At 31.9% G+C, this 108,619-nt stretch overlaps 10 protein-coding genes across 47 annotated transcripts; 5 read left to right on the forward strand and 5 right to left on the reverse strand.

Annotated features, from left to right (window-relative positions):
• Positions 1-6,600: 6,600 nt before the first annotated feature.
• Positions 6,601-9,032, reverse strand: LOC100778007 (putative homeobox-leucine zipper protein ATHB-51). The gene is made up of 3 exons (XM_003542529.5): positions 8,818-9,032; positions 8,069-8,388; positions 6,601-7,182 (listed from the first exon to the last, which is right to left on the reverse strand). The coding sequence occupies exons 1-3, from the start codon at positions 8,906-8,908 to the stop codon at positions 6,928-6,930; spliced, it is 666 nt and encodes a 221-aa protein (XP_003542577.1). The 5' UTR covers positions 8,909-9,032; the 3' UTR covers positions 6,601-6,927.
• Positions 9,033-19,244: 10,212 nt separating this feature from the next.
• LOC102659499 (uncharacterized) lies at positions 19,245-21,769 on the forward strand. Its single transcript, XM_006594116.3, has 2 exons — positions 19,245-20,104; positions 20,514-21,769. The coding sequence occupies exon 2, from the start codon at positions 20,547-20,549 to the stop codon at positions 21,468-21,470; it is 924 nt and encodes a 307-aa protein (XP_006594179.1). The 5' UTR covers positions 19,245-20,104; positions 20,514-20,546; the 3' UTR covers positions 21,471-21,769.
• A 5,710-nt stretch (positions 21,770-27,479) lies between these two features.
• On the reverse strand, positions 27,480-31,762 carry LOC100775493 (F-box protein PP2-A15). 2 transcript variants are annotated; one of them, XM_003542524.5, is made up of 3 exons: positions 31,291-31,762; positions 31,060-31,178; positions 27,480-28,164 (listed from the first exon to the last, which is right to left on the reverse strand). In XM_003542524.5, the coding sequence occupies exons 1-3, from the start codon at positions 31,585-31,587 to the stop codon at positions 27,702-27,704; spliced, it is 879 nt and encodes a 292-aa protein (XP_003542572.1). In that variant the 5' UTR covers positions 31,588-31,762; the 3' UTR covers positions 27,480-27,701. The 2 variants fall into 2 exon arrangements, with proteins under 2 accessions (XP_003542572.1, XP_003542573.1); XM_003542525.5 differs by having other exon boundaries at positions 31,273-31,762.
• Positions 31,763-35,576: 3,814 nt separating this feature from the next.
• On the forward strand, positions 35,577-37,535 carry LOC100816661 (putative mediator of RNA polymerase II transcription subunit 26). Of its 2 annotated transcripts, XM_006594118.4 has the most exons (2): positions 35,577-35,860; positions 35,945-37,535. In XM_006594118.4, the coding sequence occupies exon 2, from the start codon at positions 35,953-35,955 to the stop codon at positions 37,360-37,362; it is 1,410 nt and encodes a 469-aa protein (XP_006594181.1). In that variant the 5' UTR covers positions 35,577-35,860; positions 35,945-35,952; the 3' UTR covers positions 37,363-37,535. The 2 variants fall into 2 exon arrangements, with proteins under 2 accessions (XP_006594181.1, XP_003542565.1); XM_003542517.5 differs by having other exon boundaries at positions 35,579-37,535.
• A 5,013-nt stretch (positions 37,536-42,548) lies between these two features.
• On the reverse strand, positions 42,549-48,631 carry LOC100802271 (pyruvate kinase 1, cytosolic). The gene is made up of 15 exons (XM_006594119.4): positions 48,308-48,631; positions 48,118-48,214; positions 47,878-47,975; positions 47,356-47,511; positions 46,869-46,946; positions 46,438-46,569; positions 46,228-46,308; positions 46,054-46,125; positions 45,853-45,942; positions 45,277-45,510; positions 44,394-44,489; positions 44,145-44,212; positions 43,920-44,019; positions 43,442-43,501; positions 42,549-42,993 (listed from the first exon to the last, which is right to left on the reverse strand). Exons 1-15 carry the CDS (start codon positions 48,374-48,376, stop codon positions 42,841-42,843), a joined length of 1,584 nt encoding a protein of 527 aa, XP_006594182.1. The 5' UTR covers positions 48,377-48,631; the 3' UTR covers positions 42,549-42,840.
• Positions 48,632-51,449: 2,818 nt separating this feature from the next.
• Positions 51,450-56,622, forward strand: LOC100805459 (uridylate kinase). The gene is made up of 7 exons (XM_006594121.4): positions 51,450-52,490; positions 53,860-54,001; positions 54,136-54,189; positions 54,273-54,364; positions 55,269-55,504; positions 55,657-55,827; positions 56,173-56,622. Exons 1-7 carry the CDS (start codon positions 51,820-51,822, stop codon positions 56,268-56,270), a joined length of 1,464 nt encoding a protein of 487 aa, XP_006594184.1. The 5' UTR covers positions 51,450-51,819; the 3' UTR covers positions 56,271-56,622.
• Positions 56,623-57,136: 514 nt separating this feature from the next.
• LOC102660494 (leucine-rich repeat receptor-like protein kinase PXC1) lies at positions 57,137-60,472 on the reverse strand. The gene is made up of 2 exons (XM_006594122.4): positions 58,654-60,472; positions 57,137-58,105 (listed from the first exon to the last, which is right to left on the reverse strand). The coding sequence occupies exons 1-2, from the start codon at positions 60,035-60,037 to the stop codon at positions 57,423-57,425; spliced, it is 2,067 nt and encodes a 688-aa protein (XP_006594185.1). The 5' UTR covers positions 60,038-60,472; the 3' UTR covers positions 57,137-57,422.
• A 17,665-nt stretch (positions 60,473-78,137) lies between these two features.
• On the forward strand, positions 78,138-78,878 carry LOC100777611 (auxin-induced protein X15). Its single transcript, XM_014765558.3, has one exon. The coding sequence runs from the start codon at positions 78,299-78,301 to the stop codon at positions 78,662-78,664; it is 366 nt and encodes a 121-aa protein (XP_014621044.1). The 5' UTR covers positions 78,138-78,298; the 3' UTR covers positions 78,665-78,878.
• Positions 78,879-79,494: 616 nt separating this feature from the next.
• LOC100777469 (probable 3-deoxy-D-manno-octulosonic acid transferase, mitochondrial) lies at positions 79,495-85,432 on the reverse strand. 27 transcript variants are annotated; one of them, XR_005887846.1, is made up of 12 exons: positions 85,115-85,432; positions 84,938-85,017; positions 83,935-84,834; positions 83,765-83,831; positions 83,336-83,674; positions 82,718-82,819; positions 81,243-81,333; positions 80,734-80,853; positions 80,596-80,666; positions 80,442-80,522; positions 80,101-80,347; positions 79,495-80,014 (listed from the first exon to the last, which is right to left on the reverse strand). XR_005887846.1 is itself a non-coding variant. In XM_026125021.2 (12 exons), the coding sequence occupies exons 6-12, from the start codon at positions 83,384-83,386 to the stop codon at positions 80,308-80,310; spliced, it is 549 nt and encodes a 182-aa protein (XP_025980806.1). In that variant the 5' UTR covers positions 83,387-83,674; positions 83,765-83,831; positions 83,935-83,997; positions 84,804-84,834; positions 84,938-85,017; positions 85,115-85,429; the 3' UTR covers positions 79,495-80,307. The 27 variants fall into 27 exon arrangements, 13 of the variants coding, with proteins under 13 accessions (XP_025980806.1, XP_040864064.1, XP_040864063.1 ...); XM_026125021.2 differs by having other exon boundaries at positions 79,495-80,347; positions 80,449-80,522; positions 83,935-83,997; positions 84,804-84,834; positions 85,115-85,429; XR_005887844.1 differs by having other exon boundaries at positions 80,449-80,511; positions 83,765-84,834; positions 85,115-85,428.
• Positions 85,433-85,995: 563 nt separating this feature from the next.
• Positions 85,996-92,277, forward strand: LOC100778693 (protein BONZAI 1). 10 transcript variants are annotated; one of them, XM_003541395.5, is made up of 8 exons: positions 87,998-88,823; positions 90,073-90,223; positions 90,426-90,502; positions 90,584-90,721; positions 90,803-90,967; positions 91,282-91,395; positions 91,534-91,630; positions 91,809-92,277. In XM_003541395.5, the coding sequence occupies exons 2-8, from the start codon at positions 90,085-90,087 to the stop codon at positions 91,898-91,900; spliced, it is 822 nt and encodes a 273-aa protein (XP_003541443.1). In that variant the 5' UTR covers positions 87,998-88,823; positions 90,073-90,084; the 3' UTR covers positions 91,901-92,277. The 10 variants fall into 10 exon arrangements, with proteins under 10 accessions (XP_040864068.1, XP_040864071.1, XP_040864070.1 ...); XM_041008134.1 differs by lacking the exons at positions 90,584-90,721; positions 91,534-91,630; positions 91,809-92,277 and having other exon boundaries at positions 85,996-88,823; positions 90,092-90,223; positions 90,867-90,967; positions 91,282-91,318; XM_041008137.1 differs by lacking the exons at positions 90,584-90,721; positions 91,534-91,630; positions 91,809-92,277 and having other exon boundaries at positions 85,996-88,823; positions 90,095-90,223; positions 90,867-90,967; positions 91,282-91,318.
• The last annotated feature ends 16,342 nt before the right edge of the window (positions 92,278-108,619 follow it).

Consider the following 108,619-nt stretch of genomic DNA (forward strand, 5'->3'; position numbering starts at 1 on the left):
GTTAATAATGGGTTTTATAATAAATTATATTAATACTAAAATGATTAAAATATATTTTTTGTCCTTATAAAATTATTTAAAATTTTAAATTTAGTTATGAAATTTTTTTAATCTATTTGTTGTCCCATTAGAAAACCTGTATTGATAGAACATTTGGCTTAAGATAGATAATGAAATGTTAAATTTAGGTGAGAATTTAGGTTTGGATGTGTTGGATAATATGCATATCTATATCTATATCTTCTATATCCTTTAAATAAACAAAACCCTAACTGCCTATTCAGTGGCCACGTGTTGCAATGGCAGCGACCCTTCGTTTCCCGCCCAAGTATTTTTTTTTAAATTAAATTTTTTAATGAGAATCTCCCAGACACATGATCCAAAATACAAACTCTCTTTCCTTTCTTATCTTTCTCTGTGTCTGTCACTACCTTCTCTGTCTTACTCTCTTCCCCTTTCTGTTACTTCAGAAACACTGTTGTGTGTGTTGTGCCATTTTTTTTTGCATCTTCGTTAATCTTTCGTTCCTCCCTCTTTCTCTTCCTCATCTTCTCTTTTCTACCGCTTTTTGTTTCTCCTCTATTCTTTTGCGTTTTTCTTCCGTTTCTCCCTCTTTCTCTTCCTTAACTTCTTCTCTTTTTTTTCGCTTTTTGTCTCTGATTAGCATTTTCATTTTTGTTATAACAGTTGTTGCTGATTTTTTGCAATAATATGATTCACATGGCAGTGTTAAAGAATAAATGTTTCATTTTTATCTATTTTATTCATTTTTTCTCCTCTTTTCTTCCGCTTTTTGTCTCTGATTAGCATTTCCATTTTTGTTATAACAGTTGTTGCTGATTTTTTGCAACAATATGATTCACAGGGCAGTGTTGAAGAATAAAGGTTCCATTTTTATCTATTTTATTCCTTTTTTTTGTCTAATTTTTTGTGGTGATTTTTGGGACAAGCTAACGGAGGTGCTGAAGGTGACAGTGCTTTGCCCATGCAAGGGCCTTCTTTGTTCGATTTTTTTTTCGATTTGGTTTTTATATTGCTTTGGACGGAAAAAAGGTGTGACCTTTGTCTAATTCCGACAAGGTTCCATTTTTATCTATTTTTCCCTTTTTTTGTCTAATTTTTTATGGTGATTTTTGAGACAAGCTAACGGCGATGCTGAAGGTGATGGTGCTTTGCCCATGCAAGGGCCTTCTTTGTTCGATTTTTTTTTTTTTGCTTTGGTTTTTATATTGCTTTGGATGGAAAAAAGGTGTGACTTTTGTCTAATTCCGATGAGGTTCCATTTTTATCTATTTTCCCCTTTTTTCGGCTTTCGACAATGATACATTCATCACAGAAATTGTGAGTCTTCGCTTTTGGATTCTCTTTTTTTCCCTTTTTCTCTTTTTACTTTCCGTAGTCACAAAAGCCAGTATATTTATGGGATTTCTATGAGGTTTTGTTATTGATGCTTGATACTCTTGATTTATCACGGGTTTGTCTTCTAACTTTTGTGCCTTTCTCTTCCTTGCCATGACTATAGTTCATCTGTTTATTGTTTATGTCTTTGTGCAAAAAAAAGGTTATATCTTTGTGTTGTTCTGCTTTATTTTCACAATCTCATCATTCGTTTGTTTATCCACATTGATTTATGGTCATTTGTTTGTTGTGCTAGGTGGTATGTGACCTTTTTAAACCAGTCTAGGGTACCCATGAAGGTCCCTGGAATACCATGAACGTTAGAGTTGTTTCAAGGCATGGGCTAACCCACGCTTGTTGTTTACTTTTTTTGGGGAGCCACATTTTACGAATCAGCTTTGAACAACCGAAATAGGTTTTGTTTCAGATGCTATCAGCTTCTACTGTGCGATTTTACTGTTGGTCGTGTTTTATTTCTATCATGTGCATCTTTGTTTTGGTTTGGCCGCATGAATTGAATCTTCAGGACAAAGGTTGGCTTGTACTGCTATGGGGTACTCAGGGCATCTGCCTTGATTTTGCTATCATGGAACCTTGCTATTGATGTCATTTGAGCCCTCCCATGTGATCAAAGATTGCAGGTAATCCTATGTTTAAACACTTAAATAATTACTGAAATTCAATTAGATTTTGGTATACACTAAAACTGATAAATAGTGCTTATCTATGTGGTCGAAACTGTTTGTTATCTACTCTAACAGCTGTGTTTATGGCTTTTCTTATAGCTGAGGATTCTAATGGGGCAATAGATCAAAAGGAGTTCAAAAAGTGTACTTCACAGCTAAACATATAACATGTTTTTTTACATGCGCATAATCCTCTATGAATATTTTTCCTACTTGGTTTTGGGGTAACTTATTGTAATTATATTTATTTAGTTATTTGCATAAGCTTTTGAGGCTTAGCTGACCTCTTTGTCCTTACGAGGAATCCAACATTTCTCCTTTTTAAAAATTTGATTTTGCTCTGTTTGGCGAGATTCAATTTCAGATTTGTTTGTCTTCTTATTAAAGTTTCAATGGGAGCTTATGGATCAGAAAACAGGGAATGACTAATGGCCAAACATATTTACATGAATCTCATTTTATGTGTTCACCTGCTACACCATTATGATATATGCAATATGTTATGCACAACTGAATATTTTTATTTATGTGTTGTATAGCTTGGTTTCTCAACCCGATTTATGAATAAGAGGCACATATAGTGAAGAGTATTTTGTTTATCACATTTTGTTCGTTCTCTATTTTAATTTATAGCAATTTTTGGATTTTGGAAGTAAAAGGAGCTTGCAAATTGATGGTTTTCTGAAATACATTGGTTGCAATTTTAAAGATTTTTTCTCCACATTTTATGTTTAATGTGTCTATAAAATTGAAACTCAGATCATGCAAGATTTCAAAATTTCTAATTTTAATTTGAATTATGATATCATTAAGGTTATATATAATACTTTAATTGTCATTATTAATTTATTTATTCAATTATTAACATGTAATCAATTAATATTTACTTAATTTATTCAATGTTGGTGCTAATAGTAGTAATAGTTAACATATTATTTCGATTAAATTTTTTAAAATTTTTCTAATTGTTATTGAATCAAATCATCGTAACATACAACTATTCAACATCTTAAAAATAATGAGTTTCATTACATTGATTAATATATAATGATTGATTACTATATATAACAATTCATTAAATATTAATATACATGTAATTAAATGTTGAATTGTCGTATCATATTTTTGTCATTATTATATTTGATTTATTATATAATTAAATTCAATATAATAATATGTTACTATGAATACAAAAAAATTAATTATATTTATTATTTATTATTTGGAATCAATCAAATTTAAAACATGAGGTTACCACATGTCATCTTCCCATTTAAAAATTATTTCGATTAATTACAAAATTATCTAGAATTAATCAAATTCTTTAAAAAAATCAAAATTGAATCACTATATATTTTGAATCAATCAAATTCATATTTTAAAGTATATTTTACACAACTAGAAATCCAAAAAAAAGTTAGAAAAATTTATAAAAACCATTAACAAGTACTTAACGAGCATGTCTCGCTGGCTCTTGGACTCTTCAACTTTCGAAGGCTCGCTCAGCGAGCATGTCTCGCTGAGCACAAGTTAGTGAATTTTTGCTTAGCGAGCATGAGTGCGCTAAGCGCGAGAAGAGACAATGTCCTTGCTAGGCGGGCTGGCTGCGCGCTGGGCATGTAGATCTCTGGCTTATCATCTTCTAAGGTTTCCTATCTGCTAAACGAGTTGGATATCTTGCTAAGCAGATGCATCTCGCTGAGTAGATCTGTCTCGCTAAACGAGTCATCAACAGTTTTAACTTTCTCTTCTTTGGCCTAAAACTGAGTTGAATTCAACATTAGGTCACAAAAATGGAGTTTCTACTCTATAAAATCACTCAATAACGAAAATATGTACAATTCCTACAAAAATGACCATAAATTGGAGGCACGGTACTATTTTCTTACAAATTTTCAATATCAAACTAATTTATGAATAACAACTAACAATAATATCCTTCTAAGACGATGTTTTGTTAAGTTAAGCTCCATCTTAGAAAGGTATCATTATAAGACGGTCATTTACTAAGTACTGTCTTAGAAGAATGCATGTTGTTTAAGACAGGTATTTTATAACCGTATGCGGTTAATAACTATCGTTGTAAGTCATATTTTCAACTACTTGAGAATACTGTTTATGAGAATGCTGCTTATGTTCTGCATGTGTAAAATTGTTGAGACTTGACATTTTTATTGTTATTACTCTAAAGTTGTACGTTAAATAATGTTTGAAGCCTTGAATCATTTCCAAACCTATTTCATATATTTTCATACTTTTACACTGGCATCCAATAAAAAGTAAACTTATTGTCGTTTCCTATTAAAAAATAGGATGGTGTAATAAAATGGTCAAATCCTTATTAGATTTATGTGTAAAAAAATATTTAATATTGAAAATACATTTTTTTTACTGAAATATTGAAAAGACATATAAATTAAAATCTTTATTTTGATAACTATAGATATAACCAATCGAAATATGCCTCGTACAATCATATGAACATAATCAGAGAAAACTGCATTATTATCATTTCGTGTACAAACATGTTTCTGGTTTCCGTTATGTATTATCATTTCGCACCCCCGCTAAATAACATAAATTTGTTTCCGTTATGTAATTGGGGAAAATTTTAATTTTGTCATTAATATTTAATTTGATTTTAAAGAAGTTTAACTAAAACAGTTTCTTAAACGACTTGTCATAAATAACTTGATAAATATAAGTGGATTGAAAAATGTAGAAAAAATCATACTAAAATCATCATAGATATATAACACGGCGTTTAGTAAAAAACAAATAGACTTAGATATAATTTAGCAATTTTTTATTTTTTGATCTATATAAATTTATTTTTCTAATTTTAGTTTGTGTAAGTTTACGTCTTTTTAATTTTGATTTTGTAAAATGTTTTGTTTATTTTTAGTTATGTTTGTGCTACCAATTTTGGTCTAATAATTATAAGTGTTTAAGTTAGAATATAATGAAAAATTATTTACTTGAAGATTATTTCAAACACTAATTTTCTTGAAGAAAATGATAGTAATTGTGTTGGTATGATTTGATTTTTGATATGTAATTATATATATATATATATATATATATATATATATATATATATATATTATGAAAGAGAATTTAATTTTTATTGGACTGAAATTGTTATTTTAAAAGTTTATTACCATGAATTTAGTATAAATTTTCCCACTTGGGCTAATAAATGTATCATTGTATCCCTGCAAATTTTGTGTGAAGTTTATTCCCGTAAATTTTGACTGGACTAATAAATTTTAATTTTATAGGACAAAAATCTTTAGTAAATTTTTTTATTCATGTGAAATAAAAGTAAAGTTTGTAACTTGTTTTTATAAAAAAAATATTCATCCAGGTGTTACATGTTATATATCTAATATGGTAGGTTAAGTTTAAATTTCTCTTCCTATATTCATAAAAAAAATATTTATCTCCATTTTTTATATATTTTTCATATCTTTTATGTCCGTAAAATAAATCATTCAATAAATGATTTAAGTCAATAAAGAGAAAATTACATTTAAATTAAAATTATTATAAAAAATCATAATTTCATCATAATAATAATTTAGATATTAATGTGATTTCAGATAAATTGTTCATCCCATGTATTGAGTGAAAATTTTATATTTGCTTTTATAAAAAAGTATTTATCCTTATGATATATAATTTTTATTTTGATATATTGGCAGATACGTATTAATTATAAAAGAAATCTCAAATAATTTATTTAAGCGAGAAGATAATAAATGAAAAATGAATAATTATTTGGTTAAAAATTAATTTTAGACACTATTTTTTGGGGGAAAATATAATGTGGATTATGTTGATTTAATTTTAGACACTATTGTTAATTAAAGAGTATGGAGGCAATTATTATTGTTCAATTTTTTTCTTCAAAGTGGATTTTTTTTCTTCAATTTCCCGAGTATAGAGTATGGAGGCAGAAACAAAATAAGATTACCTGAAATTAAATCAACATAATCCACATTATATTTTCCCAATCAATTTGAATTACTACAGGAAATGATGTGTGATTACCTGAAATTAGAAAAATCCTTAAATACATACCTTAAATTAAGCGTGATTGTGTATTTTTTTTCTCTATGAATATTGAGTAGTTAATAAAAAAATAAATACTTAAAAAAAATACTATTGTCATCTCTTTCTTTGTAATTATTTAAATATGTGATTTCAAAAAAAGTTATTACTTATACAAAAAATATTTACTAATTTGACAACTAAAACTAAAATTGATTTTCATTTCAAATGAAAAATACGGGAATAACGTGTAATTAATTTTCTTGAGCAAAATCTAAGATTAAGATGGGATGAGAGATTAATTTACTGTAGCTACACTATTATCTAACAATTAAATCAGAAAAAAAATCTAACAATTTAAAGGCATCCCTGTGACAATTAGTTAACAACCCACAATAACCAAATTAGACCAGTAAGGATCATCATTTAAAAACGTTAAAATTATATATACAAAGAGTAGAAGTTTTACTAATAAACAAGGATTATATATATTAATAACAGTACGTAACAATTAAAGACTTGATGCAATTTGGAAGCGACTAATTAATAAAGTGATGTCTGCTAGGACAGCTATAATTTTAGCAATAATTACCGTACCAACCAACATGCAGGTCTGCTTGCTTTTGATAATCCTAATGTCAGTTCCTATGGAAGAAGGGTTTTCCATCCATCTACTACTACTCTTCAGTTCATACGTTACCAATCAAAATTTAGTTAATTAATTAACTAACTAAGCTCACTCACATTAATTATTATTGTTCAAACTAACACAATAGCATTCATTCATTAATTAGGGATGATAATAAGGGACCCCAGGCCAATAGGGTAGTACTGGCACTGTGTTGTAATCTTCCAAAGTGAAGGAACAGTTTCCCTCTCCAATATTATTCTGCTGCTGCTGATGGTGCAGTGTTCCCCGTTTGGAGCAACGCAGTGCCTCTGACGTGCTTTCCACTGTTTCTTCCCCAGAGATTTCTGTGTATCCTGTTGACACTTGTTGGGTTCTAGAAGCTTGCTCTCTCAGCATAGTCTTCAACTTCATTACCTGCACACAAGGAAAATGACCAGTTTGAAAGAATGAATGTCTACTTCACCAAAGCATCAATCGTTACGCCAATACAAGCAAAAAGAAAACAGTGTTTGAGGATTTTGAAAGCAAAAACATACATATAAAAGCAAAAACTAAGATAAAGTTTGTCTATGTGTTTGCATCTTGCAAGAGCTGCATGGAGAGTGTGTGTGTGTGTAAATAACTATATATACATATAGGTCTCATTTTTGGACATCCCACCGAGTGAAACTACTCATGGCATTCATCATTTCTTTCTACTTCTTCCTTTTTGTCATATTATACCGTGAGAAAAAAAATGCATGGACACCCACAATACTATATATTCAACACCTAGTGAGAAATAGAGAAAAAAGAAAAAAAATAATATGATGTGAATATGTGGTAGAAAGAAAAAGAGAAATAAAAAATATTAGAAGAGTGTTTAAAATAATAGGATATTCAAGTATCATTACTCATATATATCAAATTTATCATTTGTCTGATACTATCGATGATATGATAACATGATAAATCAGAAGAGTGACAAATGGGTGTTTGCTCTGATCTCAAAAGTTCAAAATTTGGGATTGATATACATATTGTATGTAAAAATAATCAGTGGACAATTAGCTGAGAAAAAGTAACAGAAGACAGAGAAATACAGATATGATATGCCATATTTTTTTTTTGGTGAAGTTAAAAAGCTAGAGAACTAGAAACCTCTGGGAAAGGAGATATGAGCCATATCAGCTCTTAACTTATCAACAATTATATGATATAATAAGAAAGAGAAATGGAGAAAAATAATAGTCGTTAATTAATAGCATGTACATATATGAGTATCTATATATAATCACACTATCGTATATATTTAACCTACCTCTTCCTCGAGCTTCTGCTTTTCCTTGGATATGACATCAAATTCCTGTTTAAGTGAATCGTACAAGTGTTCAAGTTGCTTGTTCTTCCACCTTGCACGCCTGTTTTGGAACCAAACAGCAATTTGACGAGGTTGAAGCCCTAACTCCTTGGAAAGCTTCATCTTTCTATCAGGATCTAACTTGATCTCCTTCTGAAAACTATTCTCCAACGAATCTAACTGGTCACTTGTTAATCGCTTCTTCTTCTCCTGGTTCCCGCAGTTCATTTTTTCCATGGGTGAACTTGTCTCTGCCAGTGCTTGTTGCTTCACTTCCATTCCTTAATTAACACATAGAGAGGGTTTAGTAAAGAGTTTTAATTTTCTTAAAATGGACTATGCGTTTTTAATGTTGACTAAGCTAAAATGTCAAATGGGGTTGCCAAATTTGCTTGCTTTAACAAGAAAACCTACTTTGTATCACTCCTTCAAGAAAAGCAATAATTATGGTGGGGCAATAGCTTGGGATTCAAGTTACTATTCATGTGAAAATTCACAAAAATGGACTCTGAAAGTAGTCCACAAACGTATAGGAGTTACTAAATTGCATGCCAGAAGTTAAGTGCTTCTTCAAACGGATAAGTAATAAATTAACTATGAGGAGTAAAAGAAAAAAAAAATTGAAAAGAAGTAACTTGATGACATTCCAGGAAAAGGGTCAATGCTTAAGAACAAGAGTAGATAGTGTTTTGATATATATTTATATTTACCTGGATATGGGGTGTAGTTGTAGTTGTAAAGGAAGCTCAAAGAAGAATCTGCTCGGGGAACATAACGTCTTGTGCTCCCATTCCACTCCATGTCTGGCTTTGTTTTCTTGTCTCTCTTCCCTAGCCTTCAACTCCAGCTCCAATCTTTATCTGTGTTTATATGGGCCTCTCTCGGTTGGGAAAATGCATGGACCACAAAGGCAGTAAGTGAAGAGAAGATAGAGAGAGGTCATAGGTGTCTGCAGCAAGTTTAAATAGAGCTTATGGGATTCGATTTCTCTAAAAAAAAAAGGATATACATGCATATACTTTAAAGGAAGGAAAAAAAGAAAAATTATAAACATTAACTATTGAAATTATTGTTGTAATAAAATATATATATAGAGAGAGAGGGGAGGATAAGTTACTCCAACAAACACTTTAAAAGAGATATATTTTTTATTCTCACATTTTATTCTGTTCTAATGTTGGTTAAATATGAGTTATTTATTAAAAATTATTTGATTGCAAGAAAATAAAAGATGATAATGAGAATATTTTTTTTAAAACTACTCATACTTTGAGAATAAACCTGCCATTCAATTAATTCTTATGCATGGTAAAATTATGCACTTCTATAACAATTATCCCAATAGTTATATAAATAATGATTTCTAATGAACTGAAATAGTAAAATACTGTAAGATTAAGTATGTCGATCTTCTTATTTTTGTACAGAAAACTTAGATTAGGAAAAACACACCTTATATGTTGTTTACCAATGAGAAAAATTATAAAAAGATGAATTTAAATTACAATTAATATGAGCATAATATAAGGTTGGATCAGATGTGTCAACCTTATTGGTATGTGAGAAGATGTGATCTATTAAACCGATATAATATATGTTTTGAAGATTTTTGAATAGTTACAACTTTATGACTTTATATTTAAAGTGCACCACTACTCCTTTTAGAAGATTTGAATTAGTGTTAGAGTAAGCTAAGGAGGGAGGAGGTGGCACTACTAGAGTTGTAAAAGGGGAAAGGTTCTTCTATTCCTTCCTGTCTTTTTGGGTGGAAGGAAGGAAGGAAGGGAGGGTAAGAGTTGTGAATTTGGTGAGCTTTTCTTTCTTGTTATCCATCCATCCTACTTCACTTTTGGGGCGCAACAAAGTTTTGTGTTTAATGCAGAGACCGTACACACTACACACTATGGAAGAAGGGAAGAGAGAGAGGAAGCAGCAAAGAAAAGGAAGGACAAGGCGTGAAAAAGGGAAGGCATATGTCAGTTGGCCCCCTAGGCAGCCTTCAACGGGGACCATATTTGATCATAGACCTATGAATCCTCTCTCTCAGTTTTGCCTTTTCCATTGTGTGCCACAATCACCCAAAACTGATGGTTTCTTCTACTTTTTCTCTCTCTCACTTGTGGTCACATTTGCAAAATGGGGTAAAATGGGCTCCAAAATGGCAATTTAATAGCAACATGGGAGAACTCCTTTGGCCTCAAAAGAGGGTACTGTGAGCCCTGCCACCACTGCTGCCCTCACATGAGACAAATAAAGGAAGGCAAATAAAACAGAAACACTTAGGCTCACCTCTGTTTCTTTCAACCCTCCTCCTCTCCCTTTCACCTTAATTATAACTTTGCAGTGTCACAGAGAAGAAAGCTGAGACAATCTCACTTTCACCTCTCCTGTCTCTAGATCTATCTGTTGCTTGCATGAAATCGGGATCTGGGTTTGCCTTTTATATTTTTTTTAATTTGGTTAGATAAATATATAGTTAGTATATATGCAAACAAACACCACCGAGTGGTTGGATCAACAAGGTTTGAGGTGATTCCTGTTTAAGTATATGTTGATTTGGAGTTAGAGAATTGACTGCGAGTGCATAATTGATTTTAGATCAAATTTACATGTTTGACTTCATGTCAAAATTGATTTAAATTAATTTTGAGTTGAAATAACTTTCAACTAATTTTTACGTTAAATTAAAAATATATTAGATTTTACTCTTATCTTGATTGTATAATGAAAACATTTAAATATAAATTATGTCACTTCAAAATTAATTTTAATTCAAATCAATTTTACAAAAATAATCTTATTCAAAATTAATTTTTTTAGCACTCATCTAAACACACACTAAGTAGAGGTGTTGAATTTGAGTTTTAAATATTTGAATAGAGAATTTTGTTGTTTATAATAAGTTTATCTGGTTGGAAACATTGTCTCCCATTGAAGATATATATGTGGTGTCTGGAAACAAAAATTAAAGCAAAGAAACAAACAAATATTGCAATGCCATTCATCCATTCATTCATTGTGGGTGGTGTGGTGGTAGGGCAAAGTTGACAGATTGGACTGCGTGTTTGGGTGTACCTTTGCTTTGCTAGCAGAGGTTGGAGCGAGAAGGAAGGCCTTTCTTTCGGCCCCAAAATGGTGACAGAGATGGGTGAGAGACAAAGGTCATTGTAGAATCCAAGTTCCACTTTGTGCGTCTTTCCAAGTTGTTTCTCACGTCCCATGATAACAACATCACATACTTATACTAACTAGCGTGATGTCGGAAGAAACACTCATCATATATATGTGCAAATAATAAATCTTCTTCCTATCCTATCAGAATCGTGACTCGCTTATGCTTACGTGAGAACAACCAAACTAACAAGTAATTCAGTAAATCAAAGAATTTAACGCATGCATGTATATATGTAAGATTTAAATTCGATATTACAGTCCACATGTTAAGTTTGAACAATTTTGGGTCAATTAATATTGATTTACATATGTTTGTTATTTATACAACAACTCATGCAACAATTTATACAAAGCAACATTCACAGCTGTGAAATCGTATAACCCTGGGTTTTCTTGGGTCTAAGTTTGCTACTTGTTTGTGTTTAGCCACCCCACCTTAGGTTCATCAGTGAACAAATAGCCTTATAGACACTCTTTTTGATAACTTTGGAATGAAAATTGAGATTAGCTCTTGGTTAAGAGTGTGAATGAAGCATTGCTCTTCTTTGATTCTTGAGTTGAACTTATTTGTCTTTATTTCTCTCCGATTAATACGTAATTTATTACATTTTATAATTTTCTCTCTTTCTTTTTGTTTTTTAATTTTAAAATTTGTTATATCTATACATAAAGCATATAAATCATATATCAAAGGCACCAAAATTTGTTATAACTCTTTTTTCTTAGAAAAAAAAAGTCTTTCTACTCTCATCTACCAAATACACGTCTAATAAGAAATGAAAGCTAAAATATATGGAAAGCTCACAGTTTCTTTAAACAGTATTGATTAAAAAATTAGGAAAAGTATATAACATGATTTAACAGAAATCACCGTTAGTGTGAAAATGATGAAAATATATAGTTTCGTAATGGTTAACAATTTTCTAAACTTTTGAAAATTCTACAAAGCTTGAAATGGTAAGTACAAAAGGTGACCAGTTTTTTGTCATTGGAGGTCCCCGTGGAGACTATTATTTCATTTGAGCCCGTGTTTGGGAATTTTAGTTTATCTCATGGAGATGGGGATGAGGACAAACAAAATCCCACGAAACACATTTGATAATTAATGGGGAGATCATATACACGATCTTCCCCACGCGATATTTTTTTATATTTAAAAATAATAAAATTATATTTAATTATATATACATATGAATATTATTTTTTTAAAAAAATAATTTTTATAATTTTAAAGTTATGAAATAATTTTATTTCTTATTGTTTGAAATTTTCAATAATAATAATAATAACTATTATTATTATTATTTATTATTTATTATTATTATCATTATTATTATTATTATTTCAGTGTTAGGACATCATCATCACGAGGAATTGTAAGGAATGAAGAAATTATGATAGGAGAAAAAAATTAGTACGAGACAAGAAATGGGGGACGGGAACGCAGGAACATTAGAGACATGAAAACATGGAGATGAGAGTGCCCCCACGTGAGTACCATTCCTTGAAGCAAATCGTCTATGGCAAGAACAATGAGTGATGAGGATCTTCTAGTAAAAAAAATCACCTCAAATTAAACAAAGAAGATTTACCACTTCCAATCTTTTGTTTAAGTTTAGTTGAATACTCGTCAGCGATGCACACTTCTAATATAGACCAACAATGTTTATATTAATATTTGACTTAAATATGTTATTGTAAGTCAGTGTTTTTTTTATTTATTTTTGATTTATGTAAGTTTATTTTTTATTTTATTCTTTGTAAGTTAACTTTTTTTCCAAATTTTGTTCTTGTAATTTTTTTATTTATTTTTAATCTTTATAAGTTTATATATATATATTTTTAATTTTAGTCCCTTTAATATTTTAATTTTTTCATTTATAATGTTTATAAGTTCGCGCTTACAGCAGAGATCAAAATTAAAAAAATGAAAATTTATAAAAATTAAAAAAAAAACAAAGTATCTTACAAAGAATAAAATTAAAAAACACAAACTTATAAAGATTAAAATTTAAAAAAAAACTTAAAATGAACAAAAATTAAAAAATACTAACATAAATAAAAAAACATACAGTAACTTTTTTCCTTAGTATATATAAAATGGGTGCCAGCCATTTATACAGTTCTGCATGATTTGTTAGCTACTCTTGCTTATATATGCTTTTGTAAAATAAATGACATAGTTAAGGTGTGGAATTTTGACCAAGTAGAATTCTAATAATCATCAAGAGATCATATCAATAAATAATCCAAAAAAAAAATGAACATGAACATAAACTAACAGTGTCGTGAACATAAGTGATAGCAATTTATATCCCTTAATGAAATGATATAAGATTTTAATCCTTATTAATTCTTAGATATAAAATAAATCGTGATAAAAAAAAATATTCATTTTATGTGTGTTCACGATTTTTAATGAAGATTTATCATCATTTTTCACATAGATAACTTCGTACTAATATCATTATAAAAAAATGTCAATCAATTAATAGCTTAATTAACCATGAATTCGGTCAAAAAGATATCAAACTTGTGAAAATTCTGATAGAAATACCTAGTCGAGTGAAGATAATTAAGGAAGGACTACTCCATAAATGTTCGAGTTGTAAGTAATTCTTCTGTAGCTCTATATATGCCATTTTTGTATTTGCTCTTTTTTATTTATTTTATATATTCAAAGAAAGAAATAATAAAAGAGTGCAAGAGATTTCAGCCCATATACAAAGGTCAAGATAAATAAAAGAAGAAAAAACTAGTTACTCATATTTTTTTAATAATGCTTAGGTATATATATATATATATATATAAGGTGTGTAAAAATTTGATCCATATAGTAAATATTCAAGTGGATTTAAAGTTTAGGGTTAAGGTACTAAAAATCAAATGCCTCACGTATATAGGCCACAAGTAGAGTCAGAATTCTGATAATAAAAACAAAAACAAAAAAAAAAGTAAACAAATGCATTGGTCCTTTTATCCTGATCGATGTTCAAACGTTTCATAAAGGTCAATAGTCTTAAATGAAAGAATTCTGAGTGTTTGACTATGCCCAGTGTGAAAATAAACGAGCTTCTCAATTCTTCAATATAATTGTAGTGAAAGGCTGAAAGCACTCCTTTTAAGTGTTGACTGTTGAGAATATCTCAAAGTAGGGTTAAATGGTAACTTAGATACGAGTGATAGAAAAAAGTGTAGTTAGCCAATGAAAAAAGGTGGGTAGCCTTTATAAATGGTGCGGGTATCCTTTAATATTATCTGTTTTAAAATATTTACAAGTTATGCTGTCAAAAAAAAAATATTTACAAGTTCTCATATAATATATTTGTCTTTATTTATATATTGCACTGAAATAAACATGGTATATATATATATATATATATATTACAAAAATTTAAAAAAATAGTATAGATAATTTTCTATGATGATATATAATATGATACATTGTACTTTTTCTTAAAGGATGATAAATTGTACTATTTATAATATAAACTCGTAATGTTTATTAATTTAATTTTTGATAGATAAAAGTTACTATTTACAAAGATAAATTCCGCAATCATTTGATGTATAGCATTTTTTATTCTTTTCTGTGCTAATGTAGTGTTATTTAAAGTTATGTTTCTGAAACTTCTGAAAAACTCCATCAACCATCATCAAAGATCAACTCCATATTACCAGAAAATGTTATTAATTGCATCAACAACTTGTGACGCATCAGAACCATTATCTTCAGAGGAGAGAGAGAGAGTGTTTCAGCACTGGTACCACATCCCTGAAAAAACACTAAGCCAAGCAGCAATGGGTAAAAAGCTAAAGCCTTTATTCTAGCTAGGTTGCCTATAGTCACCAAATGGTTTTGATCCTAATGCTCCCCCACCAAAACTAAGATTGTAGAGATCGAGCGGCTAGAGTGTTTTGGATTAGCATCATGTTGAGAAATAATCATTTTTTATCATAATGATGGTAAAATAATTGTTTCTATCTTTTAATGGTATCACCATGATTTTATGAAATAAAATTAATGCTTGTTTGTTATCCAAACACACTATATATACGTTCTCAACAATGCCTCTTAATTAGATATACCATTTGACACAAACATAATGAAATAAAATAAAATGGATCGAATTGAATAGAATGAAATGAGCTATATATCATTGTTTAAAGTATTGCGAATAGTAATTATAAACCAAAACAAGATCTTATATCCTATTGTATTTTGTGCTTATCAAACAAAACAACACTCTTCTTCAATACTATGAATGCATATTAATGAAATGATATAAGTTGTTTCAGCTTAACTTGTAATTTTGAATTTCAACTTTAAAAATGTGACTACATTAAATACTTAAAAAATATTATTATTTATGATAGTCATACTTGACTTGATTCCATCCTCTAAAAGATAGACTATATATATACTCTGTTTATTGTGTGATTTGATATTAATAATACAAATAAGTTATAAGAAAAATAGAATGAAAATAAGATGGAAGCTTAATTTAATGTATTAACATTTTTTAATATAAAGTAAATGTCAACTACTATAAGATTACTTAATCACAAATGTTCCATTAGTTTATCTAAAATTTAGTGTATAAGATAGTTGAGATAATACTAAAAATATTCGATATATAATCATTTAATTTATACAAAAAGTTATTGAGTAAGGTAACTTTATCAAGAATTATTATTCTTAAAGAAACTACTTGACCCCTAGTAACATATGACTGAAATAATATGATCCTATTTGAATAAACAAATATTCATAGAAGAAAATAAAAAAAATGAATTTTGTCTAATAAGTTAAAATTAATTTATATATAAGTTAAAATAAGTTGTTGGACAACAGGTGTATAAATTAATTTATGTGTGATCTAATTTTAGTTTATAAAAGAAATTTATTTTATTTTAACTTATAATTTTCCTTTTTAAAAATATATATGGAGAAATTTATTCAAATAATATATATTACTAATATATAATTAAATTGGAAAATGCGAAGATATTTTAACGTGACATTTCCCATGTTGATAATGATGAGTCCTTTCTCAATACGCGTGACGTGTTGTGCGTGCGTGCAGCCGGTAGCAAGAATCAGACGCAACGTTCATATAATGAATGGCGTAGGAAATTAATCAAACTCATTTATGTCATCGTCCATGGCCAGCGTTCAAGAAAACACAGACCAATTGAATGACTAAATCATCATCACTTCTCACATCCCTGAAAATTTGTAGCATCATTCATTGTTTTGCCAACTTGAAGAGTAGATATTAATTCTTATAATCAAAATACTATCGAGTATATTAATTCCTCAACGTAGTAATAAAAAAGTTAAAATATGTCTTTTTTCTTAGTAAATAAAATTATATTCGGAATTCGTTTTTAAAATTTATTTAGTAATTTTTCATATACATACGATTGAAATTTGCTACTTTTTATTTAAACGTAAATTCAGATAAATTTGAATTTATGATTTTTTTAAACTAAAAAATCACCGCAAAATATAAAAAAACTGTTACAAATTTTTAAGGGTAATCACAAAAATCAAACAACATAGATATGGTAAAATTCACAAAATTCAAACAATGCAGATCCGCTAAAAATCACAAAAATACCTTGGGAAGAAAATATTGAACTCCATGGTCTCAAGGGCGTTTTATTTGATTATTTTCTATTTTCATTTTCATTGAAAATAAAAAATGATGATAAAAATGTATTTGATTGGATTTTTATTTTTATTTTCAATGAAAATATTTTTCTAAACGAACCAAAAATAAAATAATAAAATTTCATTTTCAGTTGAAACCAGGAATCTCAAGTTGGATAAAATGAAAACGTGATGATAAAAAATGTAATTTTAAGTAAATCTAAAAACATATTTTCTTTTAAAAAAACATTTTTAGTATTTTTATTTTTTGAAAGTAAAAAATAAAAAATCAATCCCAATATATTTTTAAAATTTATTAAAAAATAAAAATACAAACCAAACACCTACTTAACAGATTTTGAATGAGGAGGAGTCTAGAACATATGTGGGTCCTGGGGCCACGAACATCAGCGTCCAACAAGGCACACAACATTTGTCTACGAATCTTGGGAAGAGAATTACAATACTAGTACAAAAATCCAATTGTTCCCGGCATCATGGAAGCCACGTTAGCCTCTAACTAGAAGAGCTTAAGCATAGAGAAATATGGCATATGGACGTTTGTCACCCCAAGTCAACCAATAACGTGGTTTTGTTGCCCTTTTCCCACCTTGTGTTGAAAGGACAGGCCCTAGAGCTGGGCATTTAGGTTTCAGCCCGTGGACCACTTGCAAAACCTGTAACCATATAATATATTTTGAGTCCATCTGAATTACAGACTTTTTAACCTTGTGGGTTAAATCAATTTTATCTACGATGAGATTTTTACAATTTAACCTAAAAAATATATAATATTAATAAATAAGGAGTGTAAATTGAGTAAAAAAATTATAGAATTTAAGCATTTTTATATGATTTAATGGTTGGTAAATATGATACAATATTTTGATTTAGTATAAAATTAATGAATTACAGATTAAGTAAACATAATATAGAAAAATGTTTTTTTAGGTGACTTAATATGTAAATTATGTTATTATTTTAAATAAATATTTTTTTATTAGACAATTCATAGTTTTTAAAATGCGTTAAAATTTACATTTTAAAATTTAGTTTTCTGTTTTTTTTTTTTTTTGTCTAATTCCTATCAACCTGCATTGCTAATTATGTCTGCTAAGTCTGAATGAATTAAGCTAAAGGGTTTAGGCTCACATTGAACAGGGGATATGATTTTTAAGTTATTTTTTACTCAACACACATCACATTTCACATACAAATTAATTATTCTCAGACATTGCAATTTAATAACATACTAGAAATTTATATTTGATAATTTAGCACACCACATATCATATGAATCAATCAAGCAGAAAATGATGCAATTTCATTAATAATTTCATAAATGTTAAATACAAAAAGTCTTTGATTACAATACCATTTTTTCCCACAAAACATTATTTTTTTGTCATTACAATTTTATTATATGCAAATGACACTTTAATTTCAACCCCTTCCAATAGTACTATAAAAATTAAATTAACTCTAATAAAGAGCAAACATAACAACTCTATTGGTAAATTTCAATATTTAAAATTTAACCGATCCCAGGGTCTTTTTCTTGTGAAATAACAGGTATAAATGAATTTTTTATCATAAAAATTGGAAGTTTTTCCCTTCTATTCGCTTTCTACCTTTTATAGATATTTTTATTGATCACTAATAGTACTGATACTAATTTTAATTTTTTTTATAAATCTAAATTTATTTAAGAATTGTTGATTTTTTTACAATTAAATTAATTCTTATAAATAATAAATAAAATAAATTCATTTAAATAGATATAAAGGAGACTGTTTTTATGAATTCACCAACAAAAATTATATACTTAAAAAAAGAGAATTTTGTTTTTTTTTTTTATTAACGTATACATCAATGAATTAGTATCAATGTGTTATCATAATACGTATCTTTATTTATGTTATGTATCTACATCGTTTTCTCAAATGTAAGCTGCAAAAAGAATCCTTCCTTTTCTCAAAACTAGAGTAGTAGTCTCAGAGAGTCACCACAGTAAAAATCTTCTTATCTTCTCCATTTCTTATGGAGGTGCAGAAAGTAAATTAGCACATATATGTCATGTAGCTATATATGTCACCTAGCCTTAGAATCTAGGTTTTTCTAAAAAAATTATATATAATTTTTTAAGTATATCTTTTAATAAAAGTTTTTTTACGTACTAACCCTAACTTAATTAAAAATATATCTTTTAAAACACATATTTTTAATTAAAAATTTCTAATGGACTTAATTTATGTTTGGATTAGATTCAATTTGGTCAAGGCAAGATTCATCAGAAACAACCAGCTAGTGTCCTACCATGTGAAATCCACTATTTGGTCTGGGATCAGACATTGTTTCGTTTCAGCTTTAGAGGGCAATCGGTGGTGCATTGGAGATGTTACCAACATCAACTTCTGGATTCACTGGTTATCCAAACCCTTGGGGGAAGAATTTGATATTCCTAGGCATCTCCACTCCCGCTTAAATGCTAAGTATTAGTTGTGTTAGGAGTTGGTGGTTGATATTAGCTATGTTAGTATTTGGTAGTTTGTTATGGTTATTAGTTTATAGTTAGGATTGTAACTAACTTCCTATGTGTATAAAAGCTTTACCAATAGCCAAACCAGTAAGTGGCCGTAATTCATTAAAAATTGTTTTCCAAATTCATTTCTTCTTTCTGTGCTTCTGCTCTTCTTCCTTCATGCTTCCATTCGAATTTATGATGGTATCAGAGCATTTTTATTGAAGAGCTCTGCTGTGTCACTCTCACAGTTATCTTTTAACTCTTTTTTGTTTTATTGTTCTTGTTTTTCTCACAAGATGAGTGAAGAATTGGATCAATCCCTCAACACACACAGTCCATACTACATGCATCCAAGTGAAAGTCCAACTACAACATTGGTTTCACCTCAATTGGATCCCACAAATTATAGTTCTTAGAGCAGATCAATGCTCACTGCCTTGAGTGCAAAGAACAAGGTCGAGTTCATCGATGGCTCAATCTCTAAGCCAGCTATGACTCATGCTCTATTTTCAATGTGGAAAAGATGTAACAACATGGTGGTGTCTTGGCTTGTGCATTCAGTATCAACATCAATTCGACAAAGTATTCTTTGGATGGATAACATGTGGATATATGGAAGAATCTAAAGGCAAGATACTCACAGGTGATCTTTTGAGAATTCTTGACTTACAACAAGAACTTGCTTCAATTAAACAAGGTGACACTAGTATTATTGATTACTTTACTAAATTGAGGGTTATTGGGGATGAGCTAGAGAATTATAGACCAGAACCTATTTGCACTTGTGCCACAAAAAAATGCTCTTGTGATGTTTTAAAAACCGTGAAACAAAGAAAGACTCAGGATCAGGTTATGCAATTATTATGTGGTTTAAATGATCAATATAGTCATGTGAAATCAAATATTTTGATGATGGATCCCCTTCCTATTATAAACAAGGTGTTTTCTTTTGTTGTCCAACAGGAGAGACAATTTAATAGTACTAATGCTCTAGGTAATTTGAGTGTAATTAATGTTGTTTCCAAAAGTAATTCATGTACTTACTGTGACAGATTATCATACGGAGGAGAATTGTTAGAAAAAGCATGGTTATCATCCCAATTTCTCTTCTAGCAGAGGAGGAAAAGGGGTTAGAGGTTCTGGTAGAGGAAATTTTGGAGGTAGAAGTAATAACAATGGTAAAGTGTGCACACGTTGTGGAATTAATAGGTACACCAGTTGAAGAATGTTATAGGAAACATGGATATCCACCTGGGCACAAGTTGTACAGGACTCAAAATGGTTCGATCAATAATGCTATGAGAGAGGAGTCTAATGCCTCGGATTTAAATGATAGTCAAGAGACACAGAATCAAAATATCAGAGTCATGCCACAACAATATCAAGTTTTGATGTCACTGCTTCAACATCAATCTAATAATGGAGGATTCACTTCAGGCACGTCACACATTAATCAAGTTGGTACTGTTACTAAACCTCACATAGGTAAAGTTCTTTCATTTACTTGTAGCATAAGCAAAGCTGAGCCTAGAGATTGGATCTTAGACTCAGGAGCAACTAACCATGTTGCTTGCTCTTTAAAATTCTTCTACACACACAAACAAATTAGTCCTATAACAGTTCAATTGCCTACTGGTCAACAAGTGATAGTCACACATTCAGGAATTGTGAAATTTTTTGACTCTCTATACCTTGAAAATGTGTTGTATTTGCCAATTTTCAATTTCAACCTCATATCTATTTCCAAATTAGTTGCAAATTTGAGATGTCAATTGATTTTTTCTAGTGATCATTGTTTGATACTGGATGTGACCAACCAGAGGATGATTGGTACAATTGAGTGTGTGCAGGGACTTTACAGATTGATGTTGCCGTCTGCTGAAAGTGTTGTAATCAACACAATTAGCCTTAATGCCAAATCTGTATTTTCTTGTAACAAGGTGCCAATTAACCTATGCCATTTTTGTTTAGGCCACCCTTCACATGATAGATTTCATTTGTTAAAATAATGTTATCCTGTATTGTCAAATGATAAACAATTTGTTTGTGATACTTGTCATAAATCAAAGCAAAGAAAGTTTCCTTTTCCACATAGTGATTCACATGCTGCTACTCCTTTTTCTCTTATTCACAATAGTTGATGATCATACTCGTTTTGTATGGATTTTTCCTATGAAATCTAAAGCTAAAACACAAACTACTAACAACCATAACCAACTACCAACTACTAAGATAGCTAATATCAACCACCAACTACTAACACAGCTAATACTAAGGTTGTCGACTTTATTCATAATGGTGAGTGGTGTATCCCACTTTCTTTTCTTGAAAGGTGCCCTACCATTTCTATGGAAATCTTAGCCATGGTAATTCCGCTAGATCCTTGTAATGATAAGTTGGTCTTGACTCACTCCTCTCGGATGGAGTTCTTTCTCATAAATTGGTAGGGGTGGGAAATTTTGGAGTTGCTCAGTTAATTACTTCTTCAAAATCTTTTTTTGTTGTGGAGACTTCTCCATAAAAAGCTTCTTATGGACGATAATTTGCACACCAGAGGCTGTATCATGGTCTCGATCTGTAGCCTTTATGGTGCAACCATGGAATCCTCATATCACCTCTTTTTTAGTTGCATTTTCGCTAGACAACTTTGGTCGTCGATTCTATCCCCCTTCATTCAATATTTCTCTTGTTGTGACTCTAGTGTTATCCTTAACTTGCTTTCGATGACTTGGATTGCTCAAGTGGCGGATGTTTTGCCCGCTGTTATTACTTATGTTTTATGGGGTATCTGGCATGCATGCGAAAAAATTTGTAAGGTTCAAGAACAAAATGTTTTCCTTTCACTTCATCGCCAATTTTGCATGCAGGTATTGTCCTCTCCGAAACCATTTCAAAGGGGGTGATGCACCCTTCTTTGTCCTAAGATAGTTCCTTGAAACCTTAGAAATAGATGGAAAATTTGCATTTCTTTAGGATGCATTTTCGCATTTCACACATCTTTAAAGAAGGCAATACATGTGCAGATTCTTTAGTTGCCTTCGATGTGAATTGTTGGTGGAATGTCCCTCCTTCATTTCTTTTTTCTGATCTAGGTAGCTAGGAATAGATCACATATACTTTTTTACCGGATTCGTTGAGGGATTGGTTTTTTGGTGATCCCTGCCTTGAGTTTGGTTTGGTCCCCAAGGATTTTTTGTAATGACATTAGTTTTTAATTTTATCTTGGTAGGTAGGGAGGCTGACTTTTGCCTCTCCCCTCCGGCCTTTATTAAAAAAATTTCTCAAAATTAAATCCAAATCCATATTGAAAGCCAAAGTAAGAATTAATTGCTTCCATTTTTTAATCTTTCACCATGATTTAGAAGCTAAAATTAATTATAGTAGCTATCTTTTGATTAGTATTATGGTAGCTATTTTTTTTTATCCGTAGATATTAAAAATAATATTAAGAGATTTATAATAAATCATATATCTTATTCAACCAATTGAATTAAACTTCATCAATATTATGATATCTATCTAAACACAGTATTGGAGACGTTTAGATTTAAAATTCTCCCATTGATTAGTCCCTTGAACTTTTCTTCTTTTTTTTTTTTACATTTTGGGTTTCGTTGCAATTGTTTCTTGATTAGGGTGATTTCGTCCTCCATATATTTACATTGGTGTCCAGGCTTTGTTTTAACTTGTCAACATCCACGGGCCTTTTGGGCAAGGACATGGCAAAAGGTTCAGATAGTAGACCTTTCGTCATAGCATGCATAGAGCTACCTTTTTACTAATGTTCTTCATCTACAGTGCTTTCCAATTCAAGCGTGTGACGTTCTCATTCCTTTTCTTGTTCCATGTTAATTAATGCATGCTGCGGTGTCTTGGTGGTAGGCCAAACTAGCTAGTAGAGAAATGTGTCAAGAACTTCCTTTTGAGCTTAGGCTGAATATGTTTATTATAGGTTAGGCTAGTGAAGCCTTGTAAATGTTGCCTTCAAATTTTTACTGTAATGGAAAGTTTTGGTCGAGAACTTACGACAATATATAGCATTTGTTGAAATTCATGTTGAATCATTCAAAATCATATTTTAGGTATATTTAATTGCATGTTAGAAAATTGATTCTGAGTTTATAATTAATTTTGAGTTAAAGTAACTTTAAATAATTATTAAAATTTGTATACTGAATTACTTTTTAACATAACATAAATCAATATAATTTAAAATCAATTTTAATCAAAATCAATTTTATATTTAATTTTAGAAACATTTACCCAAATACACACCAAGGTATCCTAGTATTTGAATTACCACTCTTTAACTCAAAATGTTGGACAGTAGATTGAAGTTGCTTAGCTGGAACTGAAAATAGTCATTATTAGCTCTGAGAAGAACGAGTAGACGATAAATTGTAGTTAACATCCAGTGTCATCAATTAATTAAAAAGTTAATGATTAAAATTGTGGTTATATGTATAAACCAAATTATTATAAAGTTGTTAAAATCATGTGAATAATATCATGGACGTAGAGGTTCTTATATTATTGGGTTTACATTCATTCTTACAATTTAAGAGAAAGATAAGAAGAGAGATAAAATAATAGATTAACAAAAGAATTGTGAAGATTTATTATAAGTATAACATTACATATAAGAAAAGTCCTTTTTTTTAAGATAAGAAAAATACGTTACCTAGCTCTCAAATGTGTGATACATGTGCTTTTGGATTCAATAAATACGGTGCTTTGAATGAACTAGTACCATTGTGTAAGAAGTCTGAGACTTTTCGTTAGATGCTATGTTTAGGGTTGGTAAGTAATCCAAAGTTACTGCTCTAGATCGATTCCATTGAAGTCTAGGCCCAAGTTTTCTGACATTTGTTTGCACTGTGTTTCTTCTAGCTAGGACTGCTTGAGCTCGATCGTATCATTTTAGCCAAAGAATTGGTTTAGGTTTAGCTAGGTTGAAATTGAAACAGTGAAGAGTCTAAGTTTTTGCCACTTTGGTCAAAGATTCTTGCGCTTTAAGGGAAGTTTGGTCTATTTTGGGGTGACCACTTTACCAACTGTGCCAAGTGTTAGGGTAAGGGAAACTTGGGTCAAAAAAAGCAGCTCCCAATTGACTGAAAAAGTAAACGGATTGACACCATTGTTGTGTCTAGCATGGAATGTGGTCTCAAGTCTCTTGTTCATGTGTACGGGTACTTGCAATTATGAGATGGGTAAGGAGTTACCTGGCCCCACACCATGGCCTAGTAAGCTCAGATTTGGATCCTCTATGAAAAGCATAAAAGAAAATATGTATAAATAGTCTCTTTTTTTTTTTTAAGGGATGTATAAAAAAGTCTTTAAAAATAACATTAACTAAATACATTTATAACCTCAATTTAACATTCTAAATTTTATATATATGAAAAATTATGATCAATTTTTTCTTTAATATATCACTTATCATATTTATCATTTTTCTTCTCTTTCATTTTTTTATGTCTTTGTATCACCCAAATTTACTCAAAATAGGGGTGAATAATGATATTTTCTTTAGGTTGTGTTTAGTAGAAATGAAAAAATAGAAAGAGTGGAAATAGGCAGAAGAAGACAAAAATATAAGAAATAGAGTGAAAATAGTCATTGTTTGATTTAAGCAAAAAAAGTCATAAATAAGATTTAAAAAAGTTGTTTGGTTTGAAAAAAAAAAGGGAAAAGAATGAGATTTCATAATTATTTTAAAAATTCCATTTTACTTTTATAAAGAAAACATTGTTTTTGCTTAAAAATATTTTTGGTACATAATAAATGATTAAATTTTGTTTTTAGTCTCTAATAATTTTTTTCATTATTGATCCCTAACAAATTAAAAATCTTATTTTTGTTCCTAAATTTGTTTTGATAACACTTTAAATATTAAAAAAATTATTTTGGTAATGCTTTAGGGATTAAAAACAAAAGTTTAAATTTATCAACAACAAAAAAAATTAATTAGGTACCAAAAATAAAGTTCAATCATTTATCATGAACTAAACACATATTTAAGTTTTTTTTTTTACCGTTGACTCATATATGGCCAGATTGTTTAAACTTATTTATTAAAAATGTTTATTTTAATAAGACAAGCAGTTTTATGGGTGAATTTATTTAAGTTTATTTGTTGAAAAAATTCTTATTTAATAAAATAAGTAACTCTCTATTTTTTTAATATATTTGTTTAAATTATTTCAGCTTAAAAAATATTTTTTTATTTTGGGAAAAATCATATTTTTCTTATAAAAAAATTCCATTTTTAAAAAAGCGTTTATTTTAAAATTATTTGTAATTTTAAACAAAGTAGACTTTATCTAAACTCCTGCTTAAAAAGTAATTTTTATTTATTTTAAGAAACAAATTATATCTATTTATTAAAAAAGAACTTTGTTTAAAAATTGCTTATTTTAAAATTGATTTTTTAAAAGAAATTAAACAACCCGTGATCGATTATGTTAAATACATGATCAATCGATTATATATTGGAAATCCAAAGTTGGAGTTTGCCAGGAAAAAGAAGATTCCAGCCTTGCACGAAATCAAAAGTTGGGGTTAAAAGGGAAGAAGACACGAGGTCACGAGGAGCCGGATTTTGATCCTCTGTAGTTTTAGAAAATGATCATTAAGATATTTGTTAAGAAATTTAAAAAAAAATCATAAGATAGTGTAAAAAAATTATAAATAACGTAATTTTATATATTTCAAATTCTTTAGTTAATATTCTAAGAATATTGATTAATGTTTGTCTTTAAAAAAACTCTATGGATCCTAGCCATTTATTTTATTTTATTAAATTAATCTTTAAATTAATATTTAATTTTAATGATTAGACTTGGATTAGAACTGTACATGGTGCAGTGCTTTTTTTTTTTTTGTTGTTGTGCAAAGCACATGGTGGTGTTTATTTTCAATTGAATGATGTTATTGACACAAAACTTTTCAGACAATATTTTCATCTTTTTTCCTCGTATGTCAATGACTCAATGCTTCATATTGTTAGGAAAAAAAATTATTTGTTTAGCCCGTGTTAAAAAAAATCTATTTTATAAATTACCTAAGCTGTAGTGGCTCACTTGGGTGATGTGGAAGTCTATATATACATTACCATCACAAGCAGTTAAATTTTATAGTTTCGTAATTCACTTGCAATCTATAATCTACCGAAGTGACTTCAATAAAAATTAACTCATCAAAGCAGGTGGAGTTAGCACATTGTGGGACTGTCCGATGTGGGACCTTTGGACAAATCAATATTAAGGATAATGTTACATGGCTCTAGACTCTACACTTTGGTGAAGACAATTTATTCCCTTGATCCTAATACAATCTGGTATCTCATTTTCCAGATCAACACCTTAATTCGAGGAGTCATTTGGTATATAATTCTAAACTAACATCTTTTTGTCACCTTCATAGCATAATCTGTGGAGCCTAACAAGATTAACATGTTGTATTGTCCTTTTTGTGCTAACTTGAAGATAATTTAGTTGGCCAAGTAAATTGATGATGACATATACTGTACTCTGTAGAAACTTATGAGTTTTCATTTTTCATATTTAGTTGAATTTAATAGCATATATCAAAATTCTTATAAGACCTATGTATAGCTTAGTTGGGGAAATAAGACCAAAATTTAACTATTACTGTTTAATATATTATACTAAAATTTTAAAAAATATTATTTAATTACTATCAATTGAACCGTTAAACCTCGATCTAGTATCTTCACTGGTTTGATAACCAATCCAGCTTTTAAAACATTGAAAAATTATCACCATATGCCTTATATTTACTGATCTTTGCTATACCATCTTATCCAGTGCATCAAACAATGCCTTGAACAAAAATGTTGTGTACCTACATAGTCATATATAACACGGTTTTTCCAAAATGTTTATGACCGACGGAAATATACTTTTGCAACCAAGTTTCAGAAGGCATAAAGAACAACCGAGGCAGGCAAGGGAAAGTTTTTTTCCCTCGAAACAAATAAATTTATAAGCCTAATCTGGAAACAACTAAAATACATTGAATAGAAATAATAATTACACAGCTGTAGAGAATACACACCTACTGGCAAAAAAAAAAAAAATTAAAAACCAGAAAAATATGACATTCTCCAAATTGTAAACTTTTTTTCAGTGTATAAGCTGCTGTGTGATAGATCCCCAATAGAGTATTCTGGAATGTATGACATCACTAAAAAAAAAAGCTTCCTATTCTGCACATGGCTATTTCAAAATGCCTCTTCTCTTGCGCTCCCTCAAATCATTAGGTACAATAAATACAGAATCTACACAAAGCCCACCTTTGGAATGTGTACAATCGATTTGTTTCATTGAAAATCTAACTTGAGTTGTAGGCTCTGATCCACTGACAATAAACTCACCCACCTTGTAATCTACCCAGCATCCACGCTTATGATTGCCATATGTATCATTAATCTCAGATTCATCCAAACAGCATTCACATGATGCTTGCTGACCATCTGAAGTAGAAAACTCAAATTTCACAGGTTTTATATCCCAACCATGGGTGTGTTCATAATTACAAACACGCCTCCCAAGCCTTTTGGAAAACCGTCCGAGGTGAAGCCTAAAGGAGAGAGTATAAATATCAGCAGGAAATGGGAACGTTACCTCCCCATCCACTTCAAACCACCATATTTGCTGCAAAAATGCCACAGTGTGAAACCTGAAAATCATCTAAGGTATGACAGAATGCTGACAAATTACAAGAACAAATGGAGAACAAAACAGCTTCAGCATCAAGATTTGTGACAGTGCTACATTTTGCAAAAGAAATGCAAATAGAATATAAGCAGTAAGTTGACATAATTGAAGTCTGACAATGAGAATTACAAGTATCTGTTTATTAACTAGGTTGTGCAAATCAACCTACATTACATCATTAAGAGAATGGGTACTTTGGTTCAATCAGAATCTATACGGAACCAAATTGCAATTAATACTTAAAACATCATTCCATGTTACAAATATTTAAAGATTTGTCCTTATCCAGATTAAGGCCTGTATTTGTCCTAATCCAGATTAAGGCCAGTATATGTAAGTAGAGAATTGTACCATTCAAATTGTTTTTACATGTAATGGATTCATGAATCTAAGACAATCTTGCGAAATGTTTTCTTTTCAAGATTGATGTAGCCTTTATATATTTAATAATAGTTTGTTTTTTATGGAAAAGAATGTTAAATTTTTTAACAAATTTGTTTTTTATGCAAGAGAACAAAGTAGTACGGCTGCCAAGTTGTCTGTATAATTCAAATGAGTTTATATTAGATTCAGGCCAAATAAGAGAACCCAAATCAAAGAACTAGGTCATTTGGTTTAGCTCCAAGATGGAGATCAGCTTGATCCCTTTAAGTAGTTTTAGGAATTGTTCAATCATTTTGCTACTTGTTTAAAATCAGAATTAAACCAAGCATCACCAAACAATTTAACACCCCCATTACAAACAAGGTTTTTCTACTTTTAAACAACACATTAAAGATTTAACAGCAAAGGCCAGGAAGTAAACAAAGTCATGATCCATACACAATTAACAAACAATCTTGAACTTAATGCATTTGTCATCATAGAAACATTCTCCTATTTATTCAAGTAAAAAATCACCAATCATGAACAAGATAAGTCATGATACAATAGAAAAGTAAATGTATGCTATTCCCACTTTCTCAAAAAGACAACCATAAACAATTAAACATACAAGACAAGCCACTCCGACATGAGAGAACAATGACACTAAAAAGCAAATATGCACAATTTAAGCAAATCTGTGCATTTGGATCTTAAACTGAGATTAGGGAATTTTCAACAAATAGGTAGCTTTACAAGTTAAACAGTCAAATATCAATCACACTAAGTGCTTAATTTGGGGGGAAAAATGATTTTATTCAGTCATACATACAAAGCTCATCCAAGAAAGCTCCACTAAAATGAGTATGGTACAATGATCAGAGGATGGAACTTGATTGAAATGGCTAGGGGGTCAAATTTAAAATTTGCAGTGAAAAATAAGAAATATAAAAATTTGAGGAGGATCTTCCCCAAGGAATACAAGGTGCCATCTATATGAATAATGACATTACTCCAATTTAAATCCAGAATTACAAATTAACACAAGACAAGTTATTGTCAGAATAACATGTTCTGTTATTATTACATGCAGTCAAGCTCAAGTCTCGAGATGATAAATGTAACTTTAATATGAGAAACAAACTTCAAGTTTGGTAAGCCTATAAAAAGCAACAATTAGCAGCATCTTTGATTGTTTTACTTGAATTGTTATATATTGCCTCTATGACAATGCTCTAGGATTCCCAATCAATGTATAGATAAGATAAAATAATAGTCAGTTTACATGGAGAGAATGGCAAGAAAGGTCAATCACCTTATGATTTATCTTTACAACATTCAACAGTACAAATTAAGGAATATGACAATCAAAAGCTCATATCCTTCTATTAGTCATAAATCATATTAAGAAAGGCCAAATATCCAATGATTTATCCACATTGAACAAAGTTTTGCTGCCTAGTGAAGTGGCAGGAAATCACAATTTCTATTTTTATACTCCAAGCACGAGTAAGTTACTATTGCATTTCTTCACTTTATATTTATAAAACAGAGTTGTTCTACACTCTACAGCCTCACTGAAAAGGATAAACCTGTTGAGGATCCTCTTACACCAAATTTAAGTACACTTGGAAAACTGACATAAAATTCTTAAGCTTCAATTATTTATGATGCAAAGACCAGTTTATCATTTTGCACATTTGCTAATAGCCACGACTAAACCAATATACTAACATTGAATATAAAAAAACTTAGTTAGGTCCTAATATTCTTACTCATAATTCAAGTTCAACACACCCACCAAATGGCCATTTGCACCATACCAGATACACTATCCTTTTTCTAGGAATCTGGTCCAGTAATGATGCACAAACTAAACATCTCCCCTTATATATATCATGATTTAAGCCTTTTGAGAATATACAGCCTCGTATAAATACACAAAGAATAAGACTATTTCAATAATTACAGCTATAGTCTTAGAGAAGAGTCAAATAAGCACCAAAACAAATCAAGCACTTCCAATCCACAATAAATTTAACACCAAATCCTAAACCAACTATATTATACTACAATAAAATGAGCTTAATTGAAGAACCTGAGCTTAAAATGAGCTCAATTTATAAAATATCAATGTAAAAGCCTTTATCCTGTCAACAAAAACAAAAATCATTGTTGGTTTGACTTTTAAGATAGGAAATAGTAAAAGTCAACAAACTATACTGTACATGTGATATGATATCTAATTATTAGATAACACTGTAAAAAAAAGGCTTTACATTATCATTACATAATCTATCTAGTCAAATAAATTTTTGTTGCTAAAGTCAACTCTACTATTTTCTTTCCATTTTCCTTTCGATGAAACAGTAAACAATGCATCATCATCATAAGTATTTCCTTTCTTCTCTATTTTCTTGTTTTTTTTCCGATACAGGTTTCATATATCCATATTCAACCTTAAAGCAAACAACTAAAGCCAATTAAATCTAACCTAGATTCTTCAGTAGGAATCCAATTCCAGTATCTCCGGTCATCAATTCCGTTAATTGTCATCGCCTTCGCCGAAATGGACATGCAAACCTTCCCGGTGACTCTATCCAGCCACACTTCCTGTAAAACCCTCGCCACCATCAACAAAAATCCCAAGTTACCGAAAACCCTAAAAATCCTAAAAAAAAAAAAAAAAAAGCAAATAATGACTGACCTGAAGAGCAGCACCCACCTTATGACCGTGGTCGAAGGGTAGGGGTCGGGAGAGGAGCGCGAAGATGTCCTTTTTCGAGAGGCTGCGGTGGCGCTCCGGCGGAACGAGATCGAGCAGATCCTGGTAGTTGCGCGGCAGCTTGGCCTCCCAGACGGAGTCCGACGATGCGGCGCCGCGGAACGCGCGGTTGAGGCGGGCGAGGTTGCAGATCTCCGGCGGTGTCAGGTGGAGGAACACGCACGCCACGCAGCTCTCCGGTATGTCCCCGAGGCCCGGGCCGATACTGGAACCGTTCGAAGACAGCGACGCGCCCATGGCACGCGCCGAAACGGAACAGGGATAGGGGAAGGAAGGAAGTAAGCGCGCGTGGGAGTCAAAATATACTGAAATTGAAATTGCGTTAGTGATGTTGTTGGTGTTGGTGTTGCATGTAAGAGGACTTGTTTGTTCTTCGGTAGGGAGTGTTTACGTGCGATTTTGATTTTGGAATTTCGATTTGGGGTGATATATTTAAAGAGAAATGTCAAAACACATTCGGACACGTTCTTCTAAATATACTATATTTTTTTATTTGAAATTGATTAAAAATAGAATATGTTCTTAGAGTTAAAATATTAAAAATTAAAAATTTTAATCTTAAAATTACATAAGAGTATAAAAACAATTATAACCAGTATAATTCTATGTATCTGCATAAAATAAATATTTTTTTCCTTAATTAAGATACTCCGTTACTATTTGTCTTAAAAATAATAAAATTTTAGGCAAAATGTAATTTGCATCTCCAATTTTTCAAATTCACAATTTTTTATTTTTTATTTTTAATTTAACTTTCACTTTTAAAAAATTTGCAATTTTAATTTTTATATTTTTTTAGTTAAAACATTTTATTCTTTATTTTAAAAAATCTATAATTTTAATCATGAATTTCACACATTGATTTATACTTTTATTTTTATATATAAATTAAGTTTATCACAATTAAATAAAAAAAACATTAATCATGTGACTAATAAATAATTACATGTCACCCAATGTTAATTGGACATAAAGATTAATGTTTAAAATTAATCAAATCAATTAAAATCATATATTTTTAAATAAATGGGGACAAAAAAATTTAATTGAAAAATTAAAATTAAAATATGAATTTTTAAAAAGTGAGAGATAAAATATTTTAATTAAGAAAATAAGAAAATTAAAATTATAAATTTAAACAAATTAAAGAAATGAAAATTATATTTTAGCGTTTGATGAGTCTCGTGTCTATTAAATTTTATTTTATTTTATAATTTTTAATTAATTAGAAAAAATATATTTAAAGGAGTGACCTGTTAAAAAAATGTGTTATTACTCCTCCTTAATCCTCATTTAAATTGTGAACCGTGAGGGAGGCTGGGGTGGGTCCGGGTTTTGAATGTTGTGTTGGACTGGACAGCGGGGATAACGTGTGGAGAGGTCTACAGTAGAGGAGTAGGGATTCGGGGTGGATTTTTTACCACGAGGCAGTCTGTGGACAAAAGGAAAAGGCTGCTGCTACTAGGGCAGCAAATTTCACCCTTTGGAGTACTTTTCAAAATAATTTTTCGAAATGGGATTGTTTTGAAAATATGGGACTGTTTTGGATGTAAAATGCATGGGGGCATAAAGCAAACCGTCAGTGGAACTGGCGAGTTTACTGTGCCGTGAAAGAATCGCCACTGAGAATGACGATTTGGCCATGCATGGGGAACCGCCAGTCAAACTGGCGAGTTCCAACAGCTAGGCATCAAGGTGCAGGGACGCAGCGAAGCCGAAAGACAGCAATGGTGCAGAGGTAACTCGCCAATCGTGCTGATGTTTTGCTATGAGAGAGAGGACTCGTCCGTGGTCCTGACGAGTTGTATTTTTTTTAAGAGTGTTTGTTATATTTTTTTAATCTTTCTATGAAAAATATCTCGTATATGTTCATTTATTCTCTTGATTGATTAATGTTATTTCCCTTTTTCATTTCCTTCTTATTGTTTATCATGTGTCTATTATTAGACAATTATTTTTGTCATTTTTTATTCGGTAAAAAGCTTTTTTTTTTCTCTCCTTATCTCCTAGGTTCACAAGAAAACTTTATATATAAAGAGAGAGATACAAAGTGAGAGAGAACGTATTTAATAATGATAAAAAATTAATAACTATTTTTTAACATAAAAAATAATTTAAGGATGATACAATGTAAAAATAGTTTTATATGATCTAAATTTAAAAGTAATAAAATTTCACAAAAATTAAATGAATTGAATTTATTATTGTTTCGAAAAAGTTTTAAACAAAATCATGAAATTTTTTAATGAGTAAAATTTCATTTAAATAACTGAAAGATAAATTCCACTTGAAATTGTATACTTTTTAATAATTTGAAGCTTTTAATCTTAGTTTTAAAATTAAATAAATAAATATTTTACTGTCTTGGCTTATGGTAATTACGTAACACCATTTATTTTCAACTTTCGAATATTTTGTACAATATTATAAAAATATTTAAGTATGAGAGTTTAAATTACATGATATATTTTATCTTTCCGGTAAGATTCCTGTATACATGGCAGGTTATTCACTAATTCATAACTCAAAAAAGTTGTAAAATAAAAATTCTGCACAAGATACACATATGTAGGATTCCAGGTACTATACCACCCATTGCATGTATACAATTTTGGACTTTCATTGTAAAATAATCATTTAATGTGAGGATATGAGATGAAATTATATTGATGTAAATTTAAAAGAATTACACCTAATATCATCCATTAATTGTATTATCATCTAACAGGTTTAAATAAAAACACTTTTAAATCACGTGGCTTTCAATTCATGCTCAATACCTTTTAGGCTTTTACAGTTTTATTCTTCAACCTGGCTCCCCACCATTCTCACAGGAGTCTCACCACACTACTATTATTTGAATTTCTGAATGGCTCCCTCCTGCACACTTCCCTTTCTCGCTCTCAGGATTTTGCATAATATCAAATTATAATAAAAATACCTATATGATTTAAGTGGTAAATCAATGTTTCAAAATTGAAGGAAAAAGTCTCATTCTCCTTTGCACGGCTATGAATTCGTGATAATTGAAGTTTTGGTGTTTCTGACGGACGAATTATATTGAGATTATCACGTAATTTACAGACTTTGATCTTGTGCTTACTTTTTTTTTTCTTCAGATTTTTAAAATAATGTTGATTGTTTCTGCATTACGGTATTAAAATTAAATATTTTCAATAAGTTTTTAGAGACACTTACTATAATTTAATATAGTAACTCTTGTGAGCGAGAAAGGGAGGTAGCTATTCGGAAATTGCCAGGTGAAAGGTCGATCGGTGAAATCAAAATCACGTGACTTATTAGGGTGTTTTATTTGGGCCGTTAGATGCTAATAAAATTAATGGATGAGACCAAGTGTAACCTTTAGAATATCTATTACCTCCGTATTCATATATTAAAAACAAATGAAAGCGTTTTGTTTTTAAATATAAGAAACATATAATTATTTTTAAATATATTAATTGTTAATTTTGTTTTATACGCTTAGTTTAGTATAAAGTCTATTAAGTGATGTTTGTTCATTTTCAATTAAAGTGAATATATTTACAATATAAGTCATATTTATTGGTTGAAATAATTATCTATCAAAATATAGTATTTTTTTTCTTAATTCTTCCGTCGTTCTTCATCATCATAGGAAAGAGATTCTGAAGCAGAAATTTGACCCAGAGATTAACAAAATTTGATAAAAATTTTATTTCCATCAAAAATAAAATTTACATATTATCAAATAATTTAGCTTTAACTTCATTACACTGACCACTTATGTCTAATAATTTTATTTACGAACTTAATAATTTTTATTACTTATACAAATATAAATATAAGCAATAAAAATTTAATACATGCAAAACAACATGTACAGAAAACCACATCTTTTAACGTGTATATGTTGTATGTTATGTATAAATTGATTTAGTAAAAAAAATATAAATTAATGCATTAAAATAGTTATAAAATTGATATGATCAAGAGAAAAAAAAAATTTTGAATTTAAATTATTTGTGTTAATAAGAAATAATAAATTAATAACTAACATTTGAGAAGTTATTAAAGAGAGAGAGAGAGAAACAGAGCCCGCACACAGTAAGGTTTACGGTTTTAGTTAACAGAAAATATCCACCACGTATACAAAAAGCAGCATCCTTGTTGGCGTTTTGAAACGGCCGTGGCTCCCTAGTTTTGAACAAAACCTGTGGGTTGGTTGATTTGGTTCTCTTTCTCTATCCAGTTTCTCCCAAACCCTCTCACTCTAACCAAACACAAAACCATGGGCAGTTTCTGTCTGCTCCAACAAAACCAGTTGCTTCTAAAAACTCTTTTCTCTGTTATTATAACCTTAGCCTTAACCCATTCTCTTTCCCTGAAAACCCAATCCATCACCAACTCCTGTGTAATCCCATCCTTAAACTCACTCTGCTATTTCGCTTTTCTCTCTCTCAACAAAACCTTCATTGATGTTCTCATGCTTGTGCACCCTTTTGGCACTGTTCAACCATTCGATTAAAGGGTAAGCGCCTTTCATCCAAAGTTTGCTCCTTTTTGCTTATTTTGAAAATATTGGTGTTTTTGTTGATGGAACCCAATGGGCTAGGTAGTGGAATGTTCTCTGGGTTGGTAGGAGTGGAAAACCCTTTACAACAACAGCAGCAACAACAACAACAACAACAACAACAACAACAACAAAACCTTCACCATTTGCAACACCACCACCCCCAAATGGTTCCCTATGCCACACACCATGACACTGAAAACCCTCATCATCCACACCTTCACCAATCAATCAAACAAGGGTACCCTCCCTTTTCATCCCAGACCAAACAACAACAATCTCCTCTCAGTGATGATGATGAGCCAGGGTTCCCTGCTGATGAGGACCCCAAGAGAAAGGTCTCGCCATGGCAGAGAATGAAGTGGACTGACACCATGGTGAGGCTCTTGATAATGGCGGTTTATTACATTGGTGATGAGGCTGGCTCTGAAGGGACTGATAAGAAGAAGTCATCTGGTTTGATGCAGAAGAAAGGGAAGTGGAAATCGGTTTCAAGGGCTATGATGGAGAAGGGGTTCTATGTTTCTCCTCAGCAGTGTGAGGACAAGTTCAATGACTTGAACAAGAGGTACAAGAGGGTGAATGACATTCTTGGCAAAGGAACTTCCTGCAGGGTTGTGGAGAATCAGAGTTTGTTGGATTCAATGGACTTGTCTCCAAAGATGAAAGAGGAGGTTAAGAAGTTGCTCAATTCCAAGCACTTGTTCTTCAGGGAAATGTGTGCTTACCATAACAGTTGTGGACATGGGAATAACAATGCTCCACAGCAAGGAGAGTCTGGGGGTGAAGTGTCTCAGCCTCAGGCTCAACCTCATCATCATCAGCAGCAGCAACAACAACCGCAACAACGATGTTTTCATTCATCAGAGGTTGGGAATTTGGGGGGCTCAGGTGTTGAGGGTTTGAGGATGTTGAAAGTGGGAAATGGGGAAGAGGGTGATGATGACTCCGAGGATGATGATGACTCAGAGGATGATTCGGACGAGGACGAAGATGATTCGGGAGAAGGTGGTTCAAGGGGTCATGTGGGGCATGGACATGAAGATATTGAGGATGAGAATGATGGAAGGTCAATGAGAAAGAGGGCAAGGAAAGTAGGAGGGGTTTCTATGTCACCACAGTTGATGCAACAACTGAGTGCTGAGGTGAGTGGTGTGTTCCAAGATGTAGGTAAGAGTGCTTGGGACAAGAAGCAATGGATGAGGAGCAGGATAATGCAGTTGGAGGAGCAGCAAATAAGCTACCATACTCAAGCTTTTGAGTTGGAGAAACAAAGATTAAAATGGGCAAGGTTTAGCAGCAAGAAGGAGAGGGAAATGGAGACAGCCAAACTTGAAAATGAACGCAGGAGGCTTGAGAATGAGAGAATGGTTTTGCTCATTCGCCAGAAGGAATTTGAATTGATGAGTCTTCAACACCAACAACAGCAGCAGCATCAACAACAACATTCTTCCACCTAGATCTAGGGGAGATGATTTTTCTGCGGTTAATTGTATTGATAGATGAAACTAAGGTATAGAAAAGATGTAGATCGATTAGGCCTAATAGAGGAAAGTGGTTGTTCTCTTTTTGGGGTACTTATTATAAGATGGTTGTTATTGAAGAAAAGAAAAATAGTAAATTTCTGTGTCTACCATCTAGATACCCTTTTGTTTATTTAAACATGCTTTGGTTATTACTATTAATTTTGTTTTAAACTATGCTTAAGTAAATCTGTCACTTCCTCCTTCAAGTTGGATAATAAAACTAAGCAAAGCTACTTGACCCGGGATCAACTTGCATTACATTTGTGCAACAAAAACAAAATATAAACTGTAGAAACGTGTCTTTGTGCATATTGTTTGGCAACTGGCACCATTCAATTAAATTTGTATAAAATTTAGGAGGAATTTATATGATAATATATATAGATGGCTAACTGGACAACTCAAATTTCAAAATCATTTCAAGCAGATGCAGAGTACTAGGGGGCTGCAAAATATGCTTATCATTGAAAGTTGAAAAATTAGCTGAAATTTGAAAAATTAATTGCTGATTAAAAATGGGAAGAGAGTTATAAACTGAAAAGTTAGATTATTAAATTATAAGTGTTCGGCAAAACTAATTATTAAAGTAGTTGATGAATGATAAAAAAATTGATTCATTTAAAAAAGATAATAAGAAATTGAATAAATGTATTGAAGATAAAAATGAAAAAATATAAAAAAAATTAAAAGTTAACGTTTTAAAAAATACTTTTTTAAGTAGAATTTAAAAATTATTAAAAAAAAGTTTATTTACTTAAATAAGTTTTTTAACTAATAAAAAAACTAAAAATTAATTAAAATATCTTATTAAACATAACAAATATTCTTACAAGCCACATTGTAATGTTTTCCTCTCCCTATTATATCGAGCAAATATTTGGCGCCAAATTACTTAACCACACCTTGAAGCCACGGTTAAGTCATTTTCTGCACGAACATAGGTCCCATTCCAGCATGTCCCTTTTGCTATGCCAAAATAAGTTAATTATGTAAAGTTGAATCCTAATATGATTACTGAAATTAATGTTGAGTGAAATATTTTCAATTTCGGGTGTAGCTCTAAAGCTTCCCTATGTGATTGGTCATTTCATAGTTTAGCTCTTCCAACGGATTCTAGATCCTAACTTGCTCGAGTAAATTGGCTTGGACAATCTATAGCAGCAGTGCATCAATGTACTTTACTCCAATTAATTGCAAGATCTTTTTTATGTATATATAGAAAATGAGATATTATTGTAAATTCCATCCCGAATATAAAATCCAAATGTTTACATTCCATTAATCCTCCCACCCAATATCCACATTAGAAGTGATATTTTAGCAAAAATTGTCACATGGTATAGGTGCTCAAAGATGGAACTGGTGAGTGAGTTGAAAAATATCAATACCCCTTCAGAGAAAAAAGTGCCTCCCACCTGCAGAATTGTGCAGCAGCCTCTAAACTTGATAAATACTTTCCATCTAGCTTATAAAGATGATGCTGCCACTATGAGTTGGAAGATTGAACAACTTAGTAGAGTATCAAAAGCTGACCAAGAAAAAGCAGGAACTGAGCTAAATAGTGGAGACTAGTCAAAGTTCAAGATCATCTCTACCGCAAAATATATCAAGTGGATCTCATTATCTCAACTCGTGGGACCAGAGAATCCAAATCCAACAACTGAAGGTTAAAAATGTTTAGCACACTTGACCCGGAATATCAACTCACATTACAATTGTGAAATAAAAACAAAATGCAGAAGACTGTAGTTACGTGTGTCTTTATGCTCATTGTTTGGCAGCATTCAATTGATATAAAGTTTGGGAGGATTCTGTATATAGATGATGCCTAACTGTACAACTCAATTCTCAAAATCATTTCAAGCATATGCAGAGTACTAACAACGTGCCATAACAGATTGTCATAACTGAAGGTTAACAATGTTTTGCTCATGCCGGGTGGGACTTGAATCCACAATCGCCTGATTAGATCATCATGGATCCAAGGCTAAAGCGTTGGAATGACTTATTGGTTTTTCATTGTAGTCGGATTATCATTCACAGCATTTGATCTGAGTCTCTAGGCTTTGAAACTCATTTTTCAAGAAAGTAGCTTGCCTATTGATATTATGAGGTCCCACATCGGAAAGTGATCTCTTATTTCAATGGTTTATATTCTGATTTTGAAAGCCGACGTTTAAATTTGGGGTGCAGGATGGATGGATGCCACTTATGATTTTGACTAAACCCTAAACCGACTTAATATTAGGGGTATTTCTCCAATGTTTCCCCCGTGCGGTGAAAAAAGAAACATTGTAGACTTTGCATATGTTGACATCCACGGTATCCATGGAGTGGTTTGCAGGTGAGGTTGCCTACATCATTATCCACATGATGACTAGCGATTCACTTTCTCCTCGCCTCTCAACCTACTCCCCACCTTTTTTTTTTTTTTCTAATAAAAGAATAACATAACTCAATTTCAATTTCATTTAACTTTGGTTTAAATATAAATTTAACAGACATTTATTATATTTAATAACTAAAAAATAATTCTACTTCTACTACCTATTTACCGCACAGACCTATATAGGTTTCACAGAATATGTTGTAAGTAGGTATGTTCAAGACCGAAACAAAATGTTTGTAAACTGTCAAAATAATTTTAAAGAATTAAACATCACTTAAACCGAAAATCTAAAATAAAAAATCCAAAAAAAAATCTTAATTTTTTTGTTTGGTTCGATTTTTGGATTCACTGTTATAATTATATTGAATTTATTTAATCAATGTTTAGCATTATATAACTAATATTATTTATAATTATTATAGTATCTTATTTATAGTGTACTACTTTCTACATTAAGTTTGTAATATATGATTTTTGTTATAATAATTAATAATGTATTGAATAATTTATTAAAAAGGATTTATCATTATTTTATAATTAAGATAAATATTTTATTTTCATATTTATTTTAGTATAATGAACAAGGTAAGCCAAATACAACACATCTTGATGAATAAATTTTTCCAATCATTAGATGGAAATGGAATTAGGGGTGCCCATATCCAAGAAAGTACACTAGCCTCTTCCGAAGATCAATAACATGGCTGTACTTATTTACTTTACACAGGATATAAATATAATACTTATGATATGATGAGAGTACTTTAAATTAAATTGTGTACTATAATTAAATTATAATTAATATTATTTATAAAATATTCACTTCAGTAGTATATTAATTGCATTAGACGTGAGTCTTCCCGAGAATGAAGTTGGAAATTGGTCTCAGAAATGACAAAGTGAAACAACAGAACAAATTGTTCTTTAGAAGTAAAAGGGAACAAAACATATGAAAAACACAATTTACTTAGCATTTCTTAGCAAGTCCTCATACTGAATACACATTCAACCCAATCTCTCGAGGGGAATCAATAACAGCCACAGATAGTTAACAGAAAATAAGCAACTAAAGCATCTTAAAATTCAAATTAGAAACGGAAATGAATGGATTTTAGCAATATACATAACCAATTATTGTTGAAACAGAATGCTTGATAGAAATTGTGTATTTTGTACACAGTCTATCTTTTTCATACTTATGAGTGCACTAAGTACAGGATCTAATCAAGGACTGGTTAAACCATTAACCACAGTCATTAACAAGTGTCATAATAGATTATATCACAACTGAAGGTTAAAAATGATTTTCTCATGCAGGGTCGGACTTGAACCCACAATCGCCTGATTAGATCGTCATGGATCCAAGACTAAGCGTTCAAATGACTAATTTGGTTTTTCGATGTAGTCGGATTATCATTCAGAACTTTTGATTTGAGTCTCTAGGCATTGAAACTCATTTTTTCACGAAACCATTCTTCCTATTGATATTTTAAGGTCCCACATTGGAAACTGATCTCTTGTTTCAATGGTTTATATATAAATTTATAAAACAAGGGTTATAACCTGGGGTTATAGCCTTGTAGGGTGGATGAATGCCACTTGTTTATTTAACAATTGGGTCTTTAGTCAATATTTCCCCATTTCCCTATGTGGTGAACAAAGAAACATTGAGGCCTTTGCCCCATGGTTTTGACATTCTTCATGATAATCATGGAGAGGTTTGCAGATAGTCATTGTCTATATCGCCTTCATCATCATCCACATGATGACTTGCTATTACTCTTTCTTCTTACCTCTCCACCCACACCCATTTTTTTTTTATACAAAAACAATTCAATTTCATTTTACCTTGTTTAAATTTAACTAAAATTAACTTAAATACACATTTTATTATATTCAATAATTGAAAATTAATTTTATTTCTACCTATTTACCGCATAGACCTAAGGGTCTGGCAAATTAAACATGCGTATGAGTGTCATTACCTATTTACCAGAGTACTAGAGGGCTGCAAGTGCAAAATATGTTAAGTGCTATAGCTAAAACCCACAAATAGGGGTATTCAAATCCAAACCAATTTAAAATGAAAACAAAAAAATCATTAAAAATAAAAAATCAAACCAAATCGTAAGTTTTTGGATGATTTTGTGTTCATACTACAAACCAAACTGTAACAGTTATATTACTTTATTCTCATATATTTTATTTTATGTATACATCACTTAATTTTCATAATATTATATATACAAAACACTCAATTTAGAATTGACCAAGTTATCGAGTGACGAATTCGTAATTGTTGCTTTGCCACTTTGATCATGTAGAGTTCCCCTTTTATTTTTATTTTGACAACCTGCAAATTGCATCATATGCTAATTCAGGTTCTTTACTTGTTTACAGCCAACATCCCTTAATGTGGGCTTAATGCTTTTACCAAAGTTCATTTCGCATCTCTCGCTACCTTGCCAAGGACTAGTTTATGTGCTAGGAGTTTGATCCAAATAGTTTCATTTAATTTTATATATATAAAAAAATTTATCATGTGCACTAAGTATAACATAGGTCCATTTCTTTTAACAATATAAAATAGAGTACTGCTCAAATCAAATCAACTACGGCTTCATAAGTAAATCATTCTGATCCACACTCCATTCATCATTAAACATATACTTCTTGCTCATATGACCACAAAGACCAGACAATAAAAATATGCTTATAAACAATTGGTGTCTGAAATAACAAGCTATTAGCTTCATTAGATTGGTAATCCAATTCAATAATCACATTTTCGAACTGTGTTCTAGTATGAATCTTAAACTCAAAAAATTGGCATCAAGGGCACATTGCCTTGATTTTATGTTTGACAGCCATTAATAATTTGCATCAAAATTTGTTTCATCAAAACCAAGTAGAGATAACTTCTACTTGTGGCAGAACGACCTGCATCTTTAAATAACTAGGCAAAGTTGTAAAAATAAATAAATAACACTAAAACTGTAGTTGGTTGAATGCGCTTTAATAGTTTAATCTTCAAGCTCAATAATCTTAACCACAGATGCATCACCAAGTTTCTGGCAAACAACTACCCGGTCATGTGACTTAATAACTCCCAATGCTTTTCCATGATCAAGGGCAACCTTAAGAATAGACTCATTTGTTGCACTTGTTGATTCAGCCTGCAAGCATAGAGTATGAGATTATATAATTACGTAATGGGATGCGTATTACGTAAGATGCATAACATTATTGGACATTTATACAGGCCCCTATAGCATAAAGCATTGGTAATATATGTCTTATGCAGAATCAAGATCAAGTGTTCAAACAATGTAACCAGAGGTGGTATCATAAGTGCTAGCCAAAAGGTTGATCATAATAATAATAATAATAATGCTTGGATCCAAACTAATCCTGCCATAGATCTAGAGAGACAAGAAACTCTAGAGCCAGAATATGCATTGAAGATGTCACTACGTCATTGTCAGTACATAGCCCCAAAGTCCAGCTCACCCTGATCTGTTTTCAGCATCTAATTCTAACCCCAAAGAACAATCTCAACAGAACAATGTCCATCAACTCAAGAATGAAAAATAACTGAATAGAATTCCAAAAAGAAAAACTTACAGGATGTCGAGGATCTGCAAGCATAGGAAAGAGACCTCTCACAATAAGTGATTGTCTTGCCTGCATCACAAATTGAATTTCTTGGTAAGTTTGGTAAGCAAGGTGTAAGCCAATGTAAACACAACACATCCTGGTAAATAAAATTTTCTGAACATTAGATGGAATTAGGGGTGTCCATATCCAAGAAAGTACAATAGCATCTTCCAAATATAAACACAATTCGTGGTTGTATCTACTTACTTTACACAGGATATAAATATCATAATTATGATATGCCGAGAATACTTAACAGTAAATTAAAATGTATTAATATTATTTATAAAATATTCATTACGGTCGTATATTAATTGCATTAGATATAAGCCTTCCCAAGAATGAAAGTTGGCAGTTGATCTATTCAACCCAATCTCTCGGGGAATTAATAACAGCCACAAATAGTTAACAGCAAATAAGCAGCTAACTCAATTTAAAATTCAACCTCAAAAGCTCCACTAAAGCTCCACTTTAGCTGGTTTGTCTTAAGTCGGGGGATCACAACAGATAGTACTGGCATTGTTGGCCTATACTTTGCAATCAATCTGGCAAGTAGATAAGTACATGTAACATCTTTAGACAGAAAGAATTAAGGATAAAGGTGAAATGAAGATAAAGGAAATGATATAGATATTAATTGAAGGATATCTAATTACTCATTAGAAAGTACCTTGCAGCCCTTCCAGATGAAGTAAAACAAATTATAATAGATGCTTTCACCTTAATTGCAGCTCGTACCTAACAAGTAAACATTAGCATGTAAGAAGCACACTTAAGAATCAACCACACCATGTCAATAAAGCAAAAGCAAGAGGCATAAACCTGACGACCCCCCCCCCCCCCCCAAAATCTCTAAAAGAAAGAAAGAAAGGCGCACAAGCAAATAATATTAAAAACATAAGAGAAAAATGTAAATTACCGCAGAGGATGCAATAGATTCCAAGTGAGTCATGGGTTCTCCAACATACTTGACTGTCCTTTTAAAATAAAGGTCTTGATTGAAAACTTTCTCAGCCTACAAGGACATGAAATGGAAGGCAGAGACTTGAGCCAACATTTTGAGGGACATTTCAAATAGGATAACAACTCATATGATTCAAAGGAATTCCCAACAAATGATTAGCAGAAGAATGCCACACTGAGATAAACCACCATAAGATAGAAAAAAGTAAAAATGGGAAAAAGGAAAGGGAAGTTAGGAACCCAGAATAGAAAACAGAAAATATAATGATTTTATTTCTTAATTGAAAATGAACTGAAGAAGAAAGATCACTTTTTCTACAACAAAGCTAGTGCTCAGTTCTCAATAGATATAAAAACAGAATGTCCCTCCATTCCACCCGTCCTATTTAAGCTTTACCCCTGTCCTTCCACCCTCTCTAACTGTTGAAATCTGGGAATCACTAACTGACGAAAAGAGAATAACATACTTTTCCTGTTATAATTCAAGATTCGATATGAAAGCATCTTAAAATTCAAATTAGAACCAGAAATGAATGGATTTTAACAATATACACAACCAATTCTTGTTGAAACAGAATGCTTAATAGAAAATGAATATTGTCTACACGGAGTCCATCTTAATCATACTATGAGTTCACCTTTGACAGTTGCAGGAGTCAATCACTATCAGTTTACAAGAAAGCTATCAAACATCAAAACTATAAGATTTCAGATTCATTTAGGCAACAGAGGTCCAACATAAAGAGAAAACATTTTGGTCAGAAACCATAAAACCTGCATCAAAACATCAGAACATCCAATTTATTGAACAAAATTAATGAGCTATGAAATGAACTTACCTCTGAACAAATTCTGCCAACAGTAGATATAGTCTCAATAGGGTACAACCCACGTAAAGTCTCAGCACCCAGAAGAATGGCATCACTTCCATCTAAAACAGCATTGGCGACATCTGTTGCTTCAGCACGAGTTGGTCTCAAGTTGTCAGTCATGCTATCCACAACACGTGTAAGAACAGCAGGTTTCCCAGCCATATTACACTTGTAAAGGGCAGATTTTTGAAATAAAAAAACCTACAAAAGCAAATGGGAAATTATTAACAGTAATATCTACACAACAGTCAGTCTTAGAACTATTCAGCATTCACTAACGTGGACAGTTGCAAACAAATAATTGTCATAAGGGGCAATGGCATAGGCAGCAATTCATTAAGCTGATTCAACTAAAAACATATTATATTTTTCCTCACAGCATGCTCATATTAAATTTTCAAGTTCCAATGTAGACATCTAGATTCTGGAATAATTGTGCAAATACAAAGAATTAGTTAGACCAAAACTAATCTTATTTGGTCATGAGACTGCATGACAACAAGAACTACAAACTACAAAATAAATTTTAACAAGGAAATTTACCTTCTCTGGTGGAAGATCAATACCCAAATTCCCACGGGAAAGGATAATACCATCAGCTTCTTGTAGAATCTCATCAAAATGGGTCAATCCCTAAGAAACAAGAGAGATTACATATATAAATGAATAGGTATAAGTCAATAAAAATATAATTTACACAAAAAATGAAGTCTATCAGTACATTATGAAGATATGCAAACTCACCTCAACATTTTCAATCTTTGCAAAAATTTGAGTTTGGCTGAGATCACCTAACTTTGAAAGAAATTCACGAGCCTGCATCACAAACATATAAAGGTTTGTTAATAGAAAACCGAAAACATCTCTTAGAATGTGAGTTTCTGAGATGACATATAAAGGGTTTGGATCTCAAATTACCTGGCGAACATCTTCGGCGTGTCGAGTATATGACAATGACAGAAAATCAATTTTGTTTTTAACACCCCAGGAGCTTATAACCTGAAACAAATAAAGTAAAAGTGTAAAATAACCGAAAACTAGGGAAACCTATTTTCTAGGCACAGACAAATGTTACATGAGCAATGAAAGGTAAATCATTCTAACATGCTAATTAAAGGCAGAACTTACCTCCTGGTCTTTCTCAGTGAGAGTGGGCAAATCAATATGAATCTGAGAGGCATGCAAAGTGAACAATGACCCAGCCAATGTAGCTGTGTTCTTTATAATACAAACAACATCTTGCCCTTTGACTTCAGATACCTGCACAACTTCAGGCAGAACTCATCATGCAAAATAGAAGGTTGAATATCCTTTTTATGCCTAGAGCCACACTTTGGTTTAGAGCATATCAATTCAACAAAATTAATTTCAACTGCAGGAAATCACAGTATTGACTAAAATAAATGGTTCATGAACATTAAAAATATATAAATACAAACTCATAACCCAAATGAAAAGGCACAATATAAATCGTTTGAAAAGATACCGAGGAACACTGAAATAATAGTAAAAAGGGACCTATCGCAGTAAACTTTGCATTCTGGGTTCAATAATATTACCTCTAGCCATACAGAAGTAGTTTCACTTCCTGTGAACAAGTATTGACCAATAAAAATAGTGTCTCCCTTCTTCACTGCCTATAAACAACAAGAATAAAGATTAATATTGAGGTTCAAAACAACACAAAATATTGCTTCGAAACAAAAAATTTACAAATTATGCAACCAACAAATTACAATTCAAGAAGATGTCTAAAGATATTTTGGGTCACGAAGAGAAAATTTCCATGTAGGAATCAAGTAAAAACCAGAGTTAAAAGCTATTAAGACCTAAGCAAGAGTTAAATCATACACAGACAAAATTTATAGCTAATTCAAGCCAGGCAACTTAGAAGGGAAAAAGCAATTGACTCCAAGCATGCACTGCATAGGCAGTAAAATGTAGAAAGTTAATCAGACGAAGCCATTTGAGTTGATATTCCGTGGAAACAATGTACATGCAAGAAAGTCGCCTCATATTATGACAAGATGGAAAATATCACCAAACCTTAGCCAGTCCATCAAAATTGATAGGCAATATCTCTGAAGAGGCTTCTTGTCCCTGATCGGGAGTTAGAACAACCTGACCATTTGCCTCAAGTGAGATTGCTTTCTCACTTTTGTTAACAACCTGCATCTCTGCGCCCACCGTGTCCAGCATAACCTGTCAAAATCAAATAACAAACTCTCAGCTCCTTCCCCACTGTCTATTTTCAACATAAAACCCAAGAGAAGTGGGAAAATACAATAACACAGAAACCAAAGATTCCTCAAGCAGTTGCTAAAAAAGCTTCACTTCACCTTTGACAAAACAAACATACAAAGACAGTAGGTTTCAATTTCTATTACTTTTAACCAAAGCAGCAAACTTTCAAAAGGGAAAAAGAGGAAAACTGTTATTTTGGCATGGCCATCTTTCAGCCACATTTTGTCATTTTCCTCATGAAACAAACTAGACCCTCTATCTACTCTCCAGCACCAAGGTAACAAAAGATACCATGAGACAAAAACAGAGAAGGAAAAAACTCACAGCACAAAGCTTCTTAGTACTCTTGATAGCAGCCTTCAAATTCTCCAAAGTCTCCTGGTGGTACTCAGGGTCATGCCATGAAAAGTCAAAACGAGCCACTACACACAACAACAACATTAGAAAATCCATAACAATACAACACATAAACATAACCCTTTTACCAATTCTTCACTAAAACTTTAAAGTTTCACAATTTAAGAAAAAACATTAAACAAAAAAAGCGAAAAAAGTGCGACATACCAGACATGCCAGCCTTGAGACAACCAGAAATAGTTTCGACGGATCTAGATTTAGGCCCCAGGGTACCAACAATCTTTGTCATTGCAGAGAAAAAACTCTACAAAAATAAAAAATAAAAACAAATCACAATAATTATAAAAAAAAAAAATAGATCCATAGATTGAAAAGTAAAAGGGAAAGAAAAACTAACAGGCTTGGATGGTTCAAGGATGGAGACCATCCTAATAGGTTCCTCAAGAAGCAAGTGACTAGAAGGCATGTTTGGCGATGGATCGATGAATATTGTTTCAAATGGAACAAAACCTAATCAAAACCAGAAAGCGAAGAAGACACAATTTGAGGGTTGAAACAGTGGTGGGGGCGTGCTGCGTCTAAGACCAAACACAAAAGCAAACGCTGTTTTAGAAATAGAAAAGAATAAAACCTTGGAAGAATATGCTTTTGCCTTATGCTTTGATATCTCTCTTTAATAGTACTATGTTTTGTTGCTCTATTTTCAACTTTCCTATGTCACCGTTTCCCTACCAGGGTGTTGTGGTGTTCTATTTCTTGTTTCTTTTTTTATGTTTTACTGTGTGTGTGTGGTGGTAAAAAACGAGAAAGGGAATTTGGAGAATAACACGTGGCGAGAAGCCAGCTGTTCGATGTGGCCCCACCTTGTGTTGTTATGAACCTAAAGAAAAGTAGTACGACAACTATGGTCTTAGATTGTTTGTTCTTTTTTTTCGTTTATTTGATTTTCTGAAGGGCAAGTGTGGGGGGATGTCAAATTTTGTTTCTAGAAGGCATAGAGAGTGTCAGTATTAGGTGAAAGCAATGGAGGCAAGGTGGGTAATTCCATTGGTTTTTATATTTAAAATAATAATAATAATAATTTGCAATTAAATGTTTACTAGTGTTATGTTTGGTTTTTTTTTTTAATGAACTAGAAAGGAAAGAAAGTGATTTCCAGGGAAGGTGAGAAACTTTTAATGGAGGACTTGCAGAACTATAAAAAATGATTCGATTAATATGAACTCGTTAATTGGTGACTCAAAAAGAATCAAGTCAAGTTCATCAAAGCAATCTTGAATACTCACGAGTCTATTTTGTCTAGTATTTTTTGAGGCAAATGTTAAATGTATCTCTATTTTTTTTTAGTTTTTCCTTAGAACTACCATTTCTGAATCTAAACCATACCCCTTATTCTTTGTGCTCTCACATTCATAAGCTTTTCCTATTGTGCAAACTCGTACAAGTCGCACCAAACCCAGTTCTTGCACCAAGAACACCTTTTTGCTTCTTCTCACAACAATTCCCGCTTTTGCAATTTCGTAATTAACAAACTGGGTTTTAAAGTTGTTTTGAAGTGAGTTTTTGTGCTAATTTCATATTATCAAGCATATTTTTATTGGCAAAATTCATAATTTGGTGGAAGTTTATGTTAGGCAAGTACTCCAGGAGGTTGAAGAGAAAAACATATGAAAAGTTTGAGTTTTATGTTTTGTTTGGTTGAAGGGGAGAAAAAATGAATGCAAAATAAATTATGCGAGTCTCACACTTTCTGCCCTCTATTTTAATTTTTTTTAAATTCTTCTATTTCTATTTCTTTATTTCATCCTCTAAAGCAAATGCAATATTAGAGACAAACTGCCATTTTCTTGAAAAGTAGAACACAATCATATTGGATTTAGCACAGTGGTGTTGGAGCTAGCATAGTTAGTTGTGTTGAATTCAAATTTGTCGTGGTTCAATTTTCCTATAAAGAGCAACAATGTCATAATTTTTCGAGCATGTGGTGCTGTTATAGGAGACAAAGAAACAAATTTGAATTTAGAAGTTATGCCAAAAAAGAACATTCGTGCTGGTCTTAGCATAATTGTGCTGACTTCACAAAGACAATTACATTTTGGCCAATATAAATAGAAAACTGGAACCCTCAATTTAGGATCTTTTGTTCTGTTTTGAAATAGAGTTTTAAGCACGAGGACATCTATCCCTTTGTATTCTTTATGTTTTCTATTGAAATTTTCCGCCTTTTGATAACCGTGGTTGGCAGATTCCTTAAAGCTTGGATTATGATTTAGCTATACTTATACTTATGTACCCCAATTCTGATTATAATTGAAGTCCAATTGTTATTTAGTCGATTATTTATTCTTCAGGATGCCTATTGTTAGTTTAGAACTGATAATTCTAAATCTTAATTAATTGCTTGTCAATTACCATCTATCTGTGATTAATTGATTTGTGAAGAAGTTGAATTTGTATAACATGCATGACCAAACTCCTATGAATTTCCAGTAGATTAACATGTTTAATTAACCTCTTTATGAATTATCCTTTGTTCTAATATAAGGTTTTTATGATTAATTGAGAATTAAAGTAGGGGAAAAAGTATTGTTAAACCATGCCCATAGGTTTTAATGATTTTAAGATGTAACTGGCAATTGAAGTATAATTTAGGGTTTTCATTAGAATATGAAATGGGGGAAAAAAGGTACAAGTGGAATCACAATCCTAGCCTTGCTTTCCCGATAAGTTTCTTTTACATTGATACGGTTTGCTTGTTCTATTATATTTTTGCAGAGTAATTGATAATCTATTTTCTCAGACTATTGATTAAAAACTAAATTGTTTAATTTACTGCAAAATTAGATTAGTTTGAAACTTCCTTTAGTCTTTTGGGTATGATATGCAGGGGGACTTTAATACCTAAAATGAAAAGGAGTCTTAAAAATTGACTAAAGAGAACATAATTGGCAAATATTAAACACAACTTAGTCAAGTAATAAGATCTTAGAGTCAAAATTCATAAGCTTGAAAATTGAACTAATATAGGTAACTTATAGTTTGTTTGAGATGGACCAAACTGATATGTTTATGATGGACTAAGTTAATGTAATGATTTGTTTGAAATGGACTAAGTTGATGTCCTATCCAAACTAGACTAAGCTAATGTCTTGAGTGAAATGGGCTAAGTTGATGTCTTGGCAGAAATTCAAGTCTTTTCGGGACAAGGGTAAAACTATGTGAAAAATGAATACTCGTAGAAAGATATTTTGATACTTAAATATTCATTCAGAATGACGATATGTAAAAGAAAAAACACACGACCTTATTCAATATGTTGATTGTTATTTGAAGGAGCCTACAATAGACTAAATTCCTTGATAATGGGCCTAAAGTCTCTAGAGAGTCTAGAGTAACATTCCCTCATCACAATCACATTGAAAATCTTATTCTTGGATTATTTTAGATTGGTTCAACAACATTTGGGACTAGATGGATAATGTGACCCTTTATACATTTTGGGTCTGGAATAATTATTATAATCACTACTTGATTATTAAAATTTTAAATTTAGTGTTATTTAAAACAAATTCAGCACAATAAAAAATACGAAGAGAATATACATGTATATTTATTTATTTTATTTTTTTAATATTAAACCGAAGAAACGTTGGGCCATTCAAGTTGCGTGAGCATGGCCCGTCACCAGCAGGTCCAAATCTCCCCCACTCGAGAAAGACTAGCAAAAGCGCGTACAACGCACTCGCTCTCGGCACTTAACGGGACCGTCACCACGCGTGACGGCACATACGAGACCAACTCACGGAAGGCACGCTCCGTCAAACCCTCCAACACACACCTTCTCTCAACGCCCCCATTCTCTTTCTCTTTCCCTAACGTCCCCGACGACGCCGTAACGTCCTCCCTTTCATGGCCTCTTGCGACGACGACGACGACTTCTCTCTCCTCCGCGACGACAGCCACCACCACCTCCACCAACCCTACGCGCCGCACCACCACCACTTCTCTCCCTCCGCCGTCGCCGCCTCCGTGCCGCCCAAGCCCGTTGCCGAAGCTGAGGACTTCGCCAACCCCTTCGAAGACGACGACGGTAGCGCCAGCGAGAAGCGCAAGGAGTGCGACGAGATCGGTGAGGGAGCCGCCTCGTACGGATTCAACAACAAGAGATCTAAGGCGACTCCGTCGAACGGCGCCGTGTCCGGCGGCGCCGAGTACCGCAAGGACCGGGAGGAGTGGAGCGACACGGCGATTGTGTGCCTCCTCGAGGCGTACACGGAGAAGTTCACGCAGCTGAACCGGGGGAACCTGAGGGGAAGGGATTGGGAGGAGGTTGCGGCGGTGGTGAGCGAACGGTGCGAGAACCAATCGAAGAGCGTGGAACAGTGTAAGAACAAGGTCGATAACCTGAAGAAGAGGTACAAATTGGAGCGGCACAGAATGAGCAGTGGCTGCATTTCCACCAGCCACTGGCCTTGGTTCAAGCAATTGGAGCAGATCGTCGGAAATTCTCTTCCGGCGAAGTTCTCCGACGAGGATAAAGCGGTGGTTTCCGCCGGAACTACTCCCAGGCAATCGAAGAGGTATTTGGCACTCAGCACCGTGATAATGTTTAATAATTGTGTTGTTGCATTTGCATGCAAGTGCTAGTAGTTCACACTTGACATTTTGGTGATTTGTTTAATAATTGTTGTGGTGTTATATTTGCCTGAGGATTTGTTTATTTGTTTTCTGATTCTGATTTGGTATATTTCTTGCCTAATCTAACCAGTGCCTGAATTTGTTAATTTGCTGCATCATAAATACTTTAATTTACTCGAGATGCTTGAAGATTGTGGAATATTGTAAAGCTTTATGACATTGCTTTGTAGTACAACTGTGCAGCATGTTATGGTTAGTAGAATGCTTGCTTTTTATTTTATGTGATGGTAGGCTTTTGTCATGTTATCTGTGGGCAAGTTTAGACTTTAGAAATTAGAATCAGTTCTTGGAATAAATAAGGGATCTATGGTTTTGACTGAACTGAATCTGAAAACTTGTTTTCTCTGGAGGTATTGCTGCATTTTAACAAGTGTCATACTGTCTTCACTGGCACACTTTTAGTTTAGAAATCACATGGGAACTTAAAACGGTTATGGTGTTATTTTAGTCGTTATCAGTAGTGCATTATTATCTCGATGCAGCATCCATTGGTAAGTTAATTCGTGTATTGTTACGTTATGTTTCTCTGTGCTTTTGTCTATTTTGTTTATGATCTGAGTACTTGCTTATCCTTGTGTACTTAATTTTAACAAGTGTCATGCTGTCTTCTTTGGCACACTTCTTGTTTACAAATTACATGGGAACTTAAAATGGTTATGGTGTTACTTTAGTCATGTTCTTAGTGCCTTATTATCTCAATGTAGCATCCATTAGTAAATAATTCATTTATTGTTATGTTACGTTTGACTGTGCTTTATGTCTAGAGGATTTGCCCATTTTGTTTGCGATCTGAGTACCGTGCTTATCCTTGTACTTAATTTATGTAGATGGTTACAACTTGGAATGATGAAAAACTTCATTTCTTTTAATTAGTACCAGTGTGCACATTATACTTTGTAGAATCTTAGTATTAAATGTATTGGCTTTTTGTCATGTTATTTATGCATAAGTTTGGGCTATAGAATAGGATTTTGGAATAAATAATAGGTCTATGGGTTTGACTGGTGCTGAAAATTTGAAGTTCTCTTTAGTGTTGTTGCAAATAAGCTAATGCTATCTTCACTGGCACACTTCTGGATCACAAATCACATGAATATTATAATGGCGGGTGGTGTTACTAAGATGGTGTAGCAAATTGATTGTGTTGTCATTACTTGGAGTACGTTATGTTGAATCACATTAAAGATGAAGTGTTTTTCTCTTTCCTTTTCTGTCATGTGAATATTGAGCATTCCCCTGTTCTATGTATAGATATGGAGTGGCAACACCCAGCACTGGAGGTCAAGCAAATAGCATGAAGTCCAAAGCATTCTCAAACAGATGGCGGAGGGTAGTTTTCAAAATTAGTGGGGCAGCTCTTACTGGATCTGATACCTGCAATATTGACCCTAAGGTTTGTGGTTTGGTTACACATGTGTGAAGTTTGATAAAATTGTTTGACTCATGACCTCTTTATACCAAGTTCCTAATTGTTATCTGGATGTTGTGACAACACTTATTCCGTTTGTTTGTTTAATTAATTATCAGGTGGCCATGCTAGTTTCAAGAGAAGTTTCCATAGCTTCCCACCTTGGTGTGGAGGTATCAGTTCTCTTGATTGTTCTCTGGAGTCTGTTATTCTCCTACCATTTTCAGTTTAGCTGAAGCATCTTGTGATATTTCAGGTGGCAATTGTTGTTGGAGGTCGTAATTTCTTCTCTGGAGATGCATGGGTAAATGCGACAGGTTTAGAAAGATGTACTGCATACCAAGTTGGGTAGGGTTAATCACTAGAATTTCTATGCAAGTTCTATCTACACCATTGTAATTTTACTAGAGATCAATCACAAAGAAAATAAATGGAAAGATAGATTTAGGTATCAGTGCAACCATCCACATCCTGATCACAAATGGATGGTCCCAAAAAAGAAGACATATTTAAGTTGTGAAGTGGGATAGCAAGTACCTGTGTGGCAGTTCTGGAGAAGGCCACCGCTGGGGAGCGAACTCTGACTTGGCCAGTATGGGATATTGGTAGTGGCATTGTAGAGCACTTGTCTGGGTCATAAGACTACAAAGAGGACAAAAATTCTTTTCACTTTAAAAAACTAAATTGGAATTCTGATATTTGAAGATCTGGGTAGAACTGTAAAATGGGGTGTGGTTAGAATCACCAGGAGAATTTATCTGCCCTGTGTTTTGTCTATGCTAATTTTCTCTTTCAACTGTATGTGCCTCAGCCGATAATTTGCATCAACCCATTCTTCCCCTTTCTAGAGTTTCACTTCTGACCTTTCATTTAGTTGCATATTCAAATTTGGGGAAGTTTTTGATCTATGATGAATAAATTTCTATTGGAATATGTATGACAATTATTTCTTTTGTAACAGTTTAAGTTTTCAACTTATGTTACTTTTATATTTGATTTCTCTGTTCCTTTTTCTTGGAAAACATGAATGTCTTTTGATGCTTTAACTTTGAGACATCCTATTGTGCTCTGGCAAGTATCTTCTTGATGCCTTCATGGTCATTACTTCATTGCTTATGTACTTATGTTGCCATGAGATATTTTTAATCTTTCTGGTCAATATATTATCTTTCAAAGTGATTTACTTCTGTTCCTACTTTCTTTAAAACATTGACCTAAATAAGTACTGTTTTCTTGAACTTGAATATACCAGCATGATGGCCACTGTGATGAATTCAATATTGCTCCAATCTACTCTAGAGAAGATGGGTGTTCAGACTCGTGTACAAACTTCAGTTGCCATGCAGGAGTTTGCTGAACCATACAATAGGCAGCGGGCCATCAGACATCTTGAGAAAGGAAGGGTAGTTATATTTGGTGGCATTGGTTTTGGTGCTGGCACTCCTCTTTTCTCAACTGACATAGCTGCAGCTCTTCGGGCTTCAGAGCGTATGCTGCTGTCCTATTTTTTTTTAAAACAATTTTTTAATTACCTTTTTTCCCCACATTATCTTTAGTTTATGCGAAGGGGCAACAGATGTATCTCTGTTTTGGGTTTTTGTTTTTGCAAGCATCAGCATATATCCCCTTGTATCTTGCAGTTAATGCGGAAGCAGTCCTCAAGGGTACTAACGTAGATGGTGTATATGACTGCAACTCACGAGACAACAATTTCACTTTTGAGCACATATCCTTCAGAGAGTTGGGTTCAAGAGGTGTCACCTCTATGGATATGTCAGCGCTGACATTCTGTGAGGAAAATGCCATTCCTGGTTAGTAAGTTGTTGCATTTGGTCCCTATTATGAGAGCGTGTTTTAGCTCTTAGTGCTTTGGATATTCTTGCATAGACAATACAAATGCACATTCATTATGATGTGTGCCTTGCATTGGATCCCAAATAGTCCCTATTGCATGCTTAAACCACCAGGCACTATCTATGCAAGAAAAATCCTCGATGGTTCTTAGTCATGGTTTTCCTAGAGTTATAATTTTTGCTTTTATGTTGAGGTTTATGAGTATTCAACATTATTTTTATAAACTGATATTGAAGTAACCGACAAAGTGGATATTTTATTACATATTTTGTTTGATGAATTTCTTTGGCCTACCTGTACAGTTGTGGTTTTTAATCTACTGGAGCCTGGGAACATCTCAAAAGCTTTGTGTGGAGAACAGGTTGGCACACTAATTGACCAAACTGGAGCAATAAGCTAACAGTTAATTCAGCCAATTCAATTATTAATAGTCACACCGGAGCCATCAAGTTGAGTGGGAGATGCTTGCCATGACTGAGATTCTTGAAGAATAAAATATCAAATCTTGACAGATTCAGCGTGTGTGACCAAGTTAGTGGAAATTGTACTTTGGAACTGTAATCACAAATTCCCTATCACTAATTTTAGGTGGTGGTTGTACTTTTAATAAGTTTATGTGAAAAAGAAAAAAACAGTGCTTTTGTATATTATTCCTAGATGAATTGTAGCATAGTAAATGTATTAGCCGTAGTCATCCTTTGTCAGTAAATGTAAACAGATACAGAGTAATTCAACTTTATTTATTATTGCAACTGTACTAGTCATTTCCCCTTAGTTCAAGAGATGAAAAAAACAGTAACTTTTTATTTTGGTTCAAGGAGAACCAACCTACTTGGACATAAGAAAAATTTCATGAAACATTGCAAAACTTGAGTTCACGCACTTCCATAGAATGTCTTATAGCTCTACTAAGCGAGCTATTTCATTTTATATTTGAAATGAGATTTTCAAGACATAGTTCAAGGATTTTTCTTGCCTTAAATATTCATCTCAATACGGAATGTGAAATCTTTTGTCTTAAGTAACTCATTAGTTGTGAGTCGCAAGCTATTTCTGGCATGCGGTTAATTCATCATGAACTTCCATTGAAATTATATGCCGCGTGCCTAGCTTTTAACAGCAGTTTTGAGCATATTGATGCTCCTAACATGATTCCATGATTTCAGGGTCTCACATGAATGACAATGTCATTGAATTGTGTTACCCAATTCATAATTGCTGATTCAGTGCTTTTATTATGACAATGCCATTGAATTGGACCAATTATATCTCAAGACTGTGTCCATTGATGCAAACTCCAAATGTACCTTATACAATTCAACTACACACTAGTACTTACTCTAAGCTCAAGCTCAAGATCAGATCATTCAGATTTGCGCTACGTTCAACAATGAAATTCCAAATAACTCACAAATTTTACAAAGAACACTGAACAGCGCCAATAAGTAATGTGCATTTAGACCATGCAACTAGAGGAGGAGACTGCAAGTACCTACAAAACATGACATGAATTAATCTTATATATACCAGACAACAATATTCAACATTACTCCTAAGCTAGACCATCTTCAGTGGTGGGAATGGAAGGCGAAAGCGAATTGCATGATACATCATAGTCCTCCCCAAGAGGCGATTGCTCCACCCTGATCTCCTCAATCATCTTCACAACTTCCTCCATGGTTGGCCTCTTCTCTGGCTGCGCCACCACACAAGTCAACCCCACATGCAACATGGACACAAGCTCTTCCTCAATGTTCTTGTAGCGCAACAACTCCTGATCAAAAACCTCTGCAGTCCACTCTTCTCTCACCACCGAGCGAACCCATTTGGGAAGGTCCACCGCAGCCTGTTCCGGCTCTACCTCCATTCGGGGACGAGCCGGTGAAGGGTACTGCGATGAAGGAGCTCTTCCTGTGAGAACTTCTAACAACAATACTCCGAAACTATACACATCAGCCTGCTGAGATAGCCTCTTGTTCTGTTCTTGCTCCGGGGCCCTGTACCCTCCCAATCGGGCAATGGCGTGAACCGGGTTTAATAGGAGTGATAACCCAAAATCGGAGATGCATGCAACACCGTTCTTGTCTAGAAGCACGTTGGAGGATTTCACATTCCCGTGAGGCACTTTGGCTGCACTGTACTCTGCATGAATCTTTGCAAGACCTCTTGCTGCTCCTAACACCAAGCTTATTCTTGTAGTCCAATCCAATGGAATTCTTCCCGGGCCACGGTTCCCTATGATCAGTATCCAACAAACACAGAATGAAACTAAATTACAGTAGTATTATGTGTTTCAACATCAGAGTTGATTTTGAATGAACTTAATTTTAGTTTAAGAGTGATTTTAAGGTACGCAAAATCCTTTAAATATATTGTTAGTTCGATTAATAATAAAAAAAAAAGGTAAGCAAAATCCAATGTTTGTTTTTCTATTCAATGCAAAAGTCACTTATTTATTCTTGTGTCCAAATGCACAATTTTTGTTTCAAAACACAGAATGCAGAATGTTTGTTTCAACATACATATCCAAATAAACGTTTAACGTAAGTTGGTAGTTTAACATAATAATTTTAAATCATTTAACATGAATCTAAACACGGACTAAGGGTCCGTTTGATTTGTGAGGAAAGAAAGAGAAATGAGTAGAAAATTTCTAAAATTCGGTAGAGTTTCATACTTTCATATACCATTTTAATTTAAATATTTGTTCTCAATTCCATTTCTTTTTCCTCTGTCAAAAGGTACCTAAGAGAGTAATTAAGAAGAGTGATTAATTAACTAACCGTGAAGAAGAGCATGCAAGCTTCCATTGGAGAGATAATCATAGACAAGAAGCTTTTCCTCCTTGGCATAGTAATAAGCTTTGAGTCTCACAACATTAGGATGCTTAAGCTTCCCAATCACATCCATGTACTGCTCAAACTCATGCCTCGCGCAAGGGTTCGCATCCTTGAGCCTCTTCACCGCCACCGTGCACCCATCATCAAGCACCGCCCTATAAACCGTCCCTAAACTACCCTTCCCTAACATCTCCGCCGAAGCTCGAAGCAAATCCTCCAACTCAAACTCACTCCTCCGATCAAAAAATACAAGCCTACTCCTATCAGTCCCACTGGTTCCATCACTCTCACCACCACCATACACCTTCTTCTCATCACTCCCATTGTAGCTGCTCTCACTCTTCCTCTTCCCGTAGCTCTCCCCACTCCCCACCAAACTCGAACCCCTCCCTCTAGCACAACAATGCGCCACCGCGAACGACACTACCACGAGCAGTGCCACGCAATTCGCGATCACGATGGCCACAATGGCACCAGGACTCAAGCCCTTGCGCTGCTGCTCCCTCCCTGGACGGGCGATTATGCTGGTCTCAGGGAAGGAGCTAGGATTTGAAGAAACTGTCTGAGACGGTTCCTTCTCATTACTATTATTATCATTATTGTTGTTGCTATCATTATTGTTAGGAGGGGTTGTGGTGAAGGAGCAACCCGGAAACAATGATGCACCACACAATCCTTCGTTACCGGAGAAGGTTGTAGAACTGAATTTCTTCAACATGGGGGATGGTAAGCGACCGTAGAACTCATTGTTTGTCATGTTGAGTTCTTTGAGATTTTTCATGGAGGAAGAGAGGTCGGGGATCTCGCCGGAGAGAAGGTTGTTCTGGAGTCTCAGTGTTATGAGTTGTGTTAAGTTGGATATGACATCAACCTTGCCGCGAAGGTTGTTGTCGGAGAGGTCGAGGCGGAGGAGGGATTTTAGGGAGGATATCTCCGGCGGGATCTCGCCGGAGAAGTCGTTGCTGCTGAGGTAGAGGAGTTGGAGGTTGGTGCAGTTGGAGAAGAGGGTTGAAACGGTGCCGTTTAAGCGGTTGTCGTGGAGGTTGAGGAGGCGAAGGTGGGTGAGGGGAGTGAGAGGGTCTAGTGGGCCACGCAGGTTGAGGGAAGGGAGGGAGAGGGCGGTGACGCGGCCGTTCGGGGAGCAAAGAACGCCGCGCCAGGCGGAGTTGCAAGCATCATGGCCTGTCCAATTTGAAAGAAGGTAGCCATGTAGGTCACTTTGGCGACGGAAAAGGGTGAGTGCATGAGTGTCATTGTGGTGGAGACTTAACGTAGAAATTGGTAAGAAAAATAAAAACATGTACAAGACATGGTAATGCTTCATCATGGGATGAAGATGATGAAGAGGAACCTCGTTCTTGTTTGTCCTTTGTTGTCTATGAGGCGGGAAGTGCAAACATATTGAAACAAACAAAACGATGTTTGTGTTTTAAAAAATTATTGATAGGGAGAGTGAGTGAGTGTGTGATAGTAATAGTACTACTCTACGACAAAATTTGGAAGGATTTTCATGTAACATTATTAGAGAGAGAGTGTGTATGGTTTTATTATAATTATATGTTGGGGTGATTAGGACAGGGGGAATATATATAATGATTAAAGCGTAGGGAATGGTTGTGTGTATGATTGCTGTTGTCCATTGCTCTAAAGAAAAAGACTCATAAGCAAACCTGATCACTTTTATTTGCTTTTTCTTTTTTCTTAGTCTGTTCTGCAAAAGGGGAAAAGAAGAGAAATGTGTGTTGGGCTTCTTGATCCTTGTGATCTGAAAATATTGTCCCTGCTGCATCTTTATAGTACTATAGAATAGAAGAATGGCCCCAATGTAATGTTATAGGACGAATTTAGTAACAGGATGATGCCGCTTGAATAAATAATGATTTATACTGTGAATGGATTTGTTGTATACTTTCTTCCTTTATTGATTGTTTTAATGTGCCAACGGTGTACTTTATTAACTTTAGTTATACAAAAATTTATGTGCTTTTTTGCTGTGTTATTGTGGCGTAATGTGGTGAGATTCCATAGCCTAGATCACGAACTTGGAGTCCTGCTGAATAAAATACCAATTTTCTCCTCAAAATACTACTCCCTTAAGTACTTCTTAAAAGTAATAAAGTTATTCTAATAGTTCTTGAAATATTAGATATATAATAGATATCTATTGGTTTACTCTCTAACTTTATGTATTTAAGTAAAATTCAGAAATTAATTTAAAAGGTTTTTTAATATTTAAAATACTAATTAACATGATTTTTAATATTTCTAAAGCTACTTCAAGATGAAATTGATGGCTTGCTCGAACCCTTTTATATGTGCCAATTTGAAAATGATTTTCAGGATAGTTTTCAGTAAAAGGGTGACTACTGCTCTGTTCTATCCGACAGCACAACGTGTCTTCAGTCTATATGTTAAGAGATCTCAAACCGTATTTTCAATTCGACTTTTAAATGAAACATATATCAATTGGCAATAGCATGCGCAAGAATAAATTTTAAATATAAATAGGTAGGTATGAACGAAATATAGCTATAAAGGGTACAATGGCTGCACATTATATCAATTTGTCATGCAATACATTTTAATTTATTGTTTTAGATAAACAATACATTGTAATTTATATACACTAATATACCCAACCAACTTGATGTTCAGGACTTCTGAATTTGAACTCCAATATTTAAGAAGGTTACATAATAGAAAGAATCAATTAAAACACAATCAGCATAATTTATTTTCATAATTCATCAATAACTGCATCCTACTCACTTTTCAAGTAATCTATTTATTTATATATAAAAGAGAAATCGTTAATTATAACCTTAATATTTTAGAATAATTTGATTAAGAGATATAAATTACTATGACTTATATTAATCGTTATTGATTTGATCCTCTGACTTAAGAGCTGATTCTGCTTGCCTTTATTAATAAGGAAATTAATTTTATGAACAGGGGCGGCAATATTATTCACGTCTTGAGTAGAAAATAAAAGCAAGATAAAAAAAACTCAACCTACAGTTATTTATTTATTTATGATGAATTGTTTCTAGGTGATTGTCAACAGTCAACCTCCTTTACACTTAACGAAAATTTTGACATTTAGAGGTATAGCTAGCCTAAGAGTTGGTATATTTAATTATTCATATTTATTAGAATCTTATCAAAAGTATCATTGCGAACATATGTATACGACTAAGGACTAATTTGCATACACTATTTTGGGCCATAAGAAAAGTTCCCATGCAACATTTTAGTGGTTATATTATATCTCTCGTTATCATCTTTATTAATTATCTGCAAGAATTTATTTATTTATTGAAAATATTCTGGTGGAGAAAAAGAAAAATTTGAAATCCAATGGTCCACAATTAGTTGTGTTGTTGAGCTGTGGAACACTAAGGCATGGACTGCGTCGACGTAATTAATTTGTGTAACTTTCACTAATCACTGCTTTTATATATATATATATAACCCCCCAATGAAAAATGATTTATTTTAGCTGGCAAACTTTTGAGGCTTTCAACAAAGGAGAGTGGCTCATTATTTGATTTGCTTGCTGCTCCTCTTTTCTATGTCGTGGAAAAAAGTGTTCCCCACTTCATGTCAAGAACAAGCAAAGTTTTTCTCACAACAACAATGCACGCCTATACAATCAAGGAACATGACTTAATTTTAAACGTAATAAGCAAAATTGTCATGGCTATATTTAATTCAAATGCATAAAAACCAAATACACTACAGTCAAACTAATATTTGAAATTGCCCAAAAAGAATTGATATAATATTTTATAATGGTGGTATAGTATTTCCAAACGAAGGTCGCCTTTTCTTTTTGGAAAAACAAACAACTCTTGAAAATAACCACCAGCCCCAATTTGGTCTTTTGAAGAAAAAAGTGACTATATAATCTCTTCAATTATAAATTTGGGATACTTCAACTCTTAGTCATTTTCCTTCATTTTCAAAAACTGAATTTACTATTTATTTGGTCTTTTTTCTTTTCAACCAAATTAATCTTATTTACGCAGGAGAAGTAGTTAGAACATAATTACATGAATACTCAATAAAGATTGACCCAGTTATATAGAATTGAACTCATATTCTATAAGAACTCGTGAGTTCAAATTCCGTAACTTATGTGATAATTTTGTTATTAGTGACCTAAAAAGTCACAAAAATTTAACTCAACTTTTTTAACCACAAAAAATAAATTTATACCAAATATACTACATGCGTTTCAACTTGTAAGTTTAGGCTGTTTAGCCCCTTGACCCTTTCCTCTTGCTCCTATAGCTCTATGCATGGATAAATCAATAATTTGGATGTTTTGAAATTATAATATAAAATGAAGTGGAGAGTAATGGCACATTGGAGGGTGAGATGGGTGCTGCAGTTAAACTACACCACTTCTCCCATCCTTCCATGGAGCATCATCATCCACCCACCAATTAATATGTGTGATTTGTAATGTACTAATGCATGCCCCCCAAAAAGTGAGGGAAATGTTTCAGCTTTTTTTATTGTTGGTTGTTACATTACAATGACACTATGCTATTGGTCCATTGGCCCATTGAACTAGCAAAAGCAAAAAGAAAGATAAAGCTGCAGAAATTGAAGGCGAGATTGGCGCTCCAAATCTAAAAACATTTGCCCCAATAACTCACTATACTGAGTCGGCAAGACTTGAAAAAGCACCACGGTACTGCATGCAGTGGCAGTAGGGAATCAAAATCTGTGTTTGTTTCTTTCAATTGCTTTTTATCATATTGGAAAATGGGTAAAGAACACAGTTTTAGCTTAAGAATACTAAGGTGAAAGTTAAAGCTGTGGAATTTTATTCTCCAAAATTGTCGATTTGGCTAACATAATGTAGGGGTGTCAAACCTGGGACCAATCATGTGTCACAGTAACTTTAGTTTTTCTTTTTATGGTACACTGTAACCAGTGGCAAACTTGCTTTGAGGGTGTGTATTTACATCTCTTTAATTTTTAAAATTTATTAAATTTATAAATAAAATCTTATATTTTTATTTTTTATTTTATTTATATTTATATAATTAAATCTATTAATTTTATTTTTTATAATTTACACCTACTGACTTATAATCTTGGATCTGTCATTGACTATAAACTTATTAGTTGAGGTAATGTTTCATGTTCAAAAAGAAAAAAGAGAAATGTTAATAATATATTTTTTAACATATTATTTTGAATATATTTTCTCTTATTAATTGAAGTTATTAAAAATTATAAAATTTTGAAAGTCTCATATTTTATTTAATGAATCCTTGTTATTATTTTTAGTTTTTAATAAAATTTAATTAAGTAATAAAGAATGTATTGCTAAGAAGAAGAAAAAACTGCGCCACGTACAAATACTGTCATTAATTTTCGCTTAAATTTGCAACAAGCACCGCCAAATCTAATTTAGTGGTTTGTTTAGAGGGTGAGAAAGCACTGAAAGTATACACAGCTGAAAAGCAATGGAAGAGGATGCGATATTGTTATGTGTGAAATATTGATGAAAGTTTAAAATAGACATGTGAGATTCACCTGTTTTTACTTTCATTTCAAAAAGAGAAAACGAAAGTAAAATATATAGTAAAAAGGATAATATAGTTTCTAATTAAATCTACTTCTATATTACAAATTAGTTTGGAAAGTAGGATTTAGAAAGTACGCTCTCCTCATTTGAGTAGTAGAACTAGATCAATTTAGTGGGGTTAGCCAAATATATAAAATCATTCAAAAAATACTTCATTTATCACTAGTCTTGTAAAATTTTACTTGTTGAAAATTAATTGCTTTGAAAATTCAAAACTTTGATAACAATTTAATACATGCGATCGCATGTAGGATGTAGGATTGGTTGAGAATAAAAAGTAAATAAAATTTCATAATTTTATAGATACTATACACACAAAGTTTCATATATATAGATGAGTTGAGAGTTATGAATTGTAGTATTTAGTCATGTTTTTTCTCTTGATATAAATTTTTTTATACTAGTATTGTATTGTAAATTTTTACCAATAAAAACATGACTCATATATATTAAGAAATTTATCAAATTAGATTGTAAAAATGAGTAAGTTTCCTTTAAAAATTATGTTTAAAAAAATTGGGGAGGGGGTTGGCTGGGGAGGAGGGGTTTCATGGCCCCCTTCATCCAACGTGAAATCTTCATGTATTGCTGGGATTAAGGAGGAGAACAAATTAATGCTATCCCAAAGTTCTCACTAATATGTTGCTTATGTGATATAAAATGTGATTTTTATTTATTTGATTGTTAAATTATATCTACATATTACCTAAATTGTTTATGTTAAATTTTATCAAAATTGAACAATAAGAAAGAAGATAATCAAATGAATTTTGTAATATTTGCATCACGTTGGTTGATTTTAATCTAGATGAATGATACCGGTGTAACTTTGATCACTATTACATCATTTTATAATTTTCAACTAAATAATATTTTTTTAAAACCTACATTAAATCAAATTTTTCTTTTACATAAATCATATATGTAAAATTTTATATTAATCTAACATATTTACTATATCGTTGACATAGATTAAAATTAACATAATATAAATATTTTAAAATATATAAAATATGAATCATTTGATTATTTTATTATTATTTAATTTTAACAAAATTTAACACAAATGATCTCTTAATATGTGGATATAATTTAACAGTTAAATAAATAAATAATCATATTTTATATCAAATTATAAAATAGTATAATAATTATTAAAATTATATGAATGTAATTTAATCTCACCCGCATGCATGCTTATGTAAAAAAATACCACATTATTAGCCAAGGCATTTGATCAAGCCATAAAATTATTACTTGGAAGTTATGAATTGTATAACTTAGACATGTTTTTCTCCTGTTTTAGATTTTTTTTTTAATTTATAGTATTCTTTGTATTGCAAATTTTTTTAACTATAAAAACATGACCTGCATATAGTGAGAAATTTATTAGAAAATTGTGGGGGAGGGGTTCATGCCCCCCTTTCTTCCAACATATATAAATATTTGATCTTATACAACTCGCCCCTTACATATATATCCTCATGTGGATAATAAATGTAAATTAAGGAGATTAATTTTTATTTATTTATTAAAATGCATGTCAATTCCACGTGAAATCTTCGTGTGTTGCCTGGAAACAAGAAAGTTAATACTATCCCAAACTTGTCACTAATGTGCTGCAAATGCTATGCATGTCAAAACTTATCATCCCTTAAAGTTGATTATAAACATTTGAAAATTAATAATAGGTTTTATAAGGAAAAAAAACATTTATTACATACTGTTAGATCGGGAATTTTGGACAAGGTTAAAAAAACATTTATTACATACTTATCACCCCACATTTTTTTTTTGTAATTTGAAATTTTTTAATTTGTATTATACTTTGATATATGCACAAAAACTAAATATCGAATTACACCAATGGTCTGTTAGAATTTGCTTTCATGCCAATGATCATTGTCACACCAGAATATTCTTTTTCTACTTTTTAACATTTTGAAAGAAAATTTCTCTTCAATGATTGTTGGATATTATTATTGTAAAAGCAGGTGAGTAACATAATTTATTTTGGTTTAATAGTTTTTTATAACATAATTAACATAACTTTTTTTAAAAAAAATATGATTAGCATGTGTCATTTTTTATTATAAACTCACAAAGTTTATTGACTTGTGAAAATGACAATTAACATTTGTAATGTTAGGTATTTTAAAAAAGAATGTTTAGTTTGTCTTATCTATTATATATTTTTTATTATATACTTTTGATTTTTTTAAAATACATAATAATAGATATTTTATATAAAATGTAATGTTTATATGTTTTATAATTGCCCCCTAGTTGTTTAATTTTAGCTCCGTCCTTGCATTCCCTCATAAATCTTTTTTTTTTGTTTCCTATCCGCAGCAACTCGCAAGTTAAAGGGTGGTCATGGAAAACAACCAATCAGCTTGGGAAGAATCGTATTCAATATACCTTGTAAACAATTATTCACAATAACATAAACATCATGAAATTAAAAAAAAAAAAAAAAAACTCTCCACCAAAGATGTCACTCTTGTATTAATTCCATCTCCAATGTAGTGGTGAATTGTGGAAAAAAAAAAACTCTTAGGAAAATAGACCATCCAATGCATCAAAAGCTCTCATCCACATCTTTGGGGACCAATTACTCTAAAGCTTTTGGGAAAATCAAGTTCCATTGATTATAATATATAAAATAATTATAATTTAAATCAAATTAAGTTTATGAGTTAAATCGAATTGTTCCGAGTTAAATTTAAGCTGAAAAATATAACTTATATCAAAATTAAATTGAACCAATTTTTATAAGTCTAAATAAACACAATTTGAGTTTAATTTAGCTTGACTCACTTTCAGCTTACTAGTTGATATGTGATTTTCAGTGTAACTGTGAAATTAAAGATTATAGGTACATTTAAAACATCAAATATATATAAGACTAAATACCTACTAGGAGTATAATAATGATCCCAAAAATAACTAGGTGACCCGATAGGTGTGTCCAACAACAATCACAAAAATAAACTTTGATGAATTATTAAAATTTTGGTAAAAGATGCAAGTAATCCCAACTTGATGAGGCCAAAAATCATAGAGCTCATAGAATAAGATAGGGCATCCATGTCCCAATGTTTGTTTTGATGTCCAAATCCACAAATTACATGAAAATAACCAATAGTTACTTTAAGAACGTCAAAAGTTCATGCCTCAACAATGTGCATCCAAACAGGATAATAAAATAAAATATAAAATAAATAGGAAATATACATGTTCATAACAAACCAAACAATTAATAGATCTCAACAAAAACACAATTAATACCTTGTAACAAATACATTATTATCTCATGTCATACATATTACATCAATTTGAATTGTAAAATTTGATACATCAGGTGGCCCTGTAATTGTTCAATTGTTTTTTAAGATAGTTGCCCAATTGTTAATATAATAATACACTTAAAAAAACCTTTTGAAGTAAAACTATTTCCTATAACTTGTTATAGGGAGTGAGAGATTGAGAAATTTTTCTTTTAAAAACAAATAGTTTAGGCTTAATTATATTTTTTGTCTTAATTTTTTTTAATTTTACTTCTATTTTTTAAATATTTTTTTAGTATTTCTGTCTTATACTTTTTTATTAACAATTTTATTGATGATATAATATTCATGTTAGTAGTAATTTTTCATACCATCAAAGGATTTGATAAGACAACCACAATCCCGTGTAATTTGTTTGGTAAATTGTGTTTTTAATCACTTATAAATTTTTATGACATTACCAATTAATTCAAAGAAATGAGATATTAAAAACATAATTTACTAAAGAAAAGTACAAGTAGATGTCCCCTTCAAACTTCTTAATTACATAATAAGTTACATGATTATTAAACCTGACTAGTTATGTCATTAATTAATGTTAATAGTAACTAGAACTATTAACATAAAAAAATTATAGGGACCAAAAATGTTTGAAAAAATTATTTAAAGATTACAAGTGAAATTTACAAAAAAGTTTATCACTGAAAATATAATTAACCCAATAATTTATAATATTTAGCAAAACAAAAATATTACAATCTTTTACAAATAAGTTTAAAATATTTAAGTTTCTACAAATTACAATTATCCTATACACATTTGCATACTTTAAAAATATTCTATATATGATTTTCCTTTATCAATATTATTAAAAATTAAAATAATAAAATAATAAAATTAGTATCAATTTATTCATTTTTTTATTTATTTTTTTAGGTTCTTTTAAAAGAAAATTATTTTATGAGCACAATACCTAATTTTTCATGAGAGCAAAATTTATTTTATCACGCATATACAAATAAAAAAGAATCGGAAATCTTGTGGGGGCAACACCAATACATGTGCATCCGCCATTGGTTATAGTACTTACCACATGGATAAAGGTGAAACTGACATTAATTTTCTCTTGATTAGTACTCTAATTTATCAGAGAATTATTTTTAGCATGTCATATTATTATTAAATATATTATTATTAAATGATTTGTAATTAATGATGTGATATGTTATTAGTCTATCATATATAATCAGTTAATGAATATTCACTAACAATAAGTACTAAAATTAAATATAAAAAATATGACATACTAACATAAAATAAAAATTATAATTTAGGTAATCAAGATTACCAATTTTATATGTTTATAAACGTCCACACATAATACATGTATACACGTACGTATATATAGATGTGTGTATATATACACACATCAATATATTATTATACATTATTAATAACTTGACATAAGATATGAATTTTATTGATCCAACCATTGAATTATATTTACATATTACTAAAATCATTTGTATCAAATTTTGTTATAATTCCACAACAATTCAATGGTGAGTTTTAAAAAAATATTATTCAATTAAAAGTTATAAAATAATGTAATAGTTATTAAAGTTATACCGGTGTAATTTGATCTTCTCTATATATATAAGTTTAAATATCTTTTTAATCTTTTAAATTTAGATAATTATTTTTTTAATCCTTCAAAATAAAATATATTTATATTAGTCTCTCGAATTTTCAAAAAATTACTTTTAGTTCATCTCTTTCTTTGGGTTAATGGTGTTATAATCTATGGTGATTTTTCATCATAGAAAATGTTTTTTTAATTTAATTTTTTAAAATAATCTATGACAGTTTAAAATTTTCAAAATATGTATAAAAAATCATCAAAGTTTCACACCCATGTTTTTACTTTTTCTTTTTCAAAACTGCCAAAATATGTAAAAAAAAAAAAAAAAGGCCACTAAATCATACTATGAGTCAAATGTTTTGGCAGTTTAAAATTATCAAAAATCATTTTTTATAAGATTGAATTAAAAATAAATAAATTTTGGTGGTTAACAATCGTCACAAATTATGAAACCATGAATTTAATAAATAAAGAGAGACTAAAAGTAATTTTTAAAAAATTGATGAACTAAAATGAATAATTGTCTAAATTTAAAGAAGTAAAAATATATTTAACTATATATATTATTGAAAATATATATAAAGAGCCTGGAAGGTCATGCCTGCCTCGTAAAATGATGAGGTTTTTTGGGTCACTTTGAGTTTCAAATTTGGCTCTGTTGCTTCACTCTTCATAAAGAAATATTGGTGGGAGAATCCTTCAGTCTTTACTAGCCACCAGCCATCTCTAAAAGAATGTCTAAGGACCCCAGCCCCCATCTTTTTTAAGTTTCTCTATTAAAGGGCAAACGCATCTTCATTGCATGTCTGGCCGAAGTTACCCACCATGTAAAGTACCAACAAATAAAATTTCATAAGCATGTGATCAAATCCAAACTACTCAAGCCTCAAAATGTGATAGTTGCATATCACATTTCACATGGTTAGTCGGCAGAACTTGTAGAATAAATAAATAAATATTTAAATATGTTTTTTATATTTAAAAAATAAGTTATTTTATATGATTACTTAAATCTTTTTGCTTAAGTAGTTGATTTTTTATATAGTATTTATGATCGCCGGCGGAGTGCATGGCGAAGGAGAGAACGAAAACGCCGTTGTGTTTGGTTGGGAGGGAGTTATGGGAATGGTGTTAAACGGATGGAGATGGAGGGTAGCAGTGGACCCAGGATTCCCATTCAAGGTGTTAATGGAGGAATTGTGGGGCCATGCAGGCCAAGTTCAGTTTGAATGAACTGGACTTGGTTTTTGGTTTTCTCAACTCTTGTTGTGGGCTCCATTCTCAATTTCATCCTCTTGTTCTTCTTTTTGTTCCACACTACCCTGGATCTTCTTCCACATGAGAGCGAGCGAGCAACTGTGATGCGGCAGCTCCTCCACGACAGACGCATGGAGAACCCTAGCAGTTAAGATGGAGAATTATATTTTTTTAATAATACAAAAATAATGTGACACTGTTGGGTTGGTTATTATAAATTGACCAGGTGACACTCAATTCATCAAGTTATCACTCTATACAAACGTTATCACTTTTTAAGTATGCGACTAACAACACCTATTAAATTAAATCATACAAAAATGTTTTTAAATAATAAATTAAAAACATATATTTTTCAGATATAAAAAATATATTTAAGCTATAAATAAATTACTCGATACTTGTGATAATACTCGATCTAAAGCGATGTACCTAGTGGTCGATCGAATGCATATCTTATTTTATTCCATTAAACTCAATTGATCAAATAAATGAAAAAAGAGAAAAAGTCTATATCTACTAGTTATATAGCGAAGCATTAATTATGTTAACATCACAACATTATCACATGAGATAAAATAAGATTTAATTTTATCTTGAAATTAGCTAGGTCTGTCTTATTTATAATATCTAATTAGAGAAATTAAATGTATGGACTTAATTTAATCACTATAAAAAAGGGTCATAAGGTTCTACGGAACCAACTTCTATTCTAACCCTACTTTCGACATGAATTTTTTATTCTTCTACCTCTAACTTACGTTGGAGTGTCTCCGTTGATGAATAATCAAGGCACTACAATATTACGAGTATCCCATATTTTATTTGGCTGGACCAGAAAGTATCAAAGTAATTCAAGATAATTTTTAACTTGGTAACAAACTAACACGTAAATAAACATTAGCAATTATTTGTATTGATTTCTAAATCTGCAATTTTTGCATTAAAGATAATTTATCAATAAAGGAAATCTTAATCAAATAATAACATAATTTAAAAAGGAAATTAGATTTAACATTTTTAATAAAAAGCAATCGTGAGTAGCTAATATGGAGTAAATTCCCATCTTGATCCTTTGAAATTGTGAAAAGTTATCACAATAGTTTCTGAATTTAGAAAAATACCAAGAAATTCATGAAATTGAATTCTATTAGTCAAGTTAGTCTATATTGTTATTCACCCACTAACTTTGTTAGTAAATGTGTGATGAATAATTTTTACATGTAAGAGTTTGTAGGCTTTAATATTATACGCCACTCGTAAGGTGACCAGTAGAGTGGTCATAAAGGTAGTATTTGGATCTGCAATAAATCATGTTGAGGGATGTGAGTGATATAGATAAGATTTGTCCCTCCTACATAGAAAAAATTATATCTATGGGTCTTTCAATAGTGAGACGCTTTATGTGCGTGACCATGTGGAAATGAGTTAATATCAGATATTGGATTCGTTTGTATTTTTACGTCCACTCAAATATCGAGAAATCGATGATCAAACTCAACAAGGATGACACTTTTATGTGTCATGTTCATTCAAGCCATTTGGATGAAGGGACAGAAACTACATGGTGGAAATGATTGTGGTAAGGTTAAAATTGAATCATCAATTTTCTCATGGTTGGTTGGTAGCAATAAATTACTAGTTGTCAATCACTACCTATAATATTATAGTGATAATTTTATTGTACGTCTAGTGGGTGGAAACCTATAGGGTCACATGCTTAGAGACATTAATTTGAGCATATTAATGAATTAAATGTGATTTAATTTAGTTCATAATTAATTAATAAATTATGATTTAATTAATTAATGACATATTTATTTAAATAAGATGTGTTGACTCAAAAGATATTTACATCTTAAAATGAATAAGAACCATTAATTATTTTTATTATATGTAAACAAATACAAAGGTTAAAAGTTACATTTTATGCGAAATAAGTGTCTGATGTTTCATATCTAATGTTTTTATCAGAACATGGCTTAAAGAACGTGCATCCAATGTTTTTAATAGTAGATAGATGGAGTAATTATCTAATATAACATTTGAGATGACATTTAAGACCTCATTTAATGTTTTGTGTCTGAGATTTTCTTTACATAAACATTCTCTCAAGATCTGTCAAATCCTTTGAAGAATAAATAAAGTCAAGGTCTAAAATTCCTCAAATGCCATTAGAAGAAGAACTCTGCTACATAAGACTTGACCTGCTGTAACACAAAGAAGTGACTACCTATTGCAGTTCTCAAGCACGCAAGCGTTGAAGAGTAGACTCTTTACATGAGGAAAGGATGTGCATTCAATGCTAAATTTAAATGCTCTCAATGACCATATTCATCAGATGAAGATCAAGTGAAGATATATACTCGTTGTGAGACGACAAATACTTAAAGACGAGGCCTATATAAGCCAGAGGCTTTGAAGAGTGAAAATGATAATCTTGGGCCAAAAACATTCATTATTCTTTCTACAAAAATCCTTCTGTAAATCCTTGTAAAGTTAGAAAAAGCTCTCAAAATACTTTGAACATATTGAAAGAAAAAGACTAAACATTGATTTGTATATCTGTCTGTAAGATGATTCTAGACTTAGTCTCTGAGCAAACTTCAACCACAAATCAATTCTAATGTGTATAGAGACAACAGTGACTTAGTAGGACAAAGACTACTGGGTGTTAATCAAGTTTGGGGTAGAGCTTGATTTGTAAAACCAGAAGTGATCATGACACAACACTTGTAACTTGTGAAAATTTAGTGGAATTTAGTGTTTTGCCAACAACTGGATGTACTCTCAGTGGAAGAGACAACCAATATAAATTTTGTGCATGATATTTTATTGCTTTCCTTTTGCCTATAACTGACCTAGGGTTTGAATTGTGTTTTTAGGCTTTTGAAAACATTTTGTGCTTTATGTATTTATTTTTGCATCTCTTGAGTGTTTTTTTTCAAAATATCTAGTATTTGTTTTATAAATTTTTCTTTTCAAACGAAAATCTTATAAATATATATATATAATGAAATAAGATAATTATCAGTATATCTAATCGAATGATATTTAATAAGATAAACAAGATTTGATAAGATAAAATATAATTAAGATTTAGATAAGATCACTTTCTTATATATATGAGAGATGGAATTGATGAAACCCTAGCAGTAATCACTCTCAAGTCCATCATCATCAAGCTGGAAATCTTCATCACCAGTCAAATCATCCTTACCCTTCGACACCATCTTGTCAAAAGGAATAAGTGTGAGGAGTGTTCCATTTTAGGTTAAAAAGTCAAGAATAGATTGTTCAGTCATAAGACAAAACAAGACCCTCCAATACTTTGAATTGATGCAAATAGTTACAAAGTTGAAAGTTTCATTTTATATTCCATCATACGGATGCCATACGGATGCATTGTCACTGTGTTTGATCGTTCAAACAAAAGCAAACAAATGTTAAGCTTTGGGACGCATTTAAGACTTCATTGATACTCTGTGTGTGTCTGGGATTAGTTTTGCAGAGAATGTCTTCAAAAATTCTTCCTACTATTGGCCAAGGAAGTAAGAGAATAATCAAGAATTTCAAGAATGACATTTCTTCCTCTTAAAAGATGTGCATGCTACACCTATTGTGGACAATACCTTTTTTGAGCAAAAGTGTTTTGACCTCTGCTAAAGTGTGACTCAAGAAAGTTAAAAAGAGTGGTGTTTCAACATGGTGCATTTAATGCACCAACATATACATTTTCATATGTAAGATTTAAAAACAACGAAGAGAAGATCGTTTAGAGACAACAAACACTTTATGAAGATTGACTATAAATACGAGAAGCTTTAAAGAGAAGAAGTTATAAACCTACAAACTAATATTTGAAAATTATTTTTCCCTCACTTTCAAGCTGCCTTTCTTTTTAAAGACATTAAGGCACTACAACAAGCAAATCAACATCAACAAATCTATTGATTTGTTTAGAGCCACTAGTGGATTGGTAGAACCAAGAATATTAGGTGTGTTTTAAGCTTGAGGATAAGCTTTGTTGTAAAAAGTGGCAAGGAAGAATACTTGTAACTTTGTTGAAGTTTGTAGAACTTGATGGATTTGTCAAAAACTAGGCATAGTCTCCATGATAACCAATATAGAATTCTTTATGTCTAATCTTGTCTCTCTTGTTTTTAATTGGCTAAGGGTTTAAATTTGATTTTGCTTTTAAAAAGAAATTTTGCAAAATTTGTTGATATCATCTGATTAGATCTATTTGTGAAAATCTTGTTTTCTCCCTAGCTTTATCAAACGATAGCTTTTGTGTTTGAAAAAAATTTATGAAAAAACTTAAAATCATAATTCAACCTCCTTTCTTGTGATATTTGTTTTTACAGAGATGATTGAGGCTTAGTCATTTCTCATTTCTACTTATTTTCACCTCTTATAAGATAAGTTCATGCCAAAAAAATGGGTTAAATTGGGTTGAACTCATTTTAGTATTGAGTTAGAAGTCTCCTCCCAACCTAACTTTAATGAGTTGTGGATTAGCCAGGTTGACCCATCAAAATTTTAAAACTATAAAAAAAAAATTGAACCATGCTAAGATAAATATAATGTCACAAATATAAAGATGATATTATACTAAATTTCTTTGGCACAAATGGTTTCTAGAACTTATCATCAAGAGTTAAATAAATGAGATACAAAATAACATGAGATCCATAATAGTCCATAAAATAATATTTAACCAAACAATTCATAAAAACAGAGAAAAATAATCCACCTAGATGGGTCAACTTAGTCTAACCCGCCTTTGAACTATCGAGTTGGTAAGTCATGTGATTGAAGGGTTGAGTCATATAACCCAACCCAATTTAATGAATTAAATGAGTTAATGGTTGAGATCAATCCATTTCGACATCCTTACTTGTTTCAACCAAAGTTTTGCCCTAAGAGTTTGGTCCCAAGGACTTGCTCTAGTTGATGCAATCATTGTGATATGTCTAGGATTGACTTGAGACTTTATCTCTTGGCTAAGTTGCCTTAGCCATAAATTTAAAAAGAAAAATGAACCTTATGGAATCAAGCTGAGACTAGGGAGACTATATTTGACTTGTCATTAGTGTTGATAAAATAGCATGTGGGTTACTATTGGTCCCAACCAAATTGATATTGGTCCCTATCACCATTCAAAAAAATCCAAATTTATCCTTATCCACAATACACAATGAAATCACATTTCCCTTGCATTAGGGGAATGCAAAAACTATTGATCAATAGAATCGAGATTTTGTTGTATTTGCACAACAAAATTATGATTCCATTGTGCATTGTGATTTATGGAAAAATTGTACAACGAAATCATATTTTCATAGTATTTTTTTATTAATTATAATAAAGTTACCTTTTTTTAAGTAATCAAATTAATTGTGATATAATTATCCTTTTTAATAATACTCAACATATTTTTTTAATTAAAATTAAATTAATTGGATACAAGTTACTACTTATAAAGGTAATCAAATTAATTATTATGAGAATTACCTTTATTAATAATAACTAAATCAATTTATGATATTAATTTGATTACAGTTAAAAAGAGTAATTTATGTCATTATTAATTTAAATTTATATAAAAATGTAATTTATATGATAATTAATTTGATTATTGTTAAAAAAGGTAATATGTGTCATCATTAATATAATTTGTATCAAAATTAATTCAAGTAAAAAAAGTAATTTATTTTTATGATTGATTTTTTGTGAGAAAATACCTTACTGGAATCATGATTTTGTTGTATTAGGGGAGTGTGAAATAAAAAAAAAAAAAAAAAACCATGATTCTGTTATACAAAAAGGCGCAACAAAATTCTGATTACGTTATTTTTATAAGAACAAGAAAAAAAATACCTTCATCGTAAAGAGAGGGGAGAAAGGAAAAAAAAAAAAAAATGAATGGATGAATGAAGAAAAGGAGGAAAAAAAGATAAAAGAAATGAAGAAAGAAAAGGAGGAAAGAGTGGTGGAAGGGAGAAAGGTAGAGTCAAATGTTGAAAGTGTATTTTGGTAATTGCATTTCATAGGTAAGAATCAGTAGTAGCACCCACATAGGATTACCTCAGCTAGTCGAGTGGGCCATGTTATCGGTCCAAAGGACCCAATATTGACATCGACCGTAAATCAGTTATGGAATATCCCAATTGAATTAAAGACTAGAAACTCGGCCATGATATGAGCCCACTACTCTTCCATGTCATTTCTATCCTTGTTTTTTTTTTTATAATTATTTCTGTTTTTCTTTCTTATCACATTACATGTCGCATCTATTATGTACTTTTTCTCTTTATATTTTCTCTTTTTATTTCAATTTCTCTGTGTTCTTCCACCCTATTTTAGGGTGTAGGTTTGGTAGTTTCCATTTAATTTACCCAGATGTAGTACCGGTTTTAGAGATGAGGAAAGGAAAAGTGCTTATAGCGCTAAGCGGTAGTTAAGAGAAGCAACATGCACGTACACAAAGCTGTGTTTAAATGTTTTGAGGCCTAAGAAAAAATTTATAGATAGATCCTACTTTGATATAGCTCATCAATTTATGTTTTATTTTTCTAATATTTTAGACCACAATTTGTTGATGAAAGTTTAATAATCCAGAAATTTCAACTTTAATTTAGGAAAAAAATGTGAAGATTACTAATATTGAATTGATGCTCATTAAAGCTTTAATTCGTTTCAAACTCATACAATATTTTTTTAATTCATTCTCTTTTTAAAGTGTTCAATTATTGAATTTTATATAAAAAATCCAAAGTGCTATCATATTTTTTTCAAATAAGTTGAGAATAAAAGAAATAAACTAGTCTGATATGAATACAAAATAATCAAAACTAAAATAATCTTTAACTCAATGTGTGATCTTATCAAAATGTTTTTCTTATAGATCATATTGTTTTTATGAAATTTAACCTTTTTGTTCATTTCGATGTCATTTTTTTAAATTCAAAACAAACATAAACTAATTTTTCCTATGACTTTCTAAATTAGTAAAATTGTTAATCTACAACAATATCCATGTAAAAACATATTCTAAAATTTTATAAGTTTCGTAACAAATTAACTACAAATAATATAATAAAATTTACTGTCTAATAAATTAAAAAAAAAAGTCTGTTCAATATAATATAAAAAAAACGAAGAACTTCATCCTGAGCCTAAGACTATTGTCTTAATTTTAATTTATGGGGGAAAATACTTACTCATAATCTTCAACAAGATTTGTTTGTCATTGTTTTTAGTGAAGACAATTTCATACCCATATCATTGTAAAAAAAATAAAATTAATTGCCTTATGCTAGCCACGGCTCTGCAAGTACATGTGCACACAATCTTGTTCCAACATCATTAAAGGCAACCAAGTTCTTCATTTCTCTTTGCTTTATTGACGACAAATTAGAGACATCAATAAAAGAAATCAATAAAACAATAACGGCAATGTAGCAGTGGGACAACAAGGACTACACCAAACTACCATACGTACCCAACCTTCATCAACACATTAAGGATATTGTTGAGTCGTTTTCCAAAGCACACGAGACGTGTCTCAGTTTGTCGTCAAGATGGAAATTAAGACCACAATATATGACACTAGAGGTGTCTCACCTTTGCACTAATACATAAACACACGTGTTAAGAAGTGTAGTTAAATAAGATGTAAGAGTTTTGTCTTTAATTCTTAGGGATAAAAAAAATATACAAACACATGCATATATATATAACATTACATGATCCACCACTAAGAACCTCAACAGATAAATACAAAGCATGGCTTGCATGTGGCTCAAGAATGCCCGTGGTGGCAGTGGGAAGAAGCCGCCGACGGACGTCCCACGTGGCCACTTGGCGGTGATCGTGGGAGAAGCAAAGAGAAGGTTTGTGATAAGGGCTGATTACCTTAACCATCCACTGCTTCAACAACTACTAGACCAATTATATGAAGGTTATGGCTTCAACAAGAGTGGTCCTCTGGCTATACCTTGTGATGAGTTCCTTTTTGAAGATATTATTCAGACCCTGAGAGATGGAACATCCTCTAGCCATGTGCCTCTCAAGAAGCTAGACTTCGGCTTTTCCAAGGACTCTATGCCCTTACTTCAGGGCCTTGAAAGCAAAAGGAGGAGCAGCAACTAAATGCATTCATTAAGCATATTATTTATTACTACAGCAGTCTCTCTTTCATTTCCCTCAATTGCTTAGGTTCAAGATTGTCCATGAGTAGTTCTAAACAACCATGTTAGATTCACAAATGCCTTATTGTTAGTTGAGTTATTTATATTTATTTATCTAAGATTTCTTCACACTTTTTCATAAAAGAAAATTAGATAAATTGAGTCTCAAGAGCTCACCGGAGAAGTTTCACAACTTAAAGAATACTTATAAAAGGTACTTATACATTGCTTACCAATAAAGTCTTCATTGGAACCAAAATTGTTTATATAGATTTTTGAGAATAGTCTTTATCAATTACACCAACCTCTGTTAGCAACTTTCCCACGTAAGTACTAAAATGTTATGATGCCCGTGTTCATATCATTTTTGTTTGTTTTTCCTAAAACAAATATGATCTGTGTGATCTTTGATGATGAATAAATACAACTTAATTATGGTTCGATATAGTAGAATTAATGAAGTCTTTAAGCTGAAAATGGAAACAGTGAAAACCCACAAGGGCCCAAAGATGTTTTGGGATTGGAACCGAAATCAGTAATTAATCAACAGTTGACTCCACACTCCAGAGGACAGATAGTTGTAGCAAAAATTGATTGCCAACCAATAATAATGAAAAATGGGCATTTTTCAAAATTGGCGAAATTATTGTATTATTTTCGTACTAAATACCTAAAATTTAATGAATCAACAATATTTAAGACTCGTGTTCTGTACATATGTTTTGTTGTGATCCACAATTATTATTTATATCGAACAATAAATATATTTTAATATTGTTACCCACCACGAAATAGATTATGACGTGATATAATATGATTATGCAAATAACAACTCCATAGTATGAATCACAATATTCAAAGCCACCTACAAGAGCCTACTGTATGGCCGGGAGATGATTGTCCTCGAGCTAAATTCAACGATTTGAAACACATACTTGCCAAAGTCCGACCCAAAGTAAAAGTTTGTAACAACACTTAATAAAAGAAGAATCTTGCAACTATACTCTTCAAGCTTTTGATGTTCGGTAATATCCGAGAATATTAGAAAGCTAACGAGTAGATTGATGGAATGTGTTATGAACACAGAACCAACACCAAGAACAGAGCAACATAAGGAAGAAGAAGAAGCAGGGGCAAAAAGGAGAATCATCAGACCAAGGTACCTGGATGACTATACACCCAAATTACAGCAGCCACGTCAGCAAGGATTCTAGAAAATTGCCGTTAGAAAAGCTGTACCTCGTCCCCAAGGCAATCACGCAGTGCATTTCTCAATTTCTCAATTCCTCCAAGGCTCAGAAGAAGGCAAAATCTGTTAGAATTAAATTCTAGAATGATCATAGATAGCTTATAAATAGAAGAATGTAATTCAACAGATAAGCAGAAAATAATACAAACTATTTCCCTTCTCCCTTTTGTTGCTCTGGAGGCCCTAGACCTCGAATTCTAGGAACTTTGTGCTTGATCATAACAGAATGCTGTTAAAATAATATATCAAACCACCATTACTGTGAAATGGGGTTGTAAATATGGGTGTGCTTATATCGCAGGGTAAATGAATCCAATAAATGGATCGAGTCTGAATGAAAATTTGTTGTGACAATATTAAACTTCATTTCTCATAGTCTTGGACTCTTGGATTCCTCTGCAGACAAAAATGTGAAAATTTAGCAAACTCCAAATGTTTTCAACAACGCCACAGGAGGACAACCAACAAAAAGCTTCCTTAGCAGCTCTACCGCGTACTTGAAGTGTTGCATTGGTGAAGAGCTCAATGAGAGCGTGTTCAAGCTCCAGTTTTCCAGAAACCTACAAGTAAACTACCACGGAGAACAGTATAAGAATATCCGTGCTGTAGAACAATGTTGATTGGCAAATGAGTTGTCACCCCACCTGAAGAACTGACAAAGGATTTGATCGTTGCATTTCCAGTACCATGTGGGAGAAATGCCCAACGGGAAAACCTGAAATCAACTATGAGTTCCAACCTAAACACGTTGAAATTTGAGAATTGCATTATTCAACATTGACCTGTCAAAACAGCACAGCCAGCTGCTGCAGCTTCTGAGATATTGTGGCCAGACCAACCAGGGAGTAATGAACCCCCAATCACAGTTATTGGCATTAATGTGTACAAGAGTCTTAATTCACCTGCCAAAGAAGATGGATGACAGTAAATGTCATGGATGATATCCCTAATAAGCCTAATAATTCCATCCGCCTAGGTACCCTTTACCCAATAATTAGTAATAGCCTTGAAAGGATAGTTCCATGGATGATAACAATCAACATGAAATTGCAAATTTGCAAATAAAACTAAGAAGGTTAGGATACTTCACCAATCCTCCCATGAGTAAACCTGAGTTAAAATGATCTTGATAACTATAAAAGAATGACAAGTGATGATGAAGATGGTGAATTGTAGCAAAGAATGAGGAGCAAACTCAACAGCTCTAGAAATCCATGGTCTCCATTCTCAGTAGAAGTGGATTTTCAGGTATGATAGCATTTCATGTCAGTGAAAAGAAAAGAAGTTGTACCCAAAGTGTCCACCACATAAATATTAGCTCGTGGCTTAAACTTCTCATATTGAGACCTCAAAACTACATTTTGCCCTTCTTTCTCCAATTTCTGCACTATATCAAATAAAATCACCATGAATTTCAGAATAGTAGAAAAGAAGTGTTAAAAATAAGAAGAGTAATGTTTAAATGAGCATCATTTATGTTGTATGAGCATATTCATACACAATGATTTAGGTAGTGTTTAACCCTCTTTTGACAAGGCAAGGCAAACAAACTTAGAAAATCTCTTAAAAATAAAAAAAGTAACATTTTTTAATGAACAAAACCACAATAAACATTAACAAGTGTTTGGTCTGGACTCTGGAGGAAGGGACTAATACCCCACAAAGTAGCAAACTACGATTTGAATTTCTACTAAGAATGGCACCAACATTTAGAATCTGTTAGAAACTGGATCAGAACACCCTCAACTGAGCCAAATTTTTCTGTAGTATTCTTCAATTAATTCTGGTACCAATAGATAGCAGTACAAGAATAGCAGACGTACAGAAATGAAAGTCAAAATTTCAGGGCCAAAAAGCTTCACAAAACATAAAATAAACAATGTGGGACCAAATGATCGAGCTATAATTTCCACCAAGAAAACATTACTCCGTATAATTTCAATTAAAGTTCTAAGTTTTCTATCCAAAATAAAATTGTGTAAGCTTCCTATGTTACAAAATGAACATATAAGCATCAGCAACATTCAAGAGAGTAAAAAGATCAATGTAAGAAACGAAGGATTCTTTAGCTTCCGAATCCATAGAGGGTCCTTGTATAAACCACGTCTATTTACAAAATAGCTTAAAAATAAGACTTTCATGCATGAAATATTTCATTAATTATATATATATATATATATATATTGCATTCTTCAAACAAATTTTCTTATGATTTTGGCAAAGATATATTTATTTCCTTAAATTTGTTGAAAAATCCACTGTACTTTTTATGTATTTTTGTACAAATTTTGTTTATAAAATAACTTGATTTGACTTGCTGATTTTTCATAAGAACAATTTAAACAAATTCTCAATTTTTTTATTTAGTAGTAGACAAGGTATACAATCGTTAAAAAGTTGAAGAGTATAATTAATAAACAAATAAAAAGATATTCTCATATCACAAAAAAAAATTAATATTTGAATAATATCATTAAATGTTTAAAATTATTCCTAAGAAATGATATTATAAACTTAATTACTTTGGCCCCTCCAAAAAATTTGGTCAGGCTCCACCACTGAACTACCCTTGAGTGCTGCACATGCAATATGCTACATTAACCATTCAATTCCCCCTCTGTCGTTTCCTAATTTAGACCTTATTAATAGGTGGTTTCCTAACAGTACCAGACTCTGCCTCAAGTAAGAATTGCCCCGGGCCTCCTATGAAAGATACTCAGAGGAAACCAAAATCATGTTTGAAAGGATATGGGGAAAAAAGCTTACTTTGGCAACCTCTCGTCCTTGCTGTGGATGCTGAGGGACAATAATAGTCATTGTATTAGGTTGCTGCTGCATAAGGGCAATGTGAACACCTAATAAATATAACTGCAGAGAAAGCAATCAAATATAAACATATTATAGGATAGAGAAAATAATATGAGTATCAAAACAAGGACGGTAGCAAACTAATTCCACCTAAATGTAATTTAGTCTTCAAACTAATAAGTAGGACAATCAGTAAAAGACAGAAGAAACATAGATTCTAACACTAGAAAGTTTTTAAGAAATATCAATTCCATGAATTTAAAATCACACAAAAGGAGGCCAAAACAATAACATAGCATGTTTCTTGTTAGTGCTAATTTATGGAAGGAAAAGGAAAGCAGAATTTGCTACATTACGGAATAAAAAAAATTGTAACTCAAGGTCAGAGTTGATAAAAACATAACAAAACTTGTGCAAACAAAAAATGTTAATATCTGTACTCTGACACAAAATGTTCAACAATGGCATAATAGGAACTCGTGTACAAAGCGGAAGTTTCTATTGATAGGAAAAAGCTAAATTAATAAAGCGCCAAAAACTCGTTTAGAGAGATTAATGTATGAAATTTCAACTTACCAGAGGTTCAGGAGCACCGACCATTTCCTGAGTAAACTGAATAGTCCACATATGCTTTCTGGATGAATGTCTCTGCCTGCCACAAGTTTGCCGCTCCAGGGTTGGTATGAAATGTATGTCAAAGGGGGAGTGATGATCACAAGCAAAAAACTGAATGGTTGTTGATTCATAGATTCCCAATTGTTTCCTGAAATTTTCCAATCCATCTGCCAAATAGACTCTTTCTTTGTGGCGCCTGACCTGTATTTTGTAGATTGCTCCATTATATCTTAGATGAACGAACTCTAGATACTGTGGTGCCCATTGTGTATGGTAGAACGCTGGAACAGGGATGATGTTCTGCCAAAAAATAGATAAATGTAAATACATCTATATGGAACGGTAATACCGATAAAAATATTGCAAAATAAGAGGATAATCAAACATTACTTTGTTCGTTGCTAAAGGCAGCGATAAACTGTAAGATCAAAGGCGGCTTGATAATGACAGATTTTATCTGCAATCATAGAAAGATTATAATTTTAGTAGTTTAAGTGTTGATATTGAAGGAAAGGAGCAAAAAAAATTGTGTTGTAAAGAGCAGAATAGGAACGAATTACCTCATTTGATCCCGTTGAAGATGTGCTCTTCATTTTCTTAATGGTGTAAAACTGGAGTTTGCACTAATAAAAGTGAAACAGAGTTTGTAGGGGAAAATAAGTTGTAGTATTTTGTAGAGTGTAATGTTTAATGTATACCTATTCCCAATGCTATCACTGATGGTTGATTTGATAATTCATTTCAGTTTAGTACTGTTGTTAAGAAGTGGAATAAATAGTGGTAAAGTGAATAGGTGGGAAGTAATTGAAGAATTTTTGTTAAAATCAGAAGGTCCAGTTTTCTTTGGATACTAGCCCAATTTCTAGAATTCTTGATATCGTGGGGAGTTGAAGATCCAGTTTTATTTTCAGTTTGCATATGACCTAGTGAATATGATATGATATTTTTTAATCATACCATAAGGGAAGTACATATACACCAATTTTTTTTAAAAAAATAATGTAATCCTGCATGACTGTATTTTTTTAACACTTTTTTTTGTAAAATAAGGATGATGTTGTTTTGAGCCAACCGATCATATGTACCATAATTTGATATATCGCAGGATTCTGATAAGTTTACTTTTTTCATAATCACAGAAAAGTCAAATGTAACTTTGATAAATATTGTTGAAAAAATAATTAGCATATAAGGAACAGTATGACATAATAGGAAATTTGAGCCTCAGACGAACATGGATGTCATTTTTATTTTGTCAATAATAACTCATTCATTGCACACAAACATTATGACCAAAACACACACATAGAAGAGTATTATAAGTTTATAACATAAATTAGAACACGATAACATTGAGCAGGAACAACAATTGCAACAACAATAATACTGATTAAGCAGAAATAAGGTAAATAGTATAGATATATCTGACCCATGTCACAAAGGTTCCAGCAGAGTGCCATCTGCACACGAAACGCACCAAAACGCGTCAAAATGACAATCCATAAACTCAATCGTAAATAACAGAGATCTAATGTTAAATAGAAAGAATAAAAAAGAACGTACGCCAAACGGAGCATTAGAGGAGCGCATCTCTTCTTAGCCAGGCGTATAACCCCAATCACATAAATAAACCAACAATCAACCTAAAAAACAAATCAACACTTTTAACTGTTGAACATCGCAACACATGCAACGGTTAGGAAAAAAAATTTGGTTCGTGACAGAGGGAAAGGCGTTAACTTTATTGAGTCTTGCTTTCATGATTATTTATTTCTGGGATGAGCATCGCAACACATGCAAGGGTCACGAAAAGGTTTCTGGTTCGAGACAGAGGGAAAGGCGTTAACTTTGTCGGGTTTGGTTTTGGGGAACAAAGTGTGGCTGTGGTGGCTAAGGCAGAGATGGAGAAGAAGAAGAGGTGAGAGAGAGAAAAGGAAGAAGAAGAAACACAAACAAAAGACAGGGGAGCATGAAAGGTTCAGGTGTGGCTGTTGGGAAATAAAACAAAACAGAACAAAGCAAAACATGTGTCAATTTTTTAAACACTACTATGAGGTAAGAAGACAACTTCTATTATGATTTCAGACGTGAATCCTTTATCTTTTTAAATACTTTTATTTAAATGTGTTTTAAAACTTGTAATTAATTCCAAATTCTTATTCCTTTAATTATTAATATATATATATATATATATATATGGGATAGAAAATGTGACGGATCACTCAAGTTATTTCAAGTATAATGTATAATAAATATACAAGTCCTTTAATATTAGAGAGAAATGGGATAAACATTAATTTAAATGACACATGTGGACGGACTCATTCAATTAACAGATTCAGTTAATTTAAATGAACATTAATTTAAATGACACAACTATTTTAAATTATTTATTAAAAAGATTCAACAGAAGAAGTATCATTATCGAACAAAAAATATATATTAAAATATGATACTTTAAAAATTTAAAATATTAAAATAAATTTTTAAAACTTAATTACTAAAATGAATCATATGAATAATAAAAAATGACATTAAATCTTTTTTTAAGGTCCTCCAAAATCTTAATTGAATATTCCCCGTAAGTCCGATCGGACCTACCGCTCTAGACGGGGTTTATAACTACGCAAAAACATAAACAACAAACATAATAATCACTCTTCCAGAACTCAAGACTGACTCTCCTGTTCGGAAACTCTTTCTTCTATCAACCTCACTCTTCGGGATAGATGAATGGAAGAACACTCTTGAGAGCCGTCATCCCCAAACCACAACAACACCACCACCATTGTCGCGGTTTCTCAACGTACGACCTAGGAACGTGCATTGCCACCCTCCAATCATGTGCTCACAACGCAAACCTCTCCAAAGGCAAGGAACTTCACACCCACTTGCTCAAAAACGCGTTCTTCGGATCCCCCCTCGCCATCACCAGCCTCATCAACATGTACTCCAAGTGCTCCCTCATCGACCATTCCCTCAGAGTCTTCAACTTCCCCACCCATCACAACAAAAACGTCTTTGCCTACAACGCGCTCATCGCTGGCTTCCTTGCAAACGCGCTTCCCCAACGCGCCCTTGCTCTGTATAACCAAATGAGGCATCTGGGTATTGCTCCTGACAAGTTCACTTTCCCGTGTGTCATCAGAGCCTGTGGTGATGATGATGATGGTTTCGTGGTTACGAAGATTCATGGCTTGATGTTTAAGGTTGGCTTGGAATTGGATGTGTTTGTTGGCAGTGCGCTGGTAAATACTTACCTGAAATTCAGGTTTGTGGGGGAGGCGTACCGGGTGTTTGAGGAATTGCCTGTGAGAGATGTGGTGCTTTGGAATGCCATGGTTAATGGGTTTGCGCAGATTGGGAGGTTTGAGGAGGCTCTTGGGGTGTTTAGGAGGATGGGGGGAAACGGGGTGGTTCCTTGTAGATACACAGTTACTGGGGTTTTGTCGATATTTTCTGTGATGGGGGATTTTGACAATGGACGAGCTGTTCATGGGTTTGTGACAAAAATGGGTTATGAATCCGGAGTTGTTGTTTCAAATGCACTGATTGATATGTATGGGAAATGTAAATGTGTTGGTGATGCGTTGAGTGTGTTCGAGATGATGGACGAGATAGATATTTTTTCGTGGAACTCGATCATGTCGGTTCATGAACGGTGCGGTGATCATTATGGAACTTTGAGGCTTTTTGATAGAATGATGGGGAGCAGCAGGGTTCAGCCTGATTTGGTTACTGTTACAACAGTACTTCCGGCTTGTACTCATCTAGCAGCGTTGATGCATGGTAGAGAGATACATGGGTATATGGTTGTAAATGGGTTGGCAAAGGAAGAAAGTCACGATGTTTTTGATGATGTTCTATTGAACAATGCTTTGATGGACATGTATGCAAAATGTGGGAACATGAGAGATGCGCGAATGGTTTTTGTTAATATGAGAGAGAAGGATGTGGCATCATGGAACATCATGATCACTGGTTATGGAATGCATGGTTATGGTGGTGAGGCGTTGGATATTTTTTCTCGTATGTGTCAGGCTCAAATGGTACCTAATGAAATCAGTTTTGTTGGATTGCTATCTGCATGCAGCCATGCTGGCATGGTGAAAGAGGGGCTTGGGTTTCTCTCAGAAATGGAGTCAAAATATGGTGTTTCTCCATCCATTGAACACTACACCTGTGTGATTGACATGCTTTGCCGTGCAGGGCAGCTGATGGAGGCTTATGATTTAGTTCTGACAATGCCGTTTAAGGCTGATCCCGTAGGATGGAGGTCTTTGCTAGCAGCCTGCCGTCTCCACAACGACACAGACTTGGCTGAGGTTGCTGCTAGTAAAGTGATTGAACTTGAGCCAGACCATTGTGGAAATTATGTGTTAATGTCAAATGTTTATGGAGTTGTTGGTCGATATGAGGAAGTATTGGAGTGGAGGTATACAATGAAGCAACAAAATGTGAAGAAGAGACCAGGCTGCAGTTGGATTGAACTTGTGAATGGTGTGCATGTTTTTATAACAGGTGATAGGACACATCCCCAAACTGAATATATTTATGCAGGCTTAAATTCATTGACAGCAGTTCTGCAAGAGCATGGCTACGTCCCCTTTATCTAGCATTTGGTCTGCAAAGAAAGTTAGGCATGGGTTCATGACGACTTATGTTGTTGGGATGGATATGTGTTGAAAGGTAGATCAATAAAGCCTTGGCCATTCAATCTTGCATTTCAGATGAAGCAACCTTTAATACCATCCCTATAAAATGCAGAAATTTAGGAGATATTACTTGTGGAGGACTAATTTTAATGGTCTCTCAATGTTACACCTTATTGAGATTTAGGGTTTCAATGTGTAGTTGAATGCACTATGCAGCAGTCACAGCTGAAGAGACAACAGAATGGCAGGTCAAGCCTTCAACAGAGGGAGGCCTCTGTCAGAATCAAGACGAAGAAGCCTCAGATGTTTCATTGTGATACGGAGCTGGCTGAAGGAAACATGTCTGAGAGAGCCTTGAATTAGTTAGTTAGTACAGTTTTTGTTTTTTTTTTCTGTTGAGAAAAGCTGTTAGGATTGGTTGTTAGTAACAACTTTATATAGCCAATTCAGTTCTTCCCCTAGAACTAACTTTTCTCTTAGTACAAGAACCAGGAAAACCTTGCAAGAGAAAAGGTTTTGAGAAGTTTTTATTGAAGATCAAGGATACAGAGAAGCATGTTTTACAAGTAATGGAATGAATTACCTCAGGAACTGAATTGGCTATATTAAGCTGTTACTAACAACCAATCCTAACAGCTTTTCTCAACAGAAAACTGTACTAACTAACTAAACTGTACTAATCAACTAATTCAAGGCTCTCTCAGACACGTTTCCTTCAGCCACTGCAGTTGCTCCGTATCACATTGAACAATGATGATTCTGGGGATAATTTGAGTGATACGACAACCCCTTAGGTAAACTGCAACCTCTCTCTTTCTTTTACTATGCAGTATTTATTTATTTTTCTAAATTTTCTTTTGTGTGAATGGTGCCATTGGCAGAGAGGAAAAAAGAAAAAGATTAGGATTTCTCTCCAATTGAACAACTTGATTAATGATGATAGAATTTCTCTTCAATCATATGAGCCAAAGTTATAAATTGTAGTGCAAAAATTTGCAAAAATTTAGCCTTTAATGTTTGCTTAGAAATGCAACTAGTTTGTTCCAATTTTGAATGGAAAGCTTAGTGACCAACTTTACAATGCATACATAGAACATAAATATCAGAGAAGAGAGCAGAGTGTTACCTAACAAAGGGTGACACATGATAACTCACAACTCATTTTCGAAATGGAAGTCTTGATGTTTGGTTGGAGAAAGTTTTAGTCCAAATAGGTGTTAGACTTTTGGCAAGTGTACCAATTGTCGTTGTAGGTTACACATTTATAAAAGAGTTCGTCTCCACATAGTGATTCTGCTGATTTGCTAGAGGCTGAGCTTGCAGATAGTGATTCTATACATCCTGGCTCGACTTAATATTGATCATGCTAATTCATAGGGATAGAAGTATCCAAAGGTTCTCTTGCTTGGGCCAGGTTTTGCTCGTCAATCTTGAAGTGCACTTGAAGTGCAAGGCTCAATCTTGACCGTTGATAATGAGAAAACTATCTGCGTCAACTCTTATCGTCATCTCCAAATTATAGGGGACATTAATGCAACAGTTCCCTTCTCTGTTTACTTGGTCAAATGCTTGTCTTTCTGCAATGGTTTAGGATTTTCACATTTCAAACTGTTACCTAAGGGAAACACTTGTCATTTTTTCATTTCTAACTCCCTTTCTAGGTTACCAACTGGTTCTGCAGATACATCATTTGCACCAGTTCTGTGGCTGTTGTGTCTTGAGTGCACACATTTTGTCTCCACCATCACCTCTGACTGCCATGTGGCATTCAGTCTCTTATTTATTGGTGTTTCCTCACCTTGTTGGATCAGCTGAAGGTAGGTGAATATGTGAAGACAGCACCAGGCTGTCTTTGGTTCCTTCAACTGTGGATCTATGTACCAATATTTCTGGGAGCATCCTCTTTCTGCCATTGAAGTTTCTATCCCAGAGAACCCGTCTTTTTATGGCCATATCTGTTCCAATTTCTTGCCTCTTCCATTTTTCCAATATCATCAGTACTTGCATCATGTGGATTAGCCTTGCAAAGTATTCTTTTGACAGAGGTTTACTGTAATGGTAGAAGTTCAACATAAATTCACAATTACTGCACTGGTGGAGGAGCCTGGATGTGTCCTGTTTACCTTGAGGAACCATTTGTGGGTTCCACAAAATGCTAATCCTCTAAGGCCATTGTTGTCAGGCTCAACAGCTGGTATGAGATTGCCCTTCCCTCTCCTTATCCTCTCTATTTTCCTCCTCACAGCTGACACTCTTTTCATTAGGAAGATAAAAGAAGATTCACTTAATATAAACTCAAGAATTCATGTTACACTTTGATCTAACATGCTTCTGGTTATACATGCGATGACGGGGAAGATATACATTCTTATGGTTACCCTTCTCTTGTTTACCAGCTTCAAATGGAAATCCACGCCTTCCAGATTCTTTGCATTATATTGATCCTTCAGGACGACCAAATGCATACCAGAGGGTGAGAAATGATTCTTGGTGTAAATTCAAAACTTTATTTGCAATTGATCCATAGTTGATTTGCTATGAATGCTTTTTCTAGGCAATTGTCGAGGTTGGGGAAGTGTTACTGTTGTATGATTCAGACAAACGATTTCCTACTTGGGGATTTGGAGCACGACCAATTGATGGTCCTGTTTCCCATTGTTTCAACTTGAACGGAAGTAGTCATTACTGTGAAGTAGAACTGCTATGTCTTATTTAGCTCATATTATCATATTGAAACAGTTCTTTATTAGTTAGAAGTTGCTGTCTGTTGTAGGTGGAAGGGATCCAAGGAATTATGATGGCTTACACAAGTGCCCTGCTTAATGTATCTCTTGCAGGACCTACACTTTTTGGACCGGTCATAAGCACTGCTGCACTGATTGCCAGCCAATCTGTAGCAAATGGTGGAAGAAAGTACTTTGTTTTATTAATAATCACAGTAAGTTAACATATTTAGCAATGTTCGATATCATATTTAGCTCTGAAAGTAAATTGTAATTTTGCCTCATTGAACGTAGTTCATAAGTTTATTGTAGCTAAATGGTTCTTTGGTTGTTTGTCATTTATGTTTCTCTGTAGTTTGCCTTAATGCATCCATAATTCCATACTATGCATAGTAAGCATGGTGCTTTATATTTTGTCTTACATGTAACAAAAAATCACCTATCCTTCTGACTCCTAAGAATTTTACAAAGAGTTTTCAATCCCCTTGTTTTTCCACTGCTGCTGAGTTTTAATTGGTATGCTCAAAAGGATGGAGTAGTGACAGATCTCCAAGAAACAAAAGATGCTATTGTTAAAGCATCTGACCTGCCATTATCAATCCTTATTGTTGGGGTAGGAGGAGCTGATTTCAAAGAAATGGAGGTAATAAATCCAACTTGTATACTGTTTGCACGTAGACTTGTGATTATTAGCTGTCTAAGGCGATGAGCTGTGCGTGTGGCTGGTATACTGCCCCATAAGGCCTTTTGTAATTTTGTCGTCCAATTTCTTGTCTCTTAGGTTTTGGATGCAGACAAGGGAGAGAGGCTAGAAAGTTCATATGGACGCGTTGCTTCACGTGATATAGTCCAATTTATTCCATTTCGGGAGGTTCAAAGTAAGTATCAATTTAAAATATTAGAATTGAGATAGTGATGAGGATTTCAGCACTTTGCATGAAATCACATTACCATCGTTGTACCAAGAAAGAAAAACTAAGTACTTCTTTGAGAGAATGAAGTTTTGGCGAATGATGCCTAACATATCAAATACTTGCAAACTTCTTTCTCTTGCAGGTGGACTTTCAGTTGTTCAAGCATTTCTAGCAGAATTACCGGCTCAATTTTTAACTTACGTGAGGAGCAGAAATATCCAGCCGAACCTCTAGACATGTAAAAACTGTACATAAAGTTTTCTATTCCATTGATCATTGTGCAATTTGGAGGTCCTTTTCAGTTTTTCAATCAACGAATTCGGCTAAAGAGCTGAGGAACTGTTGCTTTGTGCTAATAAACGGCTCATGAAAGGTTCGCCCTCGAGCTGTCTTATCCAAAGGATATGTTTGATCGAGCCTTATGATTGACATTTCCTTTTCTTTTTTGTGCACGTGTCCTTTTGGGTTTTCCTAAATGATTGGTTTTGGTTTGTCTGAAAATAGTAACACTACAGATTGAAATCAATGATTTCTTCCAAATGAGGACAAATCTTAGTCCTTATGTCTACACTTTATGATATGATTTTAATGGAGATCCAATAATTTGGGGATGTCTTTAGATAGCATTACATATGTATCCAAAAAGAACTTCAGCACCGCTGAAGTCTATTATTTTTTTAGTTCTTTAATCATTATACCCATTTTGTCTTATGGCTGTTAAGGCTCATTTTAAAGGAAAAATGAATAAGACGGAATTTGAAAATTGGAAATTAGTTTGATATAATGAAAGTTAAATAGCATATCTATCTCGGGATTTCCCCTCTCTTTTGAAGAATCACTTTATTTGATAGTTATGATATACGTCCTCAAAAAAACAGATTGAAAAGTATACAAGTCTAACATATAAGCAAGTAGTATTGGGTTGGGTAAGAGATTTGGGTAATTTAAGGAGGTTATAAGTTCATATTTCTTCCCCACCACCGTTGTAGTTTTTTTACAATAAAAAAAAAAAAGAATCCAACATATCAATTTAAAAGAAAAGCAAGTAAGAAAGAGCATTAAAGAGAAGTAAAACTGTAATATCAGCACCACATGATACGTTTTAGTAATAGATTATAAACAAGTATAATTTCTAATGTGATAAGGCTTTGTTTTTGTTGTTATTAAATGCACGAGACTTTGACTAGTGTTTTTTTTTTTTTCACATTTGCCTCGGGCTTAGTTTAAATCATTTATTTAAATATGTGAAATCGGAGGCACACTTTTTTAAAGGATAGAGAAGAAAGCAGGAGAAATTCACAATTTTAAGAAAATATACAATTCATTTTTGTGCCTATTTCTCTTTATACACGAAGTTAGCGGATTTTTTACCGTATAAATCGTTACTATATTATTTAAAATAATATGTAAATAAGAAAAATGTATCATTAGACGTAATACTCGTAAAGTTATAAAAAAACAAATCGTATATAGAATTTTTGAAAATTGATTATTAATTTAGAGGACAGAACTAATACAAAATATCATGTTGACTTTAAAGAACATGCATAATTTTATAATTTAAGAATTTAGAGGACAGAAATAATACAAAAATATCAGGTTGACTTTGATGAACATGCTTAATTTTATTATTTAAGAAAGTACAGTTGGACTTTATAATATTTGAGGTTGTTGGTTTATTTTCAAAATTTTAGACTTGACAAGTCTGACTTTTTTAATTCACCTAATAAAGATTCTATTAAGGTTTAATTCGGACTTTTAAACTTTAATTTATTTTTAAAGTCTACTTAAAATCCTAGTATATAATAAGACATTTTAAATATTTAAAATATTACTTCTAAATAAATTAATGTATAAACTTATATGTAAATGAGTAGATTAAGGATTTTGAAAAATCCAATATATGCTATTATGATTTACTGAAATTTAAATAAGTTGGCATATTAGATATAAAAAATCTTTTTGAATGATTTAAAATCCAACCTTTTGAAATTAAAAAGTCGTAATCTGGTTTATATAGTAAACGTGGCTTGACTAAGATGTATGTATTTGTCTTTGTTGTTACATAACAAAATGAATGATGTTATATTTTCTTAAGATATTCTAAAACTCTCTTTTTTAATAAATAAATTATTAAATAAAATATATGATTTCACTGAGTGAATGTGAATCTTCTATCCTTTTGAAATATTTTTATTTAAATTTATTTTAAAACTTGTAATAAATTCTAGATTCTTATTCTTTTTTTATTATTAGTATATATATATATATATATGTGGGATAGAAGGTGTCACGGGTCACTCAATTTACTTCAAGTATGATGTATAATAAACATACAAGTCCTTTAGTATTAGAGGAAAATGGGATGAACATTAATTTAAATGACAGACTTGGAGGGACTCACTCGGTGTGATAAGAAAATTTGTGTGTAATAATGTCAATCTTGTATGATGTTGAGGTATTACTGACACCATCCTATTAGTGATGTTGAAGAAGATATTGAATAAGGGAAGGGAAAATCAATTTTTTAATAGTTTATAATTTTTAAAATAAAATAAATATAATAACGATTTTTAGTCACAACTATTTTAAATTATTTATTAAAACAAAACAAGTATCATTATCGAACAAAAAATATATATTAAAATATGATACTTTAAAAATTTAAAATATTAAAGTACAACTTTTAAAACTTAATTACTAAAATGAATCATATGAATAATACAAAGAAGAAAAAAAGACATTAAATCTTTTTTAAAATCCTCCAAAATCTTAATTGAATATTCGCCGTAAGTCCGATTCGTGTGACCGGTCAAACCTACCGCTTGCTCCTAGACGGGGTTTATAACTACGCAAAAACATAAGCAACAAACATAATAATCATTCTCTTCCAAAACTCAAGACTGACTCTCTTGTTCGAGAACTCTTTCTTATGTCAACCTCACTCTTCAGGATAGATGAATGGAAGAACACTCTTGAGAGCCGTCATCCCCAAACCACAACAACACCACCACCATTGTCGCGGTTTCTCAACGTACGACATATGAACGTGCATTGCCACCCTCAAATTCAAAATAATGAAAGTCCAATATATAGCTAATACGACAACAACTAAAACACACATGACAAAACTGGACCTCACTATCAGGCAGCATATCCAGCACGAAATTGATCAAATCTAAATCAGGTGAATATTTGAGAACAACAGCATTCCCGAACTTTGGCTGAACCTTGACTTTGAACGCAAGAAGACAACCAAGCAGTCTATCAAGCGCTTGAGGGGAAACATTTAGATTAACATCACCATCCTTGAACAACAAAAAATCCAATGACTTAATATACATAATGAAATTGTAGATGGGAAAAAGGAAAATATAACTGTAAATTAAGGAACAACATACGATAATACAATAACATACCTCTATTTTCAGTCTGTTGACCTCATCAACTGATTGACCAATCAACTCTGCACATTCGCAATCCCAGAGCAAGAATTTTGTAGATTCGTTCCCGTGCTCCACCATCACTTCAACTCTATATCTGGCAATGTATGTAAGAGTATAAATAAGAGGATCTAATAAATATCATACCAATTAACCAAGCAAACAATGACCTTAGTACAACTAGGTCGTTGTGTTTGCCACATGAACATGTAAATGACACAACGGGCATGTCAATTTTTTTATGGCATTGGCTGCAAGTTGGATAACACCATGAATGATTATCCATCACTATCCTTGTAATTGTGCCCACAGTAACACAAACAATTTCCTTATTTCCAAATGATTGGATCAAGATTTAGCAGAAACTTATGCTAGAATTGAATAAGTCTAGATTAATCAGACTTCTAATTTAATATAGATAAGAAGATCACCTCGGAAATGGCATTAATCTGACAAATGGTTTTTGCCTCCGATTTTGAAAGAAAGGCATTCTTTCATGACATTTGAGATGATCCTGAAACCTCCGAAGCCCCTTGGCCAACAAGTGTTAAAACTGATCTAACTTCAATCCCTGAATTTGCAAGCCTATAAAAATAGAATAAATGACAAACCGTTTTTAAAAAGATAAGTCTTGTAAATACAGAACTAACAACATGGACAAAATACCTCTCTTTGAATTCTTGTTTTTCCATCACAAGCTCATTTATCATTAGTTTTGACGCCTTCAAAGAATTACTCACTGAGGGTGGGTATGATCCTGTACAGGCGTAAGCAAGAAAGAAACAATCATTATCTTGTGAGGATGACAGTCGAAAAATTTGACATCAGACTTACCCTCGACTTCTTTGATTCTAGCATACGTCAAAAGAATAACCACAGGCCCATTATTTTCAACAACATCCAAGTAAGCCAAGAACTGTAAGCAGTAATCCCCCCAAAGCGTGCAAGATAGGATTTGACCACTGTCAGGAACAAAGAACAATAAATGTATCAGCACATCACTATATAACCATCATGCAATACAAACAACAATTACACAAACAACAAAAGTTAAATTCTAGAACATAACCTCAAATCCTTAACTTTCAAAACAACCCTTGTATTTTTCGATGAGACATAACGGAACACCACTTCATCAACAACCCCAATGACATCTGAACAAACCAAGAAGTAAAGACATGTCATTTTAAAAGCCTACACTTTCTTAACCAAAATCAATACACAAATTGGAATTGAACTTACCAACCAAAAGCCTAGTTTAGAAATGACCAGCAATGACAGCCGAAAAGTCAACAAATTTGAATTGCCTAAAAGGTAGGTGATCTAGATCAGATTGCCTAACAATAGTAACACCTGTGAAAGCTAATTTATATTGATGATCACAAACTCTAAACTAACCATTATTCTTCAGCACCTTAAAATTATGCATCACATAGATACAATTTTCCTTCAAATCCGCCTTCCAAACCTTTAGCTGATCTTGTTTACAAACAACATGAATTTCATCTCCCTATAACATACAAAATATATAAATACCTAACTGCATGGGGAATAACATATTAATTTAAAAAATGAATAAAACCATACATCAAAATCAACAATAACCATTTCGGCTTGTTCAATTTTGTGTGGGATCCCAATGAACCAAAGATCGGTGATCCTTACAATAAGTTTGAGAGCTTCTCTTGAACCATCAATGGACTTTATCTTATCGGGAAGACACGCCATAACTCTAGTACTTTCAAAAATCTATGATGCAACAAATAGAAAAACCTGACAGCAAACACTGAAGTAACACCCACATAAAAACCCATAAATATACAAAAACAATCGTGCAAAAATATTACCTGGACTCCTCACAACCAAACCCAACAATGCAACAAGACAAACCGAAATAAGCAAAAAATAGACTAGGAAAGTCAGCAAAGAGCTCTTTAAAATGTTAAAAATCAATGGGAAAATTAACACAGCCACCAACAACATAAACATGGAACAACATTGGTGCAAAACTATGACCTTGAATTCAACCAACGAAGCCAAAAACCCCAACAAAAACAATCTAGAAAACAAACACAGCCAAATCAAAAATAACAAAAAAAAACATAACATAGCCATCCACAACATAAACCTGCAATGATGCAACAACATTGACATAAACAACAAAACTGAACAACCCAGCCAAAAGAACCTGCAAAACAAACCGAGGACAGTAAAAAATAATAGGAAAAAGGCAACACAACCATGCGCAAGATAAAGATACAACAACATTGCTGCAAAAGCATTACGTTAACTTCTCCAAACCAAACCGAACAACGCAACAAAGACAATCTCCAACAACAAACCACCAAAGTCAGTAAAAAAACTTGTAGAAAACATGCAAAAGAAATCCAAAGAACAATAAAAAAAATCTCAACCCACCGGAAAGTTTAAAACACCAAGCAACGTGGCACACCCAAAAAATGAAAACTGGCATGGGCACACCAGCAATTTTGTTGGACTGCTCTTTTATAGAAGTTATATAGATAGATATAGATATAGATAGAAGATATAGATATAGATTATATAGAAGATTAGATTATATAGATATAGATATAGATAAAAGATAGATAGATAGATAGATAACACAGGGATGCACACATACTTTTAAACACACAGCTAAGAATACACAACCAAACAAAGACAAAAGAATGATCTATGCAAGAGAACTGGAAAAGCATACCAACCAAAAGGATACCAAAAAGCACTGAAAAAACGTAACACACCCATGCACAAAAGTTTTAAACACCCGCAAACAACGATAACAGGATGATAGAAAAGAGGAACTCCACCGGAAAGCTTTAAGCATCGAACACCTTGGCACAACAAAAAACAATTAAACAAACATCGTGCAAGGTAACACAACCATGCACAGGAATTTTTAAAACTCACAACTCAGAATGCGGAAGCAAACAGAGCAACGACACACCCATTCAGAAGATAAAGATACAACAACATTGCTGCAAAAGCATTACCTTAACTTCTCCGAACCAAAGCGAACAACGCAACATAGACAATCTCCAACAACAAACCAACAAAGTGAGTTAAAAACTTCTAGAAAACGTGCAAAAGACCCGGGAAAAAGTAACACAACCATGCACACATATTTTTAAACTCATACCTGACAATACACAACCAAACAAAGACAAAAGAAACATCCATGCAAGAGAACTTTACAACAAAAAACAATAAAACAAACACCCTGGAAGGTAAGACAGGCATGCACCAAAATTTTAAAAATCACAACTCAGAATGCAGAAGCAAACAGAGCAACGTGGCATAACCTAAAACGAAAAGCAGGGCAGTCAGAATTGGACACACAAATGCAAAGAACAATAAAAGAATGTGAACGGACCGAAAATCTTAAAACACCAACCAACGTGGCACATCCCAAAAATGAAAACTGGTTGGAACAAAGCAACGTGGCATAACCAGAGGAGTGGGAATTGGTGGAGTGCTAGAGTCGACTATGTGATTGATTTGCACATTTAAAGTTAAACATTTACTCCTCTTTTATCATATACGTAGACATTCGCATCTCAAACATGAGAAATTATAAACAAATGTTAAATGTTAATTATCTCTGTTTGCTGGATTAAATATCATTAGACATTTTAGTAAATATCAAACCTGTAGTTGTTTGGATAAAAAAAAAACCCAATTGACGGCTACAAAACTCGGAGGCAACTTTAAAGGAAAACTGGTTTGGCTATGTGATTCATTTGCGCGTTTAATATAGATAGCTTTAGTTACCACCGATCATATTAAATTTCAAGGAAAAATTTGAAGGCTACTTTAAACGAAAACTGTTTTAGCTATATATTGCCATTAAACATAGGATTAAATAACTTTTCAAATTATATTCTATACCAATCTATTTTTCCATCCTTAATGATTTATAATTAATATTTAGGCGGGCAAAGAACTAAGATTAATTGCCAAATATTAGCTTAAGTTTTAGTATATCTGATTGTAAAAAGATAGCTACCGTTCATCCAACCAACAAAAAGGCAAATTCCTCCAGGAAAAAAAACCTTAGCTCATGAGTTAACTTTGGTTCTTTAGATCGATCATCATTTTAACAGTTTCTCATAAAATAACACATCACAATGGAACAGATTGCAATCTCGTAGACTATTAAGAAAAGAAACCAAAAAAAGAATGATTGTTTGATTTAAGCTAAGTAGGACATAACATATGACATTGTTCTGTTAAACCTACACAAAAGCAGAAAGCAAAGTTTTGACGAATATTACAATCCCGTGATACCATGATAAAAAAAACATCCAAGACCACCTGTGAACAGGTTAATTCATTCAGGCTGATAATGCCTGGCTACTTTGTTTGAGGAAACTTGTGCGGGCGAGATCTCCAAATTTTTGGGTTCATCATCCAATTCATCAGACGATAAGCACTTAGTCGGTGTTAATGGAACCCTGAGAAGAGGATCATGATCCGCAGTAACAAAGACATATTGCTGCATAAAACATTAACAATCAGTGAGTTAAATTTTTTTGCCATCAACCCAACATACACCAAGAAAAACACACAAGGACAATGTTAGTTTACAGATTCAAGCTTTGCAGCATCAGTTGACTCCAGCATTGAACTCTCCATTTTGCAAGATGGCTGCATCACATATGAATTAACAGTAAAGACACAAATACAATATATCCCTACTATGACAATAACTAAAACACAGTTGAGAAAACACCACCTCAGTATCAGGAAGCATATCCAACACAACATTGATCAAGTCTGATTCATTTGAATATTTAAGAACAACAGCATTCCTGAACCTTGGATGTACCTTAACTTTGAATGCAAGGAAACAACCGAGTAGCCTATCTAGTGCTTGAGGAGAGGCATTCAAATGAACATCACCATCCTTGGGAAGAAAAAAAATCGGCGACTTAATATGAACAATGGAAATCGATAGCAACCATAAAAAAGAATTGCATGTTAATAGGATAACATACTGCTATTTTGAGCCTGTTGACTTCATCCGTTGATTGACCAATTAACTCTGCACATTCATGGTCCCAGAGCAAAAATTTCGTCTGCTCGCCCCTGTGATCAACCATAACTTCAATTCTATACCTGCCAATGTACATACCAGCATAAGAAAAAACATTCAACAAAGGTCATACCAATTGAACAGTGAACAAATGACCTTAGTACAGCTTAATCATTGTCTTTGCCACATGGACATGTGAATGGCACAATTCCTATGTCATTCTTTTTGTGACATTGACTGCAAGTCGGATAACACCATGAATGGTTGTCCATAACTATAGTTCTAATGGTTCCCACAGTAACACAAACAATTTCCTATTTGGAAAAACCGGCCTTAGATTTTGTAGAAACAAACAACGCAATTTGTTCCTTTAAACCACCCTACAAATATTAAATATAAATAACAACATGACCTCGAAAATGGCATTAATCTGACAGATATTTTTCACTTCAGCTTTTGAAAGAAATGCATATTTTGATGATAATTGAAAAGACCTTGAAACCTGTGAACTCCCTTGCCCGCTAGGGATCAAAATTGATCTCACCTCAATCCCCGAATCCAAAAGCCTATAAGAATAGAATAAATGCAAAAACAGAGGAAAAATTAGTTACATATTTAACTGTTTGGAATTATAAACACAAAACTAAGACATTGTCAAAATACCTGTCTCTGAATTGTTGAATTTCAAACACAAGCCCATTGATAATTAGTTTAGACGCCTTCAAAAAATTACTGACTGAGGCTAAATATGATCCTGTAGATTACAGCAAAAAAAAAGTTATCTGGTGAGCATGACAACCGCCAAATTCAACATTACACTGACCCTAGCCTTCTTTGATCCTGGCATGTGTCAAAACAATAACGATGGGCCTTTCATCTTCAACCTCACTCAAGTAAGATAAAAACTATAAGCATTAATTTTCCCACAATGTGCAAGATAACACTTGCCCACTATAAAAAACAAACAACCAAAAATACATCAGTATATCAGTATGTAATCATCATCAGATACAAATAACAATTACACATGCTTAAAACTTAAAATTGAAAAATATAGCCTTAAGTTCTTCAATTTGAAAGCAACCCTTGTATTTTTGGATGAGACATATCGAAACACTATTTCCTCAACCACACCAATGATGTCTAAAACAACCACAACATAAACACACATTATTTGAAAAGCCATAAGTATCTAAATCAAAATCAATGCACAAATTGCAAACGACCTTACCAACCAAGAGTCCAATTTCTAGATCACCAACAATGACAGTCGAAAAATCAACAAATCTGAATTTCCTAAAAGGTAGGTCCTCCATATCACATTGCCTAACAATAGTCACTCCAGTAAAAGATAATTTATATTCATAATCACAAACTCTGAATTGACCATCATTCTTCATAACTTTAAAATTATGCATCACATATTCAAATTCTCCTTCAAATCAGCCTTGCAAAACTTTAGTTGGTCTTGTTTGCAAACAACATGAATTGCATCCCCCTATAATATATAAAATATATAAATACATGATTGAATGGTTAATAATATAACATATAACAATAAAAAAACAAGGGGAAAACATACATCAGAATCAACAATAACCATTTCGGCTTGTTCAGACTTCTCAGGGACCCCCAATGAACCAAAGATCAATGATCCTTACAAAAAGCTTAAGGGTTTCCATTGATCCATCTATGCACTTAATCTTATCAGGAACACGTGCCATGGTTGCTAGTAAACGCTGAACATCAGTTAAATACTTAATCTTATCAATAAAAATAGAACATCAGTTAAATATTCTCCTATAAAAACCAACCAAAACCAAAAGACACACATGCATATGAATGAGTAAAAAAAAACAAACCAAACAACTGGCAAACATATAAGAATACATTAACTATAGACGCAAACACAAAGTGAAAAAAGCTTCAATCAAGACCACTAAACAGAGTTAACAAAACAACCAACAATGCATTACCCAAAAAAATTTGGAAAATCACAGAAAATTAAGGCAAACAACCATCAACAACACAAACACACAACAACATCCATACAAAACTTAAACCTCAACTTCAGGCAACCAAACCGAACAACAGAGCAAAGTCAAACTGGAAAACAAAAAAAGCTAACAGCTTGAAACAAAAAAAACTCACAATTTGAAATAAAGAAGCAAGCAAAGAGGAAAAAACGACATTTTGGTTTCCAATTCCAAAATGAAATGAACCAAAATGCCACAGCATAAGAAGCGAAACACAACCATCCATGAACTATTACCTTGACTTCTCACAACAAACTGAAGAACGCAGCAAACAAAAGCAAACACCTGTGACAACACAAAAAAACAAAAAACTAACATGCATGTAAGAAACAATACATCAAAACAAAAAAAAAAGGTCATAACTTGAAACAAAAAAAAGCTCACAACTTGAAATGGAGAAGCAAGCAGAGAGAACTCCAAAATGAAATGAACCAAAATGCCACAACATAAGAAGCGAAACACAACCATCCATGAACTATTACCTCGACTTCTCGTAACAAACTGAACAACGCAGCAAACAAAAGCAAACACCTGTGACAACAAAAAAAAACCAAAAACTAACATGCATGTAAGAAACAATACATCAAAACAACACCCAAAACGAAGGCAAACCTCATATGCATTTGAAAAAATCAAGAACAAAAACATCAATAACAGGAAGTCAAAAATTACACATTCATAAGCATTTATAAAATAACAAGAAGTCAAAAGTTATACATTTAAAAAAAGAACAAATGATAACCTAACATGTATGTAAGAAAGGATGCATGAAAACAACACCAGAAAAGAAGCCAAAAAAACGAAAAACTAACACCGAAAGAGAAGACAAACTTACAAACTGGAGCAAGAGAGAAAAGACAGAGCCGAAAGAAAGGATGCATGAAAACAGAACCGGAAGAGAAGCCAAAAAAACGAAAACTAACACCGAAAGAGAAAGACAAACTTACAAACTGGAGCATGAGAGAAAAGACAAAATCGAAAGAAAGAGCAGACAAACTTAGAAACTGGAGCATGAGAGAAAAGACGCAACCGAAATAGAAGACAAAGCATGAGAGAAAAAATTAAAACAGGAACACAACAACTATAGGGAAAAAAAAACAAAACTACACGCATCAATCTTACAAAATTTCCAAAATTTCAATTCTGTCAACTAAAGCGGGACACGTGTCGCAGCCTCAGACATAAACATTTTAATAATTGTCTAGGGGTTCTCTTTTAATATATACATAGATTATAATAAATTACATTAACCATTATTTTAATAATTTAAACTCAATTCAATCAAATAGAATTTTTTATCATTATATTTATTATAATGTGCTCTCTCTCCTATTTTCAGATTTATTTACATTCCAACCAACATTATCCATAGAAAATTTGATAAGAATATATAATCAGTATTTATTCTAATTAAATGTGTATCTTAAATTATAAATTGTCATAATTGGTAAGAGTTCTTATTATAATAAATTAAAATATATAACCATCAATTTAATATATAATATTTGTTAATATTTTTATTTATATTCAACCATTTAATTACAAAATTTAGAAAATATATTTTATCTTTTAATTAAAAATATTATGAAAAATAAATATATAGTAAATTATTTCATATTTTAATTAAAAATACTATACACAACTAGGAATGACAAAGAAATTCACACCCACATATATTCATGGATGATAAAATTCACAATAGATACTAAATGAGTATCTTTAATGGGTACTTGCAGGTAATGAATACCGTCTAGCATGTATTTTTACTATCCATTAATAGACGAGGACGAATATTATGCTACCCCTACATGTAGATGCATGTTATCCATTAATATTAAAATGTTTAAATATTATTTCCCTTTTTTTTACCAATCTTAAATACTTAAATATATTTTATAAATACTTTTATTTAGACTTATATTCTAGTGTATTTTTATTTGAGTTTATATTTTAGAGAGTAATTTTTATATAATTTTATTTGGAGTTCACAAAATTTATTTATTTAGAATTATTTATGGGCATTTCTAATTGTGTAGGTTGTAGAATATTTGAATAATTTTAGTTGTAACAATTAAAATTATTTTTTCAAGAAAGTATTAAAGTAAATAAAAATTACAACAAAAATGTTTGTTAAAATATTTTTTTTATTTTTGCAAAAATATCCATGGTACCTGCTAATATATTCAAATATTAAAAAAAAGTGTTACTTTACTTTGGTGTAACTTAAAAATAAGTCTTATCGGTATGACTTATGTGTTATCCAATCATATAATGTCATATGACATATATCGTCACATAGTCAATTCATTTAATCAAATTTAATAAAATATTATCTAATCAATTGTTATTAAAAATTGTCTAATAAATTAATCTTGTAATTATTTTTTATCCAACATTAAAACAAGTATATTTAATAAAATTTTGAAATATTTATTTATTTTATCTTTGTCTTTATTTTCTTTATAGTAAACAAGTTAGAGAAAAAAATATTATACATTTGATAGAAAAAATTGTAAATATTTTTTTTTATTTTTCAATTCATAAAAATAATTTAAATATAATTAATCTAATTAGAAGAAGTATATATTCATATTTAAAATTTGAATAAATTAATTATTATGACACATGTATATGTTTTAATCAACTTAATTACAAATATTTCAATTTTTTATTATAACTAGCCGAAATATAAATTGTGTGTCTGCCAGCATTTTTATTTCGTTGTTATCTTTCTTTTTATTAACATTTATTTTTTATTTCTATTTCTCAAAATATGGGAATTTTTAATTTAGAAAAATTAATGATTTTAAAATTATTTTTTACTTTTGATTTTAAAATTATAAAAAACCATTTTTAAAAATAGGTTTATAATTATGTGGCGTTTCTAGAGTTTTTTTCTGCTATTAGTTTTCTGAAATTTATTAATTTTCTTAAAACAAATAAAAATAAATAAAAAATAATTCTGCTTTTATTTTTCTAAAATTTATCATAATTTTAAAAATAATTCAATTCTTTTAATTTACTTTTTATTTTAAAAATATTTTTCATTTAACAAAAATGGTGGGTTACTCACTTCCACAAAAAATTATTTAATTTTAAAAAAAGGAAATTTTAAAACTTAAAAATTAGACTAGGTGAAGATGTAGTTTTTTCTTATATTGTTTCAGTTCTAAAATTAAAATCATAATTTTCACTTTTTAAATAAAAATTAAAAAATCCATGCTTAAAAGTATCGTGTTTCAATTAGCATTGTTATGTATTCAATTTTTCGCACCAAATAATATCACATTATCAATAAACAGTGAATAAAAAGTCATTTTGTGAATTTAAAGTTTTATAAAAATTAGATTTTAAAAAATAAAATAAAATAAAATCATATTGATAAAAGTAAAAATATATTGAAGTTAAGTAATTATAACAATATTTTTATTTTTATTTTTTAAACCGAAAAAGACTAGATGAGATAATACAAATTCATTTTTTTTCAAAAATAATAGTAATCTAAAAAAATGATAATAATCGAAAAACATAAGTGCAGATCAAGGAATTTATTCCTCCTCTAACTTCCATTCATGCGACAACATTTGTCATCATTAACTCACACTTAGGGAGGGGAATAGGTCAGGTTGGCCGGCCTATCGGGACCTACGATCTGATCTATATAAAACCTGATGGTCTGAACTGATCTATTTAATTAAAAAATTAGGCTCAGACTTTTTAAAAAGTCTATTAAATTAAATAGACCAGACTTAGGCTTATTAAAAAAGCCTTGTAAGCCTCATAGACCGGCCTATATATATGTATATGTAATTATATTATTTTTTGGGTATCAATATATACTTATATTATTTTTTTGGTACAATTAATTTTTTTTATTACGTTACTACTCCAGAACAAAGGAATATTAAAAATTTAATGTGAAAAAAGCTTTTAAAAAGACTATCATGTCAGACTAAACTTTTAAAAAGGTCAAACCGAACTAAGATTAAAGACTTTGATAGGCTATAGATTAGGCTCATGCTTCAAAAGTTCTTAGACTAGGCTCGGGCCTTTCAAAGTCTAGCATGACCTATTTCTACCTCTACTCACAATTAACTAAAATCGAAATTAAATTCATTTTTATTTTAATCACAACAAAATTAACTAAAACCGCTGGAGAAGGAAAAAAAAAAAAGAACGGTTAGCTTCCTAGACGGCAAAGTCGCAGTGAATTCACACTACACAATCCAAACCACGGCGTGAACTTTAACGCTGCTAATTTTCCGTTTCTGCCCCTTTTCAATTAGTTTCCCTCGAAATTGAAAAAAAAAAAAAAACTGAACGAAAAATTCAAAAGAAAAATCAATATAGTGAAAAGTATCTTCGCCTTTACAGTGAGAGAGAGCATCAAATCGAACAACAACCAGAAGAAAAAACAAACAAAACAAAACAACCACAAATTGTAACATTTCTATGTCTCATTTTGTTTCCTACGATGGTATTGCGTCAAAAATTAATATACTATAATAATTTTTAATATAATTTTTGAATTTTATTTAATGAATGTCACTTTCCAAATGGAAAAATTAAATACAAATTAGATAGTGAAAATACAAGAACCACATTAAGGAAGGTTGAATAGGGTGCCTATGAAAGATAAAGACTTTTCACGATAAAAAGTATAATGAGGAATAAAATGATTGTTCAGATAAAAAGTTCTTAAAATAATTTTCATATAAGTACTTAATGTAAAGTGATATTAGAAAATATAATAAAAATATTCAATAAAACTTTATAGAGAAAAGTATAAACACTTGGTTTATATTGGTTTGCTCAACTTAGTTGTATCTAGTTTTCCTTTACTCACTAGTAAAGGATTTCACTAATCAATGAAGTATGTCAAGTATTTTTAGTAGAGTTTTGCATCAAGTATTTTTTTTTTTGTGGTCTTGTTCTTTCTTTTTCTCATTTTTTCGTTAGTAGCTTCAATGAGGAAGACATTTTTTTATAGACTTTAATGAAGTATTCATCATGGGATTTGTGTCATTATCTTGAAAGGATCGTTGTTTCACATAGAAGAATAAGACGATGTGTGAAGCTTTGAATGACGAGGATTTTATACAAAACACAAACAACACCGTGTGCTTTTTGTCCACTCTGAAAGCAACCTTCAATAGAATAGTACACAAAAGTCTTTTATTCTCCTTTATATTGTTATTTTCTTAAATTCAAACGTTAGTTATTCAAATATAAGAGATATAAATAAAATTTGAATAAAACACTACATGTGCATTTCCCTTTTTGTGATACTCAGTCTTTGAGACTGCACGCACCAGTTTACCTTATGACAATGTGTGTTATAATAATAGGTAGAAGATTGGACACTCACTGAATATAGCGTATTGGACACAACGTATGATATTATTTTGTATATAATATTTTTGTAATAAAAATATATTTAATAAATTAATATTAAAATATTTTTTATATAATTATGTAAAAAGGATTATTTTATAAATATTAGTTAACAAAATTTTTGTATATAAAATTATTAAACATAAAGACATATTTTATAACAAATATATTAATTAATTATATTTAAATTAATTTTTGGTATAAACATTTCAACTATATAATATAAATATAATTCAAAAATAATATTTATTCATAAAATTATTTTATACGATTCAAAAATAGTATTGATTAAATTATAAATTTTTAAATTTATATGTAGTATTTTAGCATCATTAAATATAATTACATTAAAATTATGTAAGAAAATTAATTATATTTTTAATTATATTAATTTTTTTATTAGATATACTTGTTCTGATAAAAGATTACGAAATCAATTTATTAAATATAATTAGATCATATTATTTTATTAAATAAATTTAAAATTTATTAGATAATATTTAATTATAATTAATTAAATACATTATCTATGATGTTATAAATAACGTTATATGATTGAATAATATACCGTGTGACTTATTTTCAAGTCAAGACCTAAGTATCAATCTTAAAATCCACATGTATGTGCTTAATCGGTATCATATATGTAATAAACAAGCATATGACAACGATTTATCACGAGAGAACGAGAAATGATGACCACCATCTATGATCGCCCCGTCCATTATCATCCATATGTACAACCTCATGCATTATTTTATAAAAAAATTCAATAAAACATTTATAATGTAAAACTATTTTAATATATATATATATATATATATATATATATATATATTGATAATTATCTTATATATTTTGTTACATATATACTAATATATATATATATATATATATATATATATATATATAATTTAAAAAGGAAAATATAATAATATAAAAAATTATAAATTATAAATTCCCCATCCGTACATGACATTTTGTATTAATCTGGTTACAGTATGTTACTAAAGTCGAAACGAATAAT

The sequence above is a fragment of the Glycine max genome, chromosome 13 (genome assembly GCF_000004515.6).
Source record: "Glycine max cultivar Williams 82 chromosome 13, Glycine_max_v4.0, whole genome shotgun sequence".
NCBI lineage: Eukaryota > Viridiplantae > Streptophyta > Magnoliopsida > Fabales > Fabaceae > Glycine > Glycine max.

Coding starts and splice junctions, on each gene's coding strand:
- LOC100777469 (XM_026125021.2), bottom strand. CDS start 83,386: ATGTGGACTATTCAGTTTACTCAGGAAATGGTCGGTGCTCCTGAACCT. Junction 82,820..83,335: donor TCGGTGCTCCTGAACCTCTG/GTAAGTTGAAAT, acceptor CTTTCTCTGCAG/TTATATTTATTAGGTGTTCA. Junction 80,348..80,448: donor TCACCAATGCAACACTTCAA/GTACGCGGTAGA, acceptor TTTTGTCTGCAG/AGGAATCCAAGAGTCCAAGA.
- LOC100778007 (XM_003542529.5), bottom strand. CDS start 8,908: ATGGAGTGGAATGGGAGCACAAGACGTTATGTTCCCCGAGCAGATTCT. Junction 8,389..8,817: donor CAACTACACCCCATATCCAG/GTAAATATAAAT, acceptor GTGTTAATTAAG/GAATGGAAGTGAAGCAACAA. Junction 7,183..8,068: donor AGCAGAAGCTCGAGGAAGAG/GTAGGTTAAATA, acceptor CCTTGTGTGCAG/GTAATGAAGTTGAAGACTAT.
- LOC102659499 (XM_006594116.3), top strand. CDS start 20,547: ATGGTTATCATCCCAATTTCTCTTCTAGCAGAGGAGGAAAAGGGGTTA.
- LOC100775493 (XM_003542525.5), bottom strand. CDS start 31,587: ATGGGCGCGTCGCTGTCTTCGAACGGTTCCAGTATCGGCCCGGGCCTC. Junction 31,179..31,272: donor AGGTGGGTGCTGCTCTTCAG/GTCAGTCATTAT, acceptor AGGGTTTTACAG/GAAGTGTGGCTGGATAGAGT. Junction 28,165..31,059: donor ATTCCTACTGAAGAATCTAG/GTTAGATTTAAT, acceptor GATGATTTTCAG/GTTTCACACTGTGGCATTTT.
- LOC100802271 (XM_006594119.4), bottom strand. CDS start 48,376: ATGCCTTCTAGTCACTTGCTTCTTGAGGAACCTATTAGGATGGTCTCC. Junction 47,976..48,117: donor TCTCAAGGCTGGCATGTCTG/GTATGTCGCACT, acceptor TGTTGTGTGTAG/TGGCTCGTTTTGACTTTTCA. Junction 47,512..47,877: donor GTACTAAGAAGCTTTGTGCT/GTGAGTTTTTTC, acceptor TGATTTTGACAG/GTTATGCTGGACACGGTGGG.
- LOC100805459 (XM_006594121.4), top strand. CDS start 51,820: ATGGCCTCTTGCGACGACGACGACGACTTCTCTCTCCTCCGCGACGAC. Junction 54,365..55,268: donor TGTACTGCATACCAAGTTGG/GTAGGGTTAATC, acceptor TGAATATACCAG/CATGATGGCCACTGTGATGA. Junction 55,828..56,172: donor TGAGGAAAATGCCATTCCTG/GTTAGTAAGTTG, acceptor CTACCTGTACAG/TTGTGGTTTTTAATCTACTG.
- LOC100778693 (XM_041008134.1), top strand. CDS start 86,104: ATGAATGGAAGAACACTCTTGAGAGCCGTCATCCCCAAACCACAACAA.
- LOC100777611 (XM_014765558.3), top strand. CDS start 78,299: ATGGCTTGCATGTGGCTCAAGAATGCCCGTGGTGGCAGTGGGAAGAAG.
- LOC102660494 (XM_006594122.4), bottom strand. CDS start 60,037: ATGATGAAGCATTACCATGTCTTGTACATGTTTTTATTTTTCTTACCA. Junction 58,106..58,653: donor CTTGCATGCTCTTCTTCACG/GTTAGTTAATTA, acceptor TACTGATCATAG/GGAACCGTGGCCCGGGAAGA.
- LOC100816661 (XM_003542517.5), top strand. CDS start 35,926: ATGGAACCCAATGGGCTAGGTAGTGGAATGTTCTCTGGGTTGGTAGGA.